Here is a 144,179-nt window from a genome sequence, read left to right as displayed (position 1 = left end):
CAAATCAAAACCTCAATGACATACCACCTCACACCAGTGAGAATGTGGAAAATAAACAAGGCAGGAGACCACAAATGTTGGAGAGGATGCGGAGAAAAGGGAACCCTCTTACCCTGTTGGTGGGAATGTGAACTGGTGCAGCCACTCTGGAAAACTGTGTGGAGGATCCTAGAAGAGTTACAGATAGACCTGGTCTACGACCCAGCAATTGCACTGCTGGGGATTGACCCCAGAGTTTCAGATGCATTGAAACGGCGGGACACCTGCACCCCGATGTTTCCAGCAGCAATGTCCACAATAGCCAAACTGTGGAAGGAGCCTCGGTTTCCATCGAAAGATGAATGGCTAAAGAAGATAGATGAGGTTCACGTACACAATGGAATATTACTCAGGCATTAGAAACGACAGATACCCAGCATTTGCTTCCACGTGGATGGAACTGGAGGGTATTACGCTGAGTGAAGTGAGTCAATCGGAGAAGGACAAACAGTGTATGTTCTCATTCGTTTGGGGAATATAAATAATAGTGAAAGGGATTCTAAGGGAAGGGAGGAGAAATGTGTGGGAAATATCAGAACGGGAGACAGAACGTAAAGACTCCTAACTCTGGGAAACCAACAAGGGGTGGTGGAAGGGGAGGAGGGCGGGGGTGGGGTGAGTGGGTGACGGGCACTGACAGGGACACTTCACGGGATGAGCACTGGCATGTGTTATTCTGTATGTTGGTAAATGGAACACCAACAAATAAATAAATTTATTATTAAAAAAATAAATAATAAAATGATAAACATAGTAGGAAGAGCTATACGCCAATAAGTTAGGCAATCTAGAGGAAGCGGACGCATTCCTGGAAGGCCACAGACTACCAAAATTGGAAAGGGGAAGAAATAGAAAAACCGAACGGGCCGAAAACCAGGGAGGAATTTGAAGCAGTCATCAGAAACCTCCCAAGACACGCAAGTCCAGGGCCAGATGGCTTCCCAGGGGAATTCTATCAAACCTTTAAAGAAGAAACCATGCCTATTCTACTACATCTGTTTCGAAAGACAGGAAGAGATGGAGTACTTCCAAATTCGTTCTTGAGGCCAGCATCACTTTATTTCTAAAACCAGACCAAGACCCCACCGAAAAGGAGAATTAGAGACCAATATCCCTGATGAACATGGATGCAAAATTTCTCAACAAGACACTGGCCAGTAGGATCCAACAGTACATTAAGAAAAGTAACTGTTCACCATGAGCAAATAGGATTCATCAGTGGGACACAAGGCTGGTTCAACACGAAAAAATAATTATATATATATATATATATACATATATATATAGATATAGATATATATATATAAATTAAAAAATCAATGTGATTCATCATATCAGCAACAGACGAAACAAGAACCGCATGATCCTCTCGTTAGACGCAGAGAAAGCATTTAAGAAAACACAGCATCCATTCATGATAAAACTCTTCAGAGTGTAGGGATAGAGGGATCATTCCACAACATCTTCAAAGCCTGGTACGAAAAGCCCACAGCAAATATTCTCAATGCGGAAGCACTGGGAGCCTTTCCCCTAAGATCAGGAACAAGACAGGGAGTTCCACACTCACCACTGCTATTCCACAAGAGTCCTGGAAGTTCTACCCTCAGCAATCAGACGACGAAGAGACCTTGAAGGCCATCAAATTGGCAAAGAAGCTGTCAAACTCTCCCTCTTCGCCGAATGACATGACAGTCTACGCAGAAAACACAGAAGCATCCACCCCAAGATTGCTAGAACTCATACGGCAGTTTGGTAGCATGGCAGGATACAAGGTCAATGCCAGAAATCAGTGGCATTTCCATACACTGACAATGAGACTGAAGAAAGAGAAATTAAGGCGCCAATCCCATTGACAACTGCACCCAGAAACGTAAGATACCTAGGAATAAACCTAACCGAAGAGGCAAAGGAGCTATACCCTAAAAGCTATAGAGCACTTCTGAAAGCTATCGAGGAAGACACAAAGAGATGGAAACGTATTCCATGCTCATGGATTGGCAGAATTAACCTTTTGAAAGTGTCCATGTTACCCAGGGCCATTTACACGTTTAATGCGCTCCCTATCAAAATACCATGGACTCCCTTGAGAGAGTTAGAACATGTTATTTTAAGATCTGTATGGAATCAGAAAAGACCGCGAATAGCCAGGGGAATTTTAGAAAAGAAAACCATATCTGGGGGCATCACCAAAATGCCAGATTTCAGGTTGTACTACAAAGCTGCGGTCATCCAGACAGTGTGGTACTGGCACAAAAACAGACACATGGATCAGTGGAACACAATAGAGAACCCAGAAGTGGCCCCTGAACTTCATGGTCACCTAATATTCGATAAAGGAGGAAAGACTATCCACAAGAAGCAAGACAGTCTCTTCAGGAAATGGTGGCCTGGAAAATTGCACATCCACAGGCAGAAGAATGAATGAAACTAGACCACTCTCTTCTTGCACCATACACATTTCGAGATAACTCAAAATGGATGAAAGATCTAAATGGGAGACAAGAGTCCATCAAAATCCCAGAGGAGAACACAGGCAACAAACGCCTTTTTGGAAATCGGCCACAGTAACTCCTTGCCAAGATACATCCATGAAGGCCAAAGAAACAAAAGCAAAAAGGAACTATTGGGACTTCATCAAGACAAGAAGCTTTCGCACAGCAAAGGATACCATCAACAAAACTAAAAGACAACCTACACAGTGGGAGAAGATATTTGCAAATGACGTATCAGATAAAGGGCTAGTTTCCAGGATCTACGAAGAACTTCTTAAACTCGACACCAGAGAAACAAACAATCCGATCATGAAATGGGCAAAAGACGTGAAGAGAGATCTCACAGAGGAAGTCATACGCATGGCCAACATGCACATGAGAAAATGCTCTGCATCACTTGCCATCAGGGAAATACAAATCAAAACCTCAATGACATACCACCTCACACCAGTGAGAATGTGGAAAATAAACAAGGCAGGAGACCACAAATGTTGGAGAGGATGCGGCGAAAAGGGAACCCTCTAACCCTGTTGGTGGGAATGTGAACTGGTGCAGCCACTCTGGAAAACTGTGTGGAGGATCCTAGAAGAGTTACAGATAGACCTGGTCTACGACCCAGCAATTGCACTGCTGGGGATTGACCCCAGAGTTTCAGATGCATTGAAATGGCGGGACACCTGCACCCCGATGTTTCCAGCAGCAATGTCCACAGTAGCCAAACTGTGGAAGGAGCCTCGGTTTCCATCGAAAGATGAATGGTAAAGAAGATAGATGAGGTTCACGTACACAATGGAATATTACTCAGGCATTAGAAACGACAGATACCCAGCATTTGCTTCCACGTGGATGGAACTGGAGGGTATTACGCTGAGTGAAGTGAGTCAATCGGAGAAGGACAAACAGTGTATGTTCTCATTCGTTTGGGGAATATAAAGATTAGTGAAAGGGATTCTAAGGGAAGGGAGGAGAAATGTGTGGGAAATATCAGAACGGGAGACAGAACGTAAAGACTCCTAACTCTGGGAAACGAACAAGGGGTGGTGGAAGGGGAGGAGGGCGGGGGTGGGGTGAGTGGGTGACGGGCACTGACAGGGACACTTCACGGGATGAGCACTGGCATGTGTTATTCTGTACGTTGGTAAATGGAACACCAATAAATAAATAAATTTATTATTAAAAAAATAAATAATAAAATGATAAACATAGTAGGAAGAGCAATACGCCAATAAGTTAGGCAATCTAGAGGAAGCGGACGCATTCCTGGAAGGCCACAGACTACCAAAATTGGAAAGGGAAAGAAATAGAAAACACAAACGGGCCGAAAACCAGGGACGAATTTGAAGCAGTCATCAGAAACCTCCCAAGACACGCAAGTCCAGGGCCAGATGGCTTCCCAGGGGAATTCTATCAAACCTTTAAAGAAGAAACCATACCTATTCTACTACATCTGTTTCGAAAGACAGGAAGAGATGGAGTACTTCCAAATTCGTTCTTGAGGCCAGCATCACTTTATTTCTAAAACCAGACCAAGACCCCACCGAAAAGGAGAATTAGAGACCAATATCCCTGATGAACATGGATGCAAAAGTTCTCAACAAGACACTGGCCAATAGGATCCAACAGTACATTAAGAAAACTAACTGTTCACCATGAGCAAATAGGATTCATCCCTGGGACACAAGGCTGGTTCAACACGAAAAAAAATATATATATATATATACATATATATATATATAAATTAAAAAATCAATGTGATTCATCATATCAGCAACAGACGAAACAAGAACCGCATGATCCTCTCGTTAGACGCAGAGAAAGCATTTAAGAAAACACAGCATCCATTCATGATAAAACTCTTCAGAGTGTAGGGATAGAGGGATCATTCCACAACATCTTCAAAGCCTGGTACGAAAAGCCCACAGCAAATATTCTCAATGCGGAAGCACTGGGAGCCTTTCCCCTAAGATCAGGAACGAGACAGGGAGGTCCACACTCACCACTGCTATTCCACAAGAGTCCTGGAAGTTCTAGCCTCAGCAATCAGACGACGAAGAGACCTTGAAGGCCATCAAATTGGCAAAGAAGCAGTCAAAATCTCCCTCTTCGCCGAATGACATGACAGTCTACGCAGAAAACCCAGAAGCATCCACCCCAAGATTGCTAGAACTCATACGGCAGTTTGGTAGCATGGCAGGATACAAGATGAATGCCAGAAATCAGTGGCATTTCCATACACTGACAATGAGACTGAAGAAAGAGAAATTAAGGCGCCAATCCCATTGACAACTGCACCCAGAAGCGTAAGATACCTAGGAATAAACCTAACCGAAGAGGCAAAGGAGCTATACCCTAAAAGCTATAGAGCACTTCTGAAAGCTATCGAGGAAGACACAAAGAGATGGAAACGTATTCCATGCTCATGGATTGGCAGAATTAACCTTTTGAAAGTGTCCATGTTACCCAGGGCCATTTACACGTTTAATGCGCTCCCTATCAAAATACCATGGACTCCCTTGAGAGAGTTAGAACATGTTATTTTAAGATCTGTATGGAATCAGAAAAGACCGCGAATAGCCAGGGGAATTTTAGAAAAGAAAACCATATCTGGGGGCATCACCACAATGTCAGATTTCAGGTTGTACTACAAAGCTGCGGTCATCGAGACAGTGTGGTACTGGCACAAAAACAGACACATGGATCAGTGGAACACAATAGAGAACCCAGAAGTGGCCCCTGAACTTCATGGTCACCTAATATTCGATAAAGGAGGAAAGACTATCCACTGGAAGCAAGACAGTCTCTTCAGGAAATGGTGGCCTGGAAAATTGCACATCCACAGGCAGAAGAATGAATGAAACTAGACCACTCTCTTCTTGCACCATACACATTTCGAGATAACTCAAAATGGATGAAAGATCTAAATGGGAGACAAGAGTCCATCAAAATCCCAGAGGAGAACACAGGCAACAAACGCCTTTTTGGAAATCGGCCACAGTAACTTCTTGCCAAGATACATCCATGAAGGCCAAAGAAACAAAAGCAAAAAGGAACTATTGGGACTTCATCAAGACAAGAAGCTTTCGCACAGCAAAGGATACCATCAACAAAACTAAAAGACAACCTACACAGTGGGAGAAGATATTTGCAAATGACGTATCAGATAAAGGGCTAGTTTCCAGGATCTACGAAGAACTTCTTAAACTCGACACCAGAGAAACAAACAATCCGATCATGAAATGGGCAAAAGACGTGAAGAGAGATCTCACAGAGGAAGTCATACGCATGGCCAACATGCACATGAGAAAATGCTCTGCATCACTTGCCATCAGGGAAATACAAATCAAAACCTCAATGACATACCACCTCACACCAGTGAGAATGTGGAAAATAAACAAGGCAGGAGACCACAAATGTTGGAGAGGATGCGGAGAAAAGGGAACCCTCTTACCCTGTTGGTGGGAATGTGAACTGGTGCAGCCACTCTGGAAAACTGTGTGGAGGATCCTAGAAGAGTTACAGATAGACCTGGTCTACGACCCAGCAATTGCACTGCTGGGGATTGACCCCAGAGTTTCAGATGCATTGAAACGGCGGGACACCTGCACCCCGATGTTTCCAGCAGCAATGTCCACAATAGCCAAACTGTGGAAGGAGCCTCGGTTTCCATCGAAAGATGAATGGCTAAAGAAGATAGATGAGGTTCACGAACACAATGGAATATTACTCAGGCATTAGAAACGACAGATACCCAGCATTTGCTTCCACGTGGATGGAACTGGATGGTATTACGCTGAGTGAAGTGAGTCAATCGGAGAAGGACAAACAGTGTATGTTCTCATTCGTTTGGGGAATATAAATAATAGTGAAAGGGATTCTAAGGGAAGGGAGGAGAAATGTGTGGGAAATATCAGAACGGGAGACAGAACGTAAAGACTCCTAACTCTGGGAAACCAACAAGGGGTGGTGGAAGGGGAGGAGGGCGGGGGTGGGGTGAGTGGGTGACGGGCACTGACAGGGACACTTCACGGGATGAGCACTGGCATGTGTTATTCTGTATGTTGGTAAATGGAACACCAATAAATAAATAAATTTATTATTAAAAAAATAAATAATAAAATGATAAACATAGTAGGAAGAGCTATACGCCAATAAGTTAGGCAATCTAGAGGAAGCGGACGCATTCCTGGAAGGCCACAGACTACCAAAATTGGAAAGGGGAAGAAATAGAAAACCCGAACGGGCCGAAAACCAGGGAGGAATTTGAAGCAGTCATCAGAAACCTCCCAAGACACGCAAGTCCAGGGCCAGATGGCTTCCCAGGGGAATTCTATCAAACCTTTAAAGAAGAAACCATACCTATTCTACTACATCTGTTTCGAAAGACAGGAAGAGATGGAGTACTTCCAAATTCGTTCTTGAGGCCAGCATCACTTTATTTCTAAAACCAGACCAAGACCCCACCGAAAAGGAGAATTAGAGACCAATATCCCTGATGAACATGGATGCAAAAGTTCTCAACAAGACACTGGCCAATAGGATCCAACAGTACATTAAGAAAACTAACTGTTCACCATGAGCAAATAGGATTCATCCCTGGGACACAAGGCTGGTTCAACACGAAAAAAAAAAACAAATATATATATATATATATATATACATATATATATATATATAAATTAAAAAATCAATGTGATTCATCATATCAGCAACAGACGAACAAGAACCGCATGATCCTCTCGTTAGACGCAGAGAAAGCATTTAAGAAAACACAGCATCCATTCAGGATAAAACTCTTCAGAGTGTAGGGATAGAGGGATCATTCCACAACATCTTCAAAGCCTGGTACGAAAAGCCCACAGCAAATATTCTCAATGCGGAAGCACTGGGAGCCTTTCCCCTAAGATCAGGAACGAGACAGGGAGGTCCACACTCACCACTGCTATTCCACAAGAGTCCTGGAAGTTCTAGCCTCAGCAATCAGACGACGAAGAGACCTTGAAGGCCATCAAATTGGGAAAGAAGCAGTCAAACTCTCCCTCTTCGCCGAATGACATGACAGTCTACGCAGAAAACCCAGAAGCATCCACCCCAAGATTGCTAGAACTCATACGGCAGGTTGGTAGCATGGCAGGATACAAGATGAATGCCAGAAATCAGTGGCATTTCCATACACTGACAATGAGACTGAAGAAAGAGAAATTAAGGCGCCAATCCCATTGACAACTGCACCCAGAAGCGTAAGATACCTAGGAATAAACCTAACCGAAGAGGCAAAGGAGCTATACCCTAAAAGCTATAGAGCACTTCTGAAAGCTATCGAGGAAGACACAAAGAGATGGAAACGTATTCCATGCTCATGGATTGGCAGAATTAACCTTTTGAAAGTGTCCATGTTACCCAGGGCCATTTACACGTTTAATGCGCTCCCTATCAAAATACCATGGACTCCCTTGAGAGAGTTAGAACATGTTATTTTAAGATCTGTATGGAATCAGAAAAGACCGCGAATAGCCAGGGGAATTTTAGAAAAGAAAACCATATCTGGGGGCATCACCACAATGTCAGATTTCAGGTTGTACTACAAAGCTGCGGTCATCGAGACAGTGTGGTACTGGCACAAAAACAGACACATGGATCAGTGGAACACAATAGAGAACCCAGAAGTGGCCCCTGAACTTCATGGTCACCTAATATTCGATAAAGGAGGAAAGACTATCCACTGGAAGCAAGACAGTCTCTTCAGGAAATGGTGGCCTGGAAAATTGCACATCCACAGGCAGAAGAATGAATGAAACTAGACCACTCTCTTCTTGCACCATACACATTTCGAGATAACTCAAAATGGATGAAAGATCTAAATGGGAGACAAGAGTCCATCAAAATCCCAGAGGAGAACACAGGCAACAAACGCCTTTTTGGAAATCGGCCACAGTAACTTCTTGCCAAGATACATCCATGAAGGCCAAAGAAACAAAAGCAAAAAGGAACTATTGGGACTTCATCAAGACAAGAAGCTTTCGCACAGCAAAGGATACCATCAACAAAACTAAAAGACAACCTACACAGTGGGAGAAGATATTTGCAAATGACGTATCAGATAAAGGGCTAGTTTCCAGGATCTACGAAGAACTTCTTAAACTCGACACCAGAGAAACAAACAATCCGATCATGAAATGGGCAAAAGACGTGAAGAGAGATCTCACAGAGGAAGTCATACGCATGGCCAACATGCACATGAGAAAATGCTCTGCATCACTTGCCATCAGGGAAATACAAATCAAAACCTCAATGACATACCACCTCACACCAGTGAGAATGTGGAAAATAAACAAGGCAGGAGACCACAAATGTTGGAGAGGATGCGGAGAAAAGGGAACCCTCTTACCCTGTTGGTGGGAATGTGAACTGGTGCAGCCACTCTGGAAAACTGTGTGGAGGATCCTAGAAGAGTTACAGATAGACCTGGTCTACGACCCAGCAATTGCACTGCTGGGGATTGACCCCAGAGTTTCAGATGCATTGAAACGGCGGGACACCTGCACCCCGATGTTTCCAGCAGCAATGTCCACAATAGCCAAACTGTGGAAGGAGCCTCGGTTTCCATCGAAAGATGAATGGCTAAAGAAGATAGATGAGGTTCACGAACACAATGGAATATTACTCAGGCATTAGAAACGACAGATACCCAGCATTTGCTTCCACGTGGATGGAACTGGATGGTATTACGCTGAGTGAAGTGAGTCAATCGGAGAAGGACAAACAGTGTATGTTCTCATTCGTTTGGGGAATATAAATAATAGTGAAAGGGATTCTAAGGGAAGGGAGGAGAAATGTGTGGGAAATATCAGAACGGGAGACAGAACGTAAAGACTCCTAACTCTGGGAAACCAACAAGGGGTGGTGGAAGGGGAGGAGGGCGGGGGTGGGGTGAGTGGGTGACGGGCACTGACAGGGACACTTCACGGGATGAGCACTGGCATGTGTTATTCTGTATGTTGGTAAATGGAACACCAATAAATAAATAAATTTATTATTAAAAAAATAAATAATAAAATGATAAACATAGTAGGAAGAGCTATACGCCAATAAGTTAGGCAATCTAGAGGAAGCGGACGCATTCCTGGAAGGCCACAGACTACCAAAATTGGAAAGGGGAAGAAATAGAAAACCCGAACGGGCCGAAAACCAGGGAGGAATTTGAAGCAGTCATCAGAAACCTCCCAAGACACGCAAGTCCAGGGCCAGATGGCTTCCCAGGGGAATTCTATCAAACCTTTAAAGAAGAAACCATACCTATTCTACTACATCTGTTTCGAAAGACAGGAAGAGATGGAGTACTTCCAAATTCGTTCTTGAGGCCAGCATCACTTTATTTCTAAAACCAGACCAAGACCCCACCGAAAAGGAGAATTAGAGACCAATATCCCTGATGAACATGGATGCAAAAGTTCTCAACAAGACACTGGCCAATAGGATCCAACAGTACATTAAGAAAACTAACTGTTCACCATGAGCAAATAGGATTCATCCCTGGGACACAAGGCTGGTTCAACACGAAAAAAAAAAACAAATATATATATATATATATATATACATATATATATATATATAAATTAAAAAATCAATGTGATTCATCATATCAGCAACAGACGAACAAGAACCGCATGATCCTCTCGTTAGACGCAGAGAAAGCATTTAAGAAAACACAGCATCCATTCAGGATAAAACTCTTCAGAGTGTAGGGATAGAGGGATCATTCCACAACATCTTCAAAGCCTGGTACGAAAAGCCCACAGCAAATATTCTCAATGCGGAAGCACTGGGAGCCTTTCCCCTAAGATCAGGAACGAGACAGGGAGGTCCACACTCACCACTGCTATTCCACAAGAGTCCTGGAAGTTCTAGCCTCAGCAATCAGACGACGAAGAGACCTTGAAGGCCATCAAATTGGGAAAGAAGCAGTCAAACTCTCCCTCTTCGCCGAATGACATGACAGTCTACGCAGAAAACCCAGAAGCATCCACCCCAAGATTGCTAGAACTCATACGGCAGGTTGGTAGCATGGCAGGATACAAGATGAATGCCAGAAATCAGTGGCATTTCCATACACTGACAATGAGACTGAAGAAAGAGAAATTAAGGCGCCAATCCCATTGACAACTGCACCCAGAAGCGTAAGATACCTAGGAATAAACCTAACCGAAGAGGCAAAGGAGCTATACCCTAAAAGCTATAGAGCACTTCTGAAAGCTATCGAGGAAGACACAAAGAGATGGAAACGTATTCCATGCTCATGGATTGGCAGAATTAACCTTTTGAAAGTGTCCATGTTACCCAGGGCCATTTACACGTTTAATGCGCTCCCTATCAAAATACCATGGACTCCCTTGAGAGAGTTAGAACATGTTATTTTAAGATCTGTATGGAATCAGAAAAGACCGCGAATAGCCAGGGGAATTTTAGAAAAGAAAACCATATCTGGGGGCATCACCACAATGCCAGATTTCAGGTTGTACTACAAAGCTGCGGTCATCGAGACGGTGTGGTACTGGCACAAAAACAGACACATGGATCAGTGGAACACAATAGAGAACCCAGAAGTGGCCCCTGAACTTCATGGTCACCTAATATTCGATAAAGGAGGAAAGACTATCCACAAGAAGCAAGACAGTCTCTTCAGGAAATGGTGGCCTGGAAAATTGCACATCCACACGCAGAAGAATGAATGAAACTAGACCACTCTCTTCTTGCACCATACACATTTCGAGATAACTCAAAATGGATGAAAGATCTAAATGGGAGACAAGAGTCCATCAAAATCCCAGAGGAGAACACAGGCAACAAACGCCTTTTTGGAAATCGGCCACAGTAACTTCTTGCCAAGATACATCCATGAAGGCCAAAGAAACAAAAGCAAAAAGGAACTATTGGGACTTCATCAAGACAAGAAGCTTTCGCACAGCAAAGGATACCATCAACAAAACTAAAAGACAACCTACACAGTGGGAGAAGATATTTGCAAATGACGTATCAGATAAAGGGCTAGTTTCCAGGATCTACGAAGAACTTCTTAAACTCGACACCAGAGAAACAAACAATCCGATCATGAAATGGGCAAAAGACGTGAAGAGAGATCTCACAGAGGAAGTCATACGCATGGCCAACATGCACATGAGAAAATGCTCTGCATCACTTGCCATCAGGGAAATACAAATCAAAACCTCAATGACATACCACCTCACACCAGTGAGAATGTGGAAAATAAACAAGGCAGGAGACCACAAATGTTGGAGAGGATGCGGAGAAAAGGGAACCCTCTTACCCTGTTGGTGGGAATGTGAACTGGTGCAGCCACTCTGGAAAACTGTGTGGAGGATCCTAGAAGAGTTACAGATAGACCTGGTCTACGACCCAGCAATTGCACTGCTGGGGATTGACCCCAGAGTTTCAGATGCATTGAAACGGCGGGACACCTGCACCCCGATGTTTCCAGCAGCAATGTCCACAATAGCCAAACTGTGGAAGGAGCCTCGGTTTCCATCGAAAGATGAATGGCTAAAGAAGATAGATGAGGTTCACGAACACAATGGAATATTACTCAGGCATTAGAAACGACAGATACCCAGCATTTGCTTCCACGTGGATGGAACTGGAGGGTATTACGCTGAGTGAAGTGAGTCAATCGGAGAAGGACAAACAGTGTATGTTCTCATTCGTTTGGGGAATATAAATAATAGTGAAAGGGATTCTAAGGGAAGGGAGGAGAAATGTGTGGGAAATATCAGAACGGGAGACAGAACGTAAAGACTCCTAACTCTGGGAAACCAACAAGGGGTGGTGGAAGGGGAGGAGGGCGGGGGTGGGGTGAGTGGGTGACGGGCACTGACAGGGACACTTCACGGGATGAGCACTGGCATGTGTTATTCTGTATGTTGGTAAATGGAACACCAATAAATAAATAAATTTATTATTAAAAAAATAAATAATAAAATGATAAACATAGTAGGAAGAGCTATACGCCAATAAGTTAGGCAATCTAGAGGAAGCGGACGCATTCCTGGAAGGCCACAGACTACCAAAATTGGAAAGGGGAAGAAATAGAAAACCCGAACGGGCCGAAAACCAGGGAGGAATTTGAAGCAGTCATCAGAAACCTCCCAAGACACGCAAGTCCAGGGCCAGATGGCTTCCCAGGGGAATTCTATCAAACCTTTAAAGAAGAAACCATACCTATTCTACTACATCTGTTTCGAAAGACAGGAAGAGATGGAGTACTTCCAAATTCGTTCTTGAGGCCAGCATCACTTTATTTCTAAAACCAGACCAAGACCCCACCGAAAAGGAGAATTAGAGACCAATATCCCTGATGAACATGGATGCAAAAGTTCTCAACAAGACACTGGCCAATAGGATCCAACAGTACATTAAGAAAACTAACTGTTCACCATGAGCAAATAGGATTCATCCCTGGGACACAAGGCTGGTTCAACACGAAAAAAAAAAACAAATATATATATATATATATATATACATATATATATATATATAAATTAAAAAATCAATGTGATTCATCATATCAGCAACAGACGAACAAGAACCGCATGATCCTCTCGTTAGACGCAGAGAAAGCATTTAAGAAAACACAGCATCCATTCAGGATAAAACTCTTCAGAGTGTAGGGATAGAGGGATCATTCCACAACATCTTCAAAGCCTGGTACGAAAAGCCCACAGCAAATATTCTCAATGCGGAAGCACTGGGAGCCTTTCCCCTAAGATCAGGAACGAGACAGGGAGGTCCACACTCACCACTGCTATTCCACAAGAGTCCTGGAAGTTCTAGCCTCAGCAATCAGACGACGAAGAGACCTTGAAGGCCATCAAATTGGGAAAGAAGCAGTCAAACTCTCCCTCTTCGCCGAATGACATGACAGTCTACGCAGAAAACCCAGAAGCATCCACCCCAAGATTGCTAGAACTCATACGGCAGGTTGGTAGCATGGCAGGATACAAGATGAATGCCAGAAATCAGTGGCATTTCCATACACTGACAATGAGACTGAAGAAAGAGAAATTAAGGCGCCAATCCCATTGACAACTGCACCCAGAAGCGTAAGATACCTAGGAATAAACCTAACCGAAGAGGCAAAGGAGCTATACCCTAAAAGCTATAGAGCACTTCTGAAAGCTATCGAGGAAGACACAAAGAGATGGAAACGTATTCCATGCTCATGGATTGGCAGAATTAACCTTTTGAAAGTGTCCATGTTACCCAGGGCCATTTACACGTTTAATGCGCTCCCTATCAAAATACCATGGACTCCCTTGAGAGAGTTAGAACATGTTATTTTAAGATCTGTATGGAATCAGAAAAGACCGCGAATAGCCAGGGGAATTTTAGAAAAGAAAACCATATCTGGGGGCATCACCACAATGTCAGATTTCAGGTTGTACTACAAAGCTGCGGTCATCGAGACAGTGTGGTACTGGCACAAAAACAGACACATGGATCAGTGGAACACAATAGAGAACCCAGAAGTGGCCCCTGAACTTCATGGTCACCTAATATTCGATAAAGGAGGAAAGACTATCCACTGGAAGCAAGACAGTCTCTTCAGGAAATGGTGGCCTGGAAAATTGCACATCCACAGGCAGAAGAATGAATGAAACTAGACCACTCTCTTCTTGCACCATACACATTTCGAGATAACTCAAAATGGATGAAAGATCTAAATGGGAGACAAGAGTCCATCAAAATCCCAGAGGAGAACACAGGCAACAAACGCCTTTTTGGAAATCGGCCACAGTAACTTCTTGCCAAGATACATCCATGAAGGCCAAAGAAACAAAAGCAAAAAGGAACTATTGGGACTTCATCAAGACAAGAAGCTTTCGCACAGCAAAGGATACCATCAACAAAACTAAAAGACAACCTACACAGTGGGAGAAGATATTTGCAAATGACGTATCAGATAAAGGGCTAGTTTCCAGGATCTACGAAGAACTTCTTAAACTCGACACCAGAGAAACAAACAATCCGATCATGAAATGGGCAAAAGACGTGAAGAGAGATCTCACAGAGGAAGTCATACGCATGGCCAACATGCACATGAGAAAATGCTCTGCATCACTTGCCATCAGGGAAATACAAATCAAAACCTCAATGACATACCACCTCACACCAGTGAGAATGTGGAAAATAAACAAGGCAGGAGACCACAAATGTTGGAGAGGATGCGGAGAAAAGGGAACCCTCTTACCCTGTTGGTGGGAATGTGAACTGGTGCAGCCACTCTGGAAAACTGTGTGGAGGATCCTAGAAGAGTTACAGATAGACCTGGTCTACGACCCAGCAATTGCACTGCTGGGGATTGACCCCAGAGTTTCAGATGCATTGAAACGGCGGGACACCTGCACCCCGATGTTTCCAGCAGCAATGTCCACAATAGCCAAACTGTGGAAGGAGCCTCGGTTTCCATCGAAAGATGAATGGCTAAAGAAGATAGATGAGGTTCACGAACACAATGGAATATTACTCAGGCATTAGAAACGACAGATACCCAGCATTTGCTTCCACGTGGATGGAACTGGATGGTATTACGCTGAGTGAAGTGAGTCAATCGGAGAAGGACAAACAGTGTATGTTCTCATTCGTTTGGGGAATATAAATAATAGTGAAAGGGATTCTAAGGGAAGGGAGGAGAAATGTGTGGGAAATATCAGAACGGGAGACAGAACGTAAAGACTCCTAACTCTGGGAAACCAACAAGGGGTGGTGGAAGGGGAGGAGGGCGGGGGTGGGGTGAGTGGGTGACGGGCACTGACAGGGACACTTCACGGGATGAGCACTGGCATGTGTTATTCTGTATGTTGGTAAATGGAACACCAATAAATAAATAAATTTATTATTAAAAAAATAAATAATAAAATGATAAACATAGTAGGAAGAGCTATACGCCAATAAGTTAGGCAATCTAGAGGAAGCGGACGCATTCCTGGAAGGCCACAGACTACCAAAATTGGAAAGGGGAAGAAATAGAAAACCCGAACGGGCCGAAAACCAGGGAGGAATTTGAAGCAGTCATCAGAAACCTCCCAAGACACGCAAGTCCAGGGCCAGATGGCTTCCCAGGGGAATTCTATCAAACCTTTAAAGAAGAAACCATACCTATTCTACTACATCTGTTTCGAAAGACAGGAAGAGATGGAGTACTTCCAAATTCGTTCTTGAGGCCAGCATCACTTTATTTCTAAAACCAGACCAAGACCCCACCGAAAAGGAGAATTAGAGACCAATATCCCTGATGAACATGGATGCAAAAGTTCTCAACAAGACACTGGCCAATAGGATCCAACAGTACATTAAGAAAACTAACTGTTCACCATGAGCAAATAGGATTCATCCCTGGGACACAAGGCTGGTTCAACACGAAAAAAAAAAACAAATATATATATATATATATATATACATATATATATATATATAAATTAAAAAATCAATGTGATTCATCATATCAGCAACAGACGAACAAGAACCGCATGATCCTCTCGTTAGACGCAGAGAAAGCATTTAAGAAAACACAGCATCCATTCAGGATAAAACTCTTCAGAGTGTAGGGATAGAGGGATCATTCCACAACATCTTCAAAGCCTGGTACGAAAAGCCCACAGCAAATATTCTCAATGCGGAAGCACTGGGAGCCTTTCCCCTAAGATCAGGAACGAGACAGGGAGGTCCACACTCACCACTGCTATTCCACAAGAGTCCTGGAAGTTCTAGCCTCAGCAATCAGACGACGAAGAGACCTTGAAGGCCATCAAATTGGGAAAGAAGCAGTCAAACTCTCCCTCTTCGCCGAATGACATGACAGTCTACGCAGAAAACCCAGAAGCATCCACCCCAAGATTGCTAGAACTCATACGGCAGGTTGGTAGCATGGCAGGATACAAGATGAATGCCAGAAATCAGTGGCATTTCCATACACTGACAATGAGACTGAAGAAAGAGAAATTAAGGCGCCAATCCCATTGACAACTGCACCCAGAAGCGTAAGATACCTAGGAATAAACCTAACCGAAGAGGCAAAGGAGCTATACCCTAAAAGCTATAGAGCACTTCTGAAAGCTATCGAGGAAGACACAAAGAGATGGAAACGTATTCCATGCTCATGGATTGGCAGAATTAACCTTTTGAAAGTGTCCATGTTACCCAGGGCCATTTACACGTTTAATGCGCTCCCTATCAAAATACCATGGACTCCCTTGAGAGAGTTAGAACATGTTATTTTAAGATCTGTATGGAATCAGAAAAGACCGCGAATAGCCAGGGGAATTTTAGAAAAGAAAACCATATCTGGGGGCATCACCACAATGCCAGATTTCAGGTTGTACTACAAAGCTGCGGTCATCGAGACGGTGTGGTACTGGCACAAAAACAGACACATGGATCAGTGGAACACAATAGAGAACCCAGAAGTGGCCCCTGAACTTCATGGTCACCTAATATTCGATAAAGGAGGAAAGACTATCCACAAGAAGCAAGACAGTCTCTTCAGGAAATGGTGGCCTGGAAAATTGCACATCCACACGCAGAAGAATGAATGAAACTAGACCACTCTCTTCTTGCACCATACACATTTCGAGATAACTCAAAATGGATGAAAGATCTAAATGGGAGACAAGAGTCCATCAAAATCCCAGAGGAGAACACAGGCAACAAACGCCTTTTTGGAAATCGGCCACAGTAACTTCTTGCCAAGATACATCCATGAAGGCCAAAGAAACAAAAGCAAAAAGGAACTATTGGGACTTCATCAAGACAAGAAGCTTTCGCACAGCAAAGGATACCATCAACAAAACTAAAAGACAACCTACACAGTGGGAGAAGATATTTGCAAATGACGTATCAGATAAAGGGCTAGTTTCCAGGATCTACGAAGAACTTCTTAAACTCGACACCAGAGAAACAAACAATCCGATCATGAAATGGGCAAAAGACGTGAAGAGAGATCTCACAGAGGAAGTCATACGCATGGCCAACATGCACATGAGAAAATGCTCTGCATCACTTGCCATCAGGGAAATACAAATCAAAACCTCAATGACATACCACCTCACACCAGTGAGAATGTGGAAAATAAACAAGGCAGGAGACCACAAATGTTGGAGAGGATGCGGAGAAAAGGGAACCCTCTTACCCTGTTGGTGGGAATGTGAACTGGTGCAGCCACTCTGGAAAACTGTGTGGAGGATCCTAGAAGAGTTACAGATAGACCTGGTCTACGACCCAGCAATTGCACTGCTGGGGATTGACCCCAGAGTTTCAGATGCATTGAAACGGCGGGACACCTGCACCCCGATGTTTCCAGCAGCAATGTCCACAATAGCCAAACTGTGGAAGGAGCCTCGGTTTCCATCGAAAGATGAATGGCTAAAGAAGATAGATGAGGTTCACGAACACAATGGAATATTACTCAGGCATTAGAAACGACAGATACCCAGCATTTGCTTCCACGTGGATGGAACTGGAGGGTATTACGCTGAGTGAAGTGAGTCAATCGGAGAAGGACAAACAGTGTATGTTCTCATTCGTTTGGGGAATATAAATAATAGTGAAAGGGATTCTAAGGGAAGGGAGGAGAAATGTGTGGGAAATATCAGAACGGGAGACAGAACGTAAAGACTCCTAACTCTGGGAAACCAACAAGGGGTGGTGGAAGGGGAGGAGGGCGGGGGTGGGGTGAGTGGGTGACGGGCACTGACAGGGACACTTCACGGGATGAGCACTGGCATGTGTTATTCTGTATGTTGGTAAATGGAACACCAATAAATAAATAAATTTATTATTAAAAAAATAAATAATAAAATGATAAACATAGTAGGAAGAGCTATACGCCAATAAGTTAGGCAATCTAGAGGAAGCGGACGCATTCCTGGAAGGCCACAGACTACCAAAATTGGAAAGGGGAAGAAATAGAAAACCCGAACGGGCCGAAAACCAGGGAGGAATTTGAAGCAGTCATCAGAAACCTCCCAAGACACGCAAGTCCAGGGCCAGATGGCTTCCCAGGGGAATTCTATCAAACCTTTAAAGAAGAAACCATACCTATTCTACTACATCTGTTTCGAAAGACAGGAAGAGATGGAGTACTTCCAAATTCGTTCTTGAGGCCAGCATCACTTTATTTCTAAAACCAGACCAAGACCCCACCGAAAAGGAGAATTAGAGACCAATATCCCTGATGAACATGGATGCAAAAGTTCTCAACAAGACACTGGCCAATAGGATCCAACAGTACATTAAGAAAACTAACTGTTCACCATGAGCAAATAGGATTCATCCCTGGGACACAAGGCTGGTTCAACACGAAAAAAAAAAACAAATATATATATATATATATATACATATATATATATATAAATTAAAAAATCAATGTGATTCATCATATCAGCAACAGACGAACAAGAACCGCATGATCCTCTCGTTAGACGCAGAGAAAGCATTTAAGAAAACACAGCATCCATTCATGATAAAACTCTTCAGAGTGTAGGGATAGAGGGATCATTCCACAACATCTTCAAAGCCTGGTACGAAAAGCCCACAGCAAATATTCTCAATGCGGAAGCACTGGGAGCCTTTCCCCTAAGATCAGGAACGAGACAGGGAGGTCCACACTCACCACTGCTATTCCACAAGAGTCCTGGAAGTTCTAGCCTCAGCAATCAGACGACGAAGAGACCTTGAAGGCCATCAAATTGGGAAAGAAGCAGTCAAACTCTCCCTCTTCGCCGAATGACATGACAGTCTACGCAGAAAACCCAGAAGCATCCACCCCAAGATTGCTAGAACTCATACGGCAGGTTGGTAGCATGGCAGGATACAAGATGAATGCCAGAAATCAGTGGCATTTCCATACACTGACAATGAGACTGAAGAAAGAGAAATTAAGGCGCCAATCCCATTGACAACTGCACCCAGAAGCGTAAGATACCTAGGAATAAACCTAACCGAAGAGGCAAAGGAGCTATACCCTAAAAGCTATAGAGCACTTCTGAAAGCTATCGAGGAAGACACAAAGAGATGGAAACGTATTCCATGCTCATGGATTGGCAGAATTAACCTTTTGAAAGTGTCCATGTTACCCAGGGCCATTTACACGTTTAATGCGCTCCCTATCAAAATACCATGGACTCCCTTGAGAGAGTTAGAACATGTTATTTTAAGATCTGTATGGAATCAGAAAAGACCGCGAATAGCCAGGGGAATTTTAGAAAAGAAAACCATATCTGGGGGCATCACCACAATGCCAGATTTCAGGTTGTACTACAAAGCTGCGGTCATCGAGACGGTGTGGTACTGGCACAAAAACAGACACATGGATCAGTGGAACACAATAGAGAACCCAGAAGTGGCCCCTGAACTTCATGGTCACCTAATATTCGATAAAGGAGGAAAGACTATCCACAAGAAGCAAGACAGTCTCTTCAGGAAATGGTGGCCTGGAAAATTGCACATCCACACGCAGAAGAATGAATGAAACTAGACCACTCTCTTCTTGCACCATACACATTTCGAGATAACTCAAAATGGATGAAAGATCTAAATGGGAGACAAGAGTCCATCAAAATCCCAGAGGAGAACACAGGCAACAAACGCCTTTTTGGAAATCGGCCACAGTAACTTCTTGCCAAGATACATCCATGAAGGCCAAAGAAACAAAAGCAAAAAGGAACTATTGGGACTTCATCAAGACAAGAAGCTTTCGCACAGCAAAGGATACCATCAACAAAACTAAAAGACAACCTACACAGTGGGAGAAGATATTTGCAAATGACGTATCAGATAAAGGGCTAGTTTCCAGGATCTACGAAGAACTTCTTAAACTCGACACCAGAGAAACAAACAATCCGATCATGAAATGGGCAAAAGACGTGAAGAGAGATCTCACAGAGGAAGTCATACGCATGGCCAACATGCACATGAGAAAATGCTCTGCATCACTTGCCATCAGGGAAATACAAATCAAAACCTCAATGACATACCACCTCACACCAGTGAGAATGTGGAAAATAAACAAGGCAGGAGACCACAAATGTTGGAGAGGATGCGGAGAAAAGGGAACCCTCTTACCCTGTTGGTGGGAATGTGAACTGGTGCAGCCACTCTGGAAAACTGTGTGGAGGATCCTAGAAGAGTTACAGATAGACCTGGTCTACGACCCAGCAATTGCACTGCTGGGGATTGACCCCAGAGTTTCAGATGCATTGAAACGGCGGGACACCTGCACCCCGATGTTTCCAGCAGCAATGTCCACAATAGCCAAACTGTGGAAGGAGCCTCGGTTTCCATCGAAAGATGAATGGCTAAAGAAGATAGATGAGGTTCACGAACACAATGGAATATTACTCAGGCATTAGAAACGACAGATACCCAGCATTTGCTTCCACGTGGATGGAACTGGAGGGTATTACGCTGAGTGAAGTGAGTCAATCGGAGAAGGACAAACAGTGTATGTTCTCATTCGTTTGGGGAATATAAATAATAGTGAAAGGGATTCTAAGGGAAGGGAGGAGAAATGTGTGGGAAATATCAGAACGGGAGACAGAACGTAAAGACTCCTAACTCTGGGAAACCAACAAGGGGTGGTGGAAGGGGAGGAGGGCGGGGGTGGGGTGAGTGGGTGACGGGTACTGACAGGGACACTTCACGGGATGAGCACTGGCATGTGTTATTCTGTATGTTGGTAAATGGAACACCAATAAATAAATAAATTTATTATTAAAAAAATAAATAATAAAATGATAAACATAGTAGGAAGAGCTATACGCCAATAAGTTAGGCAATCTAGAGGAAGCGGACGCATTCCTGGAAGGCCACAGACTACCAAAATTGGAAAGGGGAAGAAATAGAAAACCCGAACGGGCCGAAAACCAGGGAGGAATTTGAAGCAGTCATCAGAAACCTCCCAAGACACGCAAGTCCAGGGCCAGATGGCTTCCCAGGGGAATTCTATCAAACCTTTAAAGAAGAAACCATACCTATTCTACTACATCTGTTTCGAAAGACAGGAAGAGATGGAGTACTTCCAAATTCGTTCTTGAGGCCAGCATCACTTTATTTCTAAAACCAGACCAAGACCCCACCGAAAAGGAGAATTAGAGACCAATATCCCTGATGAACATGGATGCAAAAGTTCTCAACAAGACACTGGCCAATAGGATCCAACAGTACATTAAGAAAACTAACTGTTCACCATGAGCAAATAGGATTCATCCCTGGGACACAAGGCTGGTTCAACACGAAAAAAAAAAACAAATATATATATATATATATATATACATATATATATATATATAAATTAAAAAATCAATGTGATTCATCATATCAGCAACAGACGAACAAGAACCGCATGATCCTCTCGTTAGACGCAGAGAAAGCATTTAAGAAAACACAGCATCCATTCATGATAAAACTCTTCAGAGTGTAGGGATAGAGGGATCATTCCACAACATCTTCAAAGCCTGGTACGAAAAGCCCACAGCAAATATTCTCAATGCGGAAGCACTGGGAGCCTTTCCCCTAAGATCAGGAACGAGACAGGGAGGTCCACACTCACCACTGCTATTCCACAAGAGTCCTGGAAGTTCTAGCCTCAGCAATCAGACGACGAAGAGACCTTGAAGGCCATCAAATTGGGAAAGAAGCAGTCAAACTCTCCCTCTTCGCCGAATGACATGACAGTCTACGCAGAAAACCCAGAAGCATCCACCCCAAGATTGCTAGAACTCATACGGCAGGTTGGTAGCATGGCAGGATACAAGATGAATGCCAGAAATCAGTGGCATTTCCATACACTGACAATGAGACTGAAGAAAGAGAAATTAAGGCGCCAATCCCATTGACAACTGCACCCAGAAGCGTAAGATACCTAGGAATAAACCTAACCGAAGAGGCAAAGGAGCTATACCCTAAAAGCTATAGAGCACTTCTGAAAGCTATCGAGGAAGACACAAAGAGATGGAAACGTATTCCATGCTCATGGATTGGCAGAATTAACCTTTTGAAAGTGTCCATGTTACCCAGGGCCATTTACACGTTTAATGCGCTCCCTATCAAAATACCATGGACTCCCTTGAGAGAGTTAGAACATGTTATTTTAAGATCTGTATGGAATCAGAAAAGACCGCGAATAGCCAGGGGAATTTTAGAAAAGAAAACCATATCTGGGGGCATCACCACAATGCCAGATTTCAGGTTGTACTACAAAGCTGCGGTCATCGAGACGGTGTGGTACTGGCACAAAAACAGACACATGGATCAGTGGAACACAATAGAGAACCCAGAAGTGGCCCCTGAACTTCATGGTCACCTAATATTCGATAAAGGAGGAAAGACTATCCACAAGAAGGAAGACAGTCTCTTCAGGAAATGGTGGCCTGGAAAATTGCACATCCACAGGCAGAAGAATGAATGAAACTAGACCACTCTCTTCTTGCACCATACACATTTCGAGATAACTCAAAATGGATGAAAGATCTAAATGGGAGACAAGAGTCCATCAAAATCCCAGAGGAGAACACAGGCAACAAACGCCTTTTTGGAAATCGGCCACAGTAACTTCTTGCCAAGATACATCCATGAAGGCCAAAGAAACAAAAGCAAAAAGGAACTATTGGGACTTCATCAAGACAAGAAGCTTTCGCACAGCAAAGGATACCATCAACAAAACTAAAAGACAACCTACACAGTGGGAGAAGATATTTGCAAATGACGTATCAGATAAAGGGCTAGTTTCCAGGATCTACGAAGAACTTCTTAAACTCGACACCAGAGAAACAAACAATCCGATCATGAAATGGGCAAAAGACGTGAAGAGAGATCTCACAGAGGAAGTCATACGCATGGCCAACATGCACATGAGAAAATGCTCTGCATCACTTGCCATCAGGGAAATACAAATCAAAACCTCAATGACATACCACCTCACACCAGTGAGAATGTGGAAAATAAACAAGGCAGGAGACCACAAATGTTGGAGAGGATGCGGAGAAAAGGGAACCCTCTTACCCTGTTGGTGGGAATGTGAACTGGTGCAGCCACTCTGGAAAACTGTGTGGAGGATCCTAGAAGAGTTACAGATAGACCTGGTCTACGACCCAGCAATTGCACTGCTGGGGATTGACCCCAGAGTTTCAGATGCATTGAAACGGCGGGACACCTGCACCCCGATGTTTCCAGCAGCAATGTCCACAATAGCCAAACTGTGGAAGGAGCCTCGGTTTCCATCGAAAGATGAATGGCTAAAGAAGATAGATGAGGTTCACGTACACAATGGAATATTACTCAGGCATTAGAAACGACAGATACCCAGCATTTGCTTCCACGTGGATGGAACTGGAGGGTATTACGCTGAGTGAAGTGAGTCAATCGGAGAAGGACAAACAGTGTATGTTCTCATTCGTTTGGGGAATATAAATAATAGTGAAAGGGATTCTAAGGGAAGGGAGGAGAAATGTGTGGGAAATATCAGAACGGGAGACAGAACGTAAAGACTCCTAACTCTGGGAAACGAACAAGGGGTGGTGGAAGGGGAGGAGGGCGGGGGTGGGGTGAGTGGGTGACGGGCACTGACAGGGACACTTCACGGGATGAGCACTGGCATGTGTTATTCTGTATGTTGGTAAATGGAACACCAATAAATAAATAAATTTATTATTAAAAAAATAAATAATAAAATGATAAACATAGTAGGAAGAGCTATACGCCAATAAGTTAGGCAATCTAGAGGAAGCGGACGCATTCCTGGAAGGCCACAGACTAGCAAAATTGGAAAGGGGAAGAAATAGAAAACCCGAACGGGCCGAAAACCAGGGAGGAATTTGAAGCAGTCATCAGAAACCTCCCAAGACACGCAAGTCCAGGGCCAGATGGCTTCCCAGGGGAATTCTATCAAACCTTTAAAGAAGAAACCATACCTATTCTACTACATCTGTTTCGAAAGACAGGAAGAGATGGAGTACTTCCAAATTCGTTCTTGAGGCCAGCATCACTTTATTTCTAAAACCAGACCAAGACCCCACCGAAAAGGAGAATTAGAGACCAATATCCCTGATGAACATGGATGCAAAAGTTCTCAACAAGACACTGGCCAATAGGATCCAACAGTACATTAAGAAAACTAACTGTTCACCATGAGCAAATAGGATTCATCCCTGGGACACAAGGCTGGTTCAACACGAAAAAAAAAAACAAATATATATATATATATATATATATATATATATATATATATATATATATATATATATAAATTAAAAAATCAATGTGATTCATCATATCAGCAACAGACGAACAAGAACCGCATGATCCTCTCGTTAGACGCAGAGAAAGCATTTAAGAAAACACAGCATCCATTCATGATAAAACTCTTCAGAGTGTAGGGATAGAGGGATCATTCCACAACATCTTCAAAGCCTGGTACGAAAAGCCCACAGCAAATATTCTCAATGCGGAATCACTGGGAGCCTTTCCCCTAAGATCAGGAACGAGACAGGGAGGTCCACACTCACCACTGCTATTCCACAAGAGTCCTGTAAGTTCTAGCCTCAGCAATCAGACGACGAAGAGACCTTGAAGGCCATCAAATTGGGAAAGAAGCAGTCAAACTCTCCCTCTTCGCCGAATGACATGACAGTCTACGCAGAAAACCCAGAAGCATCCACCCCAAGATTGCTAGAACTCATACGGCAGGTTGGTAGCATGGCAGGATACAAGATGAATGCCAGAAATCAGTGGCATTTCCATACACTGACAATGAGACTGAAGAAAGAGAAATTAAGGCGCCAATCCCATTGACAACTGCACCCAGAAGCGTAAGATACCTAGGAATAAACCTAACCGAAGAGGCAAAGGAGCTATACCCTAAAAGCTATAGAGCACTTCTGAAAGCTATCGAGGAAGACACAAAGAGATGGAAACGTATTCCATGCTCATGGATTGACAGAATTAACCTTTTGAAAGTGTCCATGTTACACAGGGCCATTTACACGTTTAATGCGCTCCCTATCAAAATACCATGGACTCCCTTGAGAGAGTTAGAACATGTTATTTTAAGATCTGTATGGAATCAGAAAAGACCGCGAATAGCCAGCGGAATTTTAGAAAAGAAAACCATATCTGGGGGCATCACCACAATGCCAGATTTCAGGTTGTACTACAAAGCTGCGGTCATCGAGACAGTGTGGTACTGGCACAAAAACAGACACATGGATCAGTGGAACACAATAGAGAACCCAGAAGTGGCCCCTGAACTTCATGGTCACCTAATATTCGATAAAGGAGGAAAGACTATCCACTGGAAGCAAGACAGTCTCTTCAGGAAATGGTGGCCTGGAACATTGCACATCCACAGGCAGAAGAATGAATGAAACTAGACCACTCTCTTCTTGCACCATACACATTTCGAGATAACTCAAAATGGATGAAAGATCTAAATGGGAGACAAGAGTCCATCAAAATCCCAGAGGAGAACACAGGCAACAAACGCCTTTTTGGAAATCGGCCACAGTAACTTCTTGCCAAGATACATCCATGAAGGCCAAAGAAACAAAAGCAAAAAGGAACTATTGGGACTTCATCAAGACAAGAAGCTTTCGCACAGCAAAGGATACCATCAACAAAACTAAAAGACAACCTACACAGTGGGAGAAGATATTTGCAAATGACGTATCAGATAAAGGGCTAGTTTCCAGGATCTACGAAGAACTTCTTAAACTCGACACCAGAGAAACAAACAATCCGATCATGAAATGGGCAAAAGACGTGAAGAGAGATCTCACAGAGGAAGTCATACGCATGGCCAACATGCACATGAGAAAATGCTCTGCATCACTTGCCATCAGGGAAATACAAATCAAAACCTCAATGACATACCACCTCACACCAGTGAGAATGTGGAAAATAAACAAGGCAGGAGACCACAAATGTTGGAGAGGATGCGGAGAAAAGGGAACCCTCTTACCCTGTTGGTGGGAATGTGAACTGGTGCAGCCACTCTGGAAAACTGTGTGGAGGATCCTAGAAGAGTTACAGATAGACCTGGTCTACGACCCAGCAATTGCACTGCTGGGGATTGACCCCAGAGTTTCAGATGCATTGAAACGGCGGGACACCTGCACCCCGATGTTTCCAGCAGCAATGTCCACAATAGCCAAACTGTGGAAGGAGCCTCGGTTTCCATCGAAAGATGAATGGCTAAAGAAGATAGATGAGGTTCACGAACACAATGGAATATTACTCAGGCATTAGAAACGACAGATACCCAGCATTTGCTTCCACGTGGATGGAACTGGAGGGTATTACGCTGAGTGAAGTGAGTCAATCGGAGAAGGACAAACAGTGTATGTTCTCATTCGTTTGGGGAATATAAATAATAGTGAAAGGGATTCTAAGGGAAGGGAGGAGAAATGTGTGGGAAATATCAGAACGGGAGACAGAACGTAAAGACTCCTAACTCTGGGAAACGAACAAGGGGTGGTGGAAGGGGAGGAGGGCGGGGGTGGGGTGAGTGGGTGACGGGCACTGACAGGGACACTTCACGGGATGAGCACTGGCATGTGTTATTCTGTATGTTGGTAAATGGAACACCAATAAATAAATAAATTTATTATTAAAAAAATAAATAATAAAATGATAAACATAGTAGGAAGAGCTATACGCCAATAAGTTAGGCAATCTAGAGGAAGCGGACGCATTCCTGGAAGGCCACAGACTACCAAAATTGGAAAGGGGAAGAAATAGAAAACCCGAACGGGCCGAAAACCAGGGAGGAATTTGAAGCAGTCATCAGAAACCTCCCAAGACACGCAAGTCCAGGGCCAGATGGCTTCCCAGGGGAATTCTATCAAACCTTTAAAGAAGAAACCATACCTATTCTACTACATCTGTTTCGAAAGACAGGAAGAGATGGAGTACTTCCAAATTCGTTCTTGAGGCCAGCATCACTTTATTTCTAAAACCAGACCAAGACCCCACCGAAAAGGAGAATTAGAGACCAATATCCCTGATGAACATGGATGCAAAAGTTCTCAACAAGACACTGGCCAATAGGATCCAACAGTACATTAAGAAAACTAACTGTTCACCATGAGCAAATAGGATTCATCCCTGGGACACAAGGCTGGTTCAACACGAAAAAAAAAAACAAATATATATATATATATATATATACATATATATATATATATAAATTAAAAAATCAATGTGATTCATCATATCAGCAACAGACGAACAAGAACCGCATGATCCTCTCGTTAGACGCAGAGAAAGCATTTAAGAAAACACAGCATCCATTCAGGATAAAACTCTTCAGAGTGTAGGGATAGAGGGATCATTCCACAACATCTTCAAAGCCTGGTACGAAAAGCCCACAGCAAATATTCTCAATGCGGAAGCACTGGGAGCCTTTCCCCTAAGATCAGGAACGAGACAGGGAGGTCCACACTCACCACTGCTATTCCACAAGAGTCCTGGAAGTTCTAGCCTCAGCAATCAGACGACGAAGAGACCTTGAAGGCCATCAAATTGGGAAAGAAGCAGTCAAACTCTCCCTCTTCGCCGAATGACATGACAGTCTACGCAGAAAACCCAGAAGCATCCACCCCAAGATTGCTAGAACTCATACGGCAGGTTGGTAGCATGGCAGGATACAAGATGAATGCCAGAAATCAGTGGCATTTCCATACACTGACAATGAGACTGAAGAAAGAGAAATTAAGGCGCCAATCCCATTGACAACTGCACCCAGAAGCGTAAGATACCTAGGAATAAACCTAACCGAAGAGGCAAAGGAGCTATACCCTAAAAGCTATAGAGCACTTCTGAAAGCTATCGAGGAAGACACAAAGAGATGGAAACGTATTCCATGCTCATGGATTGGCAGAATTAACCTTTTGAAAGTGTCCATGTTACCCAGGGCCATTTACACGTTTAATGCGCTCCCTATCAAAATACCATGGACTCCCTTGAGAGAGTTAGAACATGTTATTTTAAGATCTGTATGGAATCAGAAAAGACCGCGAATAGCCAGGGGAATTTTAGAAAAGAAAACCATATCTGGGGGCATCACCACAATGCCAGATTTCAGGTTGTACTACAAAGCTGCGGTCATCGAGACGGTGTGGTACTGGCACAAAAACAGACACATGGATCAGTGGAACACAATAGAGAACCCAGAAGTGGCCCCTGAACTTCATGGTCACCTAATATTCGATAAAGGAGGAAAGACTATCCACAAGAAGCAAGACAGTCTCTTCAGGAAATGGTGGCCTGGAAAATTGCACATCCACACGCAGAAGAATGAATGAAACTAGACCACTCTCTTCTTGCACCATACACATTTCGAGATAACTCAAAATGGATGAAAGATCTAAATGGGAGACAAGAGTCCATCAAAATCCCAGAGGAGAACACAGGCAACAAACGCCTTTTTGGAAATCGGCCACAGTAACTTCTTGCCAAGATACATCCATGAAGGCCAAAGAAACAAAAGCAAAAAGGAACTATTGGGACTTCATCAAGACAAGAAGCTTTCGCACAGCAAAGGATACCATCAACAAAACTAAAAGACAACCTACACAGTGGGAGAAGATATTTGCAAATGACGTATCAGATAAAGGGCTAGTTTCCAGGATCTACGAAGAACTTCTTAAACTCGACACCAGAGAAACAAACAATCCGATCATGAAATGGGCAAAAGACGTGAAGAGAGATCTCACAGAGGAAGTCATACGCATGGCCAACATGCACATGAGAAAATGCTCTGCATCACTTGCCATCAGGGAAATACAAATCAAAACCTCAATGACATACCACCTCACACCAGTGAGAATGTGGAAAATAAACAAGGCAGGAGACCACAAATGTTGGAGAGGATGCGGAGAAAAGGGAACCCTCTTACCCTGTTGGTGGGAATGTGAACTGGTGCAGCCACTCTGGAAAACTGTGTGGAGGATCCTAGAAGAGTTACAGATAGACCTGGTCTACGACCCAGCAATTGCACTGCTGGGGATTGACCCCAGAGTTTCAGATGCATTGAAACGGCGGGACACCTGCACCCCGATGTTTCCAGCAGCAATGTCCACAATAGCCAAACTGTGGAAGGAGCCTCGGTTTCCATCGAAAGATGAATGGCTAAAGAAGATAGATGAGGTTCACGAACACAATGGAATATTACTCAGGCATTAGAAACGACAGATACCCAGCATTTGCTTCCACGTGGATGGAACTGGAGGGTATTACGCTGAGTGAAGTGAGTCAATCGGAGAAGGACAAACAGTGTATGTTCTCATTCGTTTGGGGAATATAAATAATAGTGAAAGGGATTCTAAGGGAAGGGAGGAGAAATGTGTGGGAAATATCAGAACGGGAGACAGAACGTAAAGACTCCTAACTCTGGGAAACGAACAAGGGGTGGTGGAAGGGGAGGAGGGCGGGGGTGGGGTGAGTGGGTGACGGGCACTGACAGGGACACTTCACGGGATGAGCACTGGCATGTGTTATTCTGTATGTTGGTAAATGGAACACCAATAAATAAATAAATTTATTATTAAAAAAATAAATAATAAAATGATAAACATAGTAGGAAGAGCTATACGCCAATAAGTTAGGCAATCTAGAGGAAGCGGACGCATTCCTGGAAGGCCACAGACTACCAAAATTGGAAAGGGGAAGAAATAGAAAACCCGAACGGGCCGAAAACCAGGGAGGAATTTGAAGCAGTCATCAGAAACCTCCCAAGACACGCAAGTCCAGGGCCAGATGGCTTCCCAGGGGAATTCTATCAAACCTTTAAAGAAGAAACCATACCTATTCTACTACATCTGTTTCGAAAGACAGGAAGAGATGGAGTACTTCCAAATTCGTTCTTGAGGCCAGCATCACTTTATTTCTAAAACCAGACCAAGACCCCACCGAAAAGGAGAATTAGAGACCAATATCCCTGATGAACATGGATGCAAAAGTTCTCAACAAGACACTGGCCAATAGGATCCAACAGTACATTAAGAAAACTAACTGTTCACCATGAGCAAATAGGATTCATCCCTGGGACACAAGGCTGGTTCAACACGAAAAAAAAAAACAAATATATATATATATATATATATATATACATATATATATATATATAAATTAAAAAATCAATGTGATTCATCATATCAGCAACAGACGAACAAGAACCGCATGATCCTCTCGTTAGACGCAGAAAGCATTTAAGAAAACACAGCATCCATTCAGGATAAAACTCTTCAGAGTGTAGGGATAGAGGGATCATTCCACAACATCTTCAAAGCCTGGTACGAAAAGCCCACAGCAAATATTCTCAATGCGGAAGCACTGGGAGCCTTTCCCCTAAGATCAGGAACGAGACAGGGAGGTCCACACTCACCACTGCTATTCCACAAGAGTCCTGGAAGTTCTAGCCTCAGCAATCAGACGACGAAGAGACCTTGAAGGCCATCAAATTGGGAAAGAAGCAGTCAAACTCTCCCTCTTCGCCGAATGACATGACAGTCTACGCAGAAAACCCAGAAGCATCCACCCCAAGATTGCTAGAACTCATACGGCAGGTTGGTAGCATGGCAGGATACAAGATGAATGCCAGAAATCAGTGGCATTTCCATACACTGACAATGAGACTGAAGAAAGAGAAATTAAGGCGCCAATCCCATTGACAACTGCACCCAGAAGCGTAAGATACCTAGGAATAAACCTAACCGAAGAGGCAAAGGAGCTATACCCTAAAAGCTATAGAGCACTTCTGAAAGCTATCGAGGAAGACACAAAGAGATGGAAACGTATTCCATGCTCATGGATTGGCAGAATTAACCTTTTGAAAGTGTCCATGTTACCCAGGGCCATTTACACGTTTAATGCGCTCCCTATCAAAATACCATGGACTCCCTTGAGAGAGTTAGAACATGTTATTTTAAGATCTGTATGGAATCAGAAAAGACCGCGAATAGCCAGGGGAATTTTAGAAAAGAAAACCATATCTGGGGGCATCACCACAATGCCAGATTTCAGGTTGTACTACAAAGCTGCGGTCATCGAGACGGTGTGGTACTGGCACAAAAACAGACACATGGATCAGTGGAACACAATAGAGAACCCAGAAGTGGCCCCTGAACTTCATGGTCACCTAATATTCGATAAAGGAGGAAAGACTATCCACAAGAAGCAAGACAGTCTCTTCAGGAAATGGTGGCCTGGAAAATTGCACATCCACAGGCAGAAGAATGAATGAAACTAGACCACTCTCTTCTTGCACCATACACATTTCGAGATAACTCAAAATGGATGAAAGATCTAAATGGGAGACAAGAGTCCATCAAAATCCCAGAGGAGAACACAGGCAACAAACGCCTTTTTGGAAATCGGCCACAGTAACTTCTTGCCAAGATACATCCATGAAGGCCAAAGAAACAAAAGCAAAAAGGAACTATTGGGACTTCATCAAGACAAGAAGCTTTCGCACAGCAAAGGATACCATCAACAAAACTAAAAGACAACCTACACAGTGGGAGAAGATATTTGCAAATGACGTATCAGATAAAGGGCTAGTTTCCAGGATCTACGAAGAACTTCTTAAACTCGACACCAGAGAAACAAACAATCCGATCATGAAATGGGCAAAAGACGTGAAGAGAGATCTCACAGAGGAAGTCATACGCATGGCCAACATGCACATGAGAAAATGCTCTGCATCACTTGCCATCAGGGAAATACAAATCAAAACCTCAATGACATACCACCTCACACCAGTGAGAATGTGGAAAATAAACAAGGCAGGAGACCACAAATGTTGGAGAGGATGCGGAGAAAAGGGAACCCTCTTACCCTGTTGGTGGGAATGTGAACTGGTGCAGCCACTCTGGAAAACTGTGTGGAGGATCCTAGAAGAGTTACAGATAGACCTGGTCTACGACCCAGCAATTGCACTGCTGGGGATTGACCCCAGAGTTTCAGATGCATTGAAACGGCGGGACACCTGCACCCCGATGTTTCCAGCAGCAATGTCCACAATAGCCAAACTGTGGAAGGAGCCTCGGTTTCCATCGAAAGATGAATGGCTAAAGAAGATAGATGAGGTTCACGTACACAATGGAATATTACTCAGGCATTAGAAACGACAGATACCCAGCATTTGCTTCCACGTGGATGGAACTGGAGGGTATTACGCTGAGTGAAGTGAGTCAATCGGAGAAGGACAAACAGTGTATGTTCTCATTCGTTTGGGGAATATAAATAATAGTGAAAGGGATTCTAAGGGAAGGGAGGAGAAATGTGTGGGAAATATCAGAACGGGAGACAGAACGTAAAGACTCCTAACTCTGGGAAACGAACAAGGGGTGGTGGAAGGGGAGGAGGGCGGGGGTGGGGTGAGTGGGTGACGGGCACTGACAGGGACACTTCACGGGATGAGCACTGGCATGTGTTATTCTGTATGTTGGTAAATGGAACACCAATAAATAAATAAATTTATTATTAAAAAAATAAATAATAAAATGATAAACATAGTAGGAAGAGCTATACGCCAATAAGTTAGGCAATCTAGAGGAAGCGGACGCATTCCTGGAAGGCCACAGACTACCAAAATTGGAAAGGGGAAGAAATAGAAAACCCGAACGGGCCGAAAACCAGGGAGGAATTTGAAGCAGTCATCAGAAACCTCCCAAGACACGCAAGTCCAGGGCCAGATGGCTTCCCAGGGGAATTCTATCAAACCTTTAAAGAAGAAACCATACCTATTCTACTACATCTGTTTCGAAAGACAGGAAGAGATGGAGTACTTCCAAATTCGTTCTTGAGGCCAGCATCACTTTATTTCTAAAACCAGACCAAGACCCCACCGAAAAGGAGAATTAGAGACCAATATCCCTGATGAACATGGATGCAAAAGTTCTCAACAAGACACTGGCCAATAGGATCCAACAGTACATTAAGAAAACTAACTGTTCACCATGAGCAAATAGGATTCATCCCTGGGACACAAGGCTGGTTCAACACGAAAAAAAAAAACAAATATATATATATATATATACATATATATATATATATATATAAATTAAAAAATCAATGTGATTCATCATATCAGCAACAGACGAACAAGAACCGCATGATCCTCTCGTTAGACGCAGAGAAAGCATTTAAGAAAACACAGCATCCATTCATGATAAAACTCTTCAGAGTGTAGGGATAGAGGGATCATTCCACAACATCTTCAAAGCCTGGTACGAAAAGCCCACAGCAAATATTCTCAATGCGGAAGCACTGGGAGCCTTTCCCCTAAGATCAGGAACGAGACAGGGAGGTCCACACTCACCACTGCTATTCCACAAGAGTCCTGGAAGTTCTAGCCTCAGCAATCAGACGACGAAGAGACCTTGAAGGCCATCAAATTGGGAAAGAAGCAGTCAAACTCTCCCTCTTCGCCGAATGACATGACAGTCTACGCAGAAAACCCAGAAGCATCCACCCCAAGATTGCTAGAACTCATACGGCAGGTTGGTAGCATGGCAGGATACAAGATGAATGCCAGAAATCAGTGGCATTTCCATACACTGACAATGAGACTGAAGAAAGAGAAATTAAGGCGCCAATCCCATTGACAACTGCACCCAGAAGCGTAAGATACCTAGGAATAAACCTAACCGAAGAGGCAAAGGAGCTATACCCTAAAAGCTATAGAGCACTTCTGAAAGCTATCGAGGAAGACACAAAGAGATGGAAACGTATTCCATGCTCATGGATTGGCAGAATTAACCTTTTGAAAGTGTCCATGTTACCCAGGGCCATTTACACGTTTAATGCGCTCCCTATCAAAATACCATGGACTCCCTTGAGAGAGTTAGAACATGTTATTTTAAGATCTGTATGGAATCAGAAAAGACCGCGAATAGCCAGGGGAATTTTAGAAAAGAAAACCATATCTGGGGGCATCACCACAATGCCAGATTTCAGGTTGTACTACAAAGCTGCGGTCATCGAGACGGTGTGGTACTGGCACAAAAACAGACACATGGATCAGTGGAACACAATAGAGAACCCAGAAGTGGCCCCTGAACTTCATGGTCACCTAATATTCGATAAAGGAGGAAAGACTATCCACAAGAAGCAAGACAGTCTCTTCAGGAAATGGTGGCCTGGAAAATTGCACATCCACACGCAGAAGAATGAATGAAACTAGACCACTCTCTTCTTGCACCATACACATTTCGAGATAACTCAAAATGGATGAAAGATCTAAATGGGAGACAAGAGTCCATCAAAATCCCAGAGGAGAACACAGGCAACAAACGCCTTTTTGGAAATCGGCCACAGTAACTTCTTGCCAAGATACATCCATGAAGGCCAAAGAAACAAAAGCAAAAAGGAACTATTGGGACTTCATCAAGACAAGAAGCTTTCGCACAGCAAAGGATACCATCAACAAAACTAAAAGACAACCTACACAGTGGGAGAAGATATTTGCAAATGACGTATCAGATAAAGGGCTAGTTTCCAGGATCTACGAAGAACTTCTTAAACTCGACACCAGAGAAACAAACAATCCGATCATGAAATGGGCAAAAGACGTGAAGAGAGATCTCACAGAGGAAGTCATACGCATGGCCAACATGCACATGAGAAAATGCTCTGCATCACTTGCCATCAGGGAAATACAAATCAAAACCTCAATGACATACCACCTCACACCAGTGAGAATGTGGAAAATAAACAAGGCAGGAGACCACAAATGTTGGAGAGGATGCGGAGAAAAGGGAACCCTCTTACCCTGTTGGTGGGAATGTGAACTGGTGCAGCCACTCTGGAAAACTGTGTGGAGGATCCTAGAAGAGTTACAGATAGACCTGGTCTACGACCCAGCAATTGCACTGCTGGGGATTGACCCCAGAGTTTCAGATGCATTGAAACGGCGGGACACCTGCACCCCGATGTTTCCAGCAGCAATGTCCACAATAGCCAAACTGTGGAAGGAGCCTCGGTTTCCATCGAAAGATGAATGGCTAAAGAAGATAGATGAGGTTCACGTACACAATGGAATATTACTCAGGCATTAGAAACGACAGATACCCAGCATTTGCTTCCACGTGGATGGAACTGGAGGGTATTACGCTGAGTGAAGTGAGTCAATCGGAGAAGGACAAACAGTGTATGTTCTCATTCGTTTGGGGAATATAAATAATAGTGAAAGGGATTCTAAGGGAAGGGAGGAGAAATGTGTGGGAAATATCAGAACGGGAGACAGAACGTAAAGACTCCTAACTCTGGGAAACGAACAAGGGGTGGTGGAAGGGGAGGAGGGCGGGGGTGGGGTGAGTGGGTGACGGGCACTGACAGGGACACTTCACGGGATGAGCACTGGCATGTGTTATTCTGTATGTTGGTAAATGGAACACCAATAAATAAATAAATTTATTATTAAAAAAATAAATAATAAAATGATAAACATAGTAGGAAGAGCTATACGCCAATAAGTTAGGCAATCTAGAGGAAGCGGACGCATTCCTGGAAGGCCACAGACTACCAAAATTGGAAAGGGGAAGAAATAGAAAACCCGAACGGGCCGAAAACCAGGGAGGAATTTGAAGCAGTCATCAGAAACCTCCCAAGACACGCAAGTCCAGGGCCAGATGGCTTCCCAGGGGAATTCTATCAAACCTTTAAAGAAGAAACCATACCTATTCTACTACATCTGTTTCGAAAGACAGGAAGAGATGGAGTACTTCCAAATTCGTTCTTGAGGCCAGCATCACTTTATTTCTAAAACCAGACCAAGACCCCACCGAAAAGGAGAATTAGAGACCAATATCCCTGATGAACATGGATGCAAAAGTTCTCAACAAGACACTGGCCAATAGGATCCAACAGTACATTAAGAAAACTAACTGTTCACCATGAGCAAATAGGATTCATCCCTGGGACACAAGGCTGGTTCAACACGAAAAAAAAAAACAAATATATATATATATATATATATACATATATATATATATATAAATTAAAAAATCAATGTGATTCATCATATCAGCAACAGACGAACAAGAACCGCATGATCCTCTCGTTAGACGCAGAGAAAGCATTTAAGAAAACACAGCATCCATTCATGATAAAACTCTTCAGAGTGTAGGGATAGAGGGATCATTCCACAACATCTTCAAAGCCTGGTACGAAAAGCCCACAGCAAATATTCTCAATGCGGAAGCACTGGGAGCCTTTCCCCTAAGATCAGGAACGAGACAGGGAGGTCCACACTCACCACTGCTATTCCACAAGAGTCCTGTAAGTTCTAGCCTCAGCAATCAGACGACGAAGAGACCTTGAAGGCCATCAAATTGGGAAAGAAGCAGTCAAACTCTCCCTCTTCGCCGAATGACATGACAGTCTACGCAGAAAACCCAGAAGCATCCACCCCAAGATTGCTAGAACTCATACGGCAGGTTGGTAGCATGGCAGGATACAAGATGAATGCCAGAAATCAGTGGCATTTCCATACACTGACAATGAGACTGAAGAAAGAGAAATTAAGGCGCCAATCCCATTGACAACTGCACCCAGAAGCGTAAGATACCTAGGAATAAACCTAACCGAAGAGGCAAAGGAGCTATACCCTAAAAGCTATAGAGCACTTCTGAAAGCTATCGAGGAAGACACAAAGAGATGGAAACGTATTCCATGCTCATGGATTGGCAGAATTAACCTTTTGAAATTGTCCATGTTACACAGGGCCATTTACACGTTTAATGCGCTCCCTATCAAAATACCATGGACTCCCTTGAGAGAGTTAGAACATGTTATTTTAAGATCTGTATGGAATCAGAAAAGACCGCGAATAGCCAGCGGAATTTTAGAAAAGAAAACCATATCTGGGGGCATCACCACAATGCCAGATTTCAGGTTGTACTACAAAGCTGCGGTCATCGAGACGGTGTGGTACTGGCACAAAAACAGACACATGGATCAGTGGAACACAATAGAGAACCCAGAAGTGGCCCCTGAACTTCATGGTCACCTAATATTCGATAAAGGAGGAAAGACTATCCACAAGAAGCAAGACAGTCTCTTCAGGAAATGGTGGCCTGGAAAATTGCACATCCACAGGCAGAAGAATGAATGAAACTAGACCACTCTCTTCTTGCACCATACACATTTCGAGATAACTCAAAATGGATGAAAGATCTAAATGGGAGACAAGAGTCCATCAAAATCCCAGAGGAGAACACAGGCAACAAACGCCTTTTTGGAAATCGGCCACAGTAACTTCTTGCCAAGATACATCCATGAAGGCCAAAGAAACAAAAGCAAAAAGGAACTATTGGGACTTCATCAAGACAAGAAGCTTTCGCACAGCAAAGGATACCATCAACAAAACTAAAAGACAACCTACACAGTGGGAGAAGATATTTGCAAATGACGTATCAGATAAAGGGCTAGTTTCCAGGATCTACGAAGAACTTCTTAAACTCGACACCAGAGAAACAAACAATCCGATCATGAAATGGGCAAAAGACGTGAAGAGAGATCTCACAGAGGAAGTCATACGCATGGCCAACATGCACATGAGAAAATGCTCTGCATCACTTGCCATCAGGGAAATACAAATCAAAACCTCAATGACATACCACCTCACACCAGTGAGAATGTGGAAAATAAACAAGGCAGGAGACCACAAATGTTGGAGAGGATGCGGAGAAAAGGGAACCCTCTTACCCTGTTGGTGGGAATGTGAACTGGTGCAGCCACTCTGGAAAACTGTGTGGAGGATCCTAGAAGAGTTACAGATAGACCTGGTCTACGACCCAGCAATTGCACTGCTGGGGATTGTCCCCAGAGTTTCAGATGCATTGAAACGGCGGGACACCTGCACCCCGATGTTTCCAGCAGCAATGTCCACAATAGCCAAACTGTGGAAGGAGCCTCGGTTTCCATCGAAAGATGAATGGCTAAAGAAGATAGATGAGGTTCACGTACACAATGGAATATTACTCAGGCATTAGAAACGACAGATACCCAGCATTTGCTTCCACGTGGATGGAACTGGAGGGTATTACGCTGAGTGAAGTGAGTCAATCGGAGAAGGACAAACAGTGTATGTTCTCATTCGTTTGGGGAATATAAATAATAGTGAAAGGGATTCTAAGGGAAGGGAGGAGAAATGTGTGGGAAATATCAGAACGGGAGACAGAACGTAAAGACTCCTAACTCTGGGAAACGAACAAGGGGTGGTGGAAGGGGAGGAGGGCGGGGGTGGGGTGAGTGGGTGACGGGCACTGACAGGGACACTTCACGGGATGAGCACTGGCATGTGTTATTCTGTATGTTGGTAAATGGAACACCAATAAATAAATAAATTTATTATTAAAAAAATAAATAATAAAATGATAAACATAGTAGGAAGAGCTATACGCCAATAAGTTAGGCAATCTAGAGGAAGCGGACGCATTCCTGGAAGGCCACAGACTACCAAAATTGGAAAGGGGAAGAAATAGAAAACCCGAACGGGCCGAAAACCAGGGAGGAATTTGAAGCAGTCATCAGAAACCTCCCAAGACACGCAAGTCCAGGGCCAGATGGCTTCCCAGGGGAATTCTATCAAACCTTTAAAGAAGAAACCATACCTATTCTACTACATCTGTTTCGAAAGACAGGAAGAGATGGAGTACTTCCAAATTCGTTCTTGAGGCCAGCATCACTTTATTTCTAAAACCAGACCAAGAACCCACCGAAAAGGAGAATTAGAGACCAATATCCCTGATGAACATGGATGCAAAAGTTCTCAACAAGACACTGGCCAATAGGATCCAACAGTACATTAAGAAAACTAACTGTTCACCATGAGCAAATAGGATTCATCCCTGGGACACAAGGCTGGTTCAACACGAAAAAAAAAAACAAATATATATATATATATATACATATATATATATATATATAAATTAAAAAATCAATGTGATTCATCATATCAGCAACAGACGAACAAGAACCGCATGATCCTCTCGTTAGACGCAGAGAAAGCATTTAAGAAAACACAGCATCCATTCATGATAAAACTCTTCAGAGTGTAGGGATAGAGGGATCATTCCACAACATCTTCAAAGCCTGGTACGAAAAGCCCACAGCAAATATTCTCAATGCGGAAGCACTGGGAGCCTTTCCCCTAAGATCAGGAACGAGACAGGGAGGTCCACACTCACCACTGCTATTCCACAAGAGTCCTGTAAGTTCTAGCCTCAGCAATCAGACGACGAAGAGACCTTGAAGGCCATCAAATTGGGAAAGAAGCAGTCAAACTCTCCCTCTTCGCCGAATGACATGACAGTCTACGCAGAAAACCCAGAAGCATCCACCCCAAGATTGCTAGAACTCATACGGCAGGTTGGTAGCATGGCAGGATACAAGATGAATGCCAGAAATCAGTGGCATTTCCATACACTGACAATGAGACTGAAGAAAGAGAAATTAAGGCGCCAATCCCATTGACAACTGCACCCAGAAGCGTAAGATACCTAGGAATAAACCTAACCGAAGAGGCAAAGGAGCTATACCCTAAAAGCTATAGAGCACTTCTGAAAGCTATCGAGGAAGACACAAAGAGATGGAAACGTATTCCATGCTCATGGATTGGCAGAATTAACCTTTTGAAAGTGTCCATGTTACACAGGGCCATTTACACGTTTAATGCGCTCCCTATCAAAATACCATGGACTCCCTTGAGAGAGTTAGAACATGTTATTTTAAGATCTGTATGGAATCAGAAAAGACCGCGAATAGCCAGCGGAATTTTAGAAAAGAAAACCATATCTGGGGGCATCACCACAATGCCAGATTTCAGGTTGTACTACAAAGCTGCGGTCATCGAGACAGTGTGGTACTGGCACAAAAACAGACACATGGATCAGTGGAACACAATAGAGAACCCAGAAGTGGCCCCTGAACTTCATGGTCACCTAATATTCGATAAAGGAGGAAAGACTATCCACAAGAAGCAAGACAGTCTCTTCAGGAAATGGTGGCCTGGAAAATTGCACATCCACAGGCAGAAGAATGAATGAAACTAGACCACTCTCTTCTTGCACCATACACATTTCGAGATAACTCAAAATGGATGAAAGATCTAAATGGGAGACAAGAGTCCATCAAAATCCCAGAGGAGAACACAGGCAACAAACGCCTTTTTGGAAATCGGCCACAGTAACTTCTTGCCAAGATACATCCATGAAGGCCAAAGAAACAAAAGCAAAAAGGAACTATTGGGACTTCATCAAGACAAGAAGCTTTCGCACAGCAAAGGATACCATCAACAAAACTAAAAGACAACCTACACAGTGGGAGAAGATATTTGCAAATGACGTATCAGATAAAGGGCTAGTTTCCAGGATCTACGAAGAACTTCTTAAACTCGACACCAGAGAAACAAACAATCCGATCATGAAATGGGCAAAAGACGTGAAGAGAGATCTCACAGAGGAAGTCATACGCATGGCCAACATGCACATGAGAAAATGCTCTGCATCACTTGCCATCAGGGAAATACAAATCAAAACCTCAATGACATACCACCTCACACCAGTGAGAATGTGGAAAATAAACAAGGCAGGAGACCACAAAAGTTGGAGAGGATGCGGAGAAAAGGGAACCCTCTTACCCTGTTGGTGGGAATGTGAACTGGTGCAGCCACTCTGGAAAACTGTGTGGAGGATCCTAGAAGAGTTACAGATAGACCTGGTCTACGACCCAGCAATTGCACTGCTGGGGATTGTCCCCAGAGTTTCAGATGCATTGAAACGGCGGGACACCTGCACCCCGATGTTTCCAGCAGCAATGTCCACAATAGCCAAACTGTGGAAGGAGCCTCGGTTTCCATCGAAAGATGAATGGCTAAAGAAGATAGATGAGGTTCACGTACACAATGGAATATTACTCAGGCATTAGAAACGACAGATACCCAGCATTTGCTTCCACGTGGATGGAACTGGAGGGTATTACGCTGAGTGAAGTGAGTCAATCGGAGAAGGACAAACAGTGTATGTTCTCATTCGTTTGGGGAATATAAATAATAGTGAAAGGGATTCTAAGGGAAGGGAGGAGAAATGTGTGGGAAATATCAGAACGGGAGACAGAACGTAAAGACTCCTAACTCTGGGAAACGAACAAGGGGTGGTGGAAGGGGAGGAGGGTGGGGGTGGGGTGAGTGGGTGACGGGCACTGACAGGGACACTTCACGGGATGAGCACTGGCATGTGTTATTCTGTATGTTGGTAAATGGAACACCAACAAATAAATAAATTTATTATTAAAAAAATAAATAATAAAATGATAAACATAGTAGGAAGAGCTATACGCCAATAAGTTAGGCAATCTAGAGGAAGCGGACGCATTCCTGGAAGGCCACAGACTACCAAAATTGGAAAGGGGAAGAAATAGAAAACCCGAACGGGCCGAAAACCAGGGAGGAATTTGAAGCAGTCATCAGAAACCTCCCAAGACACGCAAGTCCAGGGCCAGATGGCTTCCCAGGGGAATTCTATCAAACCTTTAAAGAAGAAACCATACCTATTCTACTACATCTGTTTCGAAAGACAGGAAGAGATGGAGTACTTCCAAATTCGTTCTTGAGGCCAGCATCACTTTATTTCTAAAACCAGACCAAGACCCCACCGAAAAGGAGAATTAGAGACCAATATGCCTGACTAACATGGATGCAAAAGTTCTCAACAAGACACAGGCCAGTAGGATCCAAGAGTACATTAAGAAAACTAACTGTTCACCATGAGCAAATAGGATTCATCCCTGGGACACAAGGCTGGTTCAACACGAAAAAAAAAAAAAATATATATATATATAAATTAAAAAATCAATGTGATTCATCATATCAGCAACAGAAGAAACAAGAACCGCATGATCCTCTCGTTAGACGCAGAGAAAGCATTTAAGAAAACACAGCATCCATTCATGATAAAACTCTTCAGAGTGTAGGGATAGAGGGATCATTCCACAACATCTTCAAAGCCTGGTACGAAAAGCCCACAGCAAATATTCTCAATGCGGAAGCACTGGGAGCCTTTCCCCTAAGATCAGGAACAAGACAGGGAGGTCCACACTCACCACTGCTATTCCACAAGAGTCCTGGAAGTTCTAGCCTCAGCAATCAGACGACGAAGAGACCTTGAAGGCCATCAAATTGGCAAAGAAGCAGTCAAACTCTCCCTCTTCACCGAATGACATGACAGTCTACGCAGAAAACCCAGAAGCATCCACCCCAAGATTGCTAGAACTCATACGGCAGTTTGGTAGCATGGCAGGATACAAGGTCAATGCCAGAAATCAGTGGCATTTCCATACACTGACAATGAGACTGAAGAAAGAGAAATTAAGGCGCCAATCCCATTGACAACTGCACCCAGAAGCGTAAGATACCTAGGAATAAACCTAACCGAAGAGGCAAAGGAGCTATACCCTAAAAGCTATAGAGCACTTCTGAAAACTATCGAGGAAGACACAAAGAGATGGAAACGTATTCCATGCTCATGGATTGGCAGAATTAACCTTTTGAAAGTGTCCATGTTACCCAGGGCCATTTACACGTTTAATGCGCTCCCTATCAAAATACCATGGACTCCCTTGAGAGAGTTAGAACATGTTATTTTAAGATCTGTATGGAATCAGAAAAGACCGCGAATAGCCAGGGGAATTTTAGACAAGAAATCCATATCTGGGGGCATGACCACAATGCCAGATTTCAGGTTGTACTACAAAGCTGCGGTCATCGAGACAGTGTGGTACTGGCACAAAAACAGACACATGGATCAGTGGAACACAATAGAGAACCCAGAAGTGGCCCCTGAACTTCATGGTCACCTAATATTCGATAAAGGAGGAAAGACTATCCACTGGAAGCAAGACAGTCTCTTCAGGAAATGGTGGCCTGGAAAATTGCACATCCACAGGCAGAAGAATGAATGAAACTAGACCACTCTCTTCTTGCACCATACACATTTCGAGATAACTCAAAATGGATGAAAGATCTAAATGGGAGACAAGAGTCCATCAAAATCCCAGAGGAGAACACAGGCAACAAACGCCTTTTTGGAAATCGGCCACAGTAACTTCTTGCCAAGATACATCCATGAAGGCCAAAGAAACAAAAGCAAAAAGGAACTATTGGGACTTCATCAAGACAAGAAGCTTTCGCACAGCAAAGGATACCATCAACAAAACTAAAAGACAACCTACACAGTGGGAGAAGATATTTGCAAATGACGTATCAGATAAAGGGCTAGTTTCCAGGATCTACGAAGAACTTCTTAAACTCGACACCAGAGAAACAAACAATCCGATCATGAAATGGGCAAAAGACGTGAAGAGAGATCTCACAGAGGAAGTCATACGCATGGCCAACATGCACATGAGAAAATGCTCTGCATCACTTGCCATCAGGGAAATACAAATCAAAACCTCAATGACATACCACCTCACACCAGTGAGAATGTGGAAAATAAACAAGGCAGGAGACCACAAATGTTGGAGAGGATGCGGAGAAAAGGGAACCCTCTTACCCTGTTGGTGGGAATGTGAACTGGTGCAGCCACTCTGGAAAACTGTGTGGAGGATCCTAGAAGAGTTACAGATAGACCTGGTCTACGACCCAGCAATTGCACTGCTGGGGATTGACCCCAGAGTTTCAGATGCATTGAAACGGCGGGACACCTGCACCCCGATGTTTCCAGCAGCAATGTCCACAATAGCCAAACTGTGGAAGGAGCCTCGGTTTCCATCGAAAGATGAATGGCTAAAGAAGATAGATGAGGTTCACGTACACAATGGAATATTACTCAGGCATTAGAAACGACAGATACCCAGCATTTGCTTCCACGTGGATGGAACTGGAGGGTATTACGCTGAGTGAAGTGAGTCAATCGGAGAAGGACAAACAGTGTATGTTCTCATTCGTTTGGGGAATATAAATAATAGTGAAAGGGATTCTAAGGGAAGGGAGGAGAAATGTGTGGGAAATATCAGAACGGGAGACAGAACGTAAAGACTCCTAACTCTGGGAAACCAACAAGGGGTGGTGGAAGGGGAGGAGGGCGGGGGTGGGGTGAGTGGGTGACGGGCACTGACAGGGACACTTCACGGGATGAGCACTGGCATGTGTTATTCTGTATGTTGGTAAATGGAACACCAACAAATAAATAAATTTATTATTAAAAAAATAAATAATAAAATGATAAACATAGTAGGAAGAGCTATACGCCAATAAGTTAGGCAATCTAGAGGAAGCGGACGCATTCCTGGAAGGCCACAGACTACCAAAATTGGAAAGGGGAAGAAATAGAAAAACCGAACGGGCCGAAAACCAGGGAGGAATTTGAAGCAGTCATCAGAAACCTCCCAAGACACGCAAGTCCAGGGCCAGATGGCTTCCCAGGGGAATTCTATCAAACCTTTAAAGAAGAAACCATGCCTATTCTACTACATCTGTTTCGAAAGACAGGAAGAGATGGAGTACTTCCAAATTCGTTCTTGAGGCCAGCATCACTTTATTTCTAAAACCAGACCAAGACCCCACCGAAAAGGAGAATTAGAGACCAATATCCCTGATGAACATGGATGCAAAATTTCTCAACAAGACACTGGCCAGTAGGATCCAACAGTACATTAAGAAAAGTAACTGTTCACCATGAGCAAATAGGATTCATCAGTGGGACACAAGGCTGGTTCAACACGAAAAAATAATTATATATATATATATATATACATATATATATAGATATAGATATATATATATAAATTAAAAAATCAATGTGATTCATCATATCAGCAACAGACGAAACAAGAACCGCATGATCCTCTCGTTAGACGCAGAGAAAGCATTTAAGAAAACACAGCATCCATTCATGATAAAACTCTTCAGAGTGTAGGGATAGAGGGATCATTCCACAACATCTTCAAAGCCTGGTACGAAAAGCCCACAGCAAATATTCTCAATGCGGAAGCACTGGGAGCCTTTCCCCTAAGATCAGGAACAAGACAGGGAGTTCCACACTCACCACTGCTATTCCACAAGAGTCCTGGAAGTTCTACCCTCAGCAATCAGACGACGAAGAGACCTTGAAGGCCATCAAATTGGCAAAGAAGCTGTCAAACTCTCCCTCTTCGCCGAATGACATGACAGTCTACGCAGAAAACACAGAAGCATCCACCCCAAGATTGCTAGAACTCATACGGCAGTTTGGTAGCATGGCAGGATACAAGGTCAATGCCAGAAATCAGTGGCATTTCCATACACTGACAATGAGACTGAAGAAAGAGAAATTAAGGCGCCAATCCCATTGACAACTGCACCCAGAAACGTAAGATACCTAGGAATAAACCTAACCGAAGAGGCAAAGGAGCTATACCCTAAAAGCTATAGAGCACTTCTGAAAGCTATCGAGGAAGACACAAAGAGATGGAAACGTATTCCATGCTCATGGATTGGCAGAATTAACCTTTTGAAAGTGTCCATGTTACCCAGGGCCATTTACACGTTTAATGCGCTCCCTATCAAAATACCATGGACTCCCTTGAGAGAGTTAGAACATGTTATTTTAAGATCTGTATGGAATCAGAAAAGACCGCGAATAGCCAGGGGAATTTTAGAAAAGAAAACCATATCTGGGGGCATCACCAAAATGCCAGATTTCAGGTTGTACTACAAAGCTGCGGTCATCCAGACAGTGTGGTACTGGCACAAAAACAGACACATGGATCAGTGGAACACAATAGAGAACCCAGAAGTGGCCCCTGAACTTCATGGTCACCTAATATTCGATAAAGGAGGAAAGACTATCCACAAGAAGCAAGACAGTCTCTTCAGGAAATGGTGGCCTGGAAAATTGCACATCCACAGGCAGAAGAATGAATGAAACTAGACCACTCTCTTCTTGCACCATACACATTTCGAGATAACTCAAAATGGATGAAAGATCTAAATGGGAGACAAGAGTCCATCAAAATCCCAGAGGAGAACACAGGCAACAAACGCCTTTTTGGAAATCGGCCACAGTAACTCCTTGCCAAGATACATCCATGAAGGCCAAAGAAACAAAAGCAAAAAGGAACTATTGGGACTTCATCAAGACAAGAAGCTTTCGCACAGCAAAGGATACCATCAACAAAACTAAAAGACAACCTACACAGTGGGAGAAGATATTTGCAAATGACGTATCAGATAAAGGGCTAGTTTCCAGGATCTACGAAGAACTTCTTAAACTCGACACCAGAGAAACAAACAATCCGATCATGAAATGGGCAAAAGACGTGAAGAGAGATCTCACAGAGGAAGTCATACGCATGGCCAACATGCACATGAGAAAATGCTCTGCATCACTTGCCATCAGGGAAATACAAATCAAAACCTCAATGACATACCACCTCACACCAGTGAGAATGTGGAAAATAAACAAGGCAGGAGACCACAAATGTTGGAGAGGATGCGGCGAAAAGGGAACCCTCTAACCCTGTTGGTGGGAATGTGAACTGGTGCAGCCACTCTGGAAAACTGTGTGGAGGATCCTAGAAGAGTTACAGATAGACCTGGTCTACGACCCAGCAATTGCACTGCTGGGGATTGACCCCAGAGTTTCAGATGCATTGAAATGGCGGGACACCTGCACCCCGATGTTTCCAGCAGCAATGTCCACAGTAGCCAAACTGTGGAAGGAGCCTCGGTTTCCATCGAAAGATGAATGGTAAAGAAGATAGATGAGGTTCACGTACACAATGGAATATTACTCAGGCATTAGAAACGACAGATACCCAGCATTTGCTTCCACGTGGATGGAACTGGAGGGTATTACGCTGAGTGAAGTGAGTCAATCGGAGAAGGACAAACAGTGTATGTTCTCATTCGTTTGGGGAATATAAAGATTAGTGAAAGGGATTCTAAGGGAAGGGAGGAGAAATGTGTGGGAAATATCAGAACGGGAGACAGAACGTAAAGACTCCTAACTCTGGGAAACGAACAAGGGGTGGTGGAAGGGGAGGAGGGCGGGGGTGGGGTGAGTGGGTGACGGGCACTGACAGGGACACTTCACGGGATGAGCACTGGCATGTGTTATTCTGTACGTTGGTAAATGGAACACCAATAAATAAATAAATTTATTATTAAAAAAATAAATAATAAAATGATAAACATAGTAGGAAGAGCAATACGCCAATAAGTTAGGCAATCTAGAGGAAGCGGACGCATTCCTGGAAGGCCACAGACTACCAAAATTGGAAAGGGAAAGAAATAGAAAACACAAACGGGCCGAAAACCAGGGACGAATTTGAAGCAGTCATCAGAAACCTCCCAAGACACGCAAGTCCAGGGCCAGATGGCTTCCCAGGGGAATTCTATCAAACCTTTAAAGAAGAAACCATACCTATTCTACTACATCTGTTTCGAAAGACAGGAAGAGATGGAGTACTTCCAAATTCGTTCTTGAGGCCAGCATCACTTTATTTCTAAAACCAGACCAAGACCCCACCGAAAAGGAGAATTAGAGACCAATATCCCTGATGAACATGGATGCAAAAGTTCTCAACAAGACACTGGCCAATAGGATCCAACAGTACATTAAGAAAACTAACTGTTCACCATGAGCAAATAGGATTCATCCCTGGGACACAAGGCTGGTTCAACACGAAAAAAAAAATATATATATATATACATATATATATATATAAATTAAAAAATCAATGTGATTCATCATATCAGCAACAGACGAAACAAGAACCGCATGATCCTCTCGTTAGACGCAGAGAAAGCATTTAAGAAAACACAGCATCCATTCATGATAAAACTCTTCAGAGTGTAGGGATAGAGGGATCATTCCACAACATCTTCAAAGCCTGGTACGAAAAGCCCACAGCAAATATTCTCAATGCGGAAGCACTGGGAGCCTTTCCCCTAAGATCAGGAACGAGACAGGGAGGTCCACACTCACCACTGCTATTCCACAAGAGTCCTGGAAGTTCTAGCCTCAGCAATCAGACGACGAAGAGACCTTGAAGGCCATCAAATTGGCAAAGAAGCAGTCAAAATCTCCCTCTTCGCCGAATGACATGACAGTCTACGCAGAAAACCCAGAAGCATCCACCCCAAGATTGCTAGAACTCATACGGCAGTTTGGTAGCATGGCAGGATACAAGATGAATGCCAGAAATCAGTGGCATTTCCATACACTGACAATGAGACTGAAGAAAGAGAAATTAAGGCGCCAATCCCATTGACAACTGCACCCAGAAGCGTAAGATACCTAGGAATAAACCTAACCGAAGAGGCAAAGGAGCTATACCCTAAAAGCTATAGAGCACTTCTGAAAGCTATCGAGGAAGACACAAAGAGATGGAAACGTATTCCATGCTCATGGATTGGCAGAATTAACCTTTTGAAAGTGTCCATGTTACCCAGGGCCATTTACACGTTTAATGCGCTCCCTATCAAAATACCATGGACTCCCTTGAGAGAGTTAGAACATGTTATTTTAAGATCTGTATGGAATCAGAAAAGACCGCGAATAGCCAGGGGAATTTTAGAAAAGAAAACCATATCTGGGGGCATCACCACAATGTCAGATTTCAGGTTGTACTACAAAGCTGCGGTCATCGAGACAGTGTGGTACTGGCACAAAAACAGACACATGGATCAGTGGAACACAATAGAGAACCCAGAAGTGGCCCCTGAACTTCATGGTCACCTAATATTCGATAAAGGAGGAAAGACTATCCACTGGAAGCAAGACAGTCTCTTCAGGAAATGGTGGCCTGGAAAATTGCACATCCACAGGCAGAAGAATGAATGAAACTAGACCACTCTCTTCTTGCACCATACACATTTCGAGATAACTCAAAATGGATGAAAGATCTAAATGGGAGACAAGAGTCCATCAAAATCCCAGAGGAGAACACAGGCAACAAACGCCTTTTTGGAAATCGGCCACAGTAACTTCTTGCCAAGATACATCCATGAAGGCCAAAGAAACAAAAGCAAAAAGGAACTATTGGGACTTCATCAAGACAAGAAGCTTTCGCACAGCAAAGGATACCATCAACAAAACTAAAAGACAACCTACACAGTGGGAGAAGATATTTGCAAATGACGTATCAGATAAAGGGCTAGTTTCCAGGATCTACGAAGAACTTCTTAAACTCGACACCAGAGAAACAAACAATCCGATCATGAAATGGGCAAAAGACGTGAAGAGAGATCTCACAGAGGAAGTCATACGCATGGCCAACATGCACATGAGAAAATGCTCTGCATCACTTGCCATCAGGGAAATACAAATCAAAACCTCAATGACATACCACCTCACACCAGTGAGAATGTGGAAAATAAACAAGGCAGGAGACCACAAATGTTGGAGAGGATGCGGAGAAAAGGGAACCCTCTTACCCTGTTGGTGGGAATGTGAACTGGTGCAGCCACTCTGGAAAACTGTGTGGAGGATCCTAGAAGAGTTACAGATAGACCTGGTCTACGACCCAGCAATTGCACTGCTGGGGATTGACCCCAGAGTTTCAGATGCATTGAAACGGCGGGACACCTGCACCCCGATGTTTCCAGCAGCAATGTCCACAATAGCCAAACTGTGGAAGGAGCCTCGGTTTCCATCGAAAGATGAATGGCTAAAGAAGATAGATGAGGTTCACGAACACAATGGAATATTACTCAGGCATTAGAAACGACAGATACCCAGCATTTGCTTCCACGTGGATGGAACTGGATGGTATTACGCTGAGTGAAGTGAGTCAATCGGAGAAGGACAAACAGTGTATGTTCTCATTCGTTTGGGGAATATAAATAATAGTGAAAGGGATTCTAAGGGAAGGGAGGAGAAATGTGTGGGAAATATCAGAACGGGAGACAGAACGTAAAGACTCCTAACTCTGGGAAACCAACAAGGGGTGGTGGAAGGGGAGGAGGACGGGGGTGGGGTGAGTGGGTGACGGGCACTGACAGGGACACTTCACGGGATGAGCACTGGCATGTGTTATTCTGTATGTTGGTAAATGGAACACCAATAAATAAATAAATTTATTATTAAAAAAATAAATAATAAAATGATAAACATAGTAGGAAGAGCTATACGCCAATAAGTTAGGCAATCTAGAGGAAGCGGACGCATTCCTGGAAGGCCACAGACTACCAAAATTGGAAAGGGGAAGAAATAGAAAACCCGAACGGGCCGAAAACCAGGGAGGAATTTGAAGCAGTCATCAGAAACCTCCCAAGACACGCAAGTCCAGGGCCAGATGGCTTCCCAGGGGAATTCTATCAAACCTTTAAAGAAGAAACCATACCTATTCTACTACATCTGTTTCGAAAGACAGGAAGAGATGGAGTACTTCCAAATTCGTTCTTGAGGCCAGCATCACTTTATTTCTAAAACCAGACCAAGACCCCACCGAAAAGGAGAATTAGAGACCAATATCCCTGATGAACATGGATGCAAAAGTTCTCAACAAGACACTGGCCAATAGGATCCAACAGTACATTAAGAAAACTAACTGTTCACCATGAGCAAATAGGATTCATCCCTGGGACACAAGGCTGGTTCAACACGAAAAAAAAAAACAAATATATATATATATATATATACATATATATATATATAAATTAAAAAATCAATGTGATTCATCATATCAGCAACAGACGAACAAGAACCGCATGATCCTCTCGTTAGACGCAGAGAAAGCATTTAAGAAAACACAGCATCCATTCAGGATAAAACTCTTCAGAGTGTAGGGATAGAGGGATCATTCCACAACATCTTCAAAGCCTGGTACGAAAAGCCCACAGCAAATATTCTCAATGCGGAAGCACTGGGAGCCTTTCCCCTAAGATCAGGAACGAGACAGGGAGGTCCACACTCACCACTGCTATTCCACAAGAGTCCTGGAAGTTCTAGCCTCAGCAATCAGACGACGAAGAGACCTTGAAGGCCATCAAATTGGGAAAGAAGCAGTCAAACTCTCCCTCTTCGCCGAATGACATGACAGTCTACGCAGAAAACCCAGAAGCATCCACCCCAAGATTGCTAGAACTCATACGGCAGGTTGGTAGCATGGCAGGATACAAGATGAATGCCAGAAATCAGTGGCATTTCCATACACTGACAATGAGACTGAAGAAAGAGAAATTAAGGCGCCAATCCCATTGACAACTGCACCCAGAAGCGTAAGATACCTAGGAATAAACCTAACCGAAGAGGCAAAGGAGCTATACCCTAAAAGCTATAGAGCACTTCTGAAAGCTATCGAGGAAGACACAAAGAGATGGAAACGTATTCCATGCTCATGGATTGGCAGAATTAACCTTTTGAAAGTGTCCATGTTACCCAGGGCCATTTACACGTTTAATGCGCTCCCTATCAAAATACCATGGACTCCCTTGAGAGAGTTAGAACATGTTATTTTAAGATCTGTATGGAATCAGAAAAGACCGCGAATAGCCAGGGGAATTTTAGAAAAGAAAACCATATCTGGGGGCATCACCACAATGCCAGATTTCAGGTTGTACTACAAAGCTGCGGTCATCGAGACGGTGTGGTACTGGCACAAAAACAGACACATGGATCAGTGGAACACAATAGAGAACCCAGAAGTGGCCCCTGAACTTCATGGTCACCTAATATTCGATAAAGGAGGAAAGACTATCCACAAGAAGCAAGACAGTCTCTTCAGGAAATGGTGGCCTGGAAAATTGCACATCCACACGCAGAAGAATGAATGAAACTAGACCACTCTCTTCTTGCACCATACACATTTCGAGATAACTCAAAATGGATGAAAGATCTAAATGGGAGACAAGAGTCCATCAAAATCCCAGAGGAGAACACAGGCAACAAACGCCTTTTTGGAAATCGGCCACAGTAACTTCTTGCCAAGATACATCCATGAAGGCCAAAGAAACAAAAGCAAAAAGGAACTATTGGGACTTCATCAAGACAAGAAGCTTTCGCACAGCAAAGGATACCATCAACAAAACTAAAAGACAACCTACACAGTGGGAGAAGATATTTGCAAATGACGTATCAGATAAAGGGCTAGTTTCCAGGATCTACGAAGAACTTCTTAAACTCGACACCAGAGAAACAAACAATCCGATCATGAAATGGGCAAAAGACGTGAAGAGAGATCTCACAGAGGAAGTCATACGCATGGCCAACATGCACATGAGAAAATGCTCTGCATCACTTGCCATCAGGGAAATACAAATCAAAACCTCAATGACATACCACCTCACACCAGTGAGAATGTGGAAAATAAACAAGGCAGGAGACCACAAATGTTGGAGAGGATGCGGAGAAAAGGGAACCCTCTTACCCTGTTGGTGGGAATGTGAACTGGTGCAGCCACTCTGGAAAACTGTGTGGAGGATCCTAGAAGAGTTACAGATAGACCTGGTCTACGACCCAGCAATTGCACTGCTGGGGATTGACCCCAGAGTTTCAGATGCATTGAAACGGCGGGACACCTGCACCCCGATGTTTCCAGCAGCAATGTCCACAATAGCCAAACTGTGGAAGGAGCCTCGGTTTCCATCGAAAGATGAATGGCTAAAGAAGATAGATGAGGTTCACGAACACAATGGAATATTACTCAGGCATTAGAAACGACAGATACCCAGCATTTGCTTCCACGTGGATGGAACTGGAGGGTATTACGCTGAGTGAAGTGAGTCAATCGGAGAAGGACAAACAGTGTATGTTCTCATTCGTTTGGGGAATATAAATAATAGTGAAAGGGATTCTAAGGGAAGGGAGGAGAAATGTGTGGGAAATATCAGAACGGGAGACAGAACGTAAAGACTCCTAACTCTGGGAAACCAACAAGGGGTGGTGGAAGGGGAGGAGGGCGGGGGTGGGGTGAGTGGGTGACGGGCACTGACAGGGACACTTCACGGGATGAGCACTGGCATGTGTTATTCTGTATGTTGGTAAATGGAACACCAATAAATAAATAAATTTATTATTAAAAAAATAAATAATAAAATGATAAACATAGTAGGAAGAGCTATACGCCAATAAGTTAGGCAATCTAGAGGAAGCGGACGCATTCCTGGAAGGCCACAGACTACCAAAATTGGAAAGGGGAAGAAATAGAAAACCCGAACGGGCCGAAAACCAGGGAGGAATTTGAAGCAGTCATCAGAAACCTCCCAAGACACGCAAGTCCAGGGCCAGATGGCTTCCCAGGGGAATTCTATCAAACCTTTAAAGAAGAAACCATACCTATTCTACTACATCTGTTTCGAAAGACAGGAAGAGATGGAGTACTTCCAAATTCGTTCTTGAGGCCAGCATCACTTTATTTCTAAAACCAGACCAAGACCCCACAGAAAAGGAGAATTAGAGACCAATATCCCTGATGAACATGGATGCAAAAGTTCTCAACAAGACACTGGCCAATAGGATCCAACAGTACATTAAGAAAACTAACTGTTCACCATGAGCAAATAGGATTCATCCCTGGGACACAAGACTGGTTCAACACGAAAAAAAAAAACAAATATATATATATATATATATACATATATATATATATATAAATTAAAAAATCAATGTGATTCATCATATCAGCAACAGACGAACAAGAACCGCATGATCCTCTCGTTAGACGCAGAGAAAGCATTTAAGAAAACACAGCATCCATTCATGATAAAACTCTTCAGAGTGTAGGGATAGAGGGATCATTCCACAACATCTTCAAAGCCTGGTACGAAAAGCCCACAGCAAATATTCTCAATGCGGAAGCACTGGGAGCCTTTCCCCTAAGATCAGGAACGAGACAGGGAGGTCCACACTCACCACTGCTATTCCACAAGAGTCCTGGAAGTTCTAGCCTCAGCAATCAGACGACGAAGAGACCTTGAAGGCCATCAAATTGGGAAAGAAGCAGTCAAACTCTCCCTCTTCGCCGAATGACATGACAGTCTACGCAGAAAACCCAGAAGCATCCACCCCAAGATTGCTAGAACTCATACGGCAGGTTGGTAGCATGGCAGGATACAAGATGAATGCCAGAAATCAGTGGCATTTCCATACACTGACAATGAGACTGAAGAAAGAGAAATTAAGGCGCCAATCCCATTGACAACTGCACCCAGAAGCGTAAGATACCTAGGAATAAACCTAACCGAAGAGGCAAAGGAGCTATACCCTAAAAGCTATAGAGCACTTCTGAAAGCTATCGAGGAAGACACAAAGAGATGGAAACGTATTCCATGCTCATGGATTGGCAGAATTAACCTTTTGAAAGTGTCCATGTTACCCAGGGCCATTTACACGTTTAATGCGCTCCCTATCAAAATACCATGGACTCCCTTGAGAGAGTTAGAACATGTTATTTTAAGATCTGTATGGAATCAGAAAAGACCGCGAATAGCCAGGGGAATTTTAGAAAAGAAAACCATATCTGGGGGCATCACCACAATGCCAGATTTCAGGTTGTACTACAAAGCTGCGGTCATCGAGACGGTGTGGTACTGGCACAAAAACAGACACATGGATCAGTGGAACACAATAGAGAACCCAGAAGTGGCCCCTGAACTTCATGGTCACCTAATATTCGATAAAGGAGGAAAGACTATCCACAAGAAGCAAGACAGTCTCTTCAGGAAATGGTGGCCTGGAAAATTGCACATCCACACGCAGAAGAATGAATGAAACTAGACCACTCTCTTCTTGCACCATACACATTTCGAGATAACTCAAAATGGATGAAAGATCTAAATGGGAGACAAGAGTCCATCAAAATCCCAGAGGAGAACACAGGCAACAAACGCCTTTTTGGAAATCGGCCACAGTAACTTCTTGCCAAGATACATCCATGAAGGCCAAAGAAACAAAAGCAAAAAGGAACTATTGGGACTTCATCAAGACAAGAAGCTTTCGCACAGCAAAGGATACCATCAACAAAACTAAAAGACAACCTACACAGTGGGAGAAGATATTTGCAAATGACGTATCAGATAAAGGGCTAGTTTCCAGGATCTACGAAGAACTTCTTAAACTCGACACCAGAGAAACAAACAATCCGATCATGAAATGGGCAAAAGACGTGAAGAGAGATCTCACAGAGGAAGTCATACGCATGGCCAACATGCACATGAGAAAATGCTCTGCATCACTTGCCATCAGGGAAATACAAATCAAAACCTCAATGACATACCACCTCACACCAGTGAGAATGTGGAAAATAAACAAGGCAGGAGACCACAAATGTTGGAGAGGATGCGGAGAAAAGGGAACCCTCTTACCCTGTTGGTGGGAATGTGAACTGGTGCAGCCACTCTGGAAAACTGTGTGGAGGATCCTAGAAGAGTTACAGATAGACCTGGTCTACGACCCAGCAATTGCACTGCTGGGGATTGACCCCAGAGTTTCAGATGCATTGAAACGGCGGGACACCTGCACCCCGATGTTTCCAGCAGCAATGTCCACAATAGCCAAACTGTGGAAGGAGCCTCGGTTTCCATCGAAAGATGAATGGCTAAAGAAGATAGATGAGGTTCACGAACACAATGGAATATTACTCAGGCATTAGAAACGACAGATACCCAGCATTTGCTTCCACGTGGATGGAACTGGAGGGTATTACGCTGAGTGAAGTGAGTCAATCGGAGAAGGACAAACAGTGTATGTTCTCATTCGTTTGGGGAATATAAATAATAGTGAAAGGGATTCTAAGGGAAGGGAGGAGAAATGTGTGGGAAATATCAGAACGGGAGACAGAACGTAAAGACTCCTAACTCTGGGAAACGAACAAGGGGTGGTGGAAGGGGAGGAGGGCGGGGGTGGGGTGAGTGGGTGACGGGTACTGACAGGGACACTTCACGGGATGAGCACTGGCATGTGTTATTCTGTATGTTGGTAAATGGAACACCAATAAATAAATAAATTTATTATTAAAAAAATAAATAATAAAATGATAAACATAGTAGGAAGAGCTATACGCCAATAAGTTAGGCAATCTAGAGGAAGCGGACGCATTCCTGGAAGGCCACAGACTACCAAAATTGGAAAGGGGAAGAAATAGAAAACCCGAACGGGCCGAAAACCAGGGAGGAATTTGAAGCAGTCATCAGAAACCTCCCAAGACACGCAAGTCCAGGGCCAGATGGCTTCCCAGGGGAATTCTATCAAACCTTTAAAGAAGAAACCATACCTATTCTACTACATCTGTTTCGAAAGACAGGAAGAGATGGAGTACTTCCAAATTCGTTCTTGAGGCCAGCATCACTTTATTTCTAAAACCAGACCAAGACCCCACCGAAAAGGAGAATTAGAGACCAATATCCCTGATGAACATGGATGCAAAAGTTCTCAACAAGACACTGGCCAATAGGATCCAACAGTACATTAAGAAAACTAACTGTTCACCATGAGCAAATAGGATTCATCCCTGGGACACAAGGCTGGTTCAACACGAAAAAAAAAAACAAATATATATATATATATATATATACATATATATATATATATAAATTAAAAAATCAATGTGATTCATCATATCAGCAACAGACGAACAAGAACCGCATGATCCTCTCGTTAGACGCAGAGAAAGCATTTAAGAAAACACAGCATCCATTCATGATAAAACTCTTCAGAGTGTAGGGATAGAGGGATCATTCCACAACATCTTCAAAGCCTGGTACGAAAAGCCCACAGCAAATATTCTCAATGCGGAAGCACTGGGAGCCTTTCCCCTAAGATCAGGAACGAGACAGGGAGGTCCACACTCACCACTGCTATTCCACAAGAGTCCTGTAAGTTCTAGTCTCAGCAATCAGACGACGAAGAGACCTTGAAGGCCATCAAATTGGGAAAGAAGCAGTCAAACTCTCCCTCTTCGCCGAATGACATGACAGTCTACGCAGAAAACCCAGAAGCATCCACCCCAAGATTGCTAGAACTCATACGGCAGGTTGGTAGCATGGCAGGATACAAGATGAATGCCAGAAATCAGTGGCATTTCCATACACTGACAATGAGACTGAAGAAAGAGAAATTAAGGCGCCAATCCCATTGACAACTGCACCCAGAAGCGTAAGATACCTAGGAATAAACCTAACCGAAGAGGCAAAGGAGCTATACCCTAAAAGCTATAGAGCACTTCTGAAAGCTATCGAGGAAGACACAAAGAGATGGAAACGTATTCCATGCTCATGGATTGGCAGAATTAACCTTTTGAAAGTGTCCATGTTACCCAGGGCCATTTACACGTTTAATGCGCTCCCTATCAAAATACCATGGACTCCCTTGAGAGAGTTAGAACATGTTATTTTAAGATCTGTATGGAATCAGAAAAGACCGCGAATAGCCAGGGGAATTTTAGAAAAGAAAACCATATCTGGGGGCATCACCACAATGCCAGATTTCAGGTTGTACTACAAAGCTGCGGTCATCGAGACGGTGTGGTACTGGCACAAAAACAGACACATGGATCAGTGGAACACAATAGAGAACCCAGAAGTGGCCCCTGAACTTCATGGTCACCTAATATTCGATAAAGGAGGAAAGACTATCCACAAGAAGGAAGACAGTCTCTTCAGGAAATGGTGGCCTGGAAAATTGCACATCCACAGGCAGAAGAATGAATGAAACTAGACCACTCTCTTCTTGCACCATACACATTTCGAGATAACTCAAAATGGATGAAAGATCTAAATGGGAGACAAGAGTCCATCAAAATCCCAGAGGAGAACACAGGCAACAAACGCCTTTTTGGAAATCGGCCACAGTAACTTCTTGCCAAGATACATCCATGAAGGCCAAAGAAACAAAAGCAAAAAGGAACTATTGGGACTTCATCAAGACAAGAAGCTTTCGCACAGCAAAGGATACCATCAACAAAACTAAAAGACAACCTACACAGTGGGAGAAGATATTTGCAAATGACGTATCAGATAAAGGGCTAGTTTCCAGGATCTACGAAGAACTTCTTAAACTCGACACCAGAGAAACAAACAATCCGATCATGAAATGGGCAAAAGACGTGAAGAGAGATCTCACAGAGGAAGTCATACGCATGGCCAACATGCACATGAGAAAATGCTCTGCATCACTTGCCATCAGGGAAATACAAATCAAAACCTCAATGACATACCACCTCACACCAGTGAGAATGTGGAAAATAAACAAGGCAGGAGACCACAAATGTTGGAGAGGATGCGGAGAAAAGGGAACCCTCTTACCCTGTTGGTGGGAATGTGAACTGGTGCAGCCACTCTGGAAAACTGTGTGGAGGATCCTAGAAGAGTTACAGATAGACCTGGTCTACGACCCAGCAATTGCACTGCTGGGGATTGACCCCAGAGTTTCAGATGCATTGAAACGGCGGGACACCTGCACCCCGATGTTTCCAGCAGCAATGTCCACAATAGCCAAACTGTGGAAGGAGCCTCGGTTTCCATCGAAAGATGAATGGCTAAAGAAGATAGATGAGGTTCACGTACACAATGGAATATTACTCAGGCATTAGAAACGACAGATACCCAGCATTTGCTTCCACGTGGATGGAACTGGAGGGTATTACGCTGAGTGAAGTGAGTCAATCGGAGAAGGACAAACAGTGTATGTTCTCATTCGTTTGGGGAATATAAATAATAGTGAAAGGGATTCTAAGGGAAGGGAGGAGAAATGTGTGGGAAATATCAGAACGGGAGACAGAACGTAAAGACTCCTAACTCTGGGAAACCAACAAGGGGTGGTGGAAGGGGAGGAGGGCGGGGGTGGGGTGAGTGGGTGACGGGCACTGACAGGGACACTTCACGGGATGAGCACTGGCATGTGTTATTCTGTATGTTGGTAAATGGAACACCAATAAATAAATAAATTTATTATTAAAAAAATAAATAATAAAATGATAAACATAGTAGGAAGAGCTATACGCCAATAAGTTAGGCAATCTAGAGGAAGCGGACGCATTCCTGGAAGGCCACAGACTACCAAAATTGGAAAGGGGAAGAAATAGAAAACCCGAACGGGCCGAAAACCAGGGAGGAATTTGAAGCAGTCATCAGAAACCTCCCAAGACACGCAAGTCCAGGGCCAGATGGCTTCCCAGGGGAATTCTATCAAACCTTTAAAGAAGAAACCATACCTATTCTACTACATCTGTTTCGAAAGACAGGAAGAGATGGAGTACTTCCAAATTCGTTCTTGAGGCCAGCATCACTTTATTTCTAAAACCAGACCAAGACCCCACCGAAAAGGAGAATTAGAGACCAATATCCCTGATGAACATGGATGCAAAAGTTCTCAACAAGACACTGGCCAATAGGATCCAACAGTACATTAAGAAAACTAACTGTTCACCATGAGCAAATAGGATTCATCCCTGGGACACAAGGCTGGTTCAACACGAAAAAAAAAAACAAATATATATATATATATATATATATATATATATATATATATATATATAAATTAAAAAATCAATGTGATTCATCATATCAGCAACAGACGAACAAGAACCGCATGATCCTCTCGTTAGACGCAGAGAAAGCATTTAAGAAAACACAGCATCCATTCATGATAAAACTCTTCAGAGTGTAGGGATAGAGGGATCATTCCACAACATCTTCAAAGCCTGGTACGAAAAGCCCACAGCAAATATTCTCAATGCGGAATCACTGGGAGCCTTTCCCCTAAGATCAGGAACGAGACAGGGAGGTCCACACTCACCACTGCTATTCCACAAGAGTCCTGTAAGTTCTAGCCTCAGCAATCAGACGACGAAGAGACCTTGAAGGCCATCAAATTGGGAAAGAAGCAGTCAAACTCTCCCTCTTCGCCGAATGACATGACAGTCTACGCAGAAAACCCAGAAGCATCCACCCCAAGATTGCTAGAACTCATACGGCAGGTTGGTAGCATGGCAGGATACAAGATGAATGCCAGAAATCAGTGGCATTTCCATACACTGACAATGAGACTGAAGAAAGAGAAATTAAGGCGCCAATCCCATTGACAACTGCACCCAGAAGCGTAAGATACCTAGGAATAAACCTAACCGAAGAGGCAAAGGAGCTATACCCTAAAAGCTATAGAGCACTTCTGAAAGCTATCGAGGAAGACACAAAGAGATGGAAACGTATTCCATGCTCATGGATTGACAGAATTAACCTTTTGAAAGTGTCCATGTTACACAGGGCCATTTACACGTTTAATGCGCTCCCTATCAAAATACCATGGACTCCCTTGAGAGAGTTAGAACATGTTATTTTAAGATCTGTATGGAATCAGAAAAGACCGCGAATAGCCAGCGGAATTTTAGAAAAGAAAACCATATCTGGGGGCATCACCACAATGCCAGATTTCAGGTTGTACTACAAAGCTGCGGTCATCGAGACAGTGTGGTACTGGCACAAAAACAGACACATGGATCAGTGGAACACAATAGAGAACCCAGAAGTGGCCCCTGAACTTCATGGTCACCTAATATTCGATAAAGGAGGAAAGACTATCCACTGGAAGCAAGACAGTCTCTTCAGGAAATGGTGGCCTGGAACATTGCACATCCACAGGCAGAAGAATGAATGAAACTAGACCACTCTCTTCTTGCACCATACACATTTCGAGATAACTCAAAATGGATGAAAGATCTAAATGGGAGACAAGAGTCCATCAAAATCCCAGAGGAGAACACAGGCAACAAACGCCTTTTTGGAAATCGGCCACAGTAACTTCTTGCCAAGATACATCCATGAAGGCCAAAGAAACAAAAGCAAAAAGGAACTATTGGGACTTCATCAAGACAAGAAGCTTTCGCACAGCAAAGGATACCATCAACAAAACTAAAAGACAACCTACACAGTGGGAGAAGATATTTGCAAATGACGTATCAGATAAAGGGCTAGTTTCCAGGATCTACGAAGAACTTCTTAAACTCGACACCAGAGAAACAAACAATCCGATCATGAAATGGGCAAAAGACGTGAAGAGAGATCTCACAGAGGAAGTCATACGCATGGCCAACATGCACATGAGAAAATGCTCTGCATCACTTGCCATCAGGGAAATACAAATCAAAACCTCAATGACATACCACCTCACACCAGTGAGAATGTGGAAAATAAACAAGGCAGGAGACCACAAATGTTGGAGAGGATGCGGAGAAAAGGGAACCCTCTTACCCTGTTGGTGGGAATGTGAACTGGTGCAGCCACTCTGGAAAACTGTGTGGAGGATCCTAGAAGAGTTACAGATAGACCTGGTCTACGACCCAGCAATTGCACTGCTGGGGATTGACCCCAGAGTTTCAGATGCATTGAAACGGCGGGACACCTGCACCCCGATGTTTCCAGCAGCAATGTCCACAATAGCCAAACTGTGGAAGGAGCCTCGGTTTCCATCGAAAGATGAATGGCTAAAGAAGATAGATGAGGTTCACGAACACAATGGAATATTACTCAGGCATTAGAAACGACAGATACCCAGCATTTGCTTCCACGTGGATGGAACTGGAGGGTATTACGCTGAGTGAAGTGAGTCAATCGGAGAAGGACAAACAGTGTATGTTCTCATTCGTTTGGGGAATATAAATAATAGTGAAAGGGATTCTAAGGGAAGGGAGGAGAAATGTGTGGGAAATATCAGAACGGGAGACAGAACGTAAAGACTCCTAACTCTGGGAAACGAACAAGGGGTGGTGGAAGGGGAGGAGGGCGGGGGTGGGGTGAGTGGGTGACGGGCACTGACAGGGACACTTCACGGGATGAGCACTGGCATGTGTTATTCTGTATGTTGGTAAATGGAACACCAATAAATAAATAAATTTATTATTAAAAAAATAAATAATAAAATGATAAACATAGTAGGAAGAGCTATACGCCAATAAGTTAGGCAATCTAGAGGAAGCGGACGCATTCCTGGAAGGCCACAGACTACCAAAATTGGAAAGGGGAAGAAATAGAAAACCCGAACGGGCCGAAAACCAGGGAGGAATTTGAAGCAGTCATCAGAAACCTCCCAAGACACGCAAGTCCAGGGCCAGATGGCTTCCCAGGGGAATTCTATCAAACCTTTAAAGAAGAAACCATACCTATTCTACTACATCTGTTTCGAAAGACAGGAAGAGATGGAGTACTTCCAAATTCGTTCTTGAGGCCAGCATCACTTTATTTCTAAAACCAGACCAAGACCCCACCGAAAAGGAGAATTAGAGACCAATATCCCTGATGAACATGGATGCAAAAGTTCTCAACAAGACACTGGCCAATAGGATCCAACAGTACATTAAGAAAACTAACTGTTCACCATGAGCAAATAGGATTCATCCCTGGGACACAAGGCTGGTTCAACACGAAAAAAAAAAACAAATATATATATATATATATATATACATATATATATATATATAAATTAAAAAATCAATGTGATTCATCATATCACCAACAGACGAACAAGAACCGCATGATCCTCTCGTTAGACGCAGAGAAAGCATTTAAGAAAACACAGCATCCATTCATGATAAAACTCTTCAGAGTGTAGGGATAGAGGGATCATTCCACAACATCTTCAAAGCCTGGTACGAAAAGCCCACAGCAAATATTCTCAATGCGGAAGCACTGGGAGCCTTTCCCCTAAGATCAGGAACGAGACAGGGAGGTCCACACTCACCACTGCTATTCCACAAGAGTCCTGGAAGTTCTAGCCTCAGCAATCAGACGACGAAGAGACCTTGAAGGCCATCAAATTGGGAAAGAAGCAGTCAAACTCTCCCTCTTCGCCGAATGACATGACAGTCTACGCAGAAAACCCAGAAGCATCCACCCCAAGATTGCTAGAACTCATACGGCAGGTTGGTAGCATGGCAGGATACAAGATGAATGCCAGAAATCAGTGGCATTTCCATACACTGACAATGAGACTGAAGAAAGAGAAATTAAGGCGCCAATCCCATTGACAACTGCACCCAGAAGCGTAAGATACCTACGAATAAACCTAACCGAAGAGGCAAAGGAGCTATACCCTAAAAGCTATAGAGCACTTCTGAAAGCTATCGAGGAAGACACAAAGAGATGGAAACGTATTCCATGCTCATGGATTGGCAGAATTAACCTTTCGAAAGTGTCCATGTTACCCAGGGCCATTTACACGTTTAATGCGCTCCCTATCAAAATACCATGGACTCCCTTGAGAGAGTTAGAACATGTTATTTTAAGATCTGTATGGAATCAGAAAAGACCGCGAATAGCCAGGGGAATTTTAGAAAAGAAAACCATATCTGGGGGCATCACCACAATGCCAGATTTCAGGTTGTACTACAAAGCTGCGGTCATCGAGACGGTGTGGTACTGGCACAAAAACAGACACATGGATCAGTGGAACACAATAGAGAACCCAGAAGTGGCCCCTGAACTTCATGGTCACCTAATATTCGATAAAGGAGGAAAGACTATCCACAAGAAGCAAGACAGTCTCTTCAGGAAATGGTGGCCTGGAAAATTGCACATCCACACGCAGAAGAATGAATGAAACTAGACCACTCTCTTCTTGCACCATACACATTTCGAGATAACTCAAAATGGATGAAAGATCTAAATGGGAGACAAGAGTCCATCAAAATCCCAGAGGAGAACACAGGCAACAAACGCCTTTTTGGAAATCGGCCACAGTAACTTCTTGCCAAGATACATCCATGAAGGCCAAAGAAACAAAAGCAAAAAGGAACTATTGGGACTTCATCAAGACAAGAAGCTTTCGCACAGCAAAGGATACCATCAACAAAACTAAAAGACAACCTACACAGTGGGAGAAGATATTTGCAAATGACGTATCAGATAAAGGGCTAGTTTCCAGGATCTACGAAGAACTTCTTAAACTCGACACCAGAGAAACAAACAATCCGATCATGAAATGGGCAAAAGACGTGAAGAGAGATCTCACAGAGGAAGTCATACGCATGGCCAACATGCACATGAGAAAATGCTCTGCATCACTTGCCATCAGGGAAATACAAATCAAAACCTCAATGACATACCACCTCACACCAGTGAGAATGTGGAAAATAAACAAGGCAGGAGACCACAAATGTTGGAGAGGATGCGGAGAAAAGGGAACCCTCTTACCCTGTTGGTGGGAATGTGAACTGGTGCAGCCACTCTGGAAAACTGTGTGGAGGATCCTAGAAGAGTTACAGATAGACCTGGTCTACGACCCAGCAATTGCACTGCTGGGGATTGACCCCAGAGTTTCAGATGCATTGAAACGGCGGGACACCTGCACCCCGATGTTTCCAGCAGCAATGTCCACAATAGCCAAACTGTGGAAGGAGCCTCGGTTTCCATCGAAAGATGAATGGCTAAAGAAGATAGATGAGGTTCACGTACACAATGGAATATTAAACAGGCATTAGAAACGACAGATACCCAGCATTTGCTTCCACGTGGATGGAACTGGAGGGTATTACGCTGAGTGAAGTGAGTCAATCGGAGAAGGACAAACAGTGTATGTTCTCATTCGTTTGGGGAATATAAATAATAGTGAAAGGGATTCTAAGGGAAGGGAGGAGAAATGTGTGGGAAATATCAGAACGGGAGACAGAACGTAAAGACTCCTAACTCTGGGAAACGAACAAGGGGTGGTGGAAGGGGAGGAGGGCGGGGGTGGGGTGAGTGGGTGACGGGCACTGACAGGGACACTTCACGGGATGAGCACTGGCATGTGTTATTCTGTATGTTGGTAAATGGAACACCAATAAATAAATAAATTTATTATTAAAAAAATAAATAATAAAATGATAAACATAGTAGGAAGAGCTATACGCCAATAAGTTAGGCAATCTAGAGGAAGCGGACGCATTCCTGGAAGGCCACAGACTACCAAAATTGGAAAGGGGAAGAAATAGAAAACCCGAACGGGCCGAAAACCAGGGAGGAATTTGAAGCAGTCATCAGAAACCTCCCAAGACACGCAAGTCCAGGGCCAGATGGCTTCCCAGGGGAATTCTATCAAACCTTTAAAGAAGAAACCATACCTATTCTACTACATCTGTTTCGAAAGACAGGAAGAGATGGAGTACTTCCAAATTCGTTCTTGAGGCCAGCATCACTTTATTTCTAAAACCAGACCAAGACCCCACCGAAAAGGAGAATTAGAGACCAATATCCCTGATGAACATGGATGCAAAAGTTCTCAACAAGACACTGGCCAATAGGATCCAACAGTACATTAAGAAAACTAACTGTTCACCATGAGCAAATAGGATTCATCCCTGGGACACAAGGCTGGTTCAAGACGAAAATAAAAACAAATATATATATATATATATACATATATATATATATAAATTAAAAAATCAATGTGATTCATCATATCAGCAACAGACGAACAAGAACCGCATGATCCTCTCGTTAGACGCAGAGAAAGCATTTAAGAAAACACAGCATCCATTCATGATAAAACTCTTCAGAGTGTAGGGATAGAGGGATCATTCCACAACATCTTCAAAGCCTGGTACGAAAAGCCCACAGCAAATATTCTCAATGCGGAAGCACTGGGAGCCTTTCCCCTAAGATCAGGAACGAGACAGGGAGGTCCACACTCACCACTCCTATTCCACAAGAGTCCTGGAAGTTCTAGCCTCAGCAATCAGACGACGAAGAGACCTTGAAGGCCATCAAATTGGGAAAGAAGCAGTCAAACTCTCCCTCTTCGCCGAATGACATGACAGTCTACGCAGAAAACCCAGAAGCATCCACCCCAAGATTGCTAGAACTCATACGGCAGGTTGGTAGCATGGCAGGATACAAGATGAATGCCAGAAATCAGTGGCATTTCCATACACTGACAATGAGACTGAAGAAAGAGAAATTAAGGCGCCAATCCCATTGACAACTGCACCCAGAAGCGTAAGATACCTAGGAATAAACCTAACCGAAGAGGCAAAGGAGCTATACCCTAAAAGCTACAGAGCACTTCTGAAAGCTATCGAGGAAGACACAAAGAGATGGAAACGTATTCCATGCTCATGGATTGGCAGAATTAACCTTTTGAAAGTGTCCATGTTACCCAGGGCCATTTACACGTTTAATGCGCTCCCTATCAAAATACCATGGACTCCCTTGAGAGAGTTAGAACATGTTATTTTAAGATCTGTATGGAATCAGAAAAGACCGCGAATAGCCAGGGGAATTTTAGAAAAGAAAACCATATCTGGGGGCATCACCACAATGCCAGATTTCAGGTTGTACTACAAAGCTGCGGTCATCGAGACGGTGTGGTACTGGCACAAAAACAGACACATGGATCAGTGGAACACAATAGAGAACCCAGAAGTGGCCCCTGAACTTCATGGTCACCTAATATTCGATAAAGGAGGAAAGACTATCCACAAGAAGCAAGACAGTCTCTTCAGGAAATGGTGGCCTGGAAAATTGCACATCCACACGCAGAAGAATGAATGAAACTAGACCACTCTCTTCTTGCACCATACACATTTCGAGATAACTCAAAATGGATGAAAGATCTAAATGGGAGACAAGAGTCCATCAAAATCCCAGAGGAGAACACAGGCAACAAACGCCTTTTTGGAAATCGGCCACAGTAACTTCTTGCCAAGATACATCCATGAAGGCCAAAGAAACAAAAGCAAAAAGGAACTATTGGGACTTCATCAAGACAAGAAGCTTTCGCACAGCAAAGGATACCATCAACAAAACTAAAAGACAACCTACACAGTGGGAGAAGATATTTGCAAATGACGTATCAGATAAAGGGCTAGTTTCCAGGATCTACGAAGAACTTCTTAAACTCGACACCAGAGAAACAAACAATCCGATCATGAAATGGGCAAAAGACGTGAAGAGAGATCTCACAGAGGAAGTCATACGCATGGCCAACATGCACATGAGAAAATGCTCTGCATCACTTGCCATCAGGGAAATACAAATCAAAACCTCAATGACATACCACCTCACACCAGTGAGAATGTGGAAAATAAACAAGGCAGGAGACCACAAAAGTTGGAGAGGATGCGGAGAAAAGGGAACCCTCTTACCCTGTTGGTGGGAATGTGAACTGGTGCAGCCACTCTGGAAAACTGTGTGGAGGATCCTAGAAGAGTTACAGATAGACCTGGTCTACGACCCAGCAATTGCACTGCTGGGGATTGTCCCCAGAGTTTCAGATGCATTGAAACGGCGGGACACCTGCACCCCGATGTTTCCAGCAGCAATGTCCACAATAGCCAAACTGTGGAAGGAGCCTCGGTTTCCATCGAAAGATGAATGGCTAAAGAAGATAGATGAGGTTCACGTACACAATGGAATATTACTCAGGCATTAGAAACGACAGATACCCAGCATTTGCTTCCACGTGGATGGAACTGGAGGGTATTACGCTGAGTGAAGTGAGTCAATCGGAGAAGGACAAACAGTGTATGTTCTCATTCGTTTGGGGAATATAAATAATAGTGAAAGGGATTCTAAGGGAAGGGAGGAGAAATGTGTGGGAAATATCAGAACGGGAGACAGAACGTAAAGACTCCTAACTCTGGGAAACGAACAAGGGGTGTTGGAAGGGGAGGAGGGTGGGGGTGGGGTGAGTGGGTGACGGGCACTGACAGGGACACTTCACGGGATGAGCACTGGCATGTGTTATTCTGTATGTTGGTAAATGGAACACCAACAAATAAATAAATTTATTATTAAAAAAATAAATAATAAAATGATAAACATAGTAGGAAGAGCTATACGCCAATAAGTTAGGCAATCTAGAGGAAGCGGACGCATTCCTGGAAGGCCACAGACTACCAAAATTGGAAAGGGGAAGAAATAGAAAACCCGAACGGGCCGAAAACCAGGGAGGAATTTGAAGCAGTCATCAGAAACCTCCCAAGACACGCAAGTCCAGGGCCAGATGGCTTCCCAGGGGAATTCTATCAAACCTTTAAAGAAGAAACCATACCTATTCTACTACATCTGTTTCGAAAGACAGGAAGAGATGGAGTACTTCCAAATTCGTTCTTGAGGCCAGCATCACTTTATTTCTAAAACCAGACCAAGACCCCACCGAAAAGGAGAATTAGAGACCAATATCCCTGACTAACATGGATGCAAAAGTTCTCAACAAGACACAGGCCAGTAGGATCCAAGAGTACATTAAGAAAACTAACTGTTCACCATGAGCAAATAGGATTCATCCCTGGGACACAAGGCTGGTTCAACACGGAAAAAAAAAAAAATATATATATATATATAAATTAAAAAATCAATGTGATTCATCATATCAGCAACAGAAGAAACAAGAACCGCATGATCCTCTCGTTAGACGCAGAGAAAGCATTTAAGAAAACACAGCATCCATTCATGATAAAACTCTTCAGAGTGTAGGGATAGAGGGATCATTCCACAACATCTTCAAAGCCTGGTACGAAAAGCCCACAGCAAATATTCTCAATGCGGAAGCACTGGGAGCCTTTCCCCTAAGATCAGGAACAAGACAGGGAGGTCCACACTCACCACTGCTATTCCACAAGAGTCCTGGAAGTTCTAGCCTCAGCAATCAGACGACGAAGAGACCTTGAAGGCCATCAAATTGGCAAAGAAGCAGTCAAACTCTCCCTCTTCGCCGAATGACATGACAGTCTACGCAGAAAACCCAGAAGCATCCACCCCAAGATTGCTAGAACTCATACGGCAGTTTGGTAGCATGGCAGGATACAAGGTCAATGCCAGAAATCAGTGGCATTTCCATACACTGACAATGAGACTGAAGAAAGAGAAATTAAGGCGCCAATCCCATTGACAACTGCACCCAGAAGCGTAAGATACCTAGGAATAAACCTAACCGAAGAGGCAAAGGAGCTATACCCTAAAAGCTATAGAGCACTTCTGAAAACTATCGAGGAAGACACAAAGAGATGGAAACGTATTCCATGCTCATGGATTGGCAGAATTAACCTTTTGAAAGTGTCCATGTTACCCAGGGCCATTTACACGTTTAATGCGCTCCCTATCAAAATACCATGGACTCCCTTGAGAGAGTTAGAACATGTTATTTTAAGATCTGTATGGAATCAGAAAAGACCGCGAATAGCCAGGGGAATTTTAGACAAGAAATCCATATCTGGGGGCATGACCACAATGCCAGATTTCAGGTTGTACTACAAAGCTGCGGTCATCGAGACAGTGTGGTACTGGCACAAAAACAGACACATGGATCAGTGGAACACAATAGAGAACCCAGAAGTGGCCCCTGAACTTCATGGTCACCTAATATTCGATAAAGGAGGAAAGACTATCCACTGGAAGCAAGACAGTCTCTTCAGGAAATGGTGGCCTGGAAAATTGCACATCCACAGGCAGAAGAATGAATGAAACTAGACCACTCTCTTCTTGCACCATACACATTTCGAGATAACTCAAAATGGATGAAAGATCTAAATGGGAGACAAGAGTCCATCAAAATCCCAGAGGAGAACACAGACAACAAACGCCTTTTTGGAAATCGGCCACAGTAACTTCTTGCCAAGATACATCCATGAAGGCCAAAGAAACAAAAGCAAAAAGGAACTATTGGGACTTCATCAAGACAAGAAGCTTTCGCACAGCAAAGGATACCATCAACAAAACTAAAAGACAACCTACACAGTGGGAGAAGATATTTGCAAATGACGTATCAGATAAAGGGCTAGTTTCCAGGATCTACGAAGAACTTCTTAAACTCGACACCAGAGAAACAAACAATCCGATCATGAAATGGGCAAAAGACGTGAAGAGAGATCTCACAGAGGAAGTCATACGCATGGCCAACATGCACATGAGAAAATGCTCTGCATCACTTGCCATCAGGGAAATACAAATCAAAACCTCAATGACATACCACCTCACACCAGTGAGAATGTGGAAAATAAACAAGGCAGGAGACCACAAATGTTGGAGAGGATGCGGAGAAAAGGGAACCCTCTTACCCTGTTGGTGGGAATGTGAACTGGTGCAGCCACTCTGGAAAACTGTGTGGAGGATCCTAGAAGAGTTACAGATAGACCTGGTCTACGACCCAGCAATTGCACTGCTGGGGATTGACCCCAGAGTTTCAGATGCATTGAAATGGCGGGACACCTGCACCCCGATGTTTCCAGCAGCAATGTCCACAATAGCCAAACTGTGGAAGGAGCCTCGGTTTCCATCGAAAGATGAATGGCTAAAGAAGATAGATGAGGTTCACGTACACAATGGAATATTACTCAGGCATTAGAAACGACAGATACCCAGCATTTGCTTCCACGTGGATGGAACTGGAGGGTATTACGCTGAGTGAAGTGAGTCAATCGGAGAAGGACAAACAGTGTATGTTCTCATTCGTTTGGGGAATATAAATAATAGTGAAAGGGATTCTAAGGGAAGGGAGGAGAAATGTGTGGGAAATATCAGAACGGGAGACAGAACGTAAAGACTCCTAACTCTGGGAAACGAACAAGGGGTGGTGGAAGGGGAGGAGGGCGGGGGTGGGGTGAGTGGGTGACGGGCACTGACAGGGACACTTCACGGGATGAGCACTGGCATGTGTTATTCTGTATGTTGGTAAATGGAACACCAACAAATAAATAAATTTATTATTAAAAAAATAAATAATAAAATGATAAACATAGTAGGAAGAGCTATACGCCAATAAGTTAGGCAATCTAGAGGAAGCGGACGCATTCCTGGAAGGCCACAGACTAGCAAAATTGGAAAGGGGAAGAAATAGAAAACCCGAACGGGCCGAAAACCAGGGAGGAATTTGAAGCAGTCATCAGAAACCTCCCAAGACACGCAAGTCCAGGGCCAGATGGCTTCCCAGGGGAATTCTATCAAACCTTTAAAGAAGAAACCATGCCTATTCTACTACATCTGTTTCGAAAGACAGGAAGAGATGGAGTACTTCCAAATTCGTTCTTGAGGCCAGCATCACTTTATTTCTAAAACCAGACCAAGACCCCACCGAAAAGGAGAATTAGAGACCAATATCCCTGATGAACATGGATGCAAAAGTTCTCAACAAGACACAGGACAATAGGATCCAACGGTACATTAAGAAAACTAACTGTTCACCATGAGCAAATAGGATTCATCCCTGGGACACAAGGCTGGTTCAACACGAAAAAAAATATATATATATATATACATATATATATATATATAAATTAAAAAATCAATGTGATTCATCATATCAGCAACAGACGAAACAAGAACCGCATGATCCTCTCGTTAGACGCAGAGAAAGCATTTAAGAAAACACAGCATCCATTCATGATAAAACTCTTCAGAGTGTAGGGATAGAGGGATCATTCCACAACATCCTCAAGCCTGGTACGAAAAGCCCACAGCAAATATTCTCAATGCGGAAGCACTGGGAGCCTTTCCCCTAAGATCAGGAACGAGACAGTGAGGTCCACACTCACCACTGCTATTCCACAAGAGTCCTGGAAGTTCTAGCCTCAGCAATCAGACGACGAAGAGACCTTGAAGGCCATCAAATTGGCAAAGAAGCAGTCAATCTCTCCTCTTCGCCGAATGACATGACAGTCTACGCAGAAAACCCAGAAGCATCCACCCCAAGATTGCTAGAACTCATACGGCAGTTTGGTAGCATGGCAGGATACAAGATCAATGCCAGAAATCAGTGGCATTTCCATACACTGACAATGAGACTGAAGAAAGAGAAATTAAGGCGCCAATCCCATTGACAACTGCACCCAGAAGCGTAAGATACCTAGGAATAAACCTAACCGAAGAGGCAAAGGAGCTATACCCTAAAAGCTATAGAGCACTTCTGAAAGCTATCGAGGAAGACACAAAGAGATGGAAACGTATTCCATGCTCATGGATTGGCAGAATTAACCTTTTGAAAGTGTCCATGTTACCCAGGGCCATTTACACGTTTAATGCGCTCCCTATCAAAATACCATGGACTCCCTTGAGAGAGTTAGAACATGTTATTTTAAGATCTGTATGGAATCAGAAAAGACCGCGAATACCAGCGGAATTTTAGAAATGAAAACCATATCTGGGGGCATCACCACAATGCCAGATTTCAGGTTGTACTACAAAGCTGCGGTCATCGAGACAGTGTGGTACTGGCACAAAAACAGACACATGGATCAGTGGAACACAATAGAGAACCCAGAAGTGGCCCCTGAACTTCATGGTCACCTAATATTCGATAAAGGAGGAAAGACTATCCACTGGAAGCAAGACAGTCTCTTCAGGAAATGGTGGCCTGGAACATTGCACATCCACAGGCAGAAGAATGAATGAAACTAGACCACTCTCTTCTTGCACCATACACATTTCGAGATAACTCAAAATGGATGAAAGATCTAAATGGGAGACAAGAGTCCATCAAAATCCCAGAGGAGAACACAGGCAACAAACGCCTTTTTGGAAATCGGCCACAGTAACTTCTTGCCAAGATACATCCATGAAGGCCAAAGAAACAAAAGCAAAAAGGAACTATTGGGACTTCATCAAGACAAGAAGCTTTCGCACAGCAAAGGATACCATCAACAAAACTAAAAGACAACCTACACAGTGGGAGAAGATATTTGCAAATGACGTATCAGATAAAGGGCTAGTTTCCAGGATCTACGAAGAACTTCTTAAACTCGACACCAGAGAAACAAACAATCCGATCATGAAATGGGCAAAAGACGTGAAGAGAGATCTCACAGAGGAAGTCATACGCATGGCCAACATGCACATGAGAAAATGCTCTGCATCACTTGCCATCAGGGAAATACAAATCAAAACCTCAATGACATACCACCTCACACCAGTGAGAATGTGGAAAATAAACAAGGCAGGAGACCACAAATGTTGGAGAGGATGCGGAGAAAAGGGAACCCTCTTACCCTGTTGGTGGGAATGTGAACTGGTGCAGCCACTCTGGAAAACTGTGTGGAGGATCCTAGAGGAGTTACAGATAGACCTGGTCTACGACCCAGCAATTGCACTGCTGGGGATTGACCCCAGAGTTTCAGATGCATTGAAACGGCGGGACACCTGCACCCCGATGTTTTCAGCAGCAATGTCCACAATAGCCAAACTGTGGAAGGAGCCTCGGTTTCCATTGAAAGATGAATGGCTAAAGAAGATAGATGAGGTTCACGTACACAATGGAATATTACTCAGGCATTAAAAACGACAGATACCCAGCATTTGCTTCCACGTGGATGGAACTGGAGGGCATTACGCTGAGTGAAGTGAGTCAATCGGAGAAGGACAAACAGTGTATGTTCTCATTCGTTTGGGGAATATAAATAATAGTGAAAGGGATTCTAAGGGAAGGGAGGAGAAATGTGTGGGAAATATCAGAACGGGAGACAGAACGTAAAGACTCCTAACTCTGGGAAACGAACAAGGGGTGGTGGAAGGGGAGGAGGGCGGGGGTGGGGTGAGCGGGTGACGGGCACTGACAGGGACACTTCACGGGATGAGCACTGGCATGTGTTATTCTGTATGTTGGTAAATGGAACACCAATACATAAATAAATTTATTATTAAAAAAATAAATAATAAAATGATAAACATAGTAGGAAGAGCTATACGCCAATAAGTTAGGCAATCTAGAGGAAGCGGACGCATTCCTGGAAGGCCACAGACTACCAAAATTGGAAAGGGGAAGAAATAGAAAACCCGAACGGGCCGAAAACCAGGGAGGAATTTGAAGCAGTCATCAGAAACCTCCCAAGACACGCAAGTCCAGGGCCAGATGGCTTCCCAGGGGAATTCTATCAAACCTTTAAAGAAGAAACCATACCTATTCTACTACATCTGTTTCGAAAGACAGGAAGAGATGGAGTACTGCCAAATTCGTTCTTGAGGCCAGCATCACTTTATTTCTAAAACCAGACCAAGACCCCACCGAAAAGGAGAATTAGAGACCAATATCCCTGACTAACATGGATGCAAAAGTTCTCAACAAGACACTGGCCAATAGGATCCAACAGTACATTAAGAAAACTAACTGTTCACCATGAGCAAATAGGATTCATCCCTGGGACACAAGGCTGGTTCAACACGAAAAAAAAAATATATATATATATACATATATATATATATACACATATATATATATATAAATTAAAAAATCAATGTGATTCATCATATCAGCAACAGACGAAACAAGAACCGCATGATCCTCTCGTTAGACGCAGAGAAAGCATTTAAGAAAACACAGCATCCATTCATGATAAAACTCTTCAGAGTGTAGGGATAGAGGGATCATTCCACAACATCTTCAAAGCCTGGTACGAAAAGCCCACAGCAAATATTCTCAATGCGGAAGCACTGGGAGCCATTCCCCTAAGATCAGGAACAAGACAGGGAGGTCCACACTCACCACTGCTATTCCACAAGAGTCCTGGAAGTTCTAGCCTCAGCAATCAGACGACGAAGAGACCTTGAAGGCCATCAAATTGGCAAAGAAGCAGTCAAACTCTCCCTCTTCGCCGAATGACATGACAGTCTATGCAGAAAACCCAGAAGCATCCACCCCAAGATTGCTAGAACTCATACGGCAGTTTGGTAGCATGGCAGGATACAAGATCAATGCCAGAAATCAGTGGCATTTCCATACACTGACAATGAGACTGAAGAAAGAAAAATTAAGGCGCCAATCCCATTGACAACTGCACCCAGAAGCGTAAGATACCTAGGAATAAACCTAACCGAAGAGGCAAAGGAGCTATACCCTAAAAGCTATAGAGCACTTCTGAAAGCTATCGAGGAAGACACAAAGAGATGGAAACGTATTCCATGCTCATGGATTGGCAGAATTAACCTTTTGAAAGTGTCCATGTTACCCAGGGCCATTTACACGTTTAATGCGCTCCCTATCAAAATACCATGGACTCCCTTGAGAGAGTTAGAACATGTTATTTTAAGATCTGTATGGAATCAGAAAAGACCGCGAATAGCCAGGGGAATTTTAGAAAAGAAAACCATATCTGGGGGCATCACCACAATGCCAGATTTCAGGTTGTACTACAAAGCTGCGGTCATCGAGACAGTGTGGTACTGGCACAAAAACAGACACATGGATCAGTGGAACACAATAGAGAACCCAGAAGTGGCCCCTGAACTTCATGGTCACCTAATATTCGATAAAGGAGGAAAGACTATCCACTGGAAGCAAGACAGTCTCTTCAGGAAATGGTGGCCTGGAACATTGCACATCCACACGCAGAAGAATGAATGAAACTAGACCACTCTCTTCTTGCACCATACACATTTCGAGATAACTCAAAATGGATGAAAGATCTAAATGGGAGACAAGAGTCCATCAAAATCCCAGAGGAGAACACAGGCAACAAACGCCTTTTTGGAAATCGGCCACAGTAACTTCTTGCCAAGATACATCCATGAAGGCCAAAGAAACAAAAGCAAAAAGGAACTATTGGGACTTCATCAAGACAAGAAGCTTTCGCACAGCAAAGGATACCATCAACAAAACTAAAAGACAACCTACACAGTGGGAGAAGATATTTGCAAATGACGTATCAGATAAAGGGCTAGTTTCCAGGATCTACGAAGAACTTCTTAAACTCGACACCAGAGAAACAAACAATCCGATCATGAAATGGGCAAAAGACGTGAAGAGAGATCTCACAGAGGAAGTCATACGCATGGCCAACATGCACATGAGAAAATGCTCTGCATCACTTGCCATCAGGGAAATACAAATCAAAACCTCAATGACAGGGATCCCTGGGTGGCGCAGTGGTTTAGCGCCTGCCTTTGGCCCAGGGCGCGATCCTGGAGACCCGGGATCGAATCCCACGTCAGGCTCCCGGTGCATGGAGCCTGCTTCTCCCTCTGCCTGTGTCTCTGCCTCTCTCTCTCTCTCTCTGTGACTATCATAAATAAATAAAAAAAAAAAAAAAAAAAAAAAAAAAAAAAAAACCTCAATGACATACCACCTCACACCAGTGAGAATGTGGAAAATAAACAAGGCAGGAGACCACAAATGTTGGAGAGGATGCGGAGAAAAGGGAACCCTCTAACCCTGTTGGTGGGAATGTGAACTGGTGCAGCCACTCTGGAAAACTCTGTGGAGGATCCTAGAAGAGTTACAGATAGACCTGGTCTACGACCCAGCAATTGCACTGCTGGGGATTGTCCCCAGAGTTTCAGATGCATTGGAACGGCGGGACACCTGCACCCCGATGTTTTCAGCAGCAATGTCCACAATAGCCAAACTGTGGAAGGAGCCTCGGTTTCCATCGAAAGATGAATGGCTAAAGAAGATAGATGAGGTTCACGTACACAATGGAATATTACTCAGGCATTAGAAACGACAGATACCCAGCATTTGCTTCCACGTGGATGGAACTGGAGGGTATTACGCTGAGTGAAGTGAGTCAATCGGAGAAGGACAAACAGTGTATGTTCTCATTCGTTTGGGGAATATAAATAATAGTGAAAGGGATTCTAAGGGAAGGGAGGAGAAATGTGTGGGAAATATCAGAACGGGAGACATAACGTAAAGACTCCTAACTCTGGGAAACGAACAAGGGGTGGTGGAAGGGGAGGAGGGCGGGGGTGGGGTGAGTGGGTGACGGGCACTGACAGGGACACATCACGGGATGAGCACTGGCATGTGTTATTCTGTATGTTGGTAAATGGAACACCAACAAATAAATAAATTTATTATTAAAAAAATAAATAATAAAATGATAAACATAGTAGGAAGAGCTATACGCCAATAAGTTAGGCAATCTAGAGGAAGCGGACGCATTCCTGGAAGGCCACAGACTACCAAAATTGGAAAGGGGAAGAAATAGAAAACCCGAACGGGCCGAAAACCAGGGAGGAATTTGAAGCAGTCATCAGAAACCTCCCAAGACACGCAAGTCCAGGGCCAGATGGCTTCCCAGGGGAATTCTATCAAACCTTTAAAGAAGAAACCATACCTATTCTACTACATCTGTTTCGAAAGCCAGGAAGAGATGGAGTACTTCCAAATTCGTTCTTGAGGCCAGCATCACTTTATTTCTAAAACCAGACCAAGACCCCACCGAAAAGGAGAATTAGAGACCAATATCCCTGACTAACATGGATGCAAAAGTTCTCAACAAGACACTGGCCAATAGGATCCAACAGTACATTAAGAAAACTAACTGTTCACCATGAGCAAATAGGATTCATCCCTGGGACACAAGGCTGGTTCAACACGAAAAAAAAAAAATATATATATATACATATATATATATATATACATATATATATATAAATTAAAAAATCAATGTGATTCATCATATCAGCAACAGACGAAACAAGAACCGCATGATCCTCTCGTTAGACGCAGAGAAAGCATTTAAGAAAACACAGCATCCATTCATGATAAAACTCTTCAGAGTGTAGGGATAGAGGGATCATTCCACAACATCTTCAAAGCCTGGTACGAAAAGCCCACAGCAAATATTCTCAATGCGGAAGCACTGGGAGCCATTCCCCTAAGATCAGGAACAAGACAGGGAGGTCCACACTCACCACTGCTATTCCACAAGAGTCCTGGAAGTTCTAGCCTCAGCAATCAGACGACGAAGAGACCTTGAAGGCCATCAAATTGGCAAAGAAGCAGTCAAACTCTCCCTCTTCGCCGAATGACATGACAGTCTATGCAGAAAACCCAGAAGCATCCACCCCAAGATTGCTAGAACTCATACGGCAGTTTGGTAGCATGGCAGGATACAAGGTCAATGCCAGAAATCAGTGGCATTTCCATACACTGACAATGAGACTGAAGAAAGAGAAATTAAGGCGCCAATCCCATTGACAACTGCACCCAGAAGCGTAAGATACCTAGGAATAAACCTAACCGAAGAGGCAAAGGAGCTATACCCTAAAAGCTATAGAGGACTTCTGAAAGCTATCGAGGAAGACACAAAGAGATGGAAACGTATTCCATGCTCATGGATTGGCAGAATTAACCTTTTGAAAGTGTCCATGTTACCCAGGGCCATTTACACGTTTAATGCGCTCCCTATCAAAATACCATGGACTCCCTTGAGAGAGTTAGAACATGTTATTTTAAGATCTGTATGGAATCAGAAAAGACCGCGAATAGCCAGGGGAATTTTAGAAAAGAAAACCATATCTGGGGGCATCACCACAATGCCAGATTTCAGGTTGTACTACAAAGCTGCGGTCATCGAGACAGTGTGGTACTGGCACAAAAACAGACACATGGATCAGTGGAACACAATAGAGAACCCAGAAGTGGCCCCTGAACTTCATGGTCACCTAATATTCGATAAAGGAGGAAAGACTATCCACTGGAAGCAAGACAGTCTCTTCAGGAAATGGTGGCCTGGAACATTGCACATCCACAGGCAGAAGAATGAATGAAACTAGACCACTCTCTTCTTGCACCATACACATTTCGAGATAACTCAAAATGGATGAAAGATCTAAATGGGAGACAAGAGTCCATCAAAATCCCAGAGGAGAACACAGGCAACAAACGCCTTTTTGGAAATCGGCCACAGTAACTTCTTGCCAAGATACATCCATGAAGGCCAAAGAAACAAAAGCAAAAAGCAACTATTGGGACTTCATCAAGACAAGAAGCTTTCGCACAGCAAAGGATACCATCAACAAAACTAAAAGACAACCTACACAGTGGGAGAAGATATTTGCAAATGACGTATCAGATAAAGGGCTAGTTTCCAGGATCTACGAAGAACTTCTTAAACTCGACACCAGAGAAACAAACAATCCGATCATGAAATGGGCAAAAGACGTGAAGAGAGATCTCACAGAGGAAGTCATACGCATGGCCAACATGCACATGAGAAAATGCTCTGCATCACTTGCCATCAGGGAAATACAAATCAAAACCTCAATGACATACCACCTCACACCAGTGAGAATGTGGAAAATAAACAAGGCAGGAGACCACAAATGTTGGAGAGGATGCGGAGAAAAGGGAACCCTCTTACCCTGTTGGTGGGAATGTGAACTGGTGCAGCCACTCTGGAAAACTGTGTGGAGGATCCTAGAAGAGTTACAGATAGACCTGGTCTACGACCCAGCAATTGCACTGCTGGGGATTCTCCCCAGAGTTTCAGATGCATTGAAACGGCGGGACACCTGCACCCCGATGTTTCCAGCAGCAATGTCCACAATAGCCAAACTGTGGAACGAGCCTCGGTTTCCATCGAAAGATGAATGGCTAAAGAAGATAGATGAGGTTCACGTACACAATGGAATATTACTCAGGCATTAGAAACGACAGATACCCAGCATTTGCTTCCACGTGGATGGAACTGGAGGGTATTACGCTGAGTGAAGTGAGTCAATCGGAGAAGGACAAACAGTGTATGTTCTCATTCGTTTGGGGAATATAAATAATAGTGAAAGGGATTCTAAGGGAAGGGAGGAGAAATGTGTGGGAAATATCAGAACGGGAGACAGAACGTAAAGACTCCTAACTCTGGGAAACGAACAAGGGGTGGTGGAAGGGGAGGAGGGCGAGGGTGGGGTGAGTGGGTGTCGGGCACTGACAGGGACACTTCACGGGATGAGCACTGGCATGTGTTATTCTGTATGTTGGTAAATGGAACACCAACAAATAAATAAATTTATTATTAAAAAAATAAATAATAAAATGATAAACATAGTAGGAAGAGCTATACGCCAATAAGTTAGGCAATCTAGAGGAAGCGGACGCATTCCTGGAAGGCCACAGACTACCAAAATTGGAAAGGGGAAGAAATAGAAAACCCGAACGGGCCGAAAACCAGGGAGGAATTTGAAGCAGTCATCAGAAACCTCCCAAGACACGCAAGTCCAGGGCCAGATGGCTTCCCAGGGGAATTCTATCAAACCTTTAAAGAAGAAACCATACCTATTCTACTACATCTGTTTCGAAAGCCAGGAAGAGATGGAGTACTTCCAAATTCGTTCTTGAGGCCAGCATCACTTTATTTCTAAAACCAGACCAAGACCCCACCGAAAAGGAGAATTAGAGACCAATATCCCTGATGAACATGGATGCAAAAGTTCTCAACAAGACACTGGCCAGTAGGATCCAACAGTACATTAAGAAAACTAACTGTTCACCATGAGCAAATAGGATTCATCAGTGGGACACAAGGCTGGTTCAACACGAAAAAAAATAAATATATATATATATATATAAATTAAAAAGTCAATGTGATTCATCATATCAGCAACAGAAGAAACAAGAACCGCATGATCCTCTCGTTAGACGCAGAGAAAGCATTTAAGAAAACACAGCATCCATTCATGATAAAACTCTTCAGAGTGTAGGGATAGAGGGATCATTCCACAACATCTTCAAAGCCTGGTACGAAAAGCCCACAGCAAATATTCTCAATGCGGAAGCACTGGGAGCCTTTCCTCTAAGATCAGGAACAAGACAGGGAGGTCCACACTCACCACTGCTATTCCACAAGAGTCCTGGAAGTTCTAGCCTCAGCAATCAGACGACGAAGAGACCTTGAAGGCCATCAAATTGGCAAAGAAGCAGTCAAACTCTCCCTCTTCGCCGAATGACATGACAGTCTACGCAGAAAACCCAGAAGCATCCACCCCAAGATTGCTAGAACTCATACGGCAGGTTGGTAGCATGGCAGGATACAAGGTCAATGCCAGAAATCAGTGGCATTTCCATACACTGACAATGAGACTGAAGAAAGAGAAATTAAGGCGCCAATCCCATTGACAACTGCACCCAGAAGCGTAAGATACCTAGGAATAAACCTAACCGAAGAGGCAAAGGAGCTATACCCTAAAAGCTATAGAGCACTTCTGAAAACTATCGAGGAAGACACAAAGAGATGGAAACGTATTCCATGCTCATGGATTGGCAGAATTAACGTTTTGAAAGTGTCCATGTTACCCAGGGCCATTTACACGTTTAATGCGCTCCCTATCAAAATACCATGGACTCCCTTGAGAGAGTTAGAACATGTTATTTTAAGATCTGTATGGAATCAGAAAAGACCGCGAATAGCCAGGGGAATTTTAGACAAGAAATCCATATCTGGGGGCATGACCACAATGCCAGATTTCAGGTTGTACTACAAAGCTGCGGTCATCGAGACAGTGTGGTACTGGCACAAAAACAGACACATGGATCAGTGGAACACAATAGAGAACCCAGAAGTGGCCCCTGAACTTCATGGTCACCTAATATTCGATAAAGGAGGAAAGACTATCCACTGGAAGCAAGACAGTCTCTTCAGGAAATGGTGGCCTGGAAAATTGCACATCCACAGGCAGAAGAATGAATGAAACTAGACCACTCTCTTCTTGCACCATACACATTTCGAGATAACTCAAAATGGATGAAAGATCTAAATGGGAGACAAGAGTCCATCAAAATCCCAGAGGAGAACACAGGCAACAAACGCCTTTTTGGAAATCGGCCACAGTAACTTCTTGCCAAGATACATCCATGAAGGCCAAAGAAACAAAAGCAAAAAGGAACTATTGGGACTTCATCAAGACAAGAAGCTTTCGCACAGCAAAGGATACCATCAACAAAACTAAAAGACAACCTACACAGTGGGAGAAGATATTTGCAAATGACGTATCAGATAAAGGGCTAGTTTCCAGGATCTACGAAGAACTTCTTAAACTCGACACCAGAGAAACAAACAATCCGATCATGAAATGGGCAAAAGACGTGAAGAGAGATCTCACAGAGGAAGTCATACGCATGGCCAACATGCACATGAGAAAATGCTCTGCATCACTTGCCATCAGGGAAATACAAATCAAAACCTCAATGACATACCACCTCACACCAGTGAGAATGTGGAAAATAAACAAGGCAGGAGACCACAAATGTTGGAGAGGATGCGGAGAAAAGGGAACCCTCTTACCCTGTTGGTGGGAATGTGAACTGGTGCAGCCACTCTGGAAAACTGTGTGGAGGATCCTAGAAGAGTTACAGATAGACCTGGTCTACGACCCAGCAATTGCACTGCTGGGGATTGACCCCAGAGTTTCAGATGCATTGAAATGGCGGAACACCTGCACCCCGATGTTTCCAGCAGCAATGTCCACAATAGCCAAACTGTGGAAGGAGCCTCGGTTTCCATCGAAAGATGAATGGCTAAAGAAGATAGATGAGGTTCACGTACACAATGGAATATTACTCAGGCATTAGAAACGACAGATACCCAGCATTTGCTTCCACGTGGATGGAACTGGAGGGTATTACGCTGAGTGAAGTGAGTCAATCGGAGAAGGACAAACAGTGTATGTTCTCATTCGTTTGGGGAATATAAATAATAGTGAAAGGGATTCTAAGGGAAGGGAGGAGAAATGTGTGGGAAATATCAGAACGGGGACAGAACGTAAAGACTCCTAACTCTGGGAAACGAACAAGGGGTGGTGGAAGGGGAGGAGGGCGGGGGTGGGGTGAGTGGGTGACGGGCACTGACAGGGACACTTCACGGGATGAGCACTGGCATGTGTTATTCTGTACGTTGGTAAATGGAACACCAATAAATAAATAAATTTATTATTAAAAAAATAATAAAATGATAAACATAGTAGGAAGAGCTATACGCCAATAAGTTAGGCAATCTAGAGGAAGCGGACGCATTCCTGGAAGGCCACAGACTACCAAAATTGGAAAGGGAAAGAAATAGAAAACACGAACGGGCCGAAAACCAGGGAAGAATTTGAAGCAGTCATCAGAAACCTCCCAAGACACGCAGGGCCAGGGCCAGATGGCTTCCCAGGGGAATTCTATCAAACCTTTAAAGAAGAAACCATACCTATTCTACTACATCTGTTTCGAAAGACAGGAAGAGATGGAGTACTTCCAAATTCGTTCTTGAGGCCAGCATCACTTTATTTCTAAAACCAGACCAAGACCCGACCGAAAAGGAGAATTAGAGACCAATATCCCTGATGAACATGGATGCAAAAGTTCTCAACAAGACACTGGCCAATAGGATCCAACAGTACATTAAGAAAACTAACTGTTCACCATGAGCAAATAGGATTCATCCCTGGGACACAAGGCTGGTTCAACACGAAAAAAAAAACATATAGATATATATATATAGATAGATATATATATATAAATTAAAAAATCAATGTGATTCATCATATCAGCAACAGACGAAACAAGAACCGCATGATCCTCTCGTTAGACGCAGAGAAAGCATTTAAGAAAACACAGCATCCATTCATGATAAAACTCTTCAGAGTGTAGGGATAGAGGGATCATTCCACACCATCTTCAAAGCCTGGTACGAAAAGCCCACAGCAAATATTCTCAATGCGGAAGCACTGGGAGCCTTTCCCCTAAGATCAGGAACAAGACAGGGAGGTCCACACTCACCACTGCTATTCCACAAGAGTCCTGGAAGTTCTAGCCTCAGCAATCAGACGACGAAGAGACCTTGAAGGCCATCAAATTGGCAAAGAAGCAGTCAAAATCTCCCTCTTCGCCGAATGACATGACAGTCTACGCAGAAAACCCAGAAGCATCCACCCCAAGATTGCTAGAACTCATACGGCAGTTTGGTAGCATGGCAGGATACAAGGTCAATGCCAGAAATCAGTGGCATTTCCATACACTGACAATGAGACTGAAGAAAGAGAAATTAAGGCGCCAATCCCATTGACAACTGCACCCAGAAGCGTAAGATACCTAGGAATAAACCTAACCGAAGAGGCAAAGGAGCTATACCCTAAAAGCTATAGAGCACTTCTGAAAACTATCGAGGAAGACACAAAGAGATGGAAACGTATTCCATGCTCATGGATTGGCAGAATTAACGTTTTGAAAGTGTCCATGTTACCCAGGGCCATTTACACGTTTAATGCGCTCCCTATCAAAATACCATGGACTCCCTTGAGAGAGTTAGAACATGTTATTTTAAGATCTGTATGGAATCAGAAAAGACCGCGAATAGCCAGGGGAATTTTAGACAAGAAATCCATATCTGGGGGCATGACCACAATGCCAGATTTCAGGTTGTACTACAAAGCTGCGGTCATCGAGACATGTGGTACTGGCACAAAAACAGACACATGGATCAGTGGAACACAATAGAGAACCCAGAAGTGGCCCCTGAACTTCATGGTCACCTAATATTCGATAAAGGAGGAAAGACTATCCACTGGAAGCAAGACAGTCTCTTCAGGAAATGGTGGCCTGGAACATTGCACATCCACAGGCAGAAGAATGAATGAAACTAGACCACTCTCTTCTTGCACCATACACATTTCGAGATAACTCAAAATGGATGAAAGATCTAAATGGGAGACAAGAGTCCATCAAAATCCCAGAGGAGAACACAGGCAACAAACGCCTTTTTGGAAATCGGCCACAGTAACTTCTTGCCAAGATACATCCATGAAGGCCAAAGAAACAAAAGCAAAAAGGAACTATTGGGACTTCATCAAGACAAGAAGCTTTCGCACAGCAAAGGATACCATCAACAAAACTAAAAGACAACCTACACAGTGGGAGAAGATATTTGCAAATGACGTATCAGATAAAGGGCTAGTTTCCAGGATCTACGAAGAACTTCTTAAACTCGACACCAGAGAAACAAACAATCCGATCATGAAATGGGCAAAAGACGTGAAGAGAGATCTCACAGAGGAAGTCATACGCATGGCCAACATGCACATGAGAAAATGCTCTGCATCACTTGCCATCAGGGAAATACAAATCAAAACCTCAATGACATACCACCTCACACCAGTGAGAATGTGGAAAATAAACAAGGCAGGAGACCACAAATGTTGGAGAGGATGCGGAGAAAAGGGAACCCTCTTACCCTGTTGGTGGGAATGTGAACTGGTGCAGCCACTCTGGAAAACTGTGTGGAGGATCCTAGAAGAGTTACAGATAGACCTGGTCTACGACCCAGCAATTGCACTGCTGGGGATTGACCCCAGAGTTTCAGATGCATTGAAATGGCGGGACACCTGCACCCCGATGTTTCCAGCAGCAATGTCCACAATAGCCAAACTGTGGAAGGAGCCTCGGTTTCCATCGAAAGATGAATGGCTAAAGAAGATAGATGAGGTTCACGTACACAATGGAATATTACTCAGGCATTAGAAACGACAGATACCCAGCATTTGCTTCCACGTGGATGGAACTGGAGGGTATTACGCTGAGTGAAGTGAGTCAATCGGAGAAGGACAAACAGTGTATGTTCTCATTCGTTTGGGGAATATAAATAATAGTGAAAGGGATTCTAAGGGAAGGGAGGAGAAATGTGTGGGAAATATCAGAACGGGAGACAGAACGTAAAGACTCCTAACTCTGGGAAACGAACAAGGGGTGGTGGAAGGGGAGGAGGGCGGGGGTGGGGTGAGTGGGTGACGGGCACTGACAGGGACACTTCACGGGATGAGCACTGGCATGTGTTATTCTGTACGTTGGTAAATGGAACACCAATAAATAAATAAATTTATTATTAAAAAAATAAATAATAAAATGATAAACATAGTAGGAAGAGCTATACGCCAATAAGTTAGGCAATCTAGAGGAAGCGGACGCATTCCTGGAAGGCCACAGACTACCAAAATTGGAAAGGGAAAGAAATAGAAAACACGAACGGGCCTAAAACCAGGGAAGAATTTGAAGCAGTCATCAGAAACCTCCCAAGACACGCAGGTCCAGGGCCAGATGGCTTCCCAGGGGAATTCTATCAAACCTTTAAAGAAGAAACCATACCTATTCTACTACATCTGTTTCGAAAGACAGGAAGAGATGGAGTACTTCCAAATTCGTTCTTGAGGCCAGCATCACTTTATTTCTAAAACCAGACCAAGACCCCACCGAAAAGGAGAGTTAGAGACCAATATCCCTGATGAACATGGATGCAAAAGTTCTCAACAAGACACTGGCCAATAGGATCCAACAGTACATTAAGAAAACTAACTGTTCACCATGAGCAAATAGGATTCATCCCTGGGACACAAGGCTGGTTCAACACGAAAAAAAAAACATATAGATATATATATATAGATAGATATATATATATATAAATTAAAAAATCAATGTGATTCATCATATCAGCAACAGACGAAACAAGAACCGCATGATCCTCTCGTTAGACGCAGAGAAAGCATTTAAGAAAACACAGCATCCATTCATGATAAAACTCTTCAGAGTGTAGGGATAGAGGGATCATTCCACACCATCTTCAAAGCCTGGTACGAAAAGCCCACAGCAAATATTCTCAATGCGGAAGCACTGGGAGCCTTTCCCCTAAGATCAGGAACAAGACAGGGAGGTCCACACTCACCACTGCTATTCCACAAGAGTCCTGGAAGTTCTAGCCTCAGCAATCAGACGACGAAGAGACCTTGAAGGTCATCAAATTGGCAAAGAAGCAGTCAAAATCTCCCTCTTCGCCGAATGACATGACAGTCTACGCAGAAAACCCAGAAGCATCCACCCCAAGATTGCTAGAACTCATACGGCAGTTTGGTAGCATGGCAGGATACAAGGTCAATGCCAGAAATCAGTGGCATTTCCATACACTGACAATGAGACTGAAGAAAGAGAAATTAAGGCGCCAATCCCATTGACAACTGCACCCAGAAGCGTAAGATACCTAGGAATAAACCTAACCGAAGAGGCAAAGGAGCTATACCCTAAAAGCTATAGAGCACTTCTGAAAACTATCGAGGAAGACACAAAGAGATGGAAACGTATTCCATGCTCATGGATTGGCAGAATTAACCTTTTGAAAGTGTCCATGTTACCCAGGGCCATTTACACGTTTAATGCGCTCCCTATCAAAATACCATGGACTCCCTTGAGAGAGTTAGAACATGTTATTTTAAGATCTGTATGGAATCAGAAAAGACCGCGAATAGCCAGGGGAATTTTAGACAAGAAATCCATATCTGGGGGCATGACCACAATGCCAGATTTCAGGTTGTACTACAAAGCTGCGGTCATCGAGACATGTGGTACTGGCACAAAAACAGACACATGGATCAGTGGAACACAATAGAGAACCCAGAAGTGGCCCCTGAACTTCATGGTCACCTAATATTCGATAAAGGAGGAAAGACTATCCACTGGAAGCAAGACAGTCTCTTCAGGAAATGGTGGCCTGGAACATTGCACATCCACAGGCAGAAGAATGAATGAAACTAGACCACTCTCTTCTTGCACCATACACATTTCGAGATAACTCAAAATGGATGAAAGATCTAAATGGGAGACAAGAGTCCATCAAAATCCCAGAGGAGAACACAGGCAACAAACGCCTTTTTGGAAATCGGCCACAGTAACTTCTTGCCAAGATACATCCATGAAGGCCAAAGAAACAAAAGCAAAAAGGAACTATTGGGACTTCATCAAGACAAGAAGCTTTCGCACAGCAAAGGATACCATCAACAAAACTAAAAGACAACCTACACAGTGGGAGAAGATATTTGCAAATGACGTATCAGATAAAGGGCTAGTTTCCAGGATCTACGAAGAACTTCTTAAACTCGACACCAGAGAAACAAACAATCCGATCATGAAATGGGCAAAAGACGTGAAGAGAGATCTCACAGAGGAAGTCATACGCATGGCCAACATGCACATGAGAAAATGCTCTGCATCACTTGCCATCAGGGAAATACAAATCAAAACCTCAATGACATACCACCTCACACCAGTGAGAATGTGGAAAATAAACAAGGCAGGAGACCACAAATGTTGGAGAGGATGCGGAGAAAAGGGAACCCTCTTACCCTGTTGGTGGGAATGTGAACTGGTGCAGCCACTCTGGAAAACTGTGTGGAGGATCCTAGAAGAGTTACAGATAGACCTGGTCTACGACCCAGCAATTGCACTGCTGGGGATTGACCCCAGAGTTTCAGATGCATTGAAATGGCGGGACACCTGCACCCCGATGTTTCCAGCAGCAATGTCCACAATAGCCAAACTGTGGAAGGAGCCTCGGTTTCCATCGAAAGATGAATGGCTAAAGAAGGTAGATGAGGTTCACGTACACAATGGAATATTACTCAGGCATTAGAAACGACAGATACCCAGCATTTGCTTCCACGTGGATGGAACTGGAGGGTATTACGCTGAGTGAAGTGAGTCAATCGGAGAAGGACAAACAGTGTATGTTCTCATTCGTTTGGGGAATATAAATAATAGTGAAAGGGATTCTAAGGGAAGGGAGGAGAAATGTGTGGGAAATATCAGAACGGGAGACAGAACGTAAAGACTCCTAACTCTGGGAAACGAACAAGGGGTGGTGGAAGGGGAGGAGGGCGGGGGTGGGGTGAGTGGGTGACGGGCACTGACAGGGACACTTCACGGGATGAGCACTGGCATGTGTTATTCTGTATGTTGATAAATGGAACACCAATAAATAAATAAATTTATTATTAAAAAAATAAATAATAAAATGATAAACATAGTAGGAAGAGCTATACGCCAATAAGTTAGGCAATCTAGAGGAAGCGGACGCATTCCTGGAAGGCCACAGACTACCAAAATTGGAAAGGGGAAGAAATAGAAAACCCGAACGGGCCGAAAACCAGGGAGGAATTTGAAGCAGTCATCAGAAACCTCCCAAGACACGCAAGTCCAGGGCCAGATGGCTTCCCAGGAGAATTCTATCAAACCTTTAAAGAAGAAACCATGCCTATTCTACTACATCTGTTTCGAAAGACAGGAAGAGATGGAGTACTTCCAAATTCGTTCTTGAGGCCAGCATCACTTTATTTCTAAAACCAGACCAAGACCCCACCGAAAAGGAGAATTAGACACCAATATCCCTGATGAACATGGATGCAAAAGTTCTCAACAAGACACTGGCCAGTAGGATCCAACAGTACATTAAGAAAACTAACTGTTCACCATGAGCAAAAAGGATTCATCACTGGGACACAAGGCTGGTTCAACACGAAAAAAAAAAATATATATATATATATATATAAATTAAAAAATCAATGTGATGCATCATATAAGCAACAGAAGAAACAAGAATCGCATGATCCTCTCGTTACACGCAGAGAAAGCATTTAAGAAAACACAGCATCCATTCATGATAAAACTCTTCAGAGTGTAGGGATAGAGGGATCATTCCACAACATCTTCAAAGCCTGGTACGAAAAGCCCACAGCAAATATTCTCAATGCGGAAGCACTGGGAGCCTTTCCCCTAAGATCAGGAACAAGACAGGGAGGTCCACACTCACCACTGCTATTCCACAAGAGTCCTGGAAGTTCTAGCCTCAGCAATCAGACGACGAAGAGACCTTGAAGGCCATCAAATTGGCAAAGAAGCAGTCAAAATCTCCCTCTTCGCCGAATGACATGACAGTCTACGCAGAAAACCCAGAAGCATCCACCCCAAGATTGCTAGAACTCATACGGCAGGTTGGTAGCATGGCAGGATACAAGGTCAATGCCAGAAATCAGTGGCATTTCCATACACTGACAATGAGACTGAAGAAAGAGAAATTAAGGCGCCAATCCCATTGACAACTGCACCCAGAAGCGTAAGATACCTAGGAATAAACCTAACCGAAGAGGCAAAGGAGCTATACCCTAAAAGCTATAGAGCACTTCTGAAAACTATCGAGGAAGACACAAAGAGATGGAAACGTATTCCATGCTCATGGATTGGCAGAATTAACCTTTTGAAAGTGTCCATGTTACCCAGGGCCATTTACACGTTTAATGCGCTCCCTATCAAAATACCATGGACTCCCTTGAGAGAGATAGAACATGTTATTTTAAGGTCTGTATGGAATCAGAAAAGACCGCGAATAGCCAGGGGAATTTTAGAAAAGAAAACCATATCTGGGGGCATGACCACAATGCCAGATTTCAGGTTGTACTACAAAGCTGCGGTCATCGAGACAGTGTGGTACTGGCACAAAAACAGACACATGGATCAGTGGAACACAATAGAGAACCCAGAAGTGGCCCCTGAACTTCATGGTCACCTAATATTCGATAAAGGAGGAAAGACTATCCACTGGAAGCAAGACAGTCTCTTCAGGAAATGGTGGCCTGGAACATTGCACATCCACAGGCAGAAGAATGAATGAAACTACACCACTCTCTTCTTGCACCATACACATTTCGAGATAACTCAAAATGGATGAAAGATCTAAATGGGAGACAAGAGTCCATCAAAATCCCAGAGGAGAACACAGGCAACAAACGCCTTTTTGGAAATCGGCCACAGTAACTTCTTGCCAAGATACATCCATGAAGGCCAAAGAAACAAAAGCAAAAAGGAACTATTGGGACTTCATCAAGACAAGAAGCTTTCGCACAGCAAAGGATACCATCAACAAAACTAAAAGACAACCTACACAGTGGGAGAAGATATTTGCAAATGACGTATCAGATAAAGGGCTAGTTTCCAGGATCTACGAAGAACTTCTTAAACTCGACACCAGAGAAACAAACAATCCGATCATGAAATGGGCAAAAGACGTGAAGAGAGATCTCACAGAGGAAGTCATACGCATGGCCAACATGCACATGAGAAAATGCTCTGCATCACTTGCCATCAGGGAAATACAAATCAAAACCTCAATGACATACCACCTCACACCAGTGAGAATGTGGAAAATAAACAAGACAGGAGACCACAAATGTTGGAGAGGATGCGGAGAAAAGGGAACCCTCTTACCCTGTTGGTGGGAATGTGAACTGGTGCAGCCACTCTGGAAAACTGTGTGGAGGATCCTAGAAGAGTTACAGATAGACCTGGTCTACGACCCAGCAATTGCACTGCTGGGGATTGACCCCAGAGTTTCAGATGCATTGAAATGGCGGGACACCTGCACCCCGATGTTTCCAGCAGCAATGTCCACAATAGCCAAACTGTGGAAGGAGCCTCGGTTTCCATCGAAAGATGAATGGCTAAAGAAGATAGATGAGGTTCACGTACACAATGGAATATTACTCAGGCATTAGAAACGACAGATACCCAGCATTTGCTTCCACGTGGATGGAACTGGAGGGTATTACGCTGAGTGAAGTGAGTCAATCGGAGAAGGACAAACAGTGTATGTTCTCATTCGTTTGGGGAATATAAATAATAGTGAAAGGGATTCTAAGGGAAGGGAGGAGAAATGTGTGGGAAATATCAGAACGGGAGACAGAACGTAAAGACTCCTAACTCTGGGAAACGAACAAGGGGTGGTGGAAGGGGAGGAGGGCGGGGGTGGGGTGAGTGGGTGACGGGCACTGACAGGGACACTTCACGGGATGAGCACTGGCATGTGTTATTCTGTACGTTGGTAAATGGAACACCAATAAATAAATAAATTTATTATTAAAAAAATAAATAATAAAATGATAAACATAGTAGGAAGAGCTATACGCCAATAAGTTAGGCAATCTAGAGGAAGCGGACGCATTCCTGGAAGGCCACAGACTAGCAAAATTGGAAAGGGAAAGAAATAGAAAACACAAACGGGCCTAAAACCAGGGAAGAATTTGAAGCAGTCATCAGAAACCTCCCAAGACACGCAGGTCCAGGGCCAGATGGCTTCCCAGGGGAATTCTATCAAACCTTTAAAGAAGAAACCATACCTATTCTACTACATCTGTTTCGAAAGACAGGAAGAGATGGAGTACTTCCAAATTCGTTCTTGAGGCCAGCATCACTTTATTTCTAAAACCAGACCAAGACCCCACCGAAAAGGAGAATTAGAGACCAATATCCCTGATGAACATGGATGCAAAAGTTCTCAACAAGACACTGGCCAATAGGATCCAACAGTACATTAAGAAAACTAACTGTTCACCATGAGCAAATAGGATTCATCCCTGGGACACAAGGCTGGTTCAACACGAAAAAAAAAACATATAGATATATATATATAGATAGATAGATATATATAAATTAAAAAATCAATGTGATTCATCATATCAGCAACAGAGGAAACAAGAACCGCATGATCCTCTCGTTAGACGCAGAGAAAGCATTTAAGAAAACACAGCATCCATTCATGATAAAACTCTTCAGAGTGTAGGGATAGAGGGATCATTCCACACCATCTTCAAAGCCTGGTACGAAAAGCCCACAGCAAATATTCTCAATGCGGAAGCACTGGGAGCCTTTCCCCTAAGATCAGGAACAAGACAGGGAGGTCCACACTCACCACTGCTATTCCACAAGAGTCCTGGAAGTTCTAGCCTCAGCAATCAGACGACGAAGAGACCTTGAAGGTCATCAAATTGGCAAAGAAGCAGTCAAAATCTCCCTCTTCGCCGAATGACATGACAGTCTACGCAGAAAACCCAGAAGCATCCACCCCAAGATTGCTAGAACTCATACGGCAGTTTGGTAGCATGGCAGGATACAAGGTCAATGCCAGAAATCAGTGGCATTTCCATACACTGACAATGAGACTGAAGAAAGAGAAATTAAGGCGCCAATCCCATTGACAACTGCACCCAGAAGCGTAAGATACCTAGGAATAAACCTAACCGAAGAGGCAAAGGAGCTATACCCTAAAAGCTATAGAGCACTTCTGAAAACTATCGAGGAAGACACAAAGAGATGGAAACGTATTCCATGCTCATGGATTGGCAGAATTAACCTTTTGAAAGTGTCCATGTTACCCAGGGCCATTTACACGTTTAATGCGCTCCCTATCAAAATACCATGGACTCCCTTGAGAGAGTTAGAACATGTTATTTTAAGATCTGTATGGAATCAGAAAAGACCGCGAATAGCCAGGGGAATTTTAGAAAAGAAAACCATATCTGGGGGCATCACCACAATGCCAGATTTCAGGTTGTACTACAAAGCTGCGGTCATCGAGACAGTGTGGTACTGGCACAAAAACAGACACATGGATCAGTGGAACACAATAGAGAACCCAGAAGTGGCCCCTGAACTTCATGGTCACCTAATATTCGATAAAGGAGGAAAGACTATCCACTGGAAGCAAGACAGTCTCTTCAGGAAATGGTGGCCTGGAACATTGCACATCCACAGGCAGAAGAATGAATGAAACTAGACCACTCTCTTCTTGCACCATACACATTTCGAGATAACTCAAAATGGATGAAAGATCTAAATGGGAGACAAGAGTCCATCAAAATCCCAGAGGAGAACACAGGCAACAAACGCCTTTTTGGAAATCGGCCACAGTAACTTCTTGCCAAGATACATCCATGAAGGCCAAAGAAACAAAAGCAAAAAGGAACTATTGGGACTTCATCAAGACAAGAAGCTTTCGCACAGCAAAGGATACCATCAACAAAACTAAAAGACAACCTACACAGTGGGAGAAGATATTTGCAAATGACGTATCAGATAAAGGGCTAGTTTCCAGGATCTACGAAGAACTTCTTAAACTCGACACCAGAGAAACAAACAATCCGATCATGAAATGGGCAAAAGACGTGAAGAGAGATCTCACAGAGGAAGTCATACGCATGGCCAACATGCACATGAGAAAATGCTCTGCATCACTTGCCATCAGGGAAATACAAATCAAAACCTCAATGACATACCACCTCACACCAGTGAGAATGTGGAAAATAAACAAGGCAGGAGACCACAAATGTTGGAGAGGATGCGGAGAAAAGGGAACCCTCTTACCCTGTTGGTGGGAATGTGAACTGGTGAAGCCACTCTGGAAAACTGTGTGGAGGATCCTAGAAGAGTTACAGATAGACCTGGTCTACGACCCAGCAATTGCACTGCTGGGGATTGACCCCAGAGTTTCAGATGCATTGAAATGGCGGGACACCTGCACCCCGATGTTTCCAGCAGCAATGTCCACAATAGCCAAACTGTGGAAGGAGCCTCGGTTTCCATCGAAAGATGAATGGCTAAAGAAGATAGATGAGGTTCACGTACACAATGGAATATTACTCAGGCATTAGAAACGACAGATACCCAGCATTTGCTTCCACGTGGATGGAACTGGAGGGTATTACGCTGAGTGAAGTGAGTCAATCGGAGAAGGACAAACAGTGTATGTTCTCATTCGTTTGGGGAATATAAATAATAGTGAAAGGGATTCTAAGGGAAGGGAGGAGAAATGTGTGGGAAATATCAGAACGGGAGACAGAACGTAAAGACTCCTAACTCTGGGAAACGAACAAGGGGTGGTGGAAGGGGAGGAGGGCGGGGGTGGGGTGAGTGGGTGACGGGCACTGACAGGGACACTTCACGGGATGAGCACTGGCATGTGTTATTCTGTACGTTGGTAAATGGAACACCAATAAATAAATAAATTTATTATTAAAAAAATAAATAATAAAATGATAAACATAGTAGGAAGAGCTATACGCCAATAAGTTAGGCAATCTAGAGGAAGCGGAAGCATTCCTGGAAGGCCACAGACTACCAAAATTGGAAAGGGGAAGAAATAGAAAACCCGAACGGGCCGAAAACCAGGGAGGAATTTGAAGCAGTCATCAGAAACCTCCCAAGACACGCAAGTCCAGGGTCAGATGGCTTCCCAGGGGAATTCTATCAAACCTTTAAAGAAGAAACCATGCCTATTCTACTACATCTGTTTCGAAAGACAGGAAGAGATGGAGTACTTCCAAATTCGTTCTTGAGGCCAGCATCACTTTATTTCTAAAACCAGACCAAGACCCCACCGAAAAGGAGAATTAGAGACCAATACCCCTGATGAACATGGATGCAAAAGTTCTCAACAAGACACTGGCCAATAGGATCCAACAGTACATTAAGAAAACTAACTGTTCACCATGAGCAAATAGGATTCATCAGTGGGACACAAGGCTGGTTCAACACGAAAAAAAAAAAATATATATATATATATAAATTAAAAAATCAATGTGATTCATCATATCAGCAACAGAAGAAACAAGAACCGCATGATCCTCTCGTTAGACGCAGAGAAAGCATTTAAGAAAACACAGCATCCATTCATGATAAAACTCTTCAGAGTGTAGGGATAGAGGGATCATTCCACAACATCTTCAAAGCCTGGTACGAAAAGCCCACAGCAAATATTCTCAATGCGGAAGCACTGGGAGCCTTTCCCCTAAGATCAGGAACAAGACAGGGAGGTCCACACTCACCACTGCTATTCCACAAGAGTCCTGGAAGTTCTAGCCTCAGCAATCAGACGACGAAGAGACCTTGAAGGCCATCAAATTGGCAAAGAAGCTGTCAAACTCTCCCTCTTCGCCGAATGACATGACAGAATACGCAGAAAACCCAGAAGCATCCACCCCAAGATTGCTAGAACTCATACGGCAGTTTGGTAGCATGGCAGGATACAAGGTCAATGCCAGAAATCAGTGGCATTTCCATACACTGACAATGAGACTGAAGAAAGAGAAATTAAGGCGCCAATCCCATTGACAACTGCACCCAGAAGCGTAAGATACCTAGGAATAAACCTAACCGAAGAGGCAAAGGAGCTATACCTTAAAAGCTATAGAGCACATCTGAAAGCTATCGAGGAAGACACAAAGAGATGGAAACGTATTCCATGCTCATGGATTGGCAGAATTAACCTTTTGAAAGTGTCCATGTTACCCAGGGCCATTTACACGTTTAATGCGCTCCCTATCAAAATACCATGGACTCCCTTGAGAGAGTTAGAACATGTTATTTTAAGATCTGTATGGAATCAGAAAAGACCGCGAATAGCCAGGGGAATTTTAGAAAAGAAAACCATATCTGGGGGCATCACCAAAATGCCAGATTTCAGGTTGTACTACAAAGCTGCGGTCATCGAGACAGTGTGGTACTGGCACAAAAACAGACACATCGATCAGTGGAACACAATAGAGAACCCAGAAGTGGCCCCTGAACTTCATGGTCACCTAATATTCGATAAAGGAGGAAAGACTATCCACTGGAAGCAAGACAGTCTCTTCAGGAAATGGTGGCCTGGAAAATTGCACATCCACAGGCAGAAGAATGAATGAAACTAGACCACTCTCTTCTTGCACCATACACATTTCGAGATAACTCAAAATGGATGAAAGATCTAAATGGGAGACAAGAGTCCATCAAAATCCCAGAGGAGAACACAGGCAACAAACGCCTTTTTGGAAATCGGCCACAGTAACTCCTTGCCAAGATACATCCATGAAGGCCAAAGAAACAAAAGCAAAAAGGAACTATTGGGACTTCATCAAGACAAGAAGCTTTCGCACAGCAAAGGATACCATCAACAAAACTAAAAGACAACCTACACAGTGGGAGAAGATATTTGCAAATGATGTATCAGATAAAGGGCTAGTTTCCAGGATCTACGAAGAACTTCTTAAACTCGACACCAGAGAAACAAACAATCCGATCATGAAATGGGCAAAAGACGTGAAGAGAGATCTCACAGAGGAAGTCATACGCATGGCCAACATGCACATGAGAAAATGCTCTGCATCACTTGCCATCAGGGAAATACAAATCAAAACCTCAATGACATACCACCTCACACCAGTGAGAATGTGGAAAATAAACAAGGCAGGAGACCACAAATGTTGGAGAGGATGCGGAGAAAAGGGAACCCTCTAACCCTGTTGGTGGGAATGTGAACTGGTGCAGCCACTCTGGAAAACTGTGTGGAGGATCCTAGAAGAGTTACAGATAGACCTGGTCTACGACCCAGCAATTGCACTGCTGGGGATTGACCCCAGAGTTTCAGATGCATTGAAATGGCGGGACACCTGCACCCCGATGTTTCCAGCAGCAATGTCCACAGTAGCCAAACTGTGGAAGGAGCCTCGGTTTCCATCGAAAGATGAATGGTAAAGAAGATAGATGAGGTTCACGTACACAATGGAATATTACTCAGGCATTAGAAACGACAGATACCCAGCATTTGCTTCCACGTGGATGGAACTGGAGGGTATTACGCTGAGTGAAGTGAGTCAATCGGAGAAGGACAAACAGTGTATGTTCTCATTCGTTTGGGGAATATAAATAATAGTGAAAGGGATTCTAAGGGAAGGGAGGAGAAATGTGTGGGAAATATCAGAACGGGAGACAGAACGTAAAGACTCCTAACTCTGGGAAACGAACAAGGGGTGGTGGAAGGGGAGGAGGGCAGGGGTGGGGTGAGTGGGTGACGGGCACTGACAGGGACACTTCACGGGATGAGCACTGGCATGTGTTATTCTGTATGTTGGTAAATGGAACACCAATAAATAAATAAATTTATTATTAAAAAAATAAATAATAAAATGATAAACATAGTAGGAAGAGCTATACGCCAATAAGTTAGGCAATCTAGAGGAAGCGGACGCATTCCTGGAAGGCCACAGACTACCAAAATTGGAAAGGGGAAGAAATAGAAAACCCGAACGGGCCGAAAACCTGGGAGGAATTTGAAGCAGTCATCAGAAACCTCCCAAGACACGCAGGTCCAGGGCCAGATGGCTTCCCAGGGGAATTCTATCAAACCTTTAAAGAAGAAACCATACCTATTCTACTACATCTGTTTCGAAAGACAGGAAGAGATGGAGTACTTCCAAATTCGTTCTTGAGGCCAGCATCACTTTATTTCTAAAACCAGACCAAGACCCCACCGAAAAGGAGAATTAGAGACCAATATCCCTGATGAACATGGATGCAAAAGTTCTCAACAAGACACAGGCCAATAGGATCCAACAGTACATTAAGAAAACTAACTGTTCACCATGAGCAAATAGGATTCATCCCTGGGACACAAGGCTGGTTCAACACGAAAAAAAAAATTATATATATATATATACATATATATATAGATATAGATATATATATATATAAATTAAAAAATCAATGTGATTCGTCATATCAGCAACAGACGAAACAAGAACCGCATGATCCTCTCGTTAGACGCAGAGAAAGCATTTAAGAAAACACAGCATCCATTCATGATAAAACTCTTCACAGTGTAGGGATAGAGGGATCATTCCACAACATCTTCAAAGCCTGGTACGAAAAGCCCACAGCAAATATTCTCAATGCGGAAGCACTGGGAGCCTTTCCCCTAAGATCAGGAACGAGACAGGGAGGTCCACACTCACCACTGCTATTCCACAAGAGTCCTGGAAGTTCTAGCCTCAGCAATCAGACGACGAAGAGACCTTGAAGGCCATCAAATTGGCAAAGAAGCTGTCAAACTCTCCCTCTTCGCCGAATGACATGACAGTCTACGCAGAAAACCCAGAAGCATCCACCCCAAGATTGCTAGAACTTATACGGCAGTTTGGTAGCATGGCAGGATACAAGGTCAATGCCAGAAATCAGTGGCATTTCCATACACTGACAATGAGACTGAAGAAAGAGAAATTAAGGCGCCAATCCCATTGACAACTGCACCCAGAAGCGTAAGATACCTAGGAATAAACCTAACCGAAGAGGCAAAGGAGCTATACCCTAAAAGCTATAGAGCACTTCTGAAAGCTATCGAGGAAGACACAAAGAGATGGAAACGTATTCCATGCTCATGGATTGGCAGAATTAACCTTTTGAAAGTGTCCATGTTACCCAGGGCCATTTACACGTTTAATGCGCTCCCTATCAAAATACCATGGACTCCCTTGAGAGAGTTAGAACATGTTATTTTAAGATCTGTATGGAATCAGAAAAGACCGCGAATAGCCAGGGGAATTTTAGAAAAGAAAACCATATCTGGGGGCATCACCAAAATGCCAGATTTCAGGTTGTACTACAAAGCTGCGGTCATCCAGACAGTGTGGTACTGGCACAAAAACAGACACATGGATCAGTGGAACACAATAGAGAACCCAGAAGTGGCCCCTGAACTTCATGGTCACCTAATATTCGATAAAGGAGGAAAGACTATCCACTGGAAGCAAGACAGTCTCTTCAGGAAATGGTGGCCTGGAAAATTGCACATCCACAGGCAGAAGAATGAATGAAACTAGACCACTCTCTTCTTGCACCATACACATTTCGAGATAACTCAAAATGGATGAAAGATCTAAATGGGAGACAAGAGTCCATCAAAATCCCAGAGGAGAACACAGGCAACAAACGCCTTTTTGGAAATCGGCCACAGTAACTCCTTGCCAAGATACATCCATGAAGGCCAAAGAAACAAAAGCAAAAAGGAACTATTGGGACTTCATCAAGACAAGAAGCTTTCGCACAGCAAAGGATACCATCAACAAAACTAAAAGACAACCTACACAGTGGGAGAAGATATTTGCAAATGACGTATCAGATAAAGGGCTAGTTTCCAGGATCTACGAAGAACTTCTTAAACTCGACACCAGAGAAACAAACAATCCGATCATGAAATGGGCAAAAGACGTGAAGAGAGATCTCACAGAGGAAGTCATACGCATGGCCAACATGCACATGAGAAAATGCTCTGCATCACTTGCCATCAGGGAAATACAAATCAAAACCTCAATGATATACCACCTCACACCAGTGAGAATGTGGAAAATAAGGCAGGAGACCACAAATGTTGGAGAGGATGCGGAGAAAAGGGAACCCTCTAACCCTGTTGGTGGGAATGTGAACTGGTGCAGCCACTCTGGAAAACTGTGTGGAGGATCCTAGAAGAGTTACAGATAGACCTGGTCTACGACCCAGCAATTGCACTGCTGGGGATTGACCCCAGAGTTTCAGATGCATTGAAATGGCGGGACACCTGCACCCCGATGTTTCCAGCAGCAATGTCCACAGTAGCCAAACTGTGGAAGGAGCCTCGGTTTCCATCGAAAGATGAATGGTAAAGAAGATAGATGAGGTTCACGTACACAATGGAATATTACTCAGGCATTAGAAACGACAGATACCCAGCATTTGCTTCCACGTGGATGGAACTGGAGGGTATTACGCTGAGTGAAGTGAGTCAATCGGAGAAGGACAAACAGTGTATGTTCTCATTCGTTTGGGGAATATTAATAATAGTGAAAGGGATTCTAAGGGAAGGGAGGAGAAATGTGTGGGAAATATCAGAACGGGAGACAGAACGTAAAGACTCCTAACTCTGGGAAACGAACAAGGGGTGGTGGAAGGGGAGGAGGGCGGGGGTGGGGTGAGTGGGTGACGGGCACTGACAGGGACACTTCACGGGATGAGCACTGGCATGTGTTATTCTGTATGTTGGTAAATGGAACACCAATAAATAAATAAATTTATTATTAAAAAAATAAATAATAAAATGATAAACATAGTAGGAAGAGCTATACGCGAATAAGTTAGGCAATCTAGAGGAAGCGGACGCATTCCTGGAAGGCCACAGACTACCAAAATTGGAAAGGGGAAGAAATAGAAAACCCGAACGGGCCGAAAACCAGGGAGGAATTTGAAGCAGTCATCAGAAACCTCCCAAGACACGCAAGTCCAGGGCCAGATGGCTTCCCAGGGGAATTCTATCAAACCTTTAAAGAAGAAACCATACCTATTCTACTACATCTGTTTCGAAAGACAGGAAGAGATGGAGTACTTCCAAATTCGTTCTTGAGGCCAGCATCACTTTATTTCTAAAACCAGACCAAGACCCCACCGAAAAGGAGAATTAGAGACCAATATCCCTGATGAACATGGATGCAAAAGTTCTCAACAAGACACAGGCCAATAGGATCCAACGGTACATTAAGAAAACTAACTGTTCACCATGAGCAAATAGGATTCATCCCTGGGACACAAGGCTGGTTCAACACGAAAAAAAAATATATATATATATACATATATATATATATAAATTAAAAAATCAATGTGATTCATCATATCAGCAACAGACGAAACAAGAACCGCATGATCCTCTCGTTAGACGCAGAGAAAGCATTTAAGAAAACACAGCATCCATTCATGATAAAACTCTTCAGAGTGTAGGGATAGAGGGATCATTCCACAACATCTTCAAAGCCTGGTACGAAAAGCCCACAGCAAATATTCTCAATGCGGAAGCACTGGGAGCCTTTCCCCTAAGATCAGGAACAAGACAGGGAGGTCCACACTCACCACTGCTATTCCACAAGAGTCCTGGAAGTTCTAGCCTCAGCAATCAGACGACGAAGAGACCTTGAAGGCCATCAAATTGGCAAAGAAGCAGTCAAACTCTCCCTCTTCGCCGAATGACATGACAGTCTACGCAGAAAACCCAGAAGCATCCACCCCAAGATTGCTAGAACTCATACGGCAGTTTGGTAGCATGGCAGGATACAAGGTCAATGCCAGAAATCAGTGGCATTTCCATACACTGACAATGAGACTGAAGAAAGAGAAATTAAGGCGCCAATCCCATTGACAACTGCACCCAGAAGCGTAAGATACCTAGGAATAAACCTAACCGAAGAGGCAAAGGAGCTATACCCTAAAAGCTATAGAGCACTTCTGAAAGCTATCGAGGAAGACACAAAGAGATGGAAACGTATTCCATGCTCATGGATTGGCAGAATTAACCTTTTGAAAGTGTCCATGTTACCCAGGGCCATTTACACGTTTAATGCGCTCCCTATCAAAATACCATGGACTCCCTTGAGAGAGTTAGAACATGTTATTTTAAGATCTGTATGGAATCAGAAAAGACCGCGAATAGCCAGGGGAATTTTAGAAAAGAAAACCATATCTGGGGGCATCACCACAATGCCAGATTTCAGGTTGTACTACAAAGCTGCGGTCATCGAGACAGTGTGGTACTGGCACAAAAACAGACACATGGATCAGTGGAACACAATAGAGAACCCAGAAGTGGCCCCTGAACTTCATGGTCACCTAATATTCGATAAAGGAGGAAAGACTATCCACTGGAAGCAAGACAGTCTCTTCAGGAAATGGTGGCCTGGAACATTGCACATCCACAGGCAGAAGAATGAATGAAACTAGACCACTCTCTTCTTGCACCATACACATTTCGAGATAACTCAAAATGGATGAAAGATCTAAATGGGAGACAAGAGTCCATCAAAATCCCAGAGGAGAACACAGGCAACAAACGCCTTTTTGGAAATCGGCCACAGTAACTTCTTGCCAAGATACATCCATGAAGGCCAAAGAAACAAAAGCAAAAAGGAACTATTGGGACTTCATCAAGACAAGAAGCTTTCGCACAGCAAAGGATACCATCAACAAAACTAAAAGACAACCTACACAGTGGGAGAAGATATTTTCAAATGACGTATCAGATAAAGGGCTAGTTTCCAGGGTCTACGAAGAACTTCTTAAACTCGACACCAGAGAAACAAACAATCCGATCATGAAATGGGCAAAAGACGTGAAGAGAGATCTCACAGAGGAAGTCATACGCATGGCCAACATGCACATGAGAAAATGCTCTGCATCACTTGCCATCAGGGAAATACAAATCAAAACCTCAATGACATACCACCTCACACCAGTGAGGATGTGGAAAATAAACAAGGCAGGAGACCACAAATGTTGGAGAGGATGCGGAGAAAAGGGAACCCTCTTACCCTGTTGGTGGGAATGTGAACTGGTGCAGCCACTCTGGAAAACTGTGTGGAGGATCCTAGAAGAGTTACAGATAGACCTGGTCTACGACCCAGCAATTGCACTGCTGGGGATTGACCCCAGAGTTTCAGATGCATTGAAATGGCGGGACACCTGCACCCCGATGTTTCCAGCAGCAATGTCCACAATAGCCAAACTGTGGAAGGAGCCTCGTTTTCCATCGAAAGATGAATGGCTAAAGAAGATAGATGAGGTTCATGTACACAATGGAATATTACTCAGGCATTAGGAACGACAGATACCCAGCATTTGCTTCCACGTGGATGGAACTGGAGGGCATTACGCTGAGTGAAGTGAGTCAATCGGAGAAGGACAAACAGTGTATGTTCTCATTCGTTTGGGGAATATAAATAATAGTGAAAGGGATTCTAAGGGAAGGGAGGAGAAATGTGTGGGAAATATCAGAACGGGAGACAGAACGTAAAGACTCCTAACTCTGGGAAACGAACAAGGGGTGGTGGAAGGGGAGGAGGGCGGGGGTGGGGTGAGTGGGTGACGGGCACTGACAGGGACACTTCACGGGATGAGCCCTGGCATGTGTTATTCTGTATGTTGGTAAATGGAACACCAATAAATAAATAAATTTATTATTAAAAAAATAAATAATAAAATGATAAACATAGTAGGAAGAGCTATACGCCAATAAGTTAGGCAATCTAGAGGAAGCGGACGCATTCCTGGAAGGCCACAGACTACCAAAATTGGAAAGGGGAAGAAATAGAAAACCCGAACGGGCCGAAAACCAGGGAGGAATTTGAAGCAGTCATCAGAAACCTCCCAAGACACGCAAGTCCAGGGCCAGATGGCTTCCCAGGGGAATTCTATCAAACCTTTAAAGAAGAAACCATACCTATTCTACTACATCTGTTTCGAAAGACAGGAAGAGATGGAGTACTTCCAAATTCGTTCTTGAGGCCAGCATCACTTTATTTCTAAAACCAGACCAAGACCCCACCGAAAAGGAGAATTAGAGACCAATATCCCTGATGAACATGGATGCAAAAGTTCTCAACAAGACACAGGCCAATAGGATCCAACAGTACATTAAGAAAACTAACTGTTCACCATGAGCAAATAGGATTCATCCCTGGGACACAAGGCTGGTTCAACACGAAGAAAAAATTATATATATATATATACATATATATATAGATATAGATATATATATATATAAATTAAAAAATCAATGTGATTCGTCATATCAGCAACAGACGAAACAAGAACCGCATGATCCTCTCGTTAGACGCAGAGAAAGCATTTAAGAAAACACAGCATCCATTCATGATAAAAGTCTTCAGAGTGTAGGGATAGAGGGATCATTCCACAACATCTTCAAAGCCTGGTACGAAAAGCCCACAGCAAATATTCTCAATGCGGAAGCACTGGGAGCCTTTCCCCTAAGATCAGGAACAAGACAGGGAGGTCCACACTCACCACTGCTATTCCACAAGAGTCCTGGAAGTTCTAGCCTCAGCAATCAGACGACGAAGAGACCTTGAAGGCCATCAAATTGGCAAAGAAGCTGTCAAACTCTCCCTCTTCGCCGAATGACATGACAGTCTACGCAGAAAACCCAGAAGCATCCACCCCAAGATTGCTAGAACTCATACGGCAGTTTGGTAGCATGGCAGGATACAAGGTCAATGCCAGAAATCAGTGGCATTTCCATACACTGACAATGAGACTGAAGAAAGAGAAATTAAGGCGCCAATCCCATTGACAACTGCACCCAGAAGCGTAAGATACCTAGGAATAAACCTAACCGAAGAGGCAAAGGAGCTATACCCTAAAAGCTATAGAGCACTTCTGAAAACTATCGAGGAAGACACAAAGAGATGGAAACGTATTCCATGCTCATGGATTGGCAGAATTAACCTTTTGAAAGTGTCCATGTTACCCAGGGCCATTTACACGTTTAATGCGCTCCCTATCAAAATACCATGGACTCCCTTGAGAGAGTTAGAACATGTTATTTTAAGATCTGTATGGAATCAGAAAAGACCGCGAATAGCCAGGGGAATTTTAGACAAGAAATCCATATCTGGGTGCATGACCACAATGCCAGATTTCAGGTTGTACTACAAAGCTGCGGTCATCGAGACAGTGTGGTACTGGCACAAAAACAGACACATGGATCAGTGGAACACAATAGAGAACCCAGAAGTGGCCCCTGAACTTCATGGTCACCTAATATTCGATAAAGGAGGAAAGACTATCCACTGGAAGCAAGACAGTCTCTTCAGGAAATGGTGGCCTGGAAAATTGCACATCCACAGGCAGAAGAATGAATGAAACTAGACCACTCTCTTCTTGCACCATACACATTTCGAGATAACTCAAAATGGATGAAAGATCTAAATGGGAGACAAGAGTCCATCAAAATCCCAGAGGAGAACACAGGCAACAAACGCCTTTTTGGAAATCGGCCACAGTAACTTCTTGCCAAGATACATCCATGAAGGCCAAAGAAACAAAAGCAAAAAGGAACTATTGGGACTTCATCAAGACAAGAAGCTTTCGCACAGCAAAGGATACCATCAACAAAACTAAAAGACAACCTACACAGTGGGAGAAGATATTTGCAAATGACGTATCAGATAAAGGGCTAGTTTCCAGGATCTACGAAGAACTTCTTAAACTCGACACCAGAGAAACAAACAATCCGATCATGAAATGGGCAAAAGACGTGAAGAGAGATCTCACAGAGGAAGTCATACGCATGGCCAACATGCACATGAGAAAATGCTCTGCATCACTTGCCATCAGGGAAATACAAATCAAAACCTCAATGACATACCACCTCACACCAGTGAGAATGTGGAAAATAAACAAGGCAGGAGACCACAAATGTTGGAGAGGATGCGGAGAAAAGGGAACCCTCTTACCCTGTTGGTGGGAATGTGAACTGGTGCAGCCACTCTGGAAAACTGTGTGGAGGATCCTAGAAGAGTTACAGATAGACCTGGTCTACGACCCAGCAATTGCACTGCTGGGGATTGACCCCAGAGTTTCAGATGCATTGAAATGGCGGGACACCTGCACCCCGATGTTTCCAGCAGCAATGTCCACAGTAGCCAAACTGTGGAAGGAGCCTCGGTTTCCATCGAAAGATGAATGGTAAAGAAGATAGATGAGGTTCACGTACACAATGGAATATTACTCAGGCATTAGAAACGACAGATACCCAGCATTTGCTTCCACGTGGATGGAACTGGAGGGTATTACGCTGAGTGAAGTGAGTCAATCGGAGAAGGACAAACAGTGTATGTTCTCATTCGTTTGGGGAATATAAATAATAGTGAAAGGGATTCTAGGGGAAGGGAGGAGAAATGTGTGGGAAATATCAGAACGGGAGACAGAACGTAAAGACTCCTAACTCTGGGAAACGAACAAGGGGTGGTGGAAGGGGAGGAGGGCGGGGGTGGGGTGAGTGGTTGACGGGCACTGACAGGGACACTTCACGGGATGAGCCCTGGCATGTGTTATTCTGTATGTTGGTAAATGGAACACCAATAAATAAATAAATTTATTATTAAAAAAATAAATAATAAAATGATAAACATAGTAGGAAGAGCTATACGCCAATAAGTTAGGCAATCTAGAGGAAGCGGACGCATTCCTGGAAGGCCACAGACTACCAAAATTGGAAAGGGGAAGAAATAGAAAACCCGAACGGGCCGAAAACCAGGGAGGAATTTGAAGCAGTCATCAGAAACCTCCCAAGACACACAAGTCCAGGGCCAGATGGCTTCCCAGGGGAATTCTATCAAACCTTTAAAGAAGAAACCATCCTTATTCTACTTCATCTGTTTCGAAAGACAGGAAGAGATGGAGTACTTCCAAATTCGTTCTTTGAGGCCAGCATCACCTTATTTCTAAAACCAGACCAAGACCCCACCAAAAAGGAGAATTAGAGACCAATATCCCTGATGAACATGGATGCAAAAGTTCTCAACAAGACACAGGCCAATAGGATCCAACAGTACATTAAGAAAACTAACTGTTCACCATGAGCAAATAGGATTCATCCCTGGGACACAAGGCTGGTTCAACACGTAAAAAAATATATATAAAAAAATAAAAATAAAAAATCAATGTGATTCATCATAGCAGCAACAGACGAAACAAGAACCGCGTGATCCTCTCCTTAGACGCAGAGAAAGCATTTAAGAAAACACAGCATTCATTTCTGATAAAACTCTTCAGAGTGTAGGGATAGAGGGATCATTCCACAACATCTTCAAAGCCTGTTACCAAAAGCCCACAGCAAATATTCTCAATGCAGAAGCACTGGGAGCCTTTCCCCTAAGATCAGGAACAAGACAGGGAGGTCCACACTCACCACTGCTATTCCACAAGAGTCCTGGAAGTTCTAGCCTCAGCAATGAGACGACGATGAGACCTTGAAGGCCATCAAATTGGCAAAGAAGCAGTCAAACTCTCCCTCTTCGCCGAATGACATGACGTGGGATTTGATCCCGTGTCTCCAGGATCACGCTCTGGGCCAATGAGAGGTGCCAAACGGCTGTTCCACCCAGGGATGCCTTAGGTGAGATTCTTGGCCCATTACCTTGCATGGAAGCTGCCCATGTTCTTCATCTACCAGTTTTAAAAATCTTCATAAAATTCATTTTCTTGGGGATCCCTGGGTGGCGCAGTGGTTTCGCGCCTGCCTTTGGCCCTGGGTGCGATCCTGGAGACCCGGGATCGAGTCCCACGTCAGGCTCCGGTGCATGGATCCTGGTTCTCCCTCTGCCTGTGTCTCTGCCTCTCTCTCTCTCTCTCTGTGACTATCATAAATAAATAAAAATTAAAAAAAATAAAAAAAATTCCTTTTCTTAAGACTGACTGCTTTCAGAAAATCTCTGAGGAGCTTGTCTGAGAGCCTTCTTATTTTCTCCAATTCAGAGTTTTTTCAAAAAATGTAATGAAAGGTTGAACTTCCTAGAGATTCATTCCTTTGTTTAAAAAACCCCAATATTCCACTCTGCACTGAACAAAATGACTAGAAGGAAAACCTCACCTCAAAATAAAGAATCAGAAACAGTCCTCTCTCCCACAGAGTTGCAAAGTCTGGATTAAAATTCAATGTCAGAAACGCAATTCAGAAGCACTATTATACAGCTACTGGTGGCTCTAGAAAAAAGCATAAAGGCCTCAAGAGACTTCATGACTGAAGAATTTAGATCTAATCAGGCAGAAATTAAAAATCATTTGAATGAGATGCAATCCAAACTAGAAGTGCTAAGGATGAGGTTTAACGACGTGGAAGAACGAGTGAGTGACATAGGAGACAAGTTGATGGCAAAGAGGGAAACTGAGGAAAAAAGAGACAAACAATTAAAGGACCATCAGGATAGATTAAGGGAAATAAACGACAGCCTGAGGAAGAAAAAACTACATTTAATTGGGGTTCCTGAGGGCGCCGAAAGGGCCAGAGGGCCAGAATATGTATTTGAACAAACCATAGCTGAAAACGTCTAATCTGGGAAGGGAAACAGGCATTCATATCCAGGAAATAGAGAGATACCCCCCTAAAATCAATAAAAACCGTTCAGAACCACGACGTTTAATAGTTAAGCTTGCAAATTCCAAAGATAAAGAGAAGATCCTTAAAGCAACAAGAGACAAGAAATCCCTGATTTTTATGAGGAGGAGTATTAGGGTAACAGCAGATCTCTGCACAGAGACCTTGCAGGCCAGAAACGGTTGGAAGGATATATTCAGGGTCTTAAATGAGAAGAACATGCAACCAAGAATACTTTATCCAGCAAGGCTCTCATTCAAAATGGAAGGAGAGATAAAGAGCTTCCAAGACAGGCAGGAACTGAAAGAATATGTGACCTTAAAACCAGCTCTGCAAGAAATTTTAAGGGGAACTCTTAAAATTCCCCTTTAAGAAGAAATCCAATGGAGCAATCCACAAAAACAAGGACTGAATCGATATCATGATGACACTAAACTCATATCTTTCAATAGTAACTCTGAACGTGAACGGGCTTAATGACCCCATCAAAAGACACAGGGTTTCAGACTGGATAAAAAGTAGGACCCATCTATTTTCTGTCCACAAGAGACTCATTTTAGACAGAAGGACACCTACAACCTGAAAATAAAGGTTGGAGAATCATGTAGCATTCAAATGGTCCTCAAAAGAAAGCAGGGTTAGCCATCCTTATATCAGGTAAACTAAAATTTACCCCGAAGACTGCAGTGAGAGATGAAGAGGGACACTATATCATACTTAAAGGATCTATCCAACAAGAGGACTTAACAATCCTCAATATATATGCCCCAGATGTGGGAGCTGCCAAATATTTAAATCAATTAATAACCAAGTGAAGAAATACTTAGATAATAATACACTTATACTTGGTGACTTCAATCTAAATCTTTCTATACTTGATAGGTCTTCTAAGCACAACATCTCCAAAGAAACGAGAGCTTTAAATGATACACTGGACCAGATGGAGTTCACAGATATCTACAGAACTTTACATCCAAACTCAACTGAATACACATTCTTCTCAAGTGCCCATGGAACAAATTATTTTAAGATTTGTGTGGAATGATAAAAGACGCCGAATACCCAGGGGAATTCTATTTTATTTTTTAAATTTTTTATAATAAATTTATTTTTTATAGGTGTTCAATTTACCAACATACAGAATAACACCAAGTGCTCATCCTGTCAAGTGCCCCCTCAGTGCCCATCACCAATTCACCCACACCGCCCTTCTCCCCTTCCACCGCCCCTACTTATTTTCCCAGAGTTAGGAGGTTTTATGTTCTGTCTCTAGCCAGGGGAATTTTAAAACAGAAAGCCATATCTGGGGACATCACAATGCCAGATTTCACGTTGTACTACAAAGCTGTGGTCATCAAGACAGTGTAGTACTCGCACAAAAACACATAGATCAATGGAACAGAATAGAGAGTCCAGAAGTGGACCCTCTACTTTATGGTCAACTAATATTTGATGAAGGAGGAAAGACTATCCATTGGAAGAAGGACAGTATTTTCATTCAATGGTGCTGGGAAAATTGGACATACACATGCAGAGGAATGAAACAAGACCACTGTCTTGCACCATACACATTTCGATAACTCAAAATGGATGAAAGATCTAAATGTGAGACAAGAGTCCATCAAAATCCTAGAGGAGAACACAGTCAACACCCTTTTTGAACTCAGCCACAGTAACTTTTTGCAAGATACATCCACGAAGGCAAAAGAAACAAAAGCAAAATGAACTATTGGGACTTCATCAAGATGAGAAGATTTTGCACAGCAAAGGTTACAGTCAACAAAACTAAAAGACAACCTACAGAATGGGAGAAGATATTTGCAAATGACCTATCAGATAAAGGGTTAGTTTCCAAGATCTATAAAGAACTTATTAAACTCAACATCAAAGAAACAAACAATCCAATCATGAAAAGGGCAAAAGACATGAAGAGAGATCTCACAGAGGAAGACATAGACATGGCCAACACGCACATGAGAAAAAGCTCTGCATCACCTGCCATCAGGGAAATACAAATCAAAACCACAATGAGATACCACCTCACACCAGTGAGAATGGGGAAAATTAACAAGGCAGGAAACCACAAATGTTGGAGAGGATGTGGAGAAAAGGGAACCCTCTTACACTGTTGGTGGGAATGTGAACTGGTGCAGCCACTCTGGAAAACTGTGTGGAGGTTCCTCAAAGAGTTAAAAATAGATCTGCCCAACGACCCAGCAACTGCACTGTTGGGGATTTACCCCAAAGAAGCAGGTGCAATGAAACCCCGGGACACCTGCACCCCGATGTTTCTAGCAGCAATGTCCACAATAGCCAAACTGTGGAAGGAGCCTCAGTGTCCATCGAAAGATGAATGGATAAAGAAGATGTGGTTTATGTATAGAATGGAATATTAATATTACTCAGGCATTCGAAATGGCAAATACCCACCATTTGCTTCAATGTGGATGGAACTGGAGGGTATTATGCTGAGTCAAGTAAGTCAATCAGAGAAGGAAAAACATTATATGTTCTCATTCATTTGGAGAATATAAATAATCTTGAAAGGGAATATAAGGGAAGGGAGAAGAAATGTGTGGGAAATATCAGAAAGGGAGACAGAACATAAAGACTCCTAACTCTGGGAAACAAACTAGGGGTGGTGGAAGGGGAGGAGGGTGGGGGTGGTGGTGAATGGGTGATGGGCACTGAGGGGGGAACTTGATGGGATGAGCACTGGGTGTTATTCTGTATGTTGGCAATTTGAACACCAATAAAAAATAAATTTATTATAAGAAAAATTTAAAAAAAACTTCTGATCCCTATACATACATTTATTCATTCAATGCTCATCAAACACATGTGTGATGTTTTTTGGCTCTCCCTCCTCCCCAGGTGGAGAAACAGAGTCATAGTGATGAGGTTCATGAGCTCTGCATTAAGGAGCTAGGATACGAATCCAAGCTTGTGGTCAGAAATGTCATACTCTTATTACGCTTCAGTGATTGCTCAGGCATGGCATCATTGGTTATCGTGCAAAGGAGCTTTAGTGTCTGAGTCTATGTCAGGAACGACCTTTCCCTAGGGAAATCCCAACACTGTCTACCATTATGAGGTCATCTCAATGGTTACATACCCAGAGAAGCTCTTGAGCCATAGTGGTACGGTAGTGGAACTTGCCATAGTGACTAACAGGAAAAGGACACAGAAACCTGATCAGTTCGGAGTCATAATTCTGGTCATTTCAAAGCATGGTTATGGTCAGCTTAAAGTTATGATAGTGGTCAATTCAAAGCCATCATTATGGTCGGTTTGCAGATTCTGAGGTTTTGGAAGCTCCATTGGATAACCTGGTTGAAGTGTGTCAATACTGAACTGTTCTCAGCAAGTGACCTCGATCTGCTCAGATAGTTTCTTTCATGGTATGTGCTGGCATTATCTGTATGGTGAGCACTAGTAGTGCTGAAATCCTGTGAGCCTACCCCTGTGACAATGAAAGTCAGAAAGTCAGCTTGGTATCCACCACCCTCATTGCTATTCGCTTGTACAGCTAAATTCAGAGCTGATCAGTGCCAGGCCAGTCAGTGTCATGGCATGTTCTGAAGTCAGGGCATGGCACAAATATACTAAGAATTGGAAGCAGTGAGGAAGCCCGGGTGGTTCAACAGTTTAGCACCGCCTTCAGCCCAGGGCCTGATCCTGGAGACCCGGAATCGTGTCCCACATTGAGCTCCCTGCATGGGGCCTGCTTCTCCCTCTGCCTCTGTCTCTGCCTCTGTCGTGATCCCTCTCTGTGTCTCTCATGAATAAATAAATAAAATCTTTTAAAAAAAGAATGGGAGGCAGAGTGGAGAGGGCTCCGCTGGCTCATTAGTGGAGAAAGTGTCTCTTGATCTAGAGTCATATGTCTAATCTATGTTGGGCATGGAGACTTCTTAGAGAAAAAAAAAAGTTGGACACATGTGGTGATAATGTAACACATTCACCCTGAGGCCTAAAACATGCTTAAATGTCATGAATTCACAATAACTCTTCATCATGTTTGGTCAGTTGAAGAGAAGCTACTTCTTGGCAGATCCCTCATGGGACAGTATGTTTGGAAAGTCCTGAGTTCTGAGTTAACTGTGGAGCAGCCCACTTGTAACTGAGAGTGGTCTACTGCTGCCCAGGAAGGCCTCATATGACACACCTGGCAGCGTGAACATGAGGATAGGATGACCACAGTTGGGCTTCCCATTACCATTCCAGAGCTTGACTTGTGGAACTTGTCACTGCTTTGTGTTTGGGTCACACAGGATTGAAACAGGTGAAGGATGACTGAGATAGGATGTGAACCTTACTCTTGACTCAGGCAGTCTCCAGGTTATCAAATGTCATGCAAAGGGAACTTAGGGCAGGAGGATTTGAGAAAGAGCCTGAGGCAGCTGTTCATTCAGGAGTGCAGAGCACGATCTTTGGGACCCTAGGCAGGTCTCAGGTGTTCAGGGACCCCTCTCCACAGGGATCCAACTCAGATCCTGTCCCAGACATCTTGCTCCTCAGTTTTGTAACTCTTGGCAAGTCATCAACACTATTCCTCCTGCTCTCAATGACTGTTTTGTTCTGTCTTTGTATATTGTCTCACCTAAAGAAAGGTATGTCCCCACACACTGTCTGTGAGCGATTTTCTTGTTGTTCTTTGACAGTAAGTGCATTTGATGTCAGCTAATCTCTTCCTGATTTTCAAGCATATAATACAGTGTTATTTATCACAGGCTCTTGGTTGCAGATAGGATTCCAGGTACACTGAATTTGTATCATTGAAGATTTGTACCCAAACTGCAACGTCTCCCACTTTGTCCCTCCTTCTAGCTCCTAGTAAATTCTCTGATGCTGTGTGTTGACTATTCTAGGTTCCATATATATGTGAGTCATCATGCAGTATTTGTCTTACACTGTCTGCTTATTTCTCTTAACATAATGGCCCCCTGGGCCATGCATGTCATCACAGTTGTGGAGATTTCCTTCCCCTTAAAGTGGGATAATGTTTCATTGTAGAGATAGACTAATGCTTTTATCCTTTCTTCATCAATGGATGTAAATTCCTGACATTATTTCTTGGGTGTTGTGAGTGTGCTGATCATGCACAGATATCTCTGTGAAATTCATATTTCAACTATTTGTGACCTATTTGCCATAACTCAGATTGCTAGATTGTACGACAGATCTTTTTAAGTATTGGGGGGCAGGGAGGAACTCCAGATTGTTTTTCCCATCGTGACTTTATCAGCTTAGATTCTCGGTTGGGTATTTTAAGAATATGCTTCTCCAAGGCCTTTCTGTACCCCACTCTGATTCAGGCTTTTCTACAAGAAAAATGACCAGTTATGGAATCAAATTTTGAACTGTGATAATGTTATCACTCATTTTGGATTGTCTCCTAACAACAGGATGTCAACAGCTCTTTCTATGGTCATCCATTTCCCAGGATCTACAGTCAAAAACCCAAAACAAAAACTAATTATGAAACCAGCTGGGTGGGGATCCCTGGGTGGCGCAGCGGTTTGGCGCCTGCCTTTGGCCCAGGGCGCGATCTTGGAGACCCGGGATCGAATCCCACATCGGGCTCTCAGTACATGGAGCCTGCTTCTCCCTCTGCCTGTGTCTCTGCCTCTCTCTCTCTCTGTGACTATCATAAATAAATAAAAATTAAAAAAAAATAAAAAATAAATAAAAAAAAAAAGAAACCAGCTGGGTACACATGAACTGAAAAGTGAGCAAAAATATTTTTAAGTTTTCAGAAACAGAAAAAGTCACCCATCAAAGAGTCAAAGGAAGGGAACTTGAAAATTCATTCTTTAAATTGCGTCAAGAAATATCATTGTAGGGGCACCTGGGTGTTTCTGTCAGCTAAGTTTCTATTTCCTGGTTTTCAGCTCTGGTCATAATCTCAAGGTCATCAGACCCACCTATATTCAGCATGGAGCTTGTTTACTATCCTCCCTTCCTTTCCGTCTGCCCCTCTCCTCCTTACATTTTCTCTCTTGTTCTGTCTACAAAAGAAGAATCATTATTCAAATTTTCTCAGGGTGCCATACTAAAGACAAATATACTAAGCCATTTATTTATGTTTCATGTGTGAAAATCTTAATTTAAATGGTCAGTCATCAGTTTATGACCTAATTGTAAAATGGCATCCAGAACTCTAATTTGGTCAGACTTAATGGTACACATTGTGAAGCTAACATTTGGATACATTAGTCCATGTTAAATATTAGCAGATAAAACTCTCATTATGTTTTAATAAATAGACCATGTTACTGACATTGGGATTAGGTTGATGTCATAATGCAGCATATAATATAAAAATTACCCTCTCACCCTATCCTTTGGCACAGAACCTCCACAAATGTTCACACCTACATCAGTGTGGAACACTTATCACAAAGAACAAACCAGTGTAGAGATATTATCATCATTAACGTTGACCACTTATATTGAGGATGCTCTGCATCAGGGTGTGTTTTGACATATGCATAAGATTATGTAGCCCAGGACCCTGAGAACATGACCCAAGCCAAAGGGAGATGCTCAACCAAAGGAACCACCCTCATGACCATATTATTACTACTTTAAATTCGGGTCAAGATGGCCCACAAGGTTACATTAGTTTAGGTGTACCACATATGACCGACACTTATTTTCAGTGGAACTGAGCTCACCCCAAGCATAGATATGATGTATCCCCATAGAGTGCTATTACCATTCCATTGATCATATTCCCCATGTTGTACCATTCATCCTATGTCTTTTTTAATGGATATGTGGAAGCCTGTTCCCTCTGCTCTTCTTCACAAATATGGCTATTTGTAAGCAGTATATATTCAGTACTAAATCTCTCCCATAACGGATGATTTTTGTAGCAACAGAGTAGGGAATAAATACAATAGAGTAGTATACTAAATACAATAGATTGAACAATTGTGCAACGTTGTCCAAGCCCTCCAAAAGACGTTTAAAATCAACTACAAAACCGGACAAAAGAGATGACAACATATGTGGATCTGCAGAGGCAGAAATGGTTTGGAAGACCACAAGAAGTTAAGAAGCCCACATTCTTCTGGGCTTCACAAAAAGCTCTGTGAGCGAGGGCCCTCATCATTACAATCAATGTGCACTTCAGTTCTCTTTTACATTGATTATTTCAGGTTACTTAAAGTTGGCATTGCCTTTTTAAAAAGTTTTATTTATTTATTTCAGAGAGATACATCAAAAGAGAGCATACGCAAGGGAGAAGGACAGAGGGAAGGGGAGAAACACAACCCCACAGAGTGCCCAAAGAGGAGATGGATCCCAGACCCTGGGACCTTGGCCTGAGCTGAAGGTTTTTCCTCATCCAACAATTATGGCCTAGCAGTAGCTCCTTTTTGCTTATTACTCAGTCATTATCAACCCGTCTTCCCCTGGATCCATATAAACACTGATCTCACTGAGCACCACCACCAATGCACTGATTGTTATTCTGCGTCTCCTTAGATATGGTCATGGCCTCTTCTTAAAAATATTTTATTTTTTTACTCATGAGAAACACACACACACACACACACACACACACACACAGGCAGACACAGGGGCAGAGGTAGAAGCAAGCCCCACGCAAGGAGCCCAATATGAAACTTGATGCCGGGACTCCAGGATGACGCTCTGGGCCAAAGGCAGGTGCCAAACTTCTGAACACCTAGGAATCCCTGAAGTCTACTATTTTGATGAAGGTCAGCTCTGTATTGTGCTATAGTATGGGTTTTGACAAATGTATAATATCATGCATGCACCATGTACAGTGTAGCTCCACTGCTTTCAATTCCCATGATTCAACTATTAATACTTTTGCACTTTTCATAGAAATAAATACTAGCAACCATTGAGATTTTGTCATCTGTATAACTTTCCTTTTTTCAGAATCGGAGCCATAGAACGTGTCACTGATTTGGACTTCTTTACTTTTTTCACTTTTAACACTTCAATTAAGTTTTATCAATGTCTTTTTGTGGCTTGATGAGTCACTTATTTTTGTTACTCATATTATTTTAGAGAGAAAGAGTACACGTATGGGGGGATAGGCAGAGGAAGTGGAAGGGAGAATCTTAAACAGGCTCCAGGCATATTACATGTCTATCACGTGGCTTGATCTCATGAACCTGAGTTCGTGATCTGTGGCAAAATCAAGTGTCAGAAGCTTAACCCACTGAAATATACAGGCTCCCCATAGCATTAACCACCTTTTTTGGGGGGTCAACCGCTTTTTAATAAAAAATATTATTTCCTTGTAAGTTTTGAATTGAAGTTGTTTTTCATTTATTTAAAGAGGGACAGCTTAGTTGTCTCTAGTTTGGACCTTCCTAAACAAGGCTGACTTTATCTTGAAAACAAACTTGAGTTTCTTGGGGGAAGACAGGTTTCATGGACTAACCATCTGTATCAGTTTGGATTTAGGCCCATTACAAAACAAATTTCAGGTGGATGGGAGATGATGAAGTAGAGGTCCTCATGTCAGCTGGTCCCTCAATTTAGCTACATAACTATCAAGCCATCCTAAACACCAATGAAACCAAGCTGAAATCTGAACAATAATGGCTGACTCTACAAATCAAAAAGTGAAATTTTTTTGCATGTTGGAGTGTAGAGAAGTAAAACGGAAGGGATATATGGAGGATAATGGGCAGGGTGAGGATGAGAGCATGGGTAAGACAGCAGCAGGAAGTGAAAGAGCCCTGAACTTCAAAATCTGGACCTTCTGGACGCTCTGCTCCTCAAGACGCTTCCCTGGCTGAAAGGGGCTCATTGGTGAAAAGGTGAAGAACCACAGGTAAGTGAGTGGGGTCTCTCTATTCCAGGAGGCCAGAAAGTACCTGGGTACCTGAGCCAACAGAGCTCCCAGGTATTGGTTCAGAGAAATGGGTTTATATCAGCAATCTGGGGAGTATGTTCAGGTTGTTGTGCCATCAACCACAATCCCGGCCCGGCCAGGTGACTGCAGTCCATGTTGGGTCCATACAAGGTAATGCATTACAGCCTCCAGCTTCATCTAGGACAGACAGAGTGTGTCAGCATTGGACAGGTTGAACGTTTTCCATGCATGAGGCCAGCATTGACAGGGAGGGACAAATCTCCTTTTCCTCCAGGAAGATGGGGTGACAGCAAGAGCAGAAAAGACTCTGAGGAAACTTAAACATTGCACAGTTCAGTGTCCCCTCAGGTACTCTAGGGGAGAATTGGAGTAGGTAGGCACCATTGGAGTCTGCAGATTTGCCAATCATCACATCACTCATCTTTAGGACTGGAGATCAGGGTGCAGTCTTTTCTCCACTCACCCAAAAAAGAGGCATGAAGGGTTTCAGGGAACAAAACGCTCACAGAGCAAAACAGCTTACAGTGATCCTCGCACCCTGACAAGGTCGGTGCAACACCACCCAGGGAGAGACCCCTGAGAATCTGTCCAGCAGGCCCTTCCTGGGAGGATCACCTGGAACAATGTTGACCCACACAATTCCTGACCAAACAGAACTGAAACTCCAGCACTGGGGGAACATAACATAGCAACTCATAGTTTACCTTTTATGATTCATCTTTCTTTCAAAGTAAAATTTTCCTCTACTTTTTCGTTTATGCCCATCTTACCTAGTTTCTTGTTTTATCAACTCTTCTTTTTGAAATCTTTTCTCTTTTACATTTAAATTTTAATGGCATATTTTAATATCACTTGAGAATGGGCAGAGCATAGGAGCAGATATTTCTCTAAAGAGGACGTACAAATTGCCAAAAGGCACGTGAAAGAATGCTCCCAATTACGTGTAAACAGGAAAATACAAATCAAAACCACAATGAGATACACATTACAGTGAAATGAGGTGAAAAAGGCTCAATTTAAGAACTAACGTTAGTAAGGACGTGGGACAAAGGGAACCCTCTGACACTGATGATGGGAGTGAAACTTAGAACAGCTATTTTGGAAAACTGTGGAGCATCCTCAGGAATCTTGAAACAGAGTTTCTGATACAAAGTGTTTCCTCTCAAATACCACCATTGTCTCCACAGATACACTCCCGTCTAGACAGCAGAAGTTGGTTGCTGTGCAGCTGCACTCACTTTGAAGGGACTCTGATGTCACACGTTGCCATTGTGATGAGAAGTATACCTCTGCTTTTCTTCCCAACTGTCACTCTTTGAGCTGAGAATTTCAAGCTGATATTGAGTGATTTCTCAGCTCTCTACCTGGTGTCTTTGACGATGGGCAAACTCAATTGTTGCTGCTACAAAGGTATGTTCCTAAAGATCTTCTGAATGCTCTTTGCTACCAACCGGATAGTTAACTCTTTCTCAATCTACTTTTCTCATTGTTTGTTTTTTTTTTTGTTGTTGTTGTTGTTCGTTCGTTCGTTCATTTGTTTGTTTGCTTGTTTTCTCATTGTTTAAAGTTTCTTCTCCTCAAATTGCCATGCGGAATTACACCTATATGTTTTTATTTGTTCTAATCCTCCATTCCTATTTTTTGTTATTCTACCTAACTAGCTACCTTGAATAGTGTGCCTCCATTTCAAAAAAATGTCTTACTCCCTGTTATATCCTACAGCTTTCATTTGTCATCATAAAGGTCCTCACTGGGGGAAGTATGGCCACGTTTATTTTCAGATTTTGTTATTGTCCAAAATTATATATTCAAAGTATTCATTTCAGAAATTAAGCATGAATCTAGAAAGGTTGATATGGATAGTATTTGTCATTGGTTTTTCAATGGTTCACAGTGTCTTCCTAACCATTATTCCCAAAATGGGAATGCAGTTCAGTATTTGCAAGGACATGTTGCTACATTCATCTGAATGGTTTCCCAAAAATGACCCTGTGAATATGAGTGTCTATGTTTCCGTTTATGTCCCCAAACACACATTTACTTTTACACTTTGGGTGTTTTCCAAAATTACATTTTATAGAGATATCAATTTTATGCTAACCCTTACCCATTCCTTCCTTCATAATATGTAAGCATGGTGTAAATATGATATTTTTCTCAATTATGCAGCAAACAGCCAGTCTTTTTACTTGCATTGAAGCATGGGTAATTGGTTAATGAATCAATGACAGAGATAACCATGTAAATGCTTATTAGACATACTCAAAGAAAAAGAGGTGATGTACACACATGAGTAGAGAAAGTAAATTTTACAGAAGTGGAGAATGGCAAGCTTTTGCTTTTGAAATAATTTATTTTTTTTAATTTTTTTATTTATTTATTATAGTCACAGAGAGAGAGAGAGGCAGAGACACGGGCAGAGGGAGAAGCAGGCTCCATGCACCGGGAGCCCAACGTGGGATTCGATCCCGGGTCTCCAGGATCGCACCCTGGGCCAAAGGCAGGCGCCAAACTGCTGCGCCACCCAGGGATCCCAAGCTTTTGCTTTTTTAAAGTCACTAGAAAACAGAAGGAGACTTCATTACAGTAGTTTTCATTTTTAAGATTGTATTCATTTATTCATGAGAGAGAGAGAGAGGAAGAGACACAGGCAGAGGGAGAAGCAGGCCCCACGCAGGGAGCCCAATGTGGGACTCAATCCCTAATCCCCAGGATCATGTCCTGGGCTGAAGGCGGTGCTAAACCACTGAGCCACTGGCTGCCCCAGTGGTTTACATAAAACGTGTTTCTCATTTCTCCCTACCTGCCCTCCAGAACTCTGTCCAAAAGGAAGGCCACAGTTTGTCCTAGGACATGCTAAGGTTTTAGAAGCCGTTTTGAGGCATGTACATTTGTGTGAGGAATAAATAATGCACAATGACATGGTTTCACATGTTTTAAAATCCAGGAGGTGATACGAGTTTCTCTACTTTCCTAAACACTGCTATTCATCTCACTTGATGTGCTGACCATGACTCAGGAATTGGAGCATTTTACAGGGCAGTCATGTAACTTTTTTTATCAAGGGTCTGAAGAGTATATAGGGAAAGAAGCAAATAGCTTTTTTTTTTAACAGGGTCTCTAATTCTGTCAATACTAAATTGTGTTGAGGTGAAATACTTATATTTAGGCAAAGCTGGTTTGTGTTACAAGGCAATAGACTGGGAAGTCAGATTCCCATGTTTCAATCAGCTCTGGAACTTATGAAATATGAGATCTCAGACAGGATATTTAGCTTCTACTTAACCTTCCTATCACTATCCATACATTTATACAGTCAATGCTCATCAAACACATATGTGATGTTTTGTTGACTCTCCCTCCTCCTCAGGTGGAGAAAAGAGGCACAGTGATGAGGTTCATGAACTCCGAATTAAGAAGTCAGGATATGATTCCAACTTGTAGTCCCAAATCTCAGACTCTAGTTACTGAACTAAACTGCAATGATTACTCAGGCATGGGGTCTTTTTTTACTGTGCAAAGGAGCTTTAGCATCTGTGTTTATGTCAGGAACTACATAATGTCTACCATTATGAGGTCATCTCAGTGGTTACATACCCTGGGATTCTCTTGAGCCCTAGTGGTAGGGATCTTGCCATACTCACTAATGGGAAAAGGACACAGAAGTCTGGTAAGTTCTGAGTCATACTCTGGTCCATTCAGAGCATGATTATAGTCAACTTAAAGCTATGATAGTGGTCAATTCAAAGCCATTATTATGGTTGGTTTGAGATTCTGAGCGTTTGGAGGCACCATTAGATAACCTGCTTGAAGTCTGTGAGTACAGAGCTGTACGTCAGCAAGTGACCTCGTTCTGGTCAGAATAGAAGAGTTTATTTCATGGTATGTGATGGCATTATCTGTATGGCGGGCATGCTTAATGCTGGACCCCTTTGAGTCTACCCCTGGGACAATGAAATATCAGAATCAAGGGTCACATTACGGTTAGCTTGGTATCCACCACTGCCTCATTACCATTCGCTTGTGCAGCTGAGATACAGAGGTGATCATTGTCTGGCCAATCAGTGTCATGACATGGTCTGACTTCAGGACATGGCACAAATATAATAAGAATTGGAAGCAGAGTGGCGAGTGCCAGGATGGTTCATTGATGAAGAATGTGACCCTTGATCTAGCATCAGGTGTCTAGTCTATGTTGGGCATTGAGTCTTAAGGAAAAAAAATGTATGAGGCACAAGTGTTAATATATATGATAACAGATTAACCCTGAGGCCTAAAACATGCTTAAATGTCATGAATTCACAATAACTGTTCATCACGTTTGGTCAGTAGAAGAGAAGCGCTTCTTACCAGAGCCCTCATGGGATAGTATGCTTATAAGGTCCTGGGATCTGAGTCAGCTCGGGAGCACTCTGCTCCCAAGGGTGGTCCATTGGTGCCCAGGAAGGCTCCATGTGACACATCTGACAGTGTGAAAGCTCAGGGATGATGACCAAAGTTGGGATTCCCTTTGCCATGGCTGATAGCTTGCCTTGGGGACAACTGCTTTGTGTTTTGGGTCAGGGATTGAAACCAGAAGGTTGGTGGCCAAGTTATGATGTGAACTTTACTCTTGGCTCAGGCAGTCCTCCAGGTCATGAAATGTCTTGCACAGGGTACTTAGGGCCGGACGATTTGAGAAAGAGACTGAGGAAGCCCTTGGATCTGGGGTGCAGAGCATGATCACCAGACCTTAGGCAGATCTCTGGTGCTCAGGGACCTCTCTCCGCAGGGACCCAACTCAGGTCATGTCTCAGACCCCTGCCTCCTCAGTATTGTAACTCTTGGCAAGTCATCAACGCGATGCACTGTGCCCTCAATGACTGTGTTGTTCTGTCTTTGTATATTCTCTCACCTAAAGAAATGTATGTCCACAAGAGTGTGTGCAAGTGATATGCTTGCTGTTCTTTGACATTAAGTGCATTTGATATCAACTAATCTCTTTCTGATTTTCAAGCATATAATACAGTGCTGCTTATCACAGGCCCTTGGTTGCACGTAGATTCCAGAACACACTGAACTTGTATCATGGAAGCTTTGTACCCTACCTGCAACATTTCCCCCTTTGTTCCTCCTCTGGCTCCTGTTCTATTCTCTGATGGTGGGTGTTGACTATTCTAGGTTCCGCATAGAAGTGCCGTCATGCAGGATTTGTCTTGCACTGTCTGCTTATTTCTCTTAACATAAGGGCCTCCAGTCCCAACCATGTCATCACTATTATTGTGACTGCATTCCTCTTAACGTGGGATAATATTTCATGGTACAGATATACTATTACTTTTATCCTTTGGTCATCAGTGGATGTGAAATCATTTAATTTTCTTGGGTGTTGTGAATAGTGCTGCAGAACATACACAGGTATCTCTGTGAAGTTCAGATTTCCACACTTTGCGACCCGTTTGGCAAAAATCAGATGGCTATGTTATACGACATATCTTTTTAAATATTGCGGGGGGGGAGAGCCTCCATGTTATTTTTTTCTTTTTTTATTGGAGTTCAATTTACCAACAAATAGCATGACAAACAGTGTCCTTCCCGTTAGGTGCTCCCCAGAGTGCCCGTCACCCAGTCACCTCCACCCTCAGCCCACCTCCCTTTCCACCACCCCTTCTACATTTCCCAGAGTTAGGAGTCTCTCATGTTTCCATGCATTCCTGCCCATGTTCTCTGATATTTCCCACTCATTTTCTCTCCTTTCCACTTTATACACTTTCTTTATTTTTTATATTCCCCAAGTGAATGAGGCCACATAATGTTTGTCCTTCTCTGAGTGACTTATATCACTCAGCATAACATCCTCCAGTTCCATCCACGTCGAAGAAAATGTTGTGTATTTGTCATTTCTAATGGCTGAGTAATATTCCATCGTATACATAAACCACATCTTTCTTATCCATTCATCTTTTGATGGACACCGAGGCTCCTTCCACAGTTTGGCTATTGTGTGCATTGCTGTTATAAACATCAGGGTGCAGGTGTCCCGGCGTTTCATTGCATCAGTATCTTTGGGGTAAATCCCAGCAATGCAATTGCTGGCTCGTAGGGTATATCTATTTTTAATTATTGGAGGAACTTCCATACAGCTTTCCAAGTGCCTGCTTCACATTCCCACCAACAGTGCAAGAGTATTCCCATTTCACCACATCCTCCCCAACATTGGTGGTTTCCTGCTTTGTTGATTCTCCCCATTCTCACTGGTGTGAGGTGGGTTTTTCATTGTGGTTTTGGTTTGTATTTCCCTGATGGCCAGTGATGTGAAGCATTTTCCGATGTGCTTGTTGGCCATGTCTATGTCTTCCTGTGTGAGACTTCTGTTCATGTCTTTTACCCATTTCATGATTGGATTGTTTATTTCTTTGCTGTTGAGTTTAATAAGTTCTTTATAGACTGGGATATTAACCTTTATCTGATAGGTCACTTGCAAATAACTTCTCCCATTCTCTAGGTCGTTTTTTGGTCTTGTGGACTTTTTCTTTTGCTGTGCAAAAGCCTCTTATGTTTAAGAGGCTTATTGAAGAGGTTTAATTATTGGTTAAAAGAGGTTAAAAGAGGTTTAATTATTGAAGTCCCAATAATTCATTTTAGTTTTGTTTCTCTTACATAAATGGGTGCATCTTGCAAGAATTTGCTCTGGTCAAATTCAAAAAGGGTGTTGCCTGTGTTCTCCTCTCAGATTGGGATGGAATCTTGTCTCACATTGAGATCTTTCATCCATTATGAGTTTTTTCCTTTGGGTACGGTGTAAGAGAATGATCCAGTTTCATTATTCTGCATGTGGATGACCAATTTTTACAACATAATTTATCGAAGAGACTAACTTTTTTCCACTGGAGAGTCTTTCCTGCTTTGTCAAATTTTAGTTGATCATAAAGTTGAGGGTCCACTTCTGGATTCTCTATTCTGCTCCATTGACCTACCTGTCTGTTTTTGTGCCAGTATCACACTGTCTTGATGACCACAGCTTTGTAGTACAAACTGAAATGTGGCATTGTGATGCCCCCAGATATGGTTTTCTTTTTTAATAATCCCCTGGCTATTTGGGGTCTTTTCTGATTCCACACACATCTTAAGATGATTTGTTTCAACTGGCTTTTTTTTTTTAAGATTTATTATTATTTATTTATTTATTTATTTATTTATTTATTATTTATTTATTTATTTATGGTAGAGAGAGACAGAGAGTGAGAGGCAGAGACACAGCAGGAAGGAGAAGCAGGCTCCATGCTGGGAGCCCGATGCGTGACTTGATCCTGGGACTCCAGGATCACGCCCTGGGCCAAAGGCTGAGCCACCCAGGGATCCCCCGTTCCAAATGTCTGAAGAAAGTCCATGGTATTTTGATAGGGATTGCATTAAATGTGTAAATTGCCCTTGCAATTGCCCTAGCAATGACATTTTCACAATATTAATTCTCCCAATCCTCGTGCATGGAATATTATTCCATCTGTATGTGTCTTCCTCAATTTATTTCATAAGTGTTCTGTAGTTTTTAGGGTATAGATCCTTCAACGTCTTTGGTTAGGTTCATTCCTAGGTATCTTATGCCTTTGGGTACAGTTGTAATGGGATTGACTCCTTAATTTCTCTTTCTTCAGTCTCTGCTAGTATATGGAAATGCCACTGACTTCTGGGCATTGGTTTTGTATCCTGCCACACTGCCAAATTTCTGTTTGAGTTCTGGCAATCTTGGGGTGGAGTTTATGGTGGTTTCTATAGAGAGTATCATGTCATCTGCGAAGATGGAGAGTTTAACTTCTTCTTTGCCATTTGAATGCCTTTTATTTCTTTCGTTGCCTGATTGTTGAGGCTAGGACTTCTAGTACTATGTTGAATAGCAGTGGTGAAAGTGGATATCCTTGTCTTGTTCCTGATCTTAGGGGAAAGGCTTCCAGTGTTTCCCCATTGAGAATTACATTTGCTGTGGGCTTTTCATAGATGGCTTTTAAGATGCTGAGGAATGTTCTCTCTATCCCTACACTCTGAAGAGTTTTGATCAGGAATGGATGCTGTATTTTGTCAAATGCTTTCTCTGCATCTATTGAGAGGATCATATCATTCTTGTTTTTTCTCTTGCTGGTATGGTCAATCACATTGATTGTTTTATGAGTGTTGAACCTGCCTTGCATACTGGAAATATATACCACTTGGTCATGGTGAATAATCTTCTAATGTATTGTTGGATGCTCCTGGCTAATATCTTGTTGAGAATTTTTGCATCCATGTTCATCGTGGATATTGGTCTATTATTCTCCTTTTTGGTAGGGTCTTTGTCTGGTTTTGGAATTAAGGTGCTGCTGGCCTCACAGAACGAGTTTGGAAGTATCCATCTCTTTCTATCTTTCCAAACAGCTTTAGTACAAAATGTATGCTTTCTTTAAACGTTTGATAGAATTCCCCTGAGAAGCCATCTGCCCTGGACTTTTGTGTTTTGGGAGGTTTTTTATGACTGCTTCAATTTTCTCCCTGTTGATTGGCCTGTTCAGGTTTTCTCTTTCTTCCTGTTCCAGTTTTGATAGTTTGTGGTTTTCCAGAAATGCGTCCATTTCTTCTAGATTGCCTAATATGTTGGTGTAAACCTGCTCATAATAAGTTTTTCAGATGGTTTGCATTTCTTTGGTATTGGAGGTGATCTCTCCTTTCTCATTCATGATTTTATTAACTTGAGTGTTTTCTCTCTTCTTTCTCTTCTTTTTATTTTTTTATTTTTTTTATTTATTTATAATAGTCACAGAGAGAGAGAGAGAGGCGCAGAGACACAGGCAGAGGGAGAAGCAGGCTTCATGCACCGGGAGCCCGACGTGGGATTCGATCCCGGGTCTCCAGGATCGCGCCCTGGGCCAAAGGCAGGCGCCAAACCGCTGCGCCACCCAGGGATCCCTCTCTTCTTTTTAATAACGCACACTAATGGTTTATCATCTTATTAATTCTTTCAAAGAACCAACTGCTGGTTTTGTTAATATGTTCCACTTCATATATGTACTTCAGGTCTCTGATTCATGGAGTTCTGCTCAAATCTTTATTAATTCTCTTCTTCTGCTGGATGTAGGATCTTTTTGCTGTTTTCTTCTCCAGCTCCTGTAGGTGCAAGGTTAGCTCTTGTATTTGACTTCTTTCCTGTTTTTGGATGGATGCTTGTATTGCAATATATTTCCCCCTCAGGACCGCTTTTGCTGTATCCTAAAGACTTTGAACACTTGTGTCTTTATTCTCATTAGTTTCTATCAATCTTTTAAATTGTTCTCTAATTTTCTGGTTGACCCTTTCATCTTTTAGTAAGATGGTTCTTAACCTCCACGTGTTTGAAATCTTTCCAAACTTCTTCTTGTGATGTAGTTCTAATTTCAAAGCATTATGGTATGAAATATGCAAGGGAGTATCCCAATCTTTTGTTATTGGTTAGGACCTGATTTGTGACCCAGTATGTGGTCTATTCTGGAGAAAGTTTCATGTGCACTGGAGAAGAATGTGTATTCAGTTTAATTTGAATGTAAGATTCTTTATATATCTGTGAAATCTATCTGGTCAGGTGTATCATTTAAAGCTCTTGTTTCTTTGGAGATGTTGTGCTTAGAAGATCTGTTGATTGTAGAAAGTGCTAGAATGAAGTCACCAAGTATAAGTGTATTATTATCTAAGTATGTCTTACCTTTGGTTATTTGTTGATTGATATACTTGGCAGCTCCCACATACAGGGCATAAATATTGATGATAGTTAAGTCCTCATGTTGGATAGATCCTTTAAGTGTGACATAGTGTTCCTCTTCTTCTCTTACTACAATCTTTGGTATAAACTTTCATTTATCTTTTTTTTTAAAGAGTTCATTTATTCATGATATATATATAGAGAGAGAAGCAGAGACGCAGGCAGAGGGAGAAGCGGGCTCCATGCAGGGAGCCCGATGTGGGACTCGACCCCGGGACTCCAGGATCACACCCTGGGCCGAAGGCAGGCACTAAACCACTGAGCTACCCAGGGATCCCCAACTGTCATTTATCTGATATAAGATTGGCTATGCCTGCTTTCTTTTGAGGTCCATATGAATGATAAATGGTTCCCTAAACTGTTATTTTCAGGCTCTACGTGTCCTTATGTCTAAAATGAGTCTCTTGTAGACAGCAAATAGAAGGTTCTTGCTTTTTTATCCAGTCTGAAACCCTACGCATTTTGATGGGGTCATTAATCCCATTCATGTCCAGAGTTACTATTGAAAGATATGAGTTTAGTGTCATCATGATACCTATTCAGTCCCTATTTATATGGATTGTTCCCATGGATCTTCTCTTTTTATTACAGAGTCTCCCTTAGTATTTCTTGCAGACCTGGCTCGGTGGTCACAAATTCTTTCAGTTCCTGCCTATCTCGGAAGCTCTTTTATCTCTCCTTCTATTCTAAATGAGAGCCTTGCTGGATTAAGTATTTTTGGCTGCATGTTCTTCTCATTTAGGACTCTGAATATATCCTGCCAGCCCTTTCTGACCTGCCAGGTCTCTGTGGAGAGGTCTGCTGTTACTCTAATATAAAATACAAATTTGAGAATTTTTGTATCCATGTTCATCAGGGATATTGGTCTAGAATTCTTTTTGGTGGGCTCTTTGGTTTTGGAATTAAGGTGATTCTGGCCTCATACAACGAGTTTGAATGTATCCATCTCTTTCTGTCTTTCCGAACAGCTTTAGTACAAAATGTATGGTTTCTTCTTTAAACGTTTGATAGAATTCCCCTGAGAAGCCATCTGGCCCTGTACTTTTGTGTATTTTAACAAATACCCATAAAAGTTGGCGATTTCTTGTCTCTTGCTGCGTTAAGGATCTTCTCTTTCTCTTTGGAATTTGCAAGTTTCACTCTTAAATGTCGAGGTGTTGAGCTTTTTGTATTTTAAGGGGAGCATCTCTCTAGCTCCTGCATCTGACTGCCAATATCCCTTCGCATGTTAAGAAAGCATATTCTGGTCCTCTCTCCCTTTTGGCGCCCTCGGGAACCCGAATTAAATGTAGATTTTTCCTTCTGTGTCTGTCATTGCCTTACCTTAACCTATCCTCATGATCTTTTAATTGTTTTTCACTTTTTTCCTCAGTTTCCCCCTTTGCCATCAACTTGTCTTCTATGTCACTCACCCATTCTTCTACCTCGTTAACCCTCTTCATTAGGACCCCCAGTTTGGATTGCATCTCATTTAGTTGATCTTTAATTTTGGTCTGATTAGATCTAGATTCTGCAGTCGTGAAACCTCTTGAGTCCTTTATGCTTTTTTCTAAAGCCACCAGTAGTCTTATAATAGTGCTTCTGAATTGGCTTTCTGACATTGAATTGTATTCAAAATTTTGTAACTCTGTGGGAGAGAGTGGTGTTTCTGATTTTTTCTTTGAGGTGACTTTTTCCTTCTAGTCATATTGTTCACTGCAGAGTGGCCAAAATATGTTGTACTTGATAGAAGTGCAATATCTTTTCACTGTAGCATTCCAGCTGTTCTCTTTTAAATCTCAGACAGAATTCATAGGTTTTTCAGGATGATTTGAAAGTTAACCAAAAGTTATCCAGGTAATTTGGTGGAGACAGGTGACTTTGGGACCCTACCCTTCTGCCATCTTGCCCCCACCCCCATGTTGTTTTTCATCAGGAGCTTATCAGCTTCTCTTCTCTGTTGGGTTCTTTAAGAATATAGAAACTCCAAGGCATTTGTTCAGCCCACACTGACACCGTTTTCTCCGCAAGGCAATTGACCAGTGAAAGGGTCAAATTTTGAACTCTGATAATGATACCACTTATTTTCGATGCTCTTCTAACAGCAAGATGTCAACAGTTCTTTCTATGGTCATCCATTTCCTAGAATCTACAGTCAAAAATCCAAAACAAAAGCTACTTATGAAACCATCTGGGGACATGTGGACTGAAAAGTGGGCGAAAATATTTCAAGTTTGCAGAAACAGAATGATTCACCCATCAAAGGAGTCAATGGAAGGTGACATGAAATTCTTTCATTAAATTGACTCAAGAAATATTATTCTAGGGGCACATGTGTGTTTCTCCTAGCTAAGTTTCTGCCTCCTGGTTTTCATCTCTGGTCATGACCTCAAGGTCATCAGATTCACCCATATTGTGTATGGAGCCTACACTTTGTTTTGCTCTCTCTCTTAAAAAAAGTTATTTAATTTTTCTCAGGATGTCATACTAAAGACAAAATACTAAGCCATTTTCATTATGTTTTATGTGTGAAAATCTTATTTTAAATAGTTGGTTATTAGTTTATAGCCAAAATAGTAAAATGTCATTCACAATTCTAATTTTGTCAGATATGATGGTAGGTATTCTGAAGCTAACATTTGGACACATTTGTTTGTATTAAATATTAGCAAATAAAACTCTTATTTTGTTTTAATAAGTAGACCATATTACTGACATTAGGGATAGGTTGATGTCATAGTTCAGATATCAAATATACCATATCATCCTATCCTGTGGCACACATATTCCACAGTTATTAACAGCTACATTAGTGTTGAACATTTATCAAAACAACAAAGTGGTGTAGAGACATTATTTTCAGTGATGTAGACCCCTTATATTAGGGACTGCTCTGAATTAGGGTGTGTTTTGACATTTGCATATTATGTAGCCCAGGACCCTGGGATCGTGACCGGAGAGAAAGGGAGATGCTCAACTAAAGGAACCACCTTGGTGACCACATTATTACTGCTTTTACATTCAGGTCAAGATGACCCACAAGGTTACATTAGTTAAGGTGTACCATGTATGATTGACCCTTAAGTTTATTGAAACTGCACTCACCCCAAGCATAGATACCATGTGTCCCAATGGAGTCCTATTACCATTCCATTGATCATATTCCCTATGCTGTTCCTTTCATCCTGTGACTTTTTTTTTTTCATCCTGTGACTTTTTGAATGCATTTAGGGAACACTGCCCTCTCCAATCTTATTCACAATTATGGCTATTTGTAAATGGTGTACATTCAGGTTTTAAGTCTCTCTGATAATGGATTGTTTTTTTTTTTAACAAAAGATTAGTGAATAAATACAATAGAGTAATAGACTAAATACAACAGATTGAACGACTGCCTAACTTTGAACAGGCCCATCAAAGACGGTTAAAATCAAGTGCTAAATCGTACAAAAGACATGAATGCATAGTTGGATCTACAGAGTCAGAAATGGTTTTGGAAGATGTCAAGAAGGTAATAACATTTATCTGGGCTTCACAATAAGTTTTATCAGCAAAGAAACTTCATCATTGGAATCAATGTGCTTACCAGTTCTATTTTATACTGATTATTTCATGTTACATAAAGTTGCCGTTGCCTTTCTAAAAAGTTTTATTTTGGGGACTGTTGCTCATTATTGTTCCGGCAAGAGAGAGCATACAAAAAGGAGAAGGATAGAGGAAAGGGGAGAAACAAACCCCACTGAGCAGCATGCCCAAAGAAGAGATGAATCCCAGGACCTGGGATCTTGGCCTGAGCTGAAGGTTTTTCCTCATCCACCAATGAGGATGGCCTAGCAGTAGCTCCTTTTTTGCTTATTACCCAGTAATTACCAACCTGTCTTCCCCTGGATCCATATAAACACTGGTCTTACAAATACCTGAGCACCACTACCAATGAACTGATATTCTGTGTCTTGCTAGATGTTGCCAAGGATATGGTGCCAGATTTTGTCTAACAAAACTCAGTGAGTGAGTCTCCACCCACTTCTATGATGAGCCTGCCCCGTTTTGCCTGAATGTGAAATGCTTCTCTCTTGGTTTTCCTCTTTTTGAAGTGAATACATATATGATAAGGAACAGTGTATTTTTCAGTGTAAGGAGTATATTGTTGGGGTATTGAAAGGGGGGGATATTAACTCTGGGGTAGGGTACATTTACTGAGAGCACTTTCCCCGCGTTGAATTCTGAATTTGGAATTGCTGCTTCAGGCAACTTGAGAGGTCTATCTCCACAAAAAGCCCATGCTTTCTCTATCAGTGCAATCTGTGCTTCCTTCGAGGGCCTTTGGAATTACTACTGTTGCTCATTTGGTGTTCAATACCCAGCAGGGGAACCAATGACAAAGTACACATATGAACTGACCACCATCATGTCCTCTTTTGTGTAACCTCAGGTCATCTCAGAAAGCACTGAAACTGGTATGTATTCTGGAATCAGTCTCTTGCTTAGCAAAAACTCTAAATAGTAAGGCTGATGGGGCAACCTTGCTGTCCTCAGTCCGGAGAGACACCCAGATTCCATGTTCCTGGGCCGTGGGAGTGTGTAAATAGGTGAGTAAATAGATGTATGTAACTACACTCTGAGGAAGTCAATGTATTCTCTGTGCGTGGAGTGAGTATGAGTGCAACAGGCTTCAGGGAGGTGACTTGTTGACTCCGTGCAGTGTGTGAGAGAGAGAGAGTGTGTGTGTGTGTGTGTCTGAGAGAGACAGAAAGAGGGAAAGCAAGACAGAGAGACAGAGAGAGAAGAAAGAGACCGATGCAGATGCAGAGAAATACAGAGTAAGTGAGAAGTAGAAAAAGTGAGGTATATTTACCAGTGGATGTCTCCCACTGACACCATAAGACAGACTCAGTAAACAGTCTCAAAAAAATCTCTCCCCACAGTACATTTTAGAGTCCTGAGATCATGGGTGGCCCAACAGGGCAGGCCAACCCATGATTGGTAACCAAGCTCCTCCATATTGTCTAGCCCTCCACTCATAATGAGCAATAGTCCCAAAGACACTCTATTTTCTTCAATCTTTTATGTATTTATTTGAGAGAAATGGAACAGAAGTCATGAGAGGGGGAGAAGTAGGGAGAGAGAAACGCACCATTTGCTGAGCAGGGAACCCCACCCTAGCCTCGATTCCAGGTCCCAGACAGCCTGACTTGAGGTGAAGGCAGACTCTTCAATGACTGAGCATTACCAGTACCCATACCTGAGTTATTTTGATGTGTTGACGGATTCTCTGTGTCCTTCTAGGTTTACCCCTGGATACGTTCATAATGAGAAGGTTCATAAAAAATATCAATGAGGAAGAACAAATATTGTTAAGGTGAGCTTGAGTATCATTAACTGAGGAGTGAATGTCGCTCTCTTGGTTTCTTTCCACACAAATTCTGATGAAAATCACACAGTGGCTATTTGAGGTGAAATACATAATCTTCCTGTTGGGAAAAGCAGTAGTCGTTGCCCCTTACCAACCATTACCTTATTTGAGAGCATCTTTGCCATTGGTGACACCAAACCTGGAAATAAACAGGGAGATGTGGTACATTCCCTCAGCAATGGTTTCTCCTGCTTGGTTGAGGGATCTTGTAGTTACCATCTGAATAAGCTGGAGAGATAAATCCCTCAGTAATTTCCTCCAGACATCCTGTCATTGATTTGGGCACCAATATGTCAAATATGATGATCCATTTGGATTGCTTAAGTCCTTCACAGCAGTAAAATCAGTGCAGACAGACTGTGTAAGAGGGAGCTAAGCCTCATGGTGTCCTATCTTCTGTACCTGCAGGTGGCCTCAGGAACTAGTGAAAGCAATACATATTCTGGAAGAAGTTTCTTCCTGTCTTTTGTCAGGAGCAATAATCTTATTCTGGGTTCTCACTGGAATGAGAATCACAGATGTAGTGAAGAAAGCTAAAACAAAAACCAGAAAATGTGTCTTCTGTGTGGAGACTCATGGTCATGTTTTCACAAGCAGACAGTTAGCATTCAGGTAAGGAGTTCATGTCCCTGGACATAGATGGATGTGGAGGGACATGGACTCCAGCACTCATTGAGCTCAGCAAAGGGATGGAGGCTGTTTACAGATTCAAGTGCTCTTTGAAGCTCCCTTTTATTGCCCACAGAACATCAGTTTGATGGTTTCCCTGAAATGGCCTTAGATTCCTCATGTCCAAACTCTATCTGTGTCCTCATACTCAGGGTGACAGGAGTACTGACTCCGAGTGGTCAGTGCAAAATTATCAGCAAAACCTCATTCTTTTTCCCTGCACTACTTAGCCCTGAACAGCCCCTGTTATAAAATCCATGGGCTAAGATCTAGTTCTGGGTTGTAAAAGTCCCTGCTAAGCTTGTCTGGGGTGTTGAGCCCCACATAAAACTGAGTACCTCCCCGGGCTCTAGCCTGCATCAGAAAAGCAAGGGCGAGGTCCTGAAGAGTGTGAAGTGTGCCCCCATCCACCTCATTGATCTGACTAGGACCAGCACACGTGTGTAGGTTATGGTCTCTGCTTTCAAGCAGCCACTCCTGGCATTACTCTAGGACCTGAGTATGGACTTTCTTCTCTGAGTGATACCAGGACCTCATGTAGTGCTGCCCCATGGATAGAAGCCCAGAGACAGGTGGAAATGAACAGTCATGTCAGGCCAGCAAATTCCATTGCAGGAGCGCCGAGAGCAAAGAGGTCACAGCTTCCTTAATTTTTCCCTTTTTTATTGGTGTTCAATTTTCCAACATATAGCATAACACCCAGTGGTCATCCCACCAAGTGACCCCTCATGCCCATCACCCGGTCACCCCAACACCTCGGCCACATCCTCTTCCACTACCCCTTGTTCATTTCCCAGAGTTAGGTGTCTCTCAAGTTTTGTCCCCCTCATTGATATTTTCACTCATTTCCCTCCTTTCTCTTTATTCCCTTTCACTAATTTTTCTATTCCCCAAATCAATGAGATGATATAATATTTGTCCTTTTCTGATTGACTTATTTCAATCAGCATAATACCCTCCAGGCCCCTCCACATTGAAGCAAATAGTGGGTATTTGTCGTTTCTAATGGCTGAGTAATATTCCATTGTATACATAGACCACAACTTCTTTATCCATTCCTCTTTTGAAGGACACGGAGGCTCCTTCCACAGTTTGGCGATTGTTGACATTGCCGCTGTAAACACCGGGGTGCAGGTGTACCGGCGTTTCGATGCATCTGTATCTTTGGGGTAAATCCCCAGCAGTGCAATTGCTGGGTCGTAGGGAAGATCTATTTTTAACTCCTTGAGGAACCTCCACACAGTTTTCCAGAATGCCTACCCCAGTTCAGATTCTCTCCAACAGTGCAAGAGGTTCCCCTTCTCCACATCCTTTTCAAAACTTGATGTTTCCTGTCTTGTTAATTTTCTCCATTCTCACTGGAGCCAGGTGTTATCTCATTGTGGTTCTGATTTGTATTTCTCTGGTGGCCAGAGATGTGGAGCATTTTCTCATGTACTTGTTGGCCATGTTTATGTCTTCCTCTGTGAGATTTCTGTTCAAGCCTTTTACCCATTTCATGATTGGATTGTTTATTTCTTTGCTGTTGAGTTTCATAAGTTCTTTATAGATCTTGGATACTAGCCAATTATCTGGTAGGTCTTTTGCAAATATCTTCTCCCATTCTGTTGTCTTTTCATTTTCTAAAAACTAAACGATTGTCTTTTAGTTTTGTTGACTGTTTCTTTTGCTACGCAGAAGCTTCTTATCTTGATGATGTCCCAATAATTCATTTTTGTTTTTGTTTCTCTTGCCTTCGTGGATGTATCTTGCAAGAAGTTGCTGTGGTCAAGTTCAAAAAAGGTGTTGCCTGTGCTCTCCTCTAGGATTTTGATGGAATCTTGTCTCACATTTAGATCTTTCATCCAATTTGTGTTTATCTTTGTGTATGGTGCAATAGAGTGGTCTAGTTTCATTCTTCTGCATGTGGGTGTCCAATTTTTCAAGCACCATTTAATGAAGAGAATGTCTTTTTTCCAGTGGATAGTCTTTCCTGTTTTGTTGAATATTAGTTGACCACAAAGTTGAGGGTCCACATCTGGATTCTCTATTGTGTTCCGTTGATCAATGTGTATGTTTTTCTGCCAGGACCACACTCTCTTGATGACCACAGCTTTGTAGTACAACCTGAAATCCGGCATTGTCGTGCCCCAGCTGTGGTTTTCTTTTTTAGTATTCCCCTTGCTGCTTGGGGTTTTTTGATTCCACACACATCTTAAGATGATTTGTTCCAACTGTCTGAAGAAAGTCCATGGTATTTTGATAGGGATTGCATTAAATGTGTAAATTGCCTTGGGTCGCATTGACATTTTTATAATATTAATTCTTCCAATCCATGGGCATGGAATATTTTTCCATCTCTCTTTGTCATCTTCGATTTCTTTCAGAAGAGTTCTGCCTCCTCATTTTTTGATCCTAGACCTGAGCAATCCAAAGTGGCAGCCGATAACCAGACATGCCTGCATATGTTGAAATTACTTGAAGTTCCTGCAGTTACACATTCCATCCTTCATCATACAACCACATTTCTGGTGCCCAGGGGAGCATGTTTAAAACACGGATCATTTCCACTATCACACATGGCTCTCCTGGGCAGCTGCTCTGAGTCTGGCACAGTGGCTGCACATGAAACCGTCTAACCTAGCTCTCACACATCAGGGGTATATCAGGTAATTCCATGTCCAAGTGAGAGCTATCATGATCTTGTGGAAATGGGAAATGCCAGTTGATGGGGAATCTTTCTCTCAAGGAAGATTTGCAAATGTGCTTCTTGTTGAAGGGCTCTAATGTAACAATCCCAAGGAAGGTCTGAGGATCCGGAGGAAGAGCAGATGTTGACAGGTGTTTGAAAAGTTGCCTCAGCTCGAGTAGCAGGAACAGGGGCCTCACTCTCTTCCACCTCACCCTCATGCTTTTGTCTTTAAAGACTGGGTAGTGGAGAATACTGAGGACAAAATTACTAATGATGAAGAATCCCCAGATAAGGAACTATAATGAGGTGGAAATCAACTGGAAAGGGTCCCTGGGAGCAGTTGGATTATACCTGATATTTGTAGACTGAGGTAGGGCGGGATGAAATAAAAAGGTGAAGTATAGAAATACAATTGTTTGGGCCTTTTTTTCTTTTACTTAAAGAGTTTTTATTTATTTATTTATTTATTTATTTATTTATTTAATTATTCATTCATTCATTCATTTATTCACTTATTTCTTCTTTTTTGTTTATTTGACAGAGAGGGAAGGAGAAAATAAGTACAGGAAGGGTAGACAAACTGGGTTATTCAGACCCCGAAATGAACAGCAAGCCACACATGATCTTGGGATCACGATCTGAGCTGCCACTAGACACTTCACCTACTGAGCCAAGAAGGTGGTTTTCCTTGGTCTATTCTATCATAAATAGTATAGTATAAATAGTAGAAGCATTTCCTTGGTCTATTCTATCATAAATAGTATAGTATAAATAGTAGAAGCATTCTGTCCTGTGATTGGATTGCGCAGTTGGTCATATTATTATCTTATTTAATATATATCCTCCTGTCTCCTTTACTGTCCCCTATCCTTTCCCAAGACCACTACATACCTGTTCCTTGGTGCTGTACAAGGAAGATTTTCTTGGTGACTGTGAAGACTCATATCCTTAAATCAACATCCGGGGCAGCCCTGGTGACCCAGTGGTTTAGCACCGCCTTCGGCCCAGGGTGTGATCCTGGAGATCGGGGATCGAGTCCCACGTCAGGCTCCCTGCATGGAGCCTGCTTCTCCCTCTGCCTGTGTCTCTATCCTCTCTCTCTGTGTCTGTCATGAATAAATAAACAAATCTTTAAAAAAATCAACATCCATATGTAATTTATTTCCTCTCATGCATTTTATCTTAATTTGATTTTTAATAGTTATTTATTATATTTTGATAGAAAGAGAGCCTCTATGTGAGTGTGGAGGGGCAGAAGGAATGAGCAAATCCCATGGAGGCTGCCTGAAAAGACAGATATGGGACTCAAACTAGGACTCTGAGAGCAAGACCTGAGCCAAAATCTTTAATCGGACACTTACCCTAATGAGTCAAAAGGCACTACTATCCTTTCTCTTAATAATATGCTCCTTTTAGGACTGTTCTTGTGCAGTGTTTGCTCTTACCCAGGCACTTGAAGTCTTTGGTCTTTAAATGTATAATATCTCTCTTCAGCCCTGCTCAGCAACTTCCTTAGCATTCTCTTGGTTGGTGGTCCAGAGTCAACTTTGAAAATTGAAAGTATAGGTACACCATAGAGAGATAGTTCATTTAGAGAGATTTCTGACACACAGACAGTCCAGGAACCAATCCATTATCTTGCTGTCAGTCAAGGGAGAAGGCCTCATCTATATAAGACAGAGGGTAGGAAGTTTGGCGGCTGTATCTAGCACCTTTTGCATGGTTTACACAAGAACCCTTGGACCAACTGGATCAGGCTTCTGCCCCATAACCCTTATTCCACTCTATCCTCAGGCCCAGGATTCTACACCATAACCACCATACCAGGATTCTACACTATAACCACCATACCACCATAACTGAGAGCTTTCCTAAGTCTTTTCTGCATTAGCTACCTAGGACCCACTAGTCAGAAAACATCACACCTCACAATTTCATACAATGTCTCACTTATCAACAGCTCACTATAACCTCTCCGTGCAATAGCTTCTCATCAAAGCATAACCGAAGCCTTCATTTTACCCCCTAGAATGAGTTTGCACCCTTCTGTCTGATGCTGGGGATCTGACCAACACCAACAAGACTGGCTAACTCCCTTGCTCTAACAAGTGCTGAGTTAATATTCTTTGCTTGTTTTTATTTGATTGGTCATTGTTCATTGTACAGGCAATCACAAAGGATCCAGAGGAAACAGACAGAGCATCATGATGCTTTGAGCAGGGGTAGTGCTCACAGAGGCCCCCTGTGCCTTGCTCCAGGCCAATATCCAGTCCATGATGACATGAAGAGGGAGCCCGGGATCTGAAATGTGTCCTCTGGGGCAGTTCCAAGGCAGTTTGTACTCAGTCTGGCATCGGTGTCCTGTTTGTGTTCCCACTTCTTTGGTCTCTTTGTTGGAATCAGAGTATTCCTTTCGGTACCCTTATACTGTCTTGTTTTGTTACCATTTCGTGCTGTGCTATGCTGTGTAAAAGTGGCGTGTGTCATAAGAAGTATCTGAGCTTAGAAGTAGTAGTGGTACCCTGTGAATCATCTGTGAGCCAGCCTCACAGAGCAGTGAGCTTCAGGATCTCACAGGACTGGTGTCCACCCCAAAGCAGAACTTTGCTGAGGCTCACCAACCAAATCAGTTGAGGTTCTACAAATTACCTCAGTTTTGTATCCTGAGAGTATTCACTCTGGGGTTCTGACTGCTGGAGTGGACAGATTGTTGGCTGTGTGTTCTGAGGTATTCAGTTGTCATTTTGGGGACTCAAGGAACCAGGTACACAAATATTATATTTCCATCAACTGTCATCAACCGTCCTGGTGTCATCTAAACCTAAACCCTCTCCTATGTCTGAAAAAATATATGTTTCTCCTGTGTCTGCCTCTCAAAATCTTAATTATTGTTGTCCACCTCTTCACCAATGCTGATTTGGGTCCTCCAGGCTAACTCTGGATCACCAGATCTGAGAAAATTCATTCCCTAGAGAAATCTCTTAGAAAAGAAGAAAAATGAAGGGGCAGCACCATTGGTTGATATGCTGGGGCCTTGCAAAGGAACTCTGAATCAAAAGTTGTTTCATTTCCAAATTGTTTGGCCAAAGGTATTGAATAATTTGACAACACTAAGCAAGAATAAACTAGAGGCCACTCTTTAGTAAATGCTCCCTCTCTGCTTTCTGACGCTTTGTGTCTGCCCACACTTCTCCTCTTATTATCCTGGTGTCTCTCCCTCCTGTACATTCTTCCCACTCTTCGCTTTCTCCAGATACCTCATTTTCCTCCGACAATGCACCTGAAGCACCAAAGTGCCATTTGCCTCTAAAAATAGACCCCATCCATAGCCAGGTGTGCAGGAAAGAACATACTATTGAATCCTTGAACCTGAGGTTAATGAAGAGATATAGTTATAGATTTTTCTAACCCAAGGAGAGCCAGGACAAACTCCTATGCTATTTAGAATTCTTTGAGGTGTATATATGACCTGGTGTTATCTGACCAATGTCGGCTTATGCACACACCTGGTTTGGTCCCCCATATGATCCATTTTGAATGACAATGCTGATTGGACTGATCTCGAAAGACACCTATAAGACCTCTTTTCTATAGTAAATTAACAGAGAAAGATATATGCTTTGACTAATAAAGTCTCTTGGGCAGAACCGGCTGTGCCTTAATAAAAACAAAACAAAACAAAACAAAAACTATTTAGCCTTCAGGTTCATTCCCATGGCTTCCAGGATTTGTTCTCTTGGTTTGGGTTGGGTAAATGGGGTTCCTTATTTTGAGGCACATTTTAGGGACTCTTAACGTGTTCTTTGTTTATTGGCTTTCATAGTTGTTGTGGTTCTGGTCCATTGCATCCTACCTGAAGCCTTAACTGCTCCATACATGAATAGTCAAGGATATCTTCCAATCAGTTTAATATGAAGATGACTAGACCATGTACAGCAGGAAAGCATGGGATCTCTAGTTTTCTCTGAATGTGTCAACCTCTCACAAGTGAAATAAGGACCAGAATGGGGGACTGTGAATCGAAGACAGAAATCAGCAACTCTGTGACTAGATAAACTTGAACTCTGGCATGAAGTCGTCAGCAATCTGCCAAGAAAACCAACCAATTATCCATACTTTCTTACCTGTGGGAAGTCAGAACAGTACCTTGGGCAAACAGGCCAGGGAGCTTAACAGTAACCCCTCTCATAATTGATTCCAAAGAACTGGGACACGGTTTGTCCATGATACACTCCCTGATTGTGCTCACTTGGCAGCAAACTACAAGCAGATAAAAGAGCACATACCATGACATGGGATGTCTGCAGGAAGTCTTGACAAGAATTTTTACACTGGGGAGCTGATAGGTGACACCTTCCTCCCATGACACAAGGGGAGGAGGCTGGGAAGATGAGGTGGAATTGTAGAGCTTGATGGAGGGAGAGGAAATGAGAGTGAGAAATGGAGGATAAGAAGGTCAACCACCATTTTTGCTATTTATATTCCTAGTGTGGATGAGAAAGAGAGGTGATCTGGTCAGTCCCACATTTTTCAGAGAGTGTATGTAGAACAGAATATTTTCCAGAGATAGTTCACATAACCAAAGGTTCAAAAGGTCAAAAATAAGCACTCAACTTGCTCTGTTCCCAGATTAGCTACTTTAGCTCACACAGGATCTTGAACAGGTTGTAATGGGAACTCCATTCCCAAACTCTGATGCCAGTGACTTGACCACCACACTGACCCACTGTCCAAGGAAATTGCATTTACCGAAATCCTGGTGTGTATTGAAAATTCATGCTATCGGCACCTTCTCATGGGTCCTCTACACTGGTAAACTTTAGGATAGATCCAACATGGCATGATCATCTAATTGAGCATGGCACACAGTTGGATCATATTTGATGTGGGCTGAATAAATGCGTCCTCACCAACCCTTCCTTGCTTTATTCCTTTAACTCCAAATTCTTCACATTTCTTCTTCTAGGATGTTTTTGCTCAAATCTGCTTTTTCTTCTCCTTCTCTTAAAGAGTTTATAACGGAATTCTTCATACCTGAAAAGAAGGAAGAATGAGGCATTTCAGAGCCCACCAGGGAAGGATAGCCCTCACGTGGAGGGAGCTCAGCAGAGCCTGAGTTTAGACGATAACCCATGTCGCAGTGGTGACTGCACAGGCCCTTCTGAATCCCAGCCCTCATCCCTGCCCACCACTCATGGCTTCAGCGACATTCATTTGTCCAAACTCATGTCAGGGTGATGCCAGTAGATCAGGTGAGTTGAGCAGGGTTGTATACAATATAGAAACTGGAGATGCAAGGTGCACCAGCAGCAGTTTGGGACTGCATTCTCCAGAATGATAATCATCCACGGGAGACCCACAGAGAGAGGCAGAGATACTGGCAGAGGCAAAAGTAGGTGCAAGGCCCTGATGTAGACTGGATCCCAGATCCTTTGATCACGCCCTGAGACAAAGGCAGACACTCAACCACTGAGCCACTCAGGTGTCCCCAGAATGAAAGTCATCCAACTTTAGAACAGGGTAGAGTCACAGAGGGAATTTATTTTTAAGCACGAAATAGAAGAAAGAAGTGCTAGAAGCAAGATGTAAGTGTCATGTATATGGCTGTGGCCTGTGTCCTAATCCTCAATATTTGGAAGACAAGTCCATGTACATTGCAGCAGTGACAGAGACAGGATGACATTGGAAAACAGGGAATGGAGTCACAGGTGATGAAAGAACTTGGGTCACTCTTCCTGGGAGTGTGTCCCTGAACCTAGAGCACCGCTTCTGTCCTCAGCCCTGCATTCCCATAGAGACGAGGATCCCTTATCCTGGGAAGGGGAGGAGACGATCCATATCTCTGGGCCCTTCCTGTCTCACATTTCATAACTGAGGTAAAAAAGAAGCCACTGAGCAATCCTGTCCATCCAAGAGTCAGTCACTGTCCCTGTGACATTGTGTTGGGCACTTGACTGCCTCCCTGCTCCCTCCCTGACAACTGATTCCTGTCTCCTGATTCCTGCCCATTTCTCTTCGCTAAGTTGGCCAACACATTTGTGTTTCTCTCCAAAATCATAAGAGCAGAGTGGAGTGATCATGGATATATTACCACACTCCCTTGCCAAACAATCATCAAGGAATGAATCCTGCCAAATCCAGGGGCACCTTCATGGTTTGCAAGGGTCTTAGGAGAAGGAAAAAAACTGCATAACCTGTCAGCAGCCTATGGTTTCTCTGACCTCAGAGTCTCGGGATACAAGGGAGTTTCCCCCAGTCCCTTCCTCCACATGGCACCTCTGGACACTTTGACAGGTGAATACGACATTAGAAGTAATCTGTCTTGTTCAACATCCCCAAATCTATAGGTGAAGTAAGGGAAATACACAGCCTTTTCTCCTACTCCTGGTCAAGGCCTACCAAACTAACCCAGCCTTAGAAGTATTGGAGAGACCCCTAGCAGGCAATAGGGAAGTTCAAAGGTGGGGCCATGAGCCGGATGTTGGAAAAAGATCCATCACTCACTAGATAGAGTAGCAGGATCACATGGGAGCAGAGAACTTGGCCCTTAGTCCCAGAGCCTTAATGTGGTTGATCCTAGAAAGCCAGCTCTTTGGGAACATGAGAGAATTTGTGGCTACATTAATAGGGGTCACACAGGCCTCTAGAATCCTAGAAGGAGGATCTTGGAGAGGCTACACTTGGGTCTGTCTAGAAAGCAAGATGGAAAGTTACTACATACCTAACAGGCTACAGTGTAGTGTAAACGTAACTCTTCTATGCATTGGCAACAAAACATGAACCCATTTAACACAACTTATGGGGACATTTGGTTCATTATGTTAGTCTCAACAGAACCCACCTTCTCTCAGACATCTGCCTGTATCATTGTACAGACCACCATGGCAAGCCTTGAATGAAGATGCTGTACTCTTGACCTTAAAACCTTGGAATTGGTCATGGACCAATTGGTAATCCATGGTTTACAGTGCTTACTTGTAGGGGTCAGGTGTGCACAGACTTCTCACCTATAACATCCCCATTGCACAAGGAGGAGCACAGGTGTCTCCTGGACAATCAGCCACAACACACACACTCCAGAGCTACTGCAGTCACCGAATGTCCTCCCGACTCCACTGACACAACTTCCTTCCCTCCCTCCTTCCTTCCTTTCTTTCTTCCTTCCTTCCTTCCTTCCTTCCTTCCTTCTTGCCTTCCTGCCTTCCTTCTTTCCTTTCTCAAGACTGAGGCTGCAGCCTAGGGTTCCTCTCCTCAAGCCTCACAACGTCTGATGGTGACATCCATGGATTCAAAGAGGCTAAAGCTTCTCTCTGAAATGGTTAGCCTTTCCCAGGACTAGCCCTGTACCCTACCACAGTCACAAAGTGGATGTAGAACTAGCCTGGCCACTGTATTAAATGCTGTAACCACCAGAAGACTGGTGCCCGCTCAAATCTCCTTCATTTCTATTTCTACCATGCTGAAGCATTGCCTCCACCCATGACCAAATGAGGCCAACTTTGATGTGCACCTGGCAGGTTCACAGGTGCTCTGAGTTTCAGTGGGATGGGAGTGGGTGCTTCTGCATGCTCTCTTGACTCACCTTATTGCTCCTATCAACAAATCCCCAAGTTAACCTGGCAAGTGACTTTACCAAACGATGTACCATTGGAGTTCCAGAAAATTAGCCACTTACCACTTAATTATTTTAACCAATTCCCTCCTGTTGCCAATAAAACTAAATTGTAAATAATGTGTCCAGAAGAGACAAATGTATTGTGACAGAAAGTAGATTAGTATTTGTCAGGGAGTGAGGCTTGGGGGGCACTAGGATTGGCAGCCAGATGGTACAGCACAATGAAAACTAGGGCAGTTCTCAGAACTCTATACTGATGAAGGGTTGGCTGGAGTCTCAGATAAGTCAGTTGTCATCAGACAGTCACTTGCCAATTCCTTTCAGGTTTTCAACTTTATGATTAGAGTAATATTTTGCCATTAACAAAATCTATTTCTTATTATGTGACTTAAAATGTCATATGCTGTATATTTAGTTGGGCTTTCTTTATAATAGTAGGTAGCACTTATTGACCAGATGAAAGCGCTACCTTCACGTCACCACGAACTGCACTAAAAACCAGCCTCATCACTTGCTATGTGACCCTAAGGAGAGCTGTGTAAACTGGGACAAGAGATCCAAATCTGCCTCAGTTATTTGTTTATGTGTAAATTGGGAATATGGTAGCACTGATATCATCAGGCTTTTGTGCAGTGCTGAGAACAAGATTCATGTTTAGTATCAGCTATTTTTCTTTCTTTGCTAAGTGTGGCAAAAT

The sequence above is a fragment of the Canis lupus genome, chromosome Y (assembly GCF_048164855.1).
Source record: "Canis lupus baileyi chromosome Y, mCanLup2.hap1, whole genome shotgun sequence".
NCBI lineage: Eukaryota > Metazoa > Chordata > Mammalia > Carnivora > Canidae > Canis > Canis lupus.
The sequence above is the reverse complement of the archived record's forward strand: the minus strand, read 5'-3'. Positions refer to the sequence as shown.